Below are 124,991 nucleotides of genomic sequence, written 5' to 3' on the forward strand. Positions count from 1 at the left end.
TATTAATTGTATGTAAAATTAAATTATTAAATTATATAAAAATATCTTAACCCTTCTTATATTATAATATAGAAATTAGAAATATAATTTATTTTTAATTTTCATGGTGTCAAAATTTTTTTCCCAATCCCGGAAATAGATCACCGTGGGTTTAACAGGGGTTTTTGTCTTTTTTTTCTTTAAAACCCTTTGAAGCTCTCGAATCCAACAAAATGTCGAGCTTTCCCCAGTCTAATGTTGTCCTTCTCACATATCCAGCTTCGTATCGAACCTTGGTGGCTACCTTGTTTAGCCGTCAGTTACCCGTTCATATATTGTTTATATTATTCTTTTGGTCCTTCAATTTTTCTATACTCTCCAATCTATTAATTTCATTCTTGTCTTTGAACTTGCAATGTTTTTGCGATTTTGATTGTATTGGAAATTTAACTAATAAACATTTTATTATTATTTTTTTTTTTTTTATTCACCGCTCATCTCGTGAGACAATAAGAGGTAAAATGAGGATTTTTACTCTAACACAAAGATTAAATCTTGAATTTTTACAAATACAACATATGAACAACTATGATTATGACGTCTTTTAAACAATAATAAAATTATGTTTACCCATTTTAGATACACAAATATGTATACATTTATATGTATCATCATGTAATTAGATGATTTTGAATTAAAAATAAAACAATACCTAATCATATGATGACACATATGAGTATGTATACATTTGTGTACCTAAAATAGGTACATATAGTATTACTCTTTAAACAAATATTCAATTCATTGTGAAACCGATTATCACTTTATGCCCTATCATTTGCTTAGTGAAACCAACCTTTCACTTGTTTTTTTTTTAAATTTTGTATCAAAGAACCTTAACCGAATTATATCGTATTTTTTAAACTAAATCAACTATATCAAATCGATAAAACTAATAATTTAACGATTGATTCTATAGTCATTATACTATGTAAATTGAGTTTAATTTTAAAATATAATTGAAAAGAATTTAAATACATATTCTTTTATATATTAAATACTTTTCTTCCACTTGTTTCTATTGTCATAATAGATCAAAAATCTTTATCCCGTCACTTTCACCTAAACAATTTTTTTTCTAAGAAGTGTTCAAACTTTGGTTTACTTCTAAATTACCGGCCACCTTAAATTAGTGGGGATGTTAATGCGATATTATAGTTGACTAAGGTTATTAATGTTGATTGATTACAACTTATTATGGTTTGATTGATTATTATATTTCCTTATTATAATTATTATATTAGTTTAATTTTTTTATTCTTAAATAAAGGTCTTAAACCTTCTTATATATTAGAAATATAATTTTATTTATTTATTTATTTTTATGTATGATCCTATAATATAAAGACGAAGTTGAAGATATTAAAAAATAATCACGTATAATAATGGTCCACTGACTTTATTCCTTTTAGTAAAGTAAGGATTTGAATTGGTTAGGTGAGATGTGACATGAGATAGGTGGATTAAATTATTATGAAATGTAAATCACGTAACTGTATAAACTAAAAATGTGGTATATGTGCTATAAAGATATATATAAAAGGAAGAATTCAAATTAGAATACACGAAACGCTATCGTTTAATAGTTGACGGAAAGGGATGTTTGATGGTGACCAGTGACCACTCAACACTAATTTTAGGGTTTTGCCGCCCCCTTTTTTCTCTCTTTTTCGCTATTTAATTATTTTACCACCAATTTGTATAATTTTGAGAACCTAATTAACATTTATTTGATATATTATCACACGATGATAATAAAAAATAAAATATTTACTTTTATTTAAGGTTTATTTTTTTATAAAAATTTTATTAGTTAATTTTAAAAAAGTTAAATATTCACTCATCTGTTAAATTTGATTGTTATTATCGTTTTAAGATTTTATTTAAAAAATAATAATTTATCCTATTTTTCGTTATAATTTTGAAAATTAATTATTTTTTCTCTAACTTAATTTTATAAAATTACTTTTTCACCCTCGTCATCTAAAATTTATAAGATATTCATATTTTAGAGTTAACAATTACCTTTCAAAATTAAAAACATTACACTTATATTCTAAAAAATTTATTCACTTTTTTCGACGATCATTCTTTCTAGTGATTCACTCTAATACATCATTAACTCTACAAACGATATCTCTTATCTCTTTAGTGGTTTTTTCTGTATGAAAATCATTAAAAGTCTCATTAAAATGATCAAATTTATTGTGCGACGATCTATTCAAATTGTAGGCAATATATATGATATCCTTCGATAAATAGTTTGAATAGTTAAAAAGTGATATTTCAAGCCTTAAAACAAAAGTTCAAATCCTATCCGACAATATCTTAAGATTAAACAATGGACTAATTCAAGTAAGGTGAAGGCATAGGAGCTTGTTCGGATATTGCTGTTCCTCAATTGATTATTCTTCTACAAAGAGTTGAACCATTCAAATTTCTGTTGCTTCCAAACTAATGTTGAAAAAGTGTGCATCATAAAAAACCAAATTCGTTTTGTTGATAACGAAGTTAAAATTCAATTTGATTATTAAAAAATGTCACTTTTGATGGGAAAAGGTATGGGTTGTATCGCATTATGGATAATAACAATGAGGATTAAGATATAATTAATTAACTCTTAATAAATCTTTTCTTTTCCTGTAATGCATGCATTCATTCATTCATTCATCTTCTAATTAAAGTGATTGTGGGCGCAGTCAAGCTCTTTTTGCTTTCAATTTTATTATTGTATTTTTACCGATCGAAGCTTATTGTTAATGTGAAGCTTATGATATAATGATGTTCACTTTACTTGATGATCATCTAACTTAGTGGCTACTTTTTAGATTTAAGCAATGACACATTGATTGGATCTAAGCACCATTGATTATTATTATTCTCGAAGTAGTTTAAATGACAAAAAAGAATGTTTCATATATAATAAAGTATGAGTTCAAATCTTTTTTAGTAATATATCAAAATTAAACTCAAACCCAAAATTTATTTTATTTGGTATTGGTTCGACCCAATGTAATAATCCAATTCGAATAGATTTGTCGTTACCAAAATAAAAAAATTGGCTCCCATTTGGGTTTTGGAATTTATAGAATTTGTCTTATAAAGTAACATGACATAGTTTATATCATAATTGTAGAATTGTTTATTATAAATTTTATAATATAAATTCCGAATTTCTAAAAGAGGAGAAATTAAATAATATATCAAACCAACTAGCTTATCTATTCTAGTTACGCATAAATTAAATTTAAATTAAATCAAGTTTAAGTTTAAATTTATGTTAGAATTGTTTGAAATTATCTTGTTTAAAAAGTGTCAAATTTAAATTTAAATTAAATTTCGAAAGTTTAAATTCTATTTAATATTATAATCAAATAAAATATTAAAATAATATTATTTTAATTTATTTATATCAAAATTGGTCTCTTCACAAGTTTATGTTTTTCACTTATTAATAAACTAATCTGATGCTTCTTCACAAACGAAAAGAAAGGAAGCCCCTTAACTCACCTAATTATGCAGATTCTGTGGTTGTTTGCGGCTACTAGTTAGGTCAGGTCAGGTCAGGTCAGGAATCACTTTCCTCGGAGGGCTCTTTACTTTCACATTAAGCTACTGCTCCTCAACACAAACAGCTCAGGCTTAAAAAAGATTTTCGAGATCTTCAAACAACTTTGCAACTCTGCTACGCGCCAATCAAGATCTTTCACTCTTACATCTAATTACGTTTCATTAAATTTATAATAAATTAATCACCTTTGCAATGATTTAAAAGTAATTGAAAGAAGGATAGGTAGGTCTTTGGACTGACGGGGGCCAACGGATGTGAACGCAAAGAAAAGTTAGGATGGTTGGCTCTTCTTAGTCTGTTTCTTCTGGCCTGGCAGTTACTTGAGTCTTCTCTCTCATTATGGCAACCGACTGTTCCTAATATTCAAGTTCCTTAAAGGATCGATTGAGCTAAACAAGGAGGTAGTAGAATTCAATGCGCAATTTCCGGTGGCAAGCGGTTGTAGAAAAGGTTTGCAATTGAATAGGAATGGATACAGATTGAATCGAATCTTAATATTAATTGATTTAAATAAAAAATAATCTAACTTACATTTAACTCAAATTTATCAAACTAAAATTAAATTTGATTTAAATAAAAAATAATTTAACTCAGTTCAATTTGAATTTGACTCGATTTTATAATTCAAATCAATTATTCAAATTTATAATTCGATTAGGTTCAAATTAATAGTTTGAATATATAACTTGGATTTATGGTTTAAATTCGTGGTTCATTAATAAAATGATATTATTTTATCTAAATAATATTTAGAATTTTTTATTTGAGCCAAATTTAATCACAAATTCAAACCATCAATTTAAATTAAATTAAACGACAAATTTGAACTATTGATTCTAATCAAATCGAATCAAACACTGTTTAACTCAAGTTTGGTTTAGTTTGATACAAATCTTTTGACTTAAATTTGTATCAAATGTATTTAAACCAAATTAAATCAAACCAAACTAACTTTTAAGACCGAACCGAATCGGATTATATCTAGGCTTACAACTAAAGTTTGGTTTGTGTGTATTATAATATTGCGATTGTCGCACACAAGAATACTTAAGATTTCATTTATATGAACAAACATTAAATTATGCAATCCTAATCCACCTACATATTTTATACTTATAACATAAAATATTAAATTAAAACTTCAAGATTATAAAAATATATAAACGCTATCATGTAAATTTGAGTACGTAGAAATTACAAAATTATACTTTTAGAAGTGATTAGTCTTCCACTTTTAGAAACTATAAAATATTTAATAAACTTTAATTCTATATTAATGTTTTTTATATAAATCATAATCTTTAAATATATTGAATTTATTTTTATTAATAATTTAAATTTATTTTTAAATTATTATAATGTTATTTAATTATTTAATTTTTAATAAATTAAAATTACTTTATGATTAAAAATTTTCTAGCAAAATAATGACGGAGAGAAATTAATCTTTGCAGGGAATGGATGTCGACTAATTTGCAAAACAAAACAAAGGGCTGCATGATTCGGTTGGCAATTACAGTAGGAGCCATAATAATAAAATTATATGAGTATATTTTTTATATATAATTTATATATATAAATAATATATCATCATATGATTAAATTATTTTAAATTAAAAATAAAAAAATATCTAATCACATAATAATATATTTTTTTATATATTTAAATTAAATATAAAAAATAAAAAATATATACATATAATATTACTAAAACCCATAATAATATTTCCTAGAGAAAACAACAGCTTCAAATCAAAATGGAAAGAATAATTAAAGCTTCCATGTCCAAACCTTTCAACATCTTTCATTGCCTCTGATTGGAGAGGTCTCACATACATATAATATATAATAGCACTTATCCTCAACCGAAAAATCTCTCTCATATAAATTAAAAATCGGCTTAATCCCGTATTTAATCGATGTAGTTTCCATCATAAGTTGAAGTGGGTGGCGCTTGCTTTCATTCAATCCATAAAGAAAATTCAATAATTCACCAGACACCCAATCAGATTGACCAATTAATGGGTAGGGAACTGTTGTCGCCTAAGTGCCTGTCTTAACTGACAACTATGAATATAAACAATAGATTCACCACATAATTTCGTGGGGCAACTGATTTTTATATTAAATTGCGTAAGAAATAATATTAATATCAAATCAAGTTTAATTTCTTTCGAATGATCAAATTTAAATATTTTTAAAATAAATTTTAGCTCAAATTCGAGTTAATTAAGTTTAAATTCGATTTGAATTTAATTCAATTCAGATAGGATGATTCGAATATCTAATCTGACATGGTGTCAACAGATTTCGAATCCAAATCTTATCTCACAGGGATTTCATTTTATACTCTTACTATTCAAGTTTACCCCTGCGTGAGAAGTCCGAGCTTTGAACCTCAGACAAATTTGAATATCCAATCCAAACTTTTTTATTTGTCATCTGGGCCTGAGCCCATGACTTAAAATGTCCCTGACTTAACACACCTGTCAACTCCAGATGGATACGCCGGATAAAAATGGTGATGACATTACACTTGAATTCGCGACCTTTCATCAACCCTCTTTTTCTCCGATCAGTCTTGAACTCTAGAAAAATATCCAGAGCAACCAGCTTGATACACTGCTCCGTATTATCATCACCTGCAATGGAAAAGAGACACTCCCAGAAGCACGTGGCAGTCTGTGGTGGCGGTGTGATCGGTGTTTGCACCGCTTACTTTTTAGCCAAAAAAGGCGCCGCCGTCACGCTTATAGAGAGATCCTCTATAGCATGCGCTGCCTCAGGAAAAGCCGGCGGATTCCTCGCTCTTGACTGGTGTGATGGTGGGCCCCTCTCTTCCTTGGCCCGTGCAAGCTTTAATCTGCACCGTTCACTCTCGGAGGAACTCAATGGCCCAGAAAATTACGGTTATCGACCGCTTACCGCTCTCAGCCTCACTGTATCCGAATCCTCTAGTTCGAAATCCTCCGCTAACTCTAATTCTATTCTTCCATCGTGGGTGGATGGGCCAGCTCAAAACGCGAGGACAATTGGGTCAACTGAAACTACGGCACAGGTTCACCCACAGTTATTTACCAAGACTTTATTAAACAAAGCTGTAAATGAGTATAATGTGGAGGTGGTGATAGGTAAAGTGGAGCTCGTGGGAGTTGATGAAGGAGGGCGAGTTGAGTCGGTTGTGCTGGAGGGTGGGCGAGTTATTGAGTCGGAGGCGGTGGTGTTAAGTTTAGGGCCGTGGTCTGGTAAATTCGAGTTATTGTCGTCGATTTTTAATGTGTCTGGTCTCAAGGCTCATAGTATTGTTTTAGAGCCGAAAGAGGCGAATGCTATAACGCCACATGCACTTTTTCTGAGTTATTATGCAGCTCAGGGAGGCAAGCCAATGGACCCCGAAGTGTATCCTCGTCCCACAGGTAGTTTTTGTTGGTCATTGTTAATTGTTGTATGATTAGGTGAGCTTTATTGGATTTGCATTACTGACTGGAATACCAAGTTTTTGGCTTAATGTTAAGGGTGATACTTGCTTAGTATTGTGGTCATGTAAGTTTTGTTAAAGGACAAGAATGCTGGATTGACTGTGTTAGCTATGCTCAATTTTGAAACATTTAGGTTGATTGCACTAGTTCTATCTATTCAAGAATTAAAATTGAGTTGATAAGCAACTTCTTGTTGGCCAATTTTGTATGTTTTATTATTTCTTGGGTAAATGTAATCATGTTTGAATAAGTTATTTGTTCTGGGTGATAGAGTTACAAGTGCTTCCGTCCGTATTACTTGGAACTACGTGATTAGGAAGGGGATTTACACTACGTCAGTACCTTTAGCTTCCTTAGACAAAGTTCTCAAGTTTTCTTTTTATCACATTTCAATTCCCTATACTGCACAAGTCAGAACTGTGTGATATGCGGTAAGCTTCATTAACTACTAATGGTCTCTTTGTCTTCAGTTCTAGATTTGATAGTGTAGTTTGGTAACCACTGCATCTCCTTTCTTACAGGATTCCATCTGCACTTTGCTCCTGTATATGTCTCCTCTAAGCTTGCTATCTCAAAATTGTTAATTAGAGTTGGTAATGTAGGATAACTTTGTCAAGTCCATTAGATTTCTTATTTTTAATTTTCCTATTTTAATTAGGAGTATTTGACATTTTCTTGTGGTTCAAGAAGTGCATAGATTAGGGATTATCACTCATAAATTTGAATCATTTCGCTAAAGCAGATACAATATTTATGCAAATTTTGTTGTGTTGGTCTAAATTTGTCTACAGTTAGAGGTTGAACATGGCCTTTCTTATTTTTGCTGTAGGTTTATCACTTAGTCTTCACCTTAGAGATATGAACCCAGTTTTCAGTTTCGCCTGAACTAATGTCTTAGCACCCTTAACACAATCAAGAACAAGAAAGCTCCCATTTGATGTTATTTCCACATCTTAGATACACCCTTTGCACAAACTCTGATCTTATCTTACATGGACAAGTCTGCTTGTATTCAGATTTCAAGTTTTCCTTCAAAACCCGGCAAAGGAGTTGAATGTATATTTAATTCCTTCCAATGGATCGTCTTTTAACTCAGATTTCCTGAGTTTGGAGATAAACTATCAAGCTCAGTCTTTTTAGGACCCGGTTCTAAAATTTAATGAACCTGTTTCAACTTTTTTCCTATCTTGCTTCTTCATAGTATTTGCTTATCCTTTTAGCATCTATCGCATAAATTTCAAGAAATTCTTGTATAGGCCTTTTCCCTTTTACTTTTGATTCAAAGTCTTTATCTTTTCCCACCTTTAAGAATAGTTTTTTAGCCTTTTCCCAATCGCCTTGGGACTCTTGAGCGACAAACTTTGCATATCCTGGAGGCAATTCTGAGATTTTTTAGTGTATACTCCGCATAAATTGATCTCTTACTTCCTGATCAGCCATCCTTTAACATCCAGAAGTGTTTCTAAAATTTTGAGTTGAATTGTAAGACGACCTACTGAGGTCTTCAGGATCAATCTTTTTAGGTTCAAGGTTTTGCGAATTATAAAAATATGAGATCACGGCCTCTACCTTGTCAAGCCACTTGCTTCTAAACTGTAACGCGTTAGATTCAAGCGTTGTTTGAAAAGTGTCCTAAAGCATTACGAACTCTACTTCCTTGTTGGCAAGCTTTCAATAAAGCATCTGGGTATTGTTTTATTGCCAAACAATATATATATTTTATATGAATATCTGGATTTCCATAACTGCGAATTAAGATATATTGTCGTATCTCTTCCTCCATACAACCTTCAATAGGCCACACTTGTTCTGTATCTCTAGATGACAGAGACATAACTTTTCCTATTGGCTCAATAGGATGGTTAAAATATCTTCAAGTGTTTTAATTCTCTGGACATCAGAATTAATCTTTTCAATCCTCTTCCTGTTTAGTGCTAATTCTTCTTTCAAAGCAAAAATACAATAGACCATATAGTTTATCCTCCTTTCTAAGTTTTCCAGATTTCCTAAAACAAGCTCTAGCTTTTCCACAATAATGTTTAACAAACTGATATCCAATTTTGATTCAACACCATTATTTAGATGAAAGCAATTGGAATTTAGACAAATTTGATCCTGCTTATCAACATCATTCATGCCATCTCGAGCCTTTCACCTTTTCTAAAAACCTCTTTTTATCACAATCTTCCAATTCAACAATACCGTCTGACTTTAGTGAGGGAGTTTAGAAGGCAAAAACACCCTTATGTCGTGAACAGTAAAAATGCTATCGCCACCAGACAATCAAGACTCTATTACTGTTTGTAGCAACAATTTTATATCAATATTTTTGCAGTAGGCTTATTGCTTAGTTTTCACCATAGGTTTGGTATTATTATGGCAGAAACTTCTATTTTTGGAGTCTTGTCACTGCACTATTTTGAAAACCATTGCACTCCATTAAACATGGAACTATTTCATGTTTAAACATGTCTTCTAAGTTGCTAGTGCCATGATTCAATAAGATTCTATCTTATGCTTATATTTGTATTTACTGATAGGTCGCTTGTGAAAGCCCCAAACTTCTAATGAATAAATTGATTGAATTTTCAGGGGAGGTGTACATTTGTGGGACGTCATTAGAGCAAGAGGTGCCAGATGATCCAGAAACAATTTCAGTTGACCCAGAATCTATACAAGTGCTAAAGAGGGTCGCTAGAACAGTGTCGAGTCACTTGGGGGAAGTTGAGGCACAAGTGAAGGCAGAGCAAGCATGTTTCTTGCCATGTACAGAGGATAGTGTGCCCATAATAGGCGAAATTCCAGGCATTAAAGGTTGTTATGTAGGAACTGGACACAGTTGCTGGGGTATTCTAAACGGTCCTGCAACAGGAGCTGCTTTAGCTGAACTTGTGATGGATGGCCATTCCAGTACTGTTGATCTTTCTCGGTTCAGTCCCGCAAGATTTGCTGGGCGTAGAAAAAAAGTATTTACCTGATTTGTAAGAAGATGAGTGATGAGAATGTTGTAACCAGTGTATGAACTTGATACCTCATACATAGCTAAATAAAGTCCAATTCTTGTTTGTATAGCAGCAGTTAGTTACAATGGTCGCCTGCCCTAGTTTTTACCTGATTGTTTGCCACATAATGTTTGCATTGCATTTCACAGGGATGGATGCGGGCATGGTTAGAAAACAGATAAAAATGCATTTTGCCATATTGAAGGCGCATCAGCATATTTTAGTTGTATAAATTGCTAATAACCTGAAGCCGCGCAATGGACTCCATGTGCTGAAAAGCCCAATATAAAAAGGGTTTTACACATGCAGGGATTAATTATGCAGTGTAACCCCCCCGACCCACTTGCCTATCACTCTCGTAAACAGCACAATTTGAAATGTGTGGAGGTTATTTAATAGATGGAAGTTGTGTTGGGATATTAGTTGGTTTGCATTAATGGCATTCACATTGCATCTTCATTCCTACTGGCATTGCCATGTTTAAAATCAGATTTGATTTATCATAATCAGATTCTTTCAATAATTCTATGCCCAATTTATGGACATAACTCAAGACAAAAATTACACAAAGAGATAAGGCTAATAATGCTCACATGCAGCATCAAGCAAGGGAGAAGTGGGGAAGGCTGAATAACTATTTCCCACCCGAACTTTGATAAAACAACATGTCCCACCCCTTAAGTTTAAAGTCTATTTTACTATTCATCTATCAATGTCAAACATTAGTTTTATTAGTTAAATAGTATTTTTATTATTTTTTACAATATATAATAGGGTCAATATCAATTACTCTCCTAATAGTGCGATCAAATTCACTTTTACCTTAATTATTTTATATTTTTTTCACCCTAATTTTCTTTTTATCTTTTCAGATTGATTGACAATTATTTTTGTCCTTATAGTTTATGTTTTGTAATTATTGAATGGTTGTGAGCAAATTATTCACAATCAAGATTGTGAATATTGTCAATGGTGTTGCTAGCAAACTAACAAAATCTTCTTTCCACCCAATTCACTTTCGAGATTGAGATTTGGTCATAATTTAACATTGAAAACCACCAAAATTGCACCATTTTAGTGTGATTATGATTTCGAGTAAGTTTCGGCGAAAATTATATGCACATTCACTCATTTATATCATTCTTTTTTATTTCTTTACGACTTACAAACTAAAACATAAGAAACTCATTACTTTTTATCTTTCATAAACAGTTATTTCACATTTATCACACTTTTTCTCTTCGTCAATCTTGTGATCAACATCATTGTATTCACCTCTCATTTTACTTATCCCAAGATACCACTTTTGTTGAAAATAAAAGTCAATATTTTTGAAAAACAAAGCTTGAAAGAAAGGTCCCAAGTCGTCTTAATGTGGCTAATGCATGAGAATGGATTTGGGAAAAACTCCTTTAACATCATCAAACCTGAGTTTGAAACCACAAGTTAATCAACATCACAAGTCCCTCCCTGAAACTCACCCCCACTCGTCTGAGGTCCCTCACTAATTGACTGATTTAAGTCCATCAACTTCTTCCTCTACAAGTTCTTTAACCCAAAAGAGGAACAATCCTCCTTTATTTAACTTGCGTCTAAATATCTACACAATTAGCTAGAATGGTTAGGGTTTTGGTTTTTTTTTAAAGGTTTAAGTAAAAATTTTTAAGTTGGGAAAAACATATTGATAATTGAAATTTGTATTAAATATTTGCAATAGTTCATAATTTCACTTAAAATAAATAGTAAATTATAGCAAACCAAACAATTTTTATCACTAGATAATTATCATCAAAGTCGTTTCTTTTTTCTTAAAATTTAAATTTTTTTTCTTATTTCAATATATAGATTGTCGATTTAGCATAAAAAGGGATTGGTTAAAATATCTAAGTTTCCAATATTTTCCGATTAAAAAAAAGTCTCAAATCACTTTATCAACATGAGTGTTTTATATTGAAAAAAAATTCTAATTATTTATTTTGAAAATGAAAATAGATGAAGAAAATAAATTTTTTAATCTTAAAGAATACAAAATTTTTTCATTAAAATTCGGACAAAAAATAGTTCCTCAGCCAAATTGGAAATATTGAACGTTACCTCAAGCGATTGACCCGGGTGGAGCCAAGACTTATTATTGGTCGATGTGGACCGAGTCATGTCTTCTGATTCAAGGGCCAACTCCAATTATTGAAGCTTTTTTTAAGCTTTTGATTTGCAGATTTCGATCTTAAAAATCTTACCTGTCTCCCTCTTTAGTCTGACATTTATTTTTTTCCCACTCAGAAAAAGTTAGTTAATCAGAGTAAGCAAGCACATCACGTGGCTTACAGCTTGAGATTGCCTTTTTGATAGAATCTGATTTGTGATCAAAGTAAGTTGGCCTTAAACAGAGAGAAATACCAAGTGCCCATCAAACTAGATGGCTGTAAGACAAAAGCAACTTTCTCTTTACTTTTCCCCACCTCTATCGGGGATTTTCAGACATATAATAGGCCAAAAGACTTATTCCCACTCAAGGTTTTGTCTATTCTTAATACATATTTACAAAATTTCAAAAATTTAAATAATTATCATGAATCAATTTCAGTTAGAATTTTCTATCAGAGTTAAAGATAAAATTATCATTTTACTAGTATTATTAAAAAAAATATAATTTTATCTTATTTTTTCTTCTAAGTTTTGAAAACTGATATTTTATCTCTATATCTCAACTTTGAAAAGTAACTTAATTCCCTTTCTAAGGTTTTCTCCTCTTTAGTGATAGCCACTAGCTCCTCCCTTATTCACTTGCCACCACCGACAATGTCCAATTATAAGTGGAAAAACCTTGATGACAACGAATTGAAGATTAAAAAGTTGTAGCCAACTTTTCCAAATCTGTTGCATTTTTTATTGAATTGGCTGTAGGCAAAGTTTTCATCATTGAATTCATCTTTGTTGGAAGCCGAATCGATGAAAAATGCAACAGATTCTTGTCGTTCGTCGTCAATTCGAATTTGCCTCTATGTCTTCGATTGTTGTGTTTTATCGTCGGCTGATCTTTAGGCGCCTATCATCTAACATTGTCAATGGTGGCAGAGAGAGAAGAGAGGAAAATGGAAGAGTTGATGGGTATCACAATCACTGTTGCTAGAGTGATGAAAACCCTGGAGAGGTAGGGGAAAAATGTCATTTCTCAAAATTGAGGGTCAGGGTGAAATGTCAGTTTTCAAAACCTAGGGGGAAAATGAGATAAAATTATTATTCTTTAATATTGTCGGTAAAATAACGATTTTACCCTTAACGCTAATAAATTTTTTTAATAAAAATTGGTCAATGAATAGGTGTTTGAATTTTTAAAACCTTACTAGTGTATATTTGGGAATGGGACCCTATATAATAAGGCCAAAAAACTTATTTCCATCCAAAGTTTAGTGTATTCTCAAACTCTCACTCATAAAATTTCAAAAATCTAAATATCCACCATTATATTAAAATTTTCTATTAAAATTAAGAGTAAAATTATTATTTATAAAAATATGGAAAAAAACTAAAATTTTATTTCATTTTCTCTCTTAGTTTTAAAAAACTAACAATTTTTTTTTCACCTAAACTTTAAAAATTTAACATTTTTTTCTAAGGTTTGCTTCTCTTCTCCAGCTGACAACTGACCCTTTCCACCCAAGCCATCTCTCTTGGTGATAGTCATTCGATTCGTCTTCTAGATGATACATATATATAGAAAAAATTTTAACAGAAGAGATAATATTTGAATTTTTTAAATTTCACATACGTGAGTTTGAGAATATGTCAAACCTTGGGTGGGAATAAGTGTTTTGGGCTAATAATAATTATGATTAAACACCACACATACCTTTACATCTTTGTATAATCTAATCCCATTATCCGAATTAATGTTTGAAATCGAATTCCATGCACCCATATTCATGAATATATCAATTTCCACATTGTTTTGACAAAATTGTCCAAAAGTTGCTTTCCAAAGTCCAACTCACTTTATTATTTGCTTCCAGAAAAACAAAAGAATGTCGGTGTTGTATTTGATAATATCTTAATATTAAGAATAATTCTACTCTTAATAATCAATCAATCATTTGTGTAATATCAATAATGCAAGAGTTGAAATTTTTGGCTTCAGACATATGACGTGTTTGTAAAAGCATGCAAGAAAAAATTATTTTCTTGCAGTCACTCTAATCCAAATATAGTAAATTACGATGAGAAATGTTTAATTTAGATAATTTTATATTATCAAAAATAAAAAATTATCATAAAAATATATTATTTAAAAGATTATTTAATATGATTATTATTTTATTTGATAAATTTTTTTATAAATAAACAATTATTATGTTTGATTAAATGTAATAAAAGAATATTTAATATTATTTTCATTAAAAATTCTAAAAGTTAATAGGTATAATTATTATAAAATATTTATTGTATTATATATTATATTAATTGAAAATGAGAGTATTTTTGTATTTAAAAATTAATATTATATTAATAATATTTTAATATCAAAGGTGAGTTGTTAATTAAATTATCTCTTAAGAGCGTTTGATTTTAAGAATGTTTTATTTTCAAAATTGGAATATTACTTTGAATATTATTGGATATAAATTATTATTATGTTTGATAAAATTTAGTAAAAATGGATAGATATAAACAATTATTGTGTTTGGTTATAGGTAATAAAAAATAACTAATATATTATTTTACTTAAATGTCCTTGAGTATAATTATTCTGAAATGTTTTTATGCTATTTGTCATATTAATTGAAAATAAGATTATTTTTGCCCTAAAAAAATTAATAAATAAGGATATAATTATAATAAAATTAAAATTATCTTGATAATATTTTAACATCTCAAGTGAATGAGATAATCAAATTACAAGAATATTTTATTACTTATAAACAAAATAAAGTAATGTAAATAATAAAAGATAGATTATTTGAGTAATAAAAGATAGATAAACCAAACGTTCTCTTGTTATCACTTGTCACATCACTATAGATAATAAAAGATTATCGAATTCTTTTATTACCTAACTAATCAAATAAAATAATATTAATAATAAAATATAGATTACCCACAAAAGTTATACATATATATAGGTTAGATTTGACTCAATTTTGAGTTAAACTTATAAAAATTAATCAGTTGAACTAGATTTTCCATGACTCGGGATTAGCATGTTGTATGTCTGATTAACGTGTTAATTAGTTTTAAGGAGATAATTATTGTTTTCGTGTCCTATATGTAACAGCGGCTGTGATAGTTGTTTTATTCGTTGAAAGTAAATGAAAACAATATAAAGGAAAAAATGTTAGGGCAAGATGAGGAGGCGCAGAGAGAATTGATTAATTTCAGCTGAATGTAGAGTGGTGGTGAGAAAGTGATATCAGTAAGGAAAATATGAAGAATAAAAAGGGATCATCACTGCAGATAAATGTGATAATAGCTAATTGCATGAACACAGTTTATTATGTTTAACATGTCATTTAGGGTTTTATAGTAACTTCTTAAAAAAATTAAGAGGTGTTAGTGGGCTTGGTTGTTGCAGTGTTGCTGTCAAAATTCATTGACTGATGAACAAACAGCCAGAGATTTTGGTGTCTCTGCCTGTTTTTCTTTGGTCTCCCATGAACATCATATCATATGGGTTCATATGCCATCCTAATTCCACATAACCAAGGACTTGGTTGAATGAGTAAACCTATTATACACAGATCGAATCTATAATCACTGTAGTGGATATCATATCATATCTAGTACCACATAACCAAGGATTTGGTTGAATGAGTAAACCTATGATACATAGATCAGATCCATAATTATTGTATTTGTTTTTCTTTGGTCTCCTATGAATATCATATCATATTATGCCATTCTATTTTCACATAACTAAGGACTTGGTTGAACGGTTAAATCTATGATACATAGATCAGATTCATAATCATTGTACCAAATAAGTTAAAATTTTATAAGCATAACAAAAGCTCGAATCTAGATTTTTTTTTTTAAATTATTATATTTTACCAATTTTACTAACTTTTCAAATCAGTTACAATAAAAAATTGCATACAAAAAAAACAGTAGTTAAGTACCTAACCCACAGCACTAAACACATAAAACGGCATTTGAAATTGATATTGAGCATCCGGCATCTTTTACTTTGAGCAGTTGTAGATTGTGACTGATACTTAATAAAAATTTTAAAAGATGTTTAGTCACTCTAATCTAAATTAAGCATTATAATTATCGAATCAATTAAACAAGATTTTAGAATCCAGACTTGTCAGGATTTATTTTTATTTTGACTGTTGCAATCTTTTTGCACAAAGCAAAAGTTAGATGCTTTCTTACTATTTTTTTCCACTTTAAAGATGGTGGCTTTTGTGTTAAAAAAGATAAAGAAGACCGACAATTATTATTACAGGAGCTACTTAGAAAGAAAAACTTTCCTGTTTAATCTTTGGTTATAATGGTATGATGGTATCCCAAAACACAGTGGCCAATTTATTGTCCACCGTCAGACCGGACAGCTTTGGGTGCACTGGAATCAATCATACAATACCGGACATTTGCGCCTCATGGCAGAGGGATTCCAAACAGGAAAGTAAAAATTCAAATAATATATAACTATATTTTAAGATTAAATTTTTAATTTATTTGATATAATAATTATAAAATCGATTATTAGATTTAATGTTTTACTTATTTGGTATAATTAAACCTATGTCAAAGAAATGCGTATTTTCTTTTTTTAAGCTTTTCTCTCAATAAAATTTTCAACGTTTTATGCCTTTGTTTGGATTGCTACGGTTTTGTAAGACTTAATTTGTGCCATGAAAAAGCTATTGGGGTCGATGATGTAAGTTTGATTTGAAATCTTGAACAATTCTACAGACTAAAATATGCTTTATGGTATTTATATTACTTTCATGCTTTATGGCATTTATATTACTTTCATTCTTTTTAAAACACAGAGAAGTACAGGAACGCATCCATGATCCATCCAATGCCACTATTTTGAAGTGGGTTTTACTGTATTTTAAAATTTCAACCTTTATATCAAAATACCGATCCAGAATCAGCAGTGGACAGAAGCATGCGTTGCTTTAGCTGAAAAAAAATCCAGACCTGGCTCCAGGGGAATTTAGAAGAAGTTATCCAAAATAAACCAGTGGGGAGGAGTATGAGATTGAGAATTAAATATTCCTGTTACTCACACATCATTGAATCAGAACACCAATAATGGAGATTTGAGAGTGACATGCTCACTGCTGGGCCATGCAGAGCCGACGCTACTAATTTCTCATAATATTATTCCAGAGAGTGAATTACCTTTTTCCACCCAAGGTTTTGTCGGAAAACACTTACATTTTTTATCACGTAAATTACACTTTTTCACCCAAAATCAAGTGTTATAAGCGAAAATGATTATATTATAACACAGGTGAAGAAGATGTTGTAGTTACCATACCATATCATTTGTAATTATTTCACTTTTTAAAATTTAAGTATTACCTCTAGCTATCAAAGTCCGATTAACATATCCGTCTTTAAAACAATCCCACAGAATCTTGTTGGCTGCCTGCCACAATTACAACTCTCTTGTCGACCACCACTTTTTCTCTTCTAATCCTTCCTCTAATCTAATCTCCTCCCCTCTCCTCTTTCAATATTTTCCTTTTTTTACACCCCCGTTCTAAATTTTACACCCCCGGCAGGCACAACAACTTGCAAATGTTGTCGCTCGGATATCTACTAGTTTTCAAACGAAAGCCAACTCCCAAATTTGTCGATACAGAACGCTGACATCAATCACAACTACATTCATCATAACAATAATCAACATATCACTCCATCCCACAAATCAATCACACAATTCCGCCAATCATTTATTTGTCAATTAGATCCCTTCTATATTACATTACCCCCAAATCGGCCACCAACAACCATAATATGCACTATGCAAATCTAAATCCAAACCAGAATTTAAAACATTGTTGCAAATATGTTTACAACAAGTTAAAGAATGAAGAAGACTAGCAAAAGCCTTGTGAACAATGGGAAAAGCATGCTCATTGGGTGCAAAACCAATTCTCCTCATATTTATATAGAGTTAATTACTTCATTAGCATTTTAATTACTAGCTTTTAGCTCTGATGAGATGGAGCGAAAGTGGGCGATTAGAGAGAGAAATTAATGGTTTAGAGAGGGAAAAGGTTGATAGTGAGAAGAAAGTGATCATGGTTATGGTGATGATTAGTGTTGGATCCGAATTGAGTTGGCTTAGGCTCGAAATCTGGCTTGACTCGATTCAAATTCATTTAATTCAAATTTAAACTAAATTTAAGTTAAGAGATTTAATTTGTTTTAAAATCGAGTTAAATTTAAGTTAGAGAGAATTGAACTCAGTTTGGCTCGCGAGTTAGTTAAATGACTTGCTTCGGTTTAAACTTAACTTATGGTTTGATTCAAATAATGTTAAATAATTGTTAAATGACGTTATTTTATCAATGAGTTGTGAATTTGAGTCACATATTCGAGTTATAAATTTAAATTATAAATTCGAACTAAACTCGAATCGAATAATTTTTATTTGAACTGAATTCAAACTATCCTTAATATTGGTTCGATATACTCAAACCAAGGAGTGTTCAGGCTCAATTCGGTTCGTATTCACCTTTAGTGATGATTCACAATCTGACAACCCAAGAGATCAATGAAAACAATAAATGTTAATAGAGATAAAACAAGTCAAGGACAAAGTGTCAAATTTCACCAATTAGAGAATAGTAAAATTTCGTGATTATGATATACTTCTTTCAATGATAAAGATATATGACTAAGTGTGATACAAACCTTAGAAGAACAAAAACTAACTATTGAGATTGGAGAGTATAAAATCATATAAATTTCACTCTCTAGAAATTCATACTTTTCAATATCGAATTCAGATCTTATATCTTATACTTAATATCTTAACATACCATCACACTCTGTAACCCCGACGCCCATGTGGATTGACTGTGTGTTAACTCTTTGTTAATCTCAGACGAACATTGTAATGCTGATATTATCACCTGTGCCACATTGAGTAGCAAAATAGCACAAATCTCCTATATTTGAAGAAGAACCTAGGTTACTAGCTATCTCCACTGATTCTTCATTGACAGATCATGACGGTGGTACAAAAAAACGACGATGGAAGACTATTTGATAGAAACAAACAATGGCAATGAAGGCCATCGCAAAGAACCGCAACAATAACCATGAAGGCCACTGAGGATGGAATTGTTAATTTTGTGATGGTGGTGGTATTGGAGTATTTATGACGTGGTGATGGTGTAACATTTTAATTAAGGTTTTTATATTTTGGGATTTCTTTTATTATTTTTCTATGTTTTCAAATTTTTTGGAAATGTAAATCGACTTTTTGTTAGTGTTTTTGTTAACAAATTTTTATTTTGAATAAAAGAAATAATTTATGGACTAAAAAAAAGTGTGATTAGATCAAAACTTAGGTGGGACAATGTGATTCACTCTTTTCAAATATCCGCACAATAAATTCACTCCTTTTCATTTTTAATGGTATCATTATCTATCATCTTAAAAAGAGAGGAAGGGGGTAGATACAAAAGGGTACGATACGAGCCAGGCCATCAGCTAGTCAAATTGATCGCAATGAATGAACCGACACCTGTGATGAGATAATATTTGGACCCTCACAATTAAGCTACCGCTGAATAATAATGTGTTTATATGGTAAATTACCTTTCTACACTTCCTATAATAAATGAAACATGTAACGTTCAATTCATTTATTGGCATTCAAGTTTATCCTTTTGTACTTGGTACGCCGAAGCTGAAGGTACTTCAATTTTCCAAAGAACTTGAAATTTTGGATTCGTATGGTGGGATTGGGTTCAAAATGTGAACAAATTCAGCTGGCTTAGTTATGGTGCAGAGATTGTTGACTGAATTTTAATCCATTGCTATATTTTTTATATCTGATAAATATGAAGCAGTTAAGTCATTGGGATCACATACAATTCTTAAAGATTTATCTCGATATTTACAAAGTCTACCTGATGGCTAGACCGGTAAAACACTCCCAATCCCAAGCCACTGCTTTCAGAGAGATGGTGGTGAATAAATATAATACAGAAAATGAATGGAAATGGTTTATAAAAGTCAATCTTTCAGATGACTGCAACTTTCCAACTTCATCTACGTGTCTTGTAGTAGCAAAGATGCTATTCGCAGCACATTGTCTTGTTTCTTAAATGTTCCTGACAGAGCATTTAAGCAGTTTCTTCGCAAAACCTTAATTTGTATCGTACTGCAGTGCAGATTTTGTCATCAACAAGTTTTCTTTCTGGTGAGCTGTGTCTTGCGTTCCTCCGCACTTCATTTATTTTTTTATTTTAATGACTTCCATTCACATGGCATCTCATCCCTCATCATGTCACTTACTCTTTTTTCTTTCTCTCTCTTTGTTCTTTGACAGGAGAGATGTGGTTTCGGTTTGAGGAGTCATGAGCTCTTCCAGTGTTAGTTTTAGTTTCCATTTATGGTGCAGAGTTCTTTTTGTTCTTGTAGTTACATTTTCTGTTGTTTATAAATCTTTTGGGGTAAACCCGGATAGTGTTCTCTTGCTTTCTTTTAAGTACTCGGTTTTCAGTGACTCTCTTAATGTTCTGGAGAGCTGGAGCTTCAACGATGAATCTCCATGTTCCTGGAATGGAGTTACATGTGCATCTCCAGGAACGGGATACTCCTCCTCTCGTGTGATAAGCTTGTCCCTTCCAAATTCTCAGCTTCAAGGTTACATTCCAGCGGATTTGGGCTTGATAGAATACCTGGAAAATCTTGATCTATCTAACAATTCTTTAAATGGGTCTCTTCCTTTCTCGCTTTTCAATGCTACCCAGCTTCGCTTCCTGGATTTGTCAAGTAACTTGATCTCCGGTGAGTTACCGGAGTTTATGGGAGGGCCATACAATCTTCAATTTCTTAACCTTTCTGATAATGCCATGGCGGGAAAGCTGCCTACCAGTCTCACTACTTTGCAAAATCTAACTGTTGTTTCTTTGAGGAATAATTACTTCTCTGATAGTCTACCAGGTGGATTCAACTATGTTCAAGTTCTAGATCTGTCTTCAAACCGATTCAATGGATCTTTGCCTCCTGATTTTGGAGGCAACAATCTTCGTTATATGAATCTCTCTTGCAATAACATTTCAGGAGAAATTCCACCAGGATTGTCAGAGAAAATTCCAGGTAATGCGACAATTGATCTTTCGTTCAACAATCTTACAGGAAAGATACCGGAAACCAGTGTTTTTTTGAACCAAGAAAGGAGTTCATTTTCTGGAAATTCCGATCTGTGTGGTGAACCAACTAATAATCCCTGTCCAATCCCTTCTTCACAATCTTCTCTTCCCAATGGCTCTGCGCCTACTTCTCCTCCTGCAATTGCAGCAATGCCCAAAACCATTGACTCAAACCACCGCTCCGTCCCCGCTGGGCCTGGCCAAGGCTCAAAAGGACTCCGGCCAGGAACCATAATAGGCATTGTCTTTGGAGATGTTGCAGGAATTATAATCCTTGCAGTGGCCTTCTTCTATGTGTACCGCGTAATAAACAAGAAGAACGTCGAGTCTACACTGAAGAAAGAAACGAGTGCAGCTAAAGATACGTTGTCATTGTCTTCATCCTCATCCTCAGAGTCAAAAGGGTTCACAAGATGGTCATGTTTACCCAACGGAGGAAACGACGGCGAGGAAGATTCAGACACCTCAGTTTCCGATACAGAGGAGCCCCAAAGTGGGCGAAAAAGTCTGGACAATCAACGGCAACAACTGCATGATCATAACAAGAAAGGGAAACTGGTAACCCTTGATGGAGACAAAGAGCTCGAGCTCGAGACTTTACTCAAAGCTTCAGCTTATATACTTGGAGCTTCTGGTTCCGGTATAATGTACAAGACAGTTCTTGAAGACGGGACAACATTTGCGGTTCGCAGAATTGGTGAGAGCAGTGTTGACCGGTTCAGGGATTTTGAGACCCAGGTCCGAGTCATCGCCAAACTGGTGCACCCCAATCTGGTTCGTATACGTGGCTTCTACTGGGGAGTTGATGAGAAGCTGATTATTTATGATTATGCCCAAAATGGCAGCCTTGCCAACGCTCGTTACAGTAAGTATTTTCTTTTAATTTGTTTTTTACTCCTTTTGGTCATGTGTGCGCAAATTAAAAGATAAATAGTGGTATTTGCTAATGTGAGCTGCGACTTAGATTTGACGGTGTAGTTGGTGCAACTGAAACCTTGTTTTTATTGCGTGACGAAGTCAACTGTCTGGGGCGTTTCGCTATCGTTGCCGTGACGGCGTTTGATAGCGATATACGCACGCCATGGTTATATAACAAACACATAACTAATCACTTCAATTCGATAATAATAATTTTAAATGTATATATTTTTTATGATATAATTATATATATAAATAATATATTATTATAAAATTAAATATTTTTGATAAATATAAATTAATATTCAACTATATGATAAAAGTTTTTTTTGATTTTTTGATTTTTTGCTAAATTATACTTACAGATAAATATAAAGGCATGAATACTAAAAAATAGTGCTGATTTTAGAGTTTGGATTTTTGCAGGAAAAGTTGGCTCATCTCCTTGCCATCTACCATGGGAGGCCCGGCTGAAGATAGCCAAAGGAGTGGCCCGTGGGCTTGCCTTCCTCCATGAGAAGAAGCATGTGCACGGAAATTTAAAGCCCGCAAACATTCTTTTGTGTGGTGATATGGAACCCAAAATTGGCAATTTCGGGTTGGAAAGGCTTGTAACAGGCGACACAAGTTACAAAGCAGGGGGATCAGCCCGAATTTTTGGTAGCAAGAGGTCTATGGCTTCACGTGATAGCTTCCAAGATCTTGGGCCTGGACCCAGCCCGAGTCCAAGTTCTCTAGGGGGCATATCGCCGTACCATGCACCTGAGTCGCTGAGGAGCCTAAAGCCTAATCCGAAGTGGGATGTGTACTCATTTGGGGTCATACTGCTTGAGCTACTAACTGGGAAGGTTATAATAGTTGATGAGTTAGGGCAGGGAAATGGGCTTGTTGCGGAAGATAAGAACCGGGCTTTGAGGCTGGCAGACATGGCGATAAGGGTTGATTTAGAGGGCAAAGAAGAAGCCTTATTGTGTTGCTTCAAGCTAGGGTACAATTGTGCATCCCCTATCCCACAAAAGAGACCGTCAATGAAAGAAGCACTTCAAGTTCTTGACAAATTCCCATCTTCATCTTCATCTTCACATTTATTGTACTTTTCTGGTCACTAATGAAATAAGCATAAATTTACCCTTTGTAGAGAATTATGCATGTATGTATGTATGTATGTATAATTGACTAATACATCTTTGTTCAAGGTTTGGATTGTAACAGAGTTGAGGGTTTTTTTTTTTTTTAATTTAATAATAAAGCTTGTATAACAAAATATATAGAGCATGTGTCCCAAAATTCTAAAAAAAATTCTTTTATCATAATCAAACATTTCAATAATCATAATATTTACAACATGTACCATAACAATTTACTAATTATTTATGCATGTGAGTGGATGATAATTTTATTAAGTAATAATCTAGTGACATTGTCAAACTTATAAACCTGTAACCCAATTTGATTATTATCACCATCACTATTAGCTTTCAACATTAACTTAAACCTAAATGGGATATGTTAACATCATAAACCCTAATTAGTGTGCTTGATGGTGTGATCAAAAAAACCTTGTCTATATATGATAAATATTATATTGTCCCATAGGGAACTCACACAGAAGGCAAAATGTATAAAACATTACGGTTTGAATGCAAAGAGACGGGAGACTAAAAACAAGATTCTAATGAGAGAGGAGTTACTAGGATTGTGGTTGCCACTTGAAGAGAGATGAATTTAGTGAAACCTTAGCACCTCACAAAATGGAGAGGACACAGATGCGATTGAATTAGTTTTTTATGGTTTGTTTTATTTTATATAATGGTAGTTGTGTGTTAAATGAAGAACAATTTTGTCCCAAATAAAAAATTACTCAGGCCAAATTTGAAATTTGATATGTTTGTAATTTTAATTAGAAACGAGATTGTTTTCATTCTAAAATTATTATAACTGAACGTAAAATTGTTAAAAAAATAAGATTATTTTAATAATTTTATAATATCTAAAATTGAAATGGTAATCAAATTATTACTATATATTATGTTACATTAGTTTGATAATAAAATATTATATACTTTTTTTGTTATCTGTATAAATAATATTTGGTATATTACTAAAATATTTTTCTTATTTCTCAAACCAAACACACATTTAAGGATTTTGGTGTGATAGGGATGATGACATAACAATAAAATTATATGTATATATTTTTAAATACATAAATGAGTATATATATGATGTATTATTATGTGATTAGATATTATACGATAATTTTGAATTAACGATAAAATAACATTTAATCATATGATTATATATATCATATAAGTATCTATTTATATATTAAAAAATGTTTACATGTAATATTGCTAGGTGACATCATTATATTTAATTAAATTGTTTAATATTTAAAATTTTAGTCCTTAAAAGAGTTCATTATTTTTGTACCGCCCATCAAAATCTGGCCATTTTATTATTAACCCTTTTTATATTGTAATTAAGCAGAAAATGGAGATCCACGGCCCCAAACTCATAAGAGGAGCGCCCACTGCACGCACACCGTTGGATCAGGCAATTAATTTTGAATTGAAAAAGTCCCGCTCTTCACTCATTTTAAATCGCCCCTCCCTCTAAAACAATAGAGCCGTTAGGCTGAAAGAAAATACGTCTTTCACACATAGAAGGACAAAGAAACTCAAATAATGGCGACAACTATCAGCACGGCTTACTTCGTTGGTAGATCGGAGATTCTCGCTTGGATCAACTCAACTCTTCAGCTCAACCTCTCTAGAGTCGAAGAGGTTTGTTTCTTTTACTTTATCTTCAATTTCTAACCCTAATTTCTTTACTATTATTTTTTGATATTGATAATTTTATTTTTGGATCTTTGAATTGAAATTGCAGGCATGTTCCGGTGCGGTTCATTGCCAACTGATGGATGCGGTTCATCCAGGGATGGTCCCGATGCACAAAGTCAACTTCGATGCCAAGAACGAGTACGAGATGATCCAGAACTACAAGGTCCTTCAAGATGTCTTCAACAAGCTTAAGATCACCAAGGTTTAATTTAATTTCACGATCTTGTAGTTACTTTTATTTTTTATAGATCTGTAACTTTGCACCTTATATTATGCATTAATGGATTACTGTGCCGTTTAAACTTCAAAATTATAAGTTAAAATTTATGAGTTTGATGACTTTGAATTAAGCATGTTGAGGTGAGCAAGCTGGTAAAAGGAAGGCCGCTTGATAACCTGGAGTTCATGCAATGGATGAAGAGGTACTGCGACTCTATTAACGGAGGCCTTATGCACAGGTGAATTTCTTTTTATCCTAATTTTCAATCCCACCATGATAATATTTAATTCATTTTAGTCGTGGTTTCTCTCAACATTATGACCTAAAAGTGAAACAGGTTATAAGTTTGATCAATTCTGATACCACCGAGTATATGAATTTGATTTCTGATGACTTCTAAATTTGGTACATTGTTTCATAATTATAATTTAATTTTCATTGAGCAATCTATGAGCAGTCATAGAGCATCATGTCGTCATGCATTGTAAAATAATTTCATTTAATTTTTGCTATTCATGTTTCTCTTGACTTATTGAGTTGATTTAAATCTCTTAGAAATTGAATTGGTTTTATTGTATTCAGCAAAGCATATCAAGGCAACATTCAGATTAGTCACTTTCGGTTTGATAATTTGTCTATCAGCTAAGTTTTAAATATACTAATAAGTTTCGGATTTCGTCCTTTCTTGCAGTATGCATTAGAGAGTTTGGGCTTTTGTTTTTTTTTTAATTGAATTTTCTACTCCAATCAGCGGAATTATTGATAATTCCCTATGGAGTGGGTGAAATTGTATCGAACAAAGATATTCCTGGTTCTCAATTTGTATTTGCTTTCAGAGCTTTGACAATTGTTTGGTACAACTAGTTCTGTTCATATTTCTCTTTTTCTCTTGATAATTAGATTAACTAGAAATGAAGCAGTGTAAATTTCTGATTTTTTATTGTCTACAAATATTTATTAACAGACCAAAGTTCTAGTATCCTTGTTAATGGATCATGTCTTTTGATGATTGGGGGATTTATTAGTGAATTTGGTTTCGACGTTTTTTTAGTTATAACCCATTGGCAAGGAGAGAAGCTAGCAAAGGAGGGAAAGAAGTAAGCAAGAAATCTGCAGCATCACAATCTACAACCAAAGGTTCCACTGCAGCTTCAAAAGCTCAGTCCTCACACAGTGCTCGAAGGAACGATGCATCTTTTGTAAACCCTACAAATCAAGCAATTAAGGCTTCTAAACCTTCTGTTGCAGTGCCAGCATATGATGAACAGGTAGATATTACTTATAAATACGAGGAAGAGGATGGTTTTATTGGGGGTTAACTAGAAAGGCTAATAGCATTTCTCACATGCAGATCACAGAGTTAAAGCTGTCAGTGGATAGCCTTGAGAAAGAGAGGGACTTCTACTTTGCAAAGCTGAGAGATGTTGAAATTTTGTGTCAGAGTGCTGAGTTTGAACGCTTGCCTGTACTGTTTTCTTGGCTATATCTTTTGTGTTGTTGGAAGTTCATAGTAAAGGAGTGGACTCATTTTGTGCTAATCACTAATACCTTGCTGTGTTTACAGATTGTTGCAGCAATTAAAAGGATTCTATATGCTACAGACGATGATGCATCGGTGATGGCCGAAGCGCAAGCCATGTTGTCCCACCAACAGCAGGAAGCAGAACCATTGAGTCCCATTGCAGAGGCATCAGAAGAGAGAGCAAGCTCAGATACTCAAAAGAGGAAAAACATTATGAATCTTGAGGTTGATGCTGCTGGCATCTCAACCTTGTCTCCAAGGCGACGACTTTCCGATGTATCAGATGTACATTGCGGTGGGTCACCACTTATGACTTACTGATGAACTCCTCAACTTTTAGGGGTTAAAAATGTAGCTTTTGCCTATTGGACTATGCAATTTTACCTACTGTATCATACAATAGTGTAAAACCTTTCACTGAAATGTCTGTATGTGCTTCTGCTTTTCTATTAGTTTGATTTGTATAAATTTTTTTTTTTATAAGTTTGATATGTTCCATTGGTTTGATTTGTTCAATAATTTTTTAGTTTGATTTTTCAGAAATAGGGTGACGTGGAGGTGTTTGCATGAAATCAGGCCCTTCTACTATGTCTAAGTTATAGTCCATTGAAGAAGACTAAGCAGCCAGACACAAAATCTCTTTGAAAACAAAAGAAGGGGATTAACATAAATAATTATTGAACAATTCACTAAAATCTGAGCTGATCTCTGTAACCTTCAATATGAATTCAGAAACTAGGACGGTAACTTCTAAATATCTATTTCTGTTTCTGATATGTTACATTGATAATGGTGATTTCATGTAGAATTTTGTATTATAATTTCATGACAGGTGGTTAAAACTACAAATCCACAAGGAGGAGTTGAGAGAAGGGTGGAAACCGTTAAATATGATTCATCAGGCGGGCAAGGCCAACAGGTGAGGAGTGTGGAGGTGGTTCACCACCTCCCTCCTAACACCAGTGATGGTGTCTCGGCGGCGACAGGTGCCACTTCTGCCGCGGAATCCATTCTCCAATCTGCCAAGGAAGCCATCTAAAAATAAATAAATGCTTGACCTTCCCAATTGCAAATGAGTTTTATTTATTTATTTATTTTTATAACTTGAGAATATCTTCTTGAATTTTATTGACATTCTCTAATGTCCTTGAAGGATGCTTTGTTTTGTATTTCTACCATGAAATTAGGGCTGGATTCGAGCCGAGCCGAGCCGAGCTCGGCTTGCAGCCAGCTCGGGCTCGGGCTCGGCTCGACTTTTTAATGGCCGGCTAGAGTTCGGTTCGAGCTCGACTCGAGCCGAATTCGGCTCGAGTTCGGCTCGTTTTCAGTTCGGCTCGGTAACGGCTCGGCTTGACTCGTTTTTTATATCAAAACGACACCGTTTTGTATATATATGGATCAAAACGACGTCGTTTTGTATAAAAAAAATTTTTTAAAAATATATTGAGCCAGCTCAGGCTCGGCTCAAGCTCGATCGAGCTGAGCTGAGCCCGGCTCGTTTCGGGCTCGAACCGAGCCGAGCCGAGCTCGAGCTCGAGCTGGCTCGGCTCGAATCCAGCCCTACATGAAATTTATAATCATATAAATAAAACGCCATTAAAAGGCCTGGTCTTCGAGTTTTGAATAGCGTATGCAATTTGTTTCCTTCACCTTGAACCAACAGTTCATTGCGGATTTAGAATCTTGTAACTTCATCTGTTTTGTCTTATGTGGCTGGGTAAGTTATTGTGTTAATTGGTAGGGGGACAGAAAGATCTTTATATTGCACAAGAAAATGAATTTGCTACTTTTTTAGCTTGTCTTCAACGTTAGGAATTTTTGAGTTACTTTTTTGGTTTGATAGGCGAATGGGAAATGCTTATTGAAGTTTTGGATATTAAATAAAAGTGATTCATATTAAAAATGTGGCAACCTAAAGTTTCGAGATAGAGGTAAATGAGTATTCCAAATGACAAGGAATTAAAGTAGAGTCATTCTAAATATAAAATACTCATTTTGTGCATCGTATTAGATAAAATGATTGTTCCAGAAGTTTTGTCATTGCTAGTTCCAGAAATGTTTAAGTTGCTTTAAGGAAGAACAAGCTTGTTTTGGGAAGAATAAGGTTGTTCCAAGTTTGATGATTCACGAGAATCATAACAAAAAAGGAAACTAGCTCATTCCTTGCAGAACAAGAAAGTTGGACATCACTTAGAATGCCCATTCCATTGGACAAGACTAAAGAGTTTTAGTTTGAATAAAATTATATTTTGGGTCCACTTATATAAAAGTAACTTCAATTAATCAATATGATCCATTTAGAGTTTTTTTTAAGAGATTAATCAAATAACGATAACTCATTAGATGTGACACATTATCAAATCACAGAAATTTATATGCTCATAATTGATTTTTGGCTCTTTTGTCATAAATTCTTTTTAATTACAATGACATTTTTCACGATAGTTGATATTAGAGCGAGGGAAAAATGAGTGGATTGAGTGAGTGCACACATGAAATTCAATAGCAAGAGAAATTTTCAATTTATGGTAGTCGAGGGTTTTAGATTTGTTAACATAGAATAATGTAGAATAACGTTTACAAGGTGTTGAGAGAAATAGAGCTGGCCAACATAGATGAGGAAAAATGCCAAGAAATGGAAATAGTTGTTTTCAATACTATTCAAATGTGTTTGTTAAATTTAGTAATTTATGATATGACAATACAAAAATAACACAAGGTTTATGATCAATGTGTAGTCAGAACAAGACAACAAGTTTCATTGTGTCTTCATCATTGTCTCTCTATGACACAATGTAAAATACAAATATCAAGTTACTATAGGTCACCAATATCTCATTCAAAATATGTCCCTTAACCTTCATGTTAGTATGGTGACTAATTATTAAACCCATCACCAAGCACAAAACTGGTTAAAGTATATATCTTTCATATTTATCCTAAATCAGAACTCATCAGTAAAGTTTTTTTATAAATATCCCATTAAAGTATCATATTGGAACCCATCACCATATTTATCCTAAACCATCATCAAGCATAACTCTAATTGATTAAACCAAACATTCTCTATATTTACTTTAAATCAAAACTCATTAATAAAGTTTTTTTTATAAATATCCCATTGAAGTAGTTTGTTGAGGCCTTAAACCCTAAAACCATAGTTGTGTTAAAATTATTTAAACTAATAATGAATAATACATCATTTTTGTGCCAAAATTATATACCCAAATTCACACTCCCCTTAAATGCCAGTTTCACGAGGTGCCCAACTTGACTTAAGGGTGATTTATCGTTGACCGACAAGACTTTTGTACTCATTTGAGCCGAAGTTATGGCAGGCAGGACAAGGCTCTGGTGATTTGATATAATTTCAAAAGATTCACTGCACAAGAATTTGACTGCAATAACAATACGCAATAGTAGAGGGATTTTATTTGAATTTATTTATAGGCCAAACGACTATTTCCCACCCAAGGTTTAGCGTTTTCTCAAAAGTCCCCCCTTTAACTATGGAAACACCAAACACCCACCCATGACCGGTTAGATTTAACCAAACCCTAACGGTGGTAGGGGTAAAATCGTCATTTTGACTATAATATTAAAAATAAACTAAAATAGAATCTAATTTCGCCCCCCTAAACTTTAAAAACTAAAATTTTCCCCCACCCTAAGTTTTAAAAAATGGCAGTTTCACCCTAGGGTTTGGTTTTGAAATCTCCGGCGACCTCTCCGGCTCCGTTGCCGACGACCGCTCCCTCCCGAAGCAATCTCTCCTTCCGGCGATCTCTTTCCTCCTATTTGGAGGTCCGATCGACGTCCGGAGACGTCGTGGGAGACGAAGACTTCGTCTTCCCGACGAAGTCTTCGTCTCCCACGACGTCTCCCGACGTCGATCGGACCTCCAAATGGGAGGAAAGAGATCGCCGGAAGGAGAGGTTGCTTCGGGAGGGAGCGGCCGTCGGCAACGGAGCCGGAGAGGTCGCCGGAGATTTCAAAACCAAACCCTATGGTGAAACTGCCATTTTTTAAAACTTAGGCGGGGGGAAAATTTCAGTTTTTAAAGTTTAGGGGAGCAAAAGGAGATAAAATTTTCAGCCGTTAGGGTTTGGTTAAATCTAACCGGCCATGGGTGGGTGTTTGGTGTTTCTATAGTTAAAGGGGGACTTTTGAGAAAACGCTAAACCTTGGGTGGGAAATAGTCGTTTGGCCTTATTTATATGCCATGAAATTGTACACCCAGAATTGAAAGCCCTGTTCAATTAGTGGCAGTGGTTGGTTTGTAGGTTTAAACCATAACGACAAGCATCGGCATTGTTTAATTCGAAAACAATCAAATTATGTATATATATTTTAAAATATATAATTAAATATATAAATATTATATTATTGACGGATTTTAAAATAAGAATATGATATAGATCTTAGATGGTTACACGTTACCTCTTTATTGACCCCAAACAAATATTATAATATTGATGTTATTACACACACTTTATAATTACGTATGTGAAATATTATGGTGGTTATAATACTAAATTATACAGATTTTGAGAGACTCATATCTCAAAAATTAATTATTAAAATTAAAAAATTAAAGATTATATAAATCTTATATTAGAAGTTTATATTTTTTAATATAAGATTCAAATTTCATACTTTATATTTAAAATTTTTATAAAATAAAATAATATTTAATCATATAATGTTACAGTATATTCAATTATATAAATAAAAGAATGAAAAACTAGGCATTAGTGGAAAGGGCAGTCATGATTTGTAATGATAAATTTCAAGTAAACATGTGCATCCAGAATAGCGACAGTCATTTCCAAATTTACCGATGAATTGGTTTATTGTTGGAGCCCGACATCCTTATTACATTCAACAATTGAATTGTCTATCTGAGTCTAATTAATTTCTACTGTTACCATGATTTAAAACTTGCCTGTCATCTCAAGTTAGGTGGCTGTCGGGATCTTCACTCCTGTCTTCTGCCTTTCAGCTTTACAGCTTCAACGCTCCGCCATCAATTTCAATTTTCTAAGTAGGTAAGGTGGTTGTTTGTTCAACAAAACCTCTCATCACACATCCCACCAAATTCTCTGTTTCTCAAACAACTGGGAAACTTCTTTTTATTATTATTATTATTATAATTTCTGGTTAATGCTCTTGTCTTATTTGAGCTTTGAGAGAGAAAATTTTGATTTTGTTAGTCCTTTCCCCATGTCGATTATCAGGTGGACTTTTCCCGAAAAGGGACAACAGCAATGGCAAGCTATAAAGCTAGACCAATGCAGGTCTATTGCACAAAAATTAACAATGTTAGAGAAAATTTTTATGGGGATAATGTATTTGATTATACATTATACAGTACTTGCGGGGATTTGTCATCTTACAAAGTTAATTACACAGATAGTAGAGGCTTATTTTACTGGGCTGTCATCCATCTTATGGTCTTTATTTGATTAAATACTTTAAAATTAAAAATTAAAAAAAAAATTAACTGTTTAATATTGTGACATTGTTTGTATAGATAATTTGATTGTTTCTATATACAGTAGTTAAAGGCTTCTACCAATTTGAAATGATATGAAGCCAAAAACACAATTTATCAGATTTGAAACTGCAAAGATTGGAGGAAACTGGGAAAACTACAAGCGTCTAAAATATCACTTCCTGACCAAAAAGCTGAACACTATTTTTGAAAATCAGTGTGAGAGAAGAAACAAGAGAGTACTGAAGTTTTGACAATTTCTCTGAAAATTATTAAAAGACAAGAGATATGGGTGTTTACAGCCACTTCAATTATGTTCTACCACGTGCACTACCTGCTTTCTTGTTTATACTTTCAAACTTTGACCTATTCTGCATGCAAATTCCATTGTTAGCTTTCTTATTTCCCCTTCACTTCAGGCCTCTTCTTCTTAAGACATGTGATGACAGAGAAATCATATAAGAAAGAGAAACATTTTCATTCTGTAAGTTTTGAAAGCTGAAATTTTAAAACTCTGATGTTACAGATTTATATTTTGGCAAATCCCATTAAAGAAATTCTTCCATATGTTCAAGAAACAATACTGCAAAAATTTCAGATACTGCTCATGGCAGTTGTTAACTAGGAGTTAAATTTTAACTTACTTTCTGGGTTCTAAAACCCCAATTACAGGCTTCAGGATTTGCACATGACAAAGTGCAGAACGGGCTCTGGAGATTATCAGTTACTCTTTTATGGCCATTATGATAATGTGGTACATGCCATGGGTTATGTCTGGTTGACCAGGAAAAGTTTGGGTAGAAAACACAACATTTCCCAAGTACTTTGCAGTTCATTTAAACAGAAGTTGTTAATTTACCCAAATGGAAAATCCTGATTACTATTAAAATCAGTACTAGTAACCAACATTTAACAGGTAGTGATTATTATAAGATTCCAGAGTTATTATTTCTCGGCCCACAGCCTTAGCTGTTGCTTTTAACTGTTATCATTAATCTGATAATTAAAACAAAATCATCATGAGATTAATGTCAAATCATAGTTACCATACTGGCTTATGAAAGCAGGAACAGAACCATTAAAATTACAACTTCTTTTTAGGTCAGACTCATAGTCATACTTGATTTCTGTAGTACAACGAATCTCCACATATTGATATCTCTTTCAGAATTATGAGTGCTTTCAACTGCCGAAATTCACCACCTAAAATCTTCCCTTGTTGACTTCTATTGTGATGAGTATTTCCTGCGTAACTTTTTGATACAGAAAATTCCCACAAAACCATCTATTTCTGGGGTGTTGAATAATCCAAAGAATGAAAAAACACCCAACTTGAGACTTTTTCAAGTAAAACATGTATTTCTTGGCCCAGTTGTTTGTAATGGTTTACAAAACACAGCACAATTTGCAATAAAGCTTCCAATGTTGTTTGCTTCAACAAGCATTGAAATTTATTACTGTTAGTTATTTCTGGCAGCGTTTGTGAATATGAGATATGGACTAGGATCAGCGAAAAAGGCATTGACCAACCAGTTACCCTAAATTATAAAAAGAGAGTAGCAAGGACATTTATTCATCAGAATTTAGAAGCTTTCGATGTAAAACATGTATGGGGATTAATTTGCAATGAAATCACTAAAACTATTTTTTTTTCCCCGCAACAATTGCTTGATCTTTATTGACTTAATTTGTAAACCCAACTAAATAATGAGAAAGCCGTAAAAAAATTTTGACAGCTGACTCCCAAGTCCCAAGATGCCAAAACAGCCAAAAAATGAAAATACAGGGTCAGACAGAGGGGCAGCCAGAAGACTGACATTGTGTTAGCAGAAAAGGACATCTGAGTATGCAAGTCCTTTAGATATAAGAAAAATGCAGAGTATCAAAGTTGTTGAACCACACAAAGTACGGAGAATTAAATCAAACTAGCTAAATACTTGGCCTAGAGAAAGATACCAGATACCCATAATAAGAAGGCTTAGTCCAAACATTCCCCAGGATCAACTAATACACATACCAGAGTATGAACAAGTATAGAGGCAATCTGCTAACTTAACAGATTACCCTAAAACCTCAAGCAATTAAAGAGAGATATGATGAGAGCAGGGAAGAAAAGACTGCAAGATGAATTCGGCTATTGTTATAACTCTTTTAGAACTTCACCCAGTACCTCACCAATGTTTCTGATGTTTACTTCAGGGATTGAAACTAAAGATTAACATCTGTTGCTCACAGTAATATTCATATTCCAGTCTACAGCCAAGACATAGACCTTTCACCTGGCCTATGTAGGAAAACTCCCAATTGATCAGTTTTATCGTTGAGGAAAAACAGTCCAAGATATTACTCCCTGTGGTGAGCTTGCACCTAAGTTAATGAGATTGATGGGCAGATGATGGTAATGATGGTGTAGCTGAAGCACATTCTGATGTTTATCAACTAAGATGATTGTAAAAATAATCAAGAGATGCCAATCAGAAAAACTATGCAGTAATTAACATATATAAACCACCAATCTCCTCATTCATTCTCAAAACAAGCCATCACCCAACTAAATTCTACAAGGCAGAGAGAGAATTTTAGCTTGTCTTTCATTGATTCCATATTAAAGTTTTGGCTAGAAAGACAACAATAAATAAAGCATGACATACAAAGTTATTTGCGCCTCAACGATAATACTAAAAGAGGAATAATATAATAACATGTTCTACAGTGGATACTAGGGCAGAGATAGATTAATGCTGGCTGCTAAGCTCATCCACAAGCATATTCATTGAAGGCAGTGGCATCTGTTGAACATGGACTCTGCTCCTTTTGAATCGAGACTCAGGCGAGGATGAGACTGATGATGATGATGATGTCCATGAATCATGTGAGTCTTCAGAGTTGAAAGATGCATCAACAACGCCGTCTGGGCTTCCAGGTATATACTGAGATAGATTCCTTCGTTTGTGGCGTCTTTCATGGCTACTAGCTACTTCCAGGATGAGCATGTAATACTCATTGACTTCATCCTGTTCAAAAGGAATACATAATATTAGGCAATCAAATTTTGATGACTAAATAAGAACAGCAAATATAAAGACAGACAGAATAAACCCTGTAAGTAGATTTCAGACCTCACTGATTTTGAGCACACTCATAAGCTGAGTTTGGTATTCCACATGATTAAGTGGCTCAACATCCTTAATAGCATGTAGCATTGTAGCAGTAGCCAATACAGAAGGAGGATAAGCTATAAACCTTGAGTCTGGAATCAAATAAAATCTAACAAAGTCAACATTTAAAACCAAAATATTAGGAGTGAATTAACAATTTCCTTTACTAATTCCCAATTTGTTAAGGAAAAAACAAATTAGAAGTAAAAGACATAGATTTATTACCAGCAATGACAGAGAGAAGCAAGCACTCACACCTACTCATGAACCCCCAACGCAGGTGAGTCTTCAAACCAAGCCTTCTTACGATAAAATCAAAGAAAGAAATTGGTGTCACCGGATTCATCCTCCAATCAAGTGTGGAAAGCACCAGAATCTCCATTTTCTGAATAGTCTTTGCTTCAAAAACATACTTTGATTCCTCTACCTAAACATAACACAAAACCTTACATTTATGATTCAATAACAAGTTCAATAAACACAACACAAATGAAAAAAAAAAAACACCCAATACCTTACGGCAAAATAGCACCAGTAAGCACACAAATAAACAGAACACAGAACGCCGCATTAAATCAGTGAAAAGTTCAACAACACAAAGAGAGAGAGAGAGAGTCAAGAATTGGCATTATAACAAACACCCAGATCCAAAATGAATAAAGATATATACTTGCAAGTCCAGAAGGAGTGGGACTTGGGTCTCCTCAACTTTGGCAGCGAGTGACAAACAAGTCACAGCAGTAAGTTGACCCATCCATGGCGCGTCTCTTTGAAACTTGAAGCTTGAAACGAACCTATCAAAGTAATTGACAGCAAGAACAGCAGTCAAAGCTTTGAAGCCAAAGAAAGCCTTCACCTTGAAAATCCAGTCCATAGCCTCTTCACGAACACACACCAAAAACCCATCATAGTTGAAGTCACTACAATGCGCACGAGTCTCATTTTCCTTAGAAATCAAATAGGATAACTCAGAATCCTCCCAAAACAAGTCATGCTCAACAACAGCAAGAGATGACAAAGCCGAGTCCTCTTCTTTACATTTTTCATCCTCAAATTCATTAACAGTCTGATCCTCCAAACAACTACTCTCTTCCTCACAAAAAAGACCATCAAGCATATTTAAAGAAGGTGCTTGTACCTCTTCAGTCACTTGTTGAAGCAAAGCCATCTCCCTCAAATAAGAAGAAGATGGAAGCTTGTGGTCATTATACAATTATAAAAATCCAAATCTTGTCATTCGCTAATACCCTTTTCTTTATAGGCACTAACTGGACTAGAGTGACAAAAGAAAGGGAGAAATGAAGTGAGCGAGCGAAGGGTTTTATCTATGGAAACTTGACGCCTGTCCTTTTTTATTTATTCCCCTATAGGATTTCTTTTTCATTTGGTTCCTTTTTTTTAATAAATTATTTTATAATTGTTTAGAGTGTTTGGCGCTCAAGATGAGATAAAACGTAACGGTACTCCCTCTGTTATTAGAAGTGAGAATGCTCAATTTATACCGGGGTGGAACTAAACTTAATCGAATCTGAATATTTTTTATTTAAATTTAATTTAAATAAAAATTAATTTAATTTAAAAAATAATTTAAGTTTAATTCAAATTTATAATTTAAAATCATGACTTAAATTTATTATTTGAATTTATAATTCATTAATAAAATGATATTGTTTCATTATTATTTAATATAATTTGAATAGAGTTATAAATTAAGTCTAAACTAAATTAAGTTATCTATCTAACTCGTAAATTAAACTGAATTAAACTCTGTCTAATTCAAATTCGGTTTGGTTTTGAAACAAATTGAATCTTTTAACACAAACTTAATTCATATTCGAGCTAAACAAATTTAAATCAAGCAAAATCAATTTTCAAATATGAACTAATTTGATTTGGATCTAATACTATTTAAAAATAAATAAATAAATTTATTTGTATTAATTTATAATTGACTGAAACAATTATTTAATTTTTTTATTTTAAAATTATCTAACCAAAGACTAAAACTAGTGCAACAAATGGTGTGAATAAGTTTGTTTCTTATTATTACTCCTAAATTTTTGTCATCAAGGTGAATAATTTATTTTTGGAAATAAAGAGCGAGTGGCTGCACGCTGCTTAGATAGATAGACAGATAAGAGAAGAAAAAGAAAAAGAAAAGCAAAAGAATGTTATATTTCATATATCAGTCACCTACAAAAGCCTACTATACTATTTTCATCTTCTCTACACATCTACTCTATATGGTATAATATATATATATTTTATAAATAAGATAGGATTTGAATTAAATTTATTCAAATTTAAACTCAAATTTGAATGGAACAAATCTAAAACCAGCCAGCCTTAAATAAGCTCAAGCTTGTGAGTTAAAAATTTTTATACAAAATAACGTCGTTTTGATCAATATATATTAAAACGATATTATTTTAATAACAAACTAATTAAAAGTTTAAGTTTGAAATGAGTTAAACTGAACTCAAATTGAGTTTAAACTTAGTTACAATGAGTTCAATGAATCCGAATTCAGACTCTATTATATATAAATCGAATCAAACTTAATTTTAATCCGATTTGAATCTATCCTAATTATAAATACAATTAATTTATAAGAAAATAAGACCCAATATGACCATGAGGATAATTCAAAAGGATTCATATTTGGCCAGTCCAATGCAATCATTTACAAAAGACTGAATAACATTTTTGACAATGAGGCTAGGCTTAAAATAACTTTTGGGTAGGTATATATATTAAAATAATATGAATAATATTATATATATTTATTTTAAATATATAAATATATATTTATATTTATTATTATATAATTAAATATTATTTTATTATTAATTTAAATTTATCTAATTATATGATGACACATATAAATATGTATATATTTGTATAAAATTGTTAATTTTTCAAAGTTTAAATCTAAAAAAAATTGTTAATTTTCCAAACCAATAAAGGAAACAGATAAAATTTTATTATTTTTAATATATTATTAATTAAATAACAATTTTATTCCTAAAATTAATTAATTTTGTTAATATTAATACTCTAAAGGTAGGAGTTTGAGTTTTCAATATGTAGTATATATTAATTTGAGAATTCAAAAATCTTTGGATAAAAATAAGTTCTTTGGTCGTAATATATACATATATAACACTTCAGAAAAGTAAAATTGAAAACAAATTGATATTACAGTATAATTTATAATAGTTTATTATTTAATAAAAATTATGAGAAATATAAAATATATAATTTTTATATATAAATAATGATAGATATATAATTAAAAATAAAAAATAAAATAATATTTAATTATATAATAATATATTATTATTTATATATAAAAATATATATAATTTTATTGAAGAATAATACAAGTCAAATGCAATTATTGGTGGCGTAAAAAATAACAAGAAGACACGTGGTCCTATTACAAGAGTAACACTGAGAAATGGTCAACACGTACAATGACGTATTCACAATTTGAAAGCATGGAATATATATTCTTTACGGCTACAGCTATTAGGTATTTTCCCCATATTTTTTTAGTCACATCACAATTCACACGTGTTTAAATAGGGGATAAAATCGTAAATTTGATGGTAAATGAATTGGTGAGACAGAGGCAAAGCAAGCCTATTAATGAAGGAAGCAGCACTGAATGTTTTGCTGGTTTAGGAAAGGAGGAGAGAAGCTGCGTTTGAATAATTCATCACAATAGATGAGCGCCAAAAGGGAAATACAACACTGCTGGTCTCTAGCTCTTAACTTTTCCATAATTTGTCCATGCCCCATCTCAGCAGTTTCCCATAATAATAATAAACATGTTAAAATGTAATTAAATGTTTTTATTGTATGTTTCAAATTTTACACCTTAGGACCCCAACATTAAGATAAGGGAATTAATCATTATGGGTGGGAGAAGACGAAGAGATAACCTGTAATTCAGAAAGAAGATGAAAACGGTACAGTTTTTATCGAAAAGGTGGTGTGGTACCAACAGTATGCAGTCAAAAACAGGCGAAACGAGCCCCGCCCAATCTGAAGCAACAACAACCTCTCTCTCTTTCTCTGCATTATTGTCTCTCTTGTCAGCCATTGCCACCGTACACTTCTTCGTTTTGATATTTCATGTCCCATTCCCTGTGCTGTTCTTTTTCTTTTTTGGTTGGTATTTACTTGTTAACTGATGAAATTATTTATACACTACCTGCTGCAGTCTATAACTCTCTTCACCTACGTCGGTAAATGCTCTTAATTTCTTTTTTTTCTAAAGATTCCAATGGTGGATCCTATTAAACTAAGTGTACATAAAAGTCATGAACATAATAAATGGATGCCATACAGATGTGAGTTTTCGGAAGGGATTCAAAGTTTAGTTTCACCTGGATATCTTGATTGGTCCGTTTCACAATAATTATATCATATAATTTATAAGAAAAAAAAAATTAAATTTACTATATCAAATAAATAAAATTACAAATCTAAATATTGATTCTAATAATTATTTTAAATAATTTAAATATTTAATTTTAAAATATTATAAATAAATAAAATTAATTACATGAAATAAATAAAAACTCATCTCCAATAATAAGTCTCATAATAACTATATAAAATAATCTAAATGTTTTTATAAAATCAATTACGTTGCAACAACATAAAATAATTCTCGTTCTTAGAGTCCCGCTCTTTCTCTTTCGCGACATTATGTTGCAGTGAGTGAAGACCGGACTGGGCGTACGTGAGCAGAAAGTGGAAGCCAGGCTGTCGTTTTACAAGGTTCTCCTCCGTTAATTCAAATTGCCAAAACACAATAATAAATGCGTCTACCATTTTTCCCAGATCCCAACCCAACAAAGTTCCACCATTTATGTGCATTGCATAATGTAATTGATCCAGACCACAGTGAAACGACACCCGTAATTTCTTTGGAAGCAGCAAATTTACCAAGAATTTCTCTAAGAAATAAGTGAATAGTAAAGTAAAAATTTTAAATTAGTGTTATTATTTACTGCATTATTGAAATTTTACTATACATATACTTGAATTCAAATTAAACACAGTGATGTTATGATCTCCTTCTCCACAAGCATTACAATAGTTGACATGTAACGAGCTGTAAATAATTGAATTTGAATAAGAATTTTGCTCCCTTGACCAGCTAGCATCGCCATCAAATCAACAATGTCCTTTTCATTCACATTTTCTTTAATTCATCATTGAACTCATCGCCATTTTTTCCCATTAATTTCGTAATAATTCACACATGTTTGGCTTCAAATAGTCGGTGATGCTTTGTACGTGCACACAAATTCCAGTGGGTGTGTGTTGGTGTTTTGCTGGATTAATTGGACACACAATATTATGTCAAAAAGTTGATTGGATTGCTAACTATTTGATTGGAAAGATATATTGCTCAAAACGCAATTAGGGTTTTATTTTGTTGTTGTCTATCACTATTTAGGAGTACGTTGGTCAGTCCAAGATCTTTCGTATGAACAAGAGAGAACTCATACTATACAAACTCTTGCCATTCACAAAATGCCGTTTCATTTCACTACTTAATCTAACCCTTGAGGTTTTATTATAGTATTAATTTATTTAATTTTTTTTATAATAAAATATTCTAATAAGATTAACAACTCAAGTTTACTATTAAAATTTTAAAATTTATCAAAACAATTTTAATTTTATTATAATTTTATCTTTATTTATTAATTTGTAAAATAAAATTATTATTATTTTTAATTAAAATAATAAACCACTTAACTATCAAATTTAATTAATTTTATTGTTTGATAATATGATTAAAAAATATTATTTAATTAATTAATTTTATTATTTGACTGTATAAAATAAATCTTAAAACAATATTAGTATGCACAAAATTTTATAACATTAAAAAAAATAATATAAGACATTAACCAATTAATAATCTTTTAATATATATAAATAAATAATATTTTTTTTATTTTTTTATTACTATCAATTAAATATAATAATTCTTTATGTATATTAATATTATCAAAATTAGTATTTATTTATACATTATATTTTTTCAGGTGATCAATCTTGATGATAATATTTTATTTTACTACTAAAATATTAGAGTGATTAACATTTCCCACCCAAGATTTAACCAAAATAGTTTTCCACCCCTTTACCAGCATGAATCATCCTTTTACACCCAAATTCCAATATTGTTAATGAAAAATATACAATAAGAGGGTAAAATTGTATTTTTCACTTCCAGAGATTTAGAAAATAAAGGATAAAAACAAATCCAAAGAAAAATTGCTCAAAAATTTTCGATATTTTAGAAGCCCATCATATATGTCTATTTGAAGTTTTGTCGACTCTACATAAAACCTTCTTAATTACTATCAATATCTTCTAAGTCCACATGAGCTACCAAACTCAATATTGTTTCTCTTTTTTTGGTAACTTAGGACTTACCGACATTGGTTAGATAGATAAACTCGATGTATAGTGATTGAACCTACAATCACTACATCAAATAAGTTAAAGTTTTACAAATATGATAAAAACTTAAATCCAGACTTTTTCTTTGGAAGTTTTAATACTTTATATTGTTCCATGTTGCTCTAACACAAAGGACAAACATAGAAAATAAAGATTTGCTTCAATCCCTACCACAAAAGCTTCCTTGTGTAGTCATTGAACAACTTGGCTTGCAACCTACAGTGAAAATTACACTAGCTACAACCTTAATCAGAGGACAATTTTTGGCAAAATATGTTCACATGTGCATAATCATTCAAGAAACATAAACTTTCACCCTTTCTTTCTTTTTAACCAAACTAGAAGAAGAAAACCCAAAAGGGTAAAGTGTTACCTATTAAATTTGAAAAACAAAAATCAGCTAAGCTTGATTAGGTAGGTTAATCCAACAATTAAGTCAAATTAAAAGATAAAAATAAAGAAGCGACCATTTTCTTCAAGATTGTTGTTAGAATCCAGGAGGTGAATTCATCTAAGGGCTAAAGAGATGACAAAGACACTTGAAAGGAATCACTTTTGATGACTTAAGAGGTGTTGCAAGAGATTCCAAAAAATTGGGATTGAAAATATAACTGAATGAGGTTGATTTGGTCAACTTTTTTATTGATAATTTACGAGTTAGATTGAATTTTGAAAAACTAAGTTCAAAACTTAATTAATTTCATAATTATTTTCATTAATGATTTCTACAGATCTATATATGAAAAAAATTGTATAAGAATTTGAGAAAAATTATTAAGGGTTAGATAGAGCTAGGAAAAGGTTTATTTGCGACTACTGACATATTTGTTAAAGATGGACTAATCAATTTTGAAAGTTGCAATTGCATCTTCATGTCATTAATTTTGAGCGATGGTGGTGGTGTGGGGAGAGCAATGAGAAAGAGAAAAGAGTTCAAATTGAGAGAAGAGGCGGTAATCGACTAGAGGGAGGGAGTTGAGGTAGAGTGGTGGCGATCCAGGATGGTGGGTGGTGGTCATAGCATAGAAAGATTTGAGAAATAGAAATGATGAAAAAGGGAAGAAGAAACACACCATGTTAATGTGGATAATATAATAATTTAATTTTTAAACACCTTTCAGGGTTATTTTCTGTTAATAAACAAAGTATTTGGGTGAAAAAGTGTAATTTATACTAACAAAAGAGTAGAAATATGTTTTTAGACAGCAATTTATTCTATCCGTTATTTTAATTTTTGTATTATTTGGATAAGGTACATTAGATAAATAACTTATCATCTTCCTTTATTTATACTTTTGGGTGATAAAAATAAAAAGATTTTATATATAAAAGAATATGAATTTAAATTTTCTTTAACGATATATCAAGATCAAAATTTTAATTTATGTAGTTTAATGATTATGGAGTCGATTATTAAATTTGAAATATATCTTATTTAGTATAATTAATTCAATTCTAAAAATAATAATTTGATTTAAATAAGATTTCTCGTTTAAAATAAAAAACAACAACAACAACAACACTAATATCTCTCCCTGTAACTCCTACTCAAACGTGAAACTTTCAATGGTACATGGAAATACACTTATTATCTAAACTTATCTTATTATAAATACATAAGGAAATATCAAATATGTACTCACTATTATGTATACCATACAAATGTGTTTAACTCAGGGTGCCTGCTCTTTACACATTTTAAAATAATTAGTGGCTAATTAATTGCGCTTTATTGAAAAATCTTTTAACGTATATATTAATAAAATCTTAAGTATAGTCTTAAGGTTTCTTCAAAAATTGCACAAAAGGATGCATGCGTTCTGATTTTTAGCGGAAGGGGCTTGCAAAATGAATGTGTCAGAGATGGAAAGAACGAAATAAGAGGAACAACATTTCTATTAAGACCAAAAGACTTAGTCTCACCCAAGGGGTAGTCCATTTTCAAACACGTATTTATGAAGTTTTAAAAATCTAATTATTCACTTATTATTTATTTTTTGTTAATTATAAAGATAAAATTATCATTTTACAGTAATATTAAAATAAATAAAATTTTATCTTATTTTTCTATTTTAATTTTAAAACTCACAATTTCTCACATCCTAAGTTTTAAAAAATTATATTTTCCTTTTAGAGTTTATTTTACAAAACCCAACCTTTCCAACCACCAGAATCGCTTTCGACTATCTTCTTCAGCCCATCAGACTCTCCCTCCTAATGCGCTCTCACTCCAATTGGAATCCCTCTAGTGTGGCTTTGTCGAGCACGAAGACGAAGAGTCGATTTGTCTTTGTGCATAACAATTCTTTGTTATCAATCTGTCTTGAATTCTCATCTGCTCTTCTTTGTCATTGGCTCATGACGACAAATCAAAGACAAAGAGTCGTCTTCTTCGTTCATTCTAAACAATAAAGACGAATCAACATCTTTATCGATTCATTTGAACAAAAATAATTTGTTTTTGTCTCGCAAAGACTTGTCTTCTCCAATGAAGACGTGTCTATAAGAAGGGAGAAAGAGGGTTGGAGGGTGCTAATTGTCAGAGAAAGAGAAATTTTGTCAGAAAATTAAAACCCTAAAGGAAAAATACAACTTTTTAAAATTTAATCATGAGAAAAATTATTAATTTTTCAAACTAATATAAAGAAAATATATAATTTTTATAATTTTTAATATTATAAGTTAAATAATTTTTCATCCCTGAATTTTATTAAGTTTAATAAGTCATGGTGAGTAAACTACTCTACGGGTGTGCTTGAAAATGGGCTGTTTTGGCCTTGTATTAATTAATTATTCAGTGTCCAAAGATAGGAAAAAGCAAAAGCTAGGTTAGGCCGCATGAAAAGTTATTCTCTTCTCTCCTTTATATTTTGTGGGTTTAATTATTATTAAATCATATCTTTTTCTGATTTAAGACATGTACACTATAGATATACTTTCCATCGTTTCTAATAACTTTATTACTCGTGCAGTCTGAAGAAGCTAATAGCTAATATGAGAAATCAGAGTCACAGCTTTGTCCATTTTTGTATATACCACTTTGCCTGTCGCATGAAAAAGCTTTATGTATTGCCAGTGCCAACCATGATAGATCTAAAAACTTAGTCTAAAGAGATTTTTGTAGGGTTGCCTTTGGATATTTACAGTATCAGCTCCTCCAGGAATAGAGATGGAGACAACCCATATATATTTTCGGACAAAAGGTCATTAATATGCCCCAAGCTATTCATACCCCATCATTTCACACGTGGAAAATAATCTCAAACTATTCGTATCTTAACTTTTCACATGTGGGAAGTAATCCTAAATTATTCATACACTAACCTTTCGTAAGAGAAGTCTCTCTTTACCACTTGGGCTAACTATCACTTTTATTTTTGTTTTCATTTTTCGCAAGGGAAGGATCACATTTTGCAAAGTAAATACTATTTCAATTCATTTTGGAGATGGCGTATGTTTTTTGCTTAGTTTAGACGTTGTCCAGTTGTTGTTGTTGTTTTTTTTTTTTTTAAATAACTAATGGCCATTAGAGTGAGCTGTATTTTTATACATAGTCGGCCCAGAAAATTATCTTCTGAAAAACGTCAAATTGGGCCCAAAACTAACTATTCAAATTGGGTCCTCCTCCACAAAGTTGTTGGGCTGATTGTCAGCCAAGGCCTGGCCCACCATTTTTTTTTTAACGTGCACCGTGATTCGGTTTCTGTTGCAGAAATTAAGTTGAAGAAGCTGAAGCCTGAGGTATCTGATAAAAGCTGAAGGAAGAAAAGAGAAGAAAAAAAAAAAAAAGGTAATTAAGAGAAAAGAATATGCAAATAAGGTAGCCAATTTCGAAAGGGCTAATCTCCCAAAGAGACCATGCCTCTTTTTTGTTTATTCATTCTCCATAAATAGCTAACACATACATAAAAAGAGAAGTTGGTACCAATAAAATAACAATCTAATTCGAATAATAATATAGCCAATTCAGCCATTTGTTGGCTAAAGTCGATGATAAAACCCGCAAATCACAATCTAACAACAAATTTATAAACATAAATTATTTGTGTTTTCAATAAGTTGTTCCAAATTTTTGAATCCAAAATTTATTAAATATATATTTTATACACTTTCTGTATTAAAAGTATATTTTTACTATTTTTTACTTTTTCTATTTTTTGTAATTTTTTTAAAGTACGTAAATATCCTTTGCATTTTCAATTAATTATTCTAATATCATAATTATAAAAAACAAAAACTTAATTTTTTTGTCATCCGAATTCCTAACCTCTCTTGATAATTTTTGATAACGGTTGAATCTTGATTAGTTATATTAGGTTTAATAATCAATTAAATACTTTACATTTGAATTCTTAACCGAAAGATCTATAAAAAGTATTAAAATTATAATTAATATTACCGTATTTTTTTAAATGTATTATTGACGATGTATCGTATTAAACTTATATATATATTCTGTATCCGAATTTTATAACTCTTTTTTTATAAACGCATTTTTCATTATTTATCGTATTAGATATATAATTTTTATATTATTTTTTTCATTTACTCATTTACTAACTAGATTTATAAATAGTTTGATGTTATACTATTTAAAATAATCTAATTATATACAATTATCACATTAAATTGTATCGATAAGTTAATAAAATTTATTTATTTTAAAATAACATTACTCTTTATCTATAAAGCTGACGGTGAGAAATCAACATCATAAACACCTTTGCGGTGAAACTTCACCAACAACATTCATTTCATGCCATTAAAACTTGCAACAATAATGATTCAACCACCACACGCCTTTGAATTTGACGAAACCCCTGAAAACACTTGGAGCCTTACAGGCTACACACATACAATCCTCCAAGGCTTCCCGTCATCTCCTTCAACATTGGTTAGATAATTAAATGCGAAGTATAGCAATCAATTCATAATTATTAAATTAAATAAATTAAAACTTTATAAATATAATCAAAATTTAAATTTAAATATTTATTTTTTATAAATTTTACTATTTTATTAATTTTACAAATGTTTATAAAATTATGAGAGTGGGCGTGGGCGGTGGGACATATCCTCCATTAATTAATGGTTGAATGTTAAATCGCAATTAGGCATTGATGGGACAATAAAGATATATAACTAACCTCTCAAGCCTCCATTGGTCTTGAAATTTTTGTGGAAGATGCATGTATCTTATATGGGTTTAATTGAAGTCTAAGTTAATGGTAAAAATTATATATAGCTGCCATGGATATAACATTATTGTTGTTGGTGTCATTTCTTTCACGAATTGATGTAAGTTTATTTCAGTGAGCACGATTATGATGGTTAAAACTAGTTGTATATATATTTGTTATCCACTAAAATAACAATGAGTGAGAATGTATGTGAAATGATTGATTATAATAAAATTTTTAACAGGATTAAATCTATTTTTTAGTAATTGAAGATTACGGTTATAATATTGATGAGTTTGTAAAAGTGTTCTAGAAAAATAAATTTTCTTTTGAGAAAAAGTTGATTTTAAGAAGATGTTAAATGGGAGATAACTAGATTTTGGGTTGCAACCGAGCTAAGAATGGCCGGATTATTCTCAAGTCAAGCTTGAGTGGCTCAAGTATTTACTTGAGTAGAGCTCAAACTCATAGTTTTTTTTTGGTTGGTGGCTTAACTCAAATATAACATTTATAAATCTTTAAAAGTTTAAAATTTAGAATCTAACTATTACATTCACCCTTCCTCCCCCTAAACAAAAAAACTTGCCCCCTCCCAATAAAATAAAATAAAAACATCTTAAACCTTTAATATAAGGATAATTGTTTAAGAGTACTATTCTGAGTGGGTGTTTTGTTATATGTATATATTTTTAGATATATATATTTAAATATAGATAAATGATATATCATTATATAATTAAATATTATGTTATTTTATTTTTAATTCAAAATTATAAAATCACATCACATATTTATATATATATATATATATACACACTTAATTTTATATTAAAAAATATGTATATAGTTATATTATTTTACCAAGTATAGTTATACTTGATAATATTTCAAGTACTCTATCTTTGTGATAATATTTTATTTTTCATAATAAAATTATTAACAAAACTAAACATATCTTAAGGTAATCTATCTATATTAGGGATGAATTCGAACTAATTTGAGCTCATTTCAAAGATATTCAAACTCGACTTGTTAGAGATGAGTTGAGTTTAAGTTTGAGTTAAATTCGAGTTTGAACAAAGCTTTAAACGTAATTTAATACTATAACTGAGTAAAAATTATTAAATAATATCGTTTTGATATATATGAATTTTAGTCGTATTAGTTAAAACGATATTATTTTAATTGATTCATATTGATATATTTTAAGTTTAAATCAAATTTATTTTAGATTTATTCAAATTAAATTTAAGTTCGAACTCAAATAAATTTTTTTTTTTTTGGGGACAAATATACAACGTAAAACAAAACAATAGTTTTTTGGAAAATTAAACGAAAATCATTTTTGAAATTGGATAAGGGGTGAGAAATTAAACTTGGTAAACTACGTCGTCTCATCAAAGTTTGGGTGACAAAAAGTGATTTGGCCTTTACAAAAGAAAAAAAAAAAAAACTTAAATATAGTGTTGTGGCGATTGCAACGATGACACGCGCCCATTTAACGGGGCAAAAATTCATGAATAAGCACTTACAGATAAACATAACCAGCTTCCCTAATGCCTCCTTTATATAACGCTCTCTTCTATTTCTCTCCACCCTACAATTAATATAAAAGAAAAGTAACTTAACAAAACCCATTTTCTCTGTGCGTGTATGTCACCCGCCGATGGGCCAATCTTCTTCCACTGCTTTAGACCCGACCGATCGATTTTTTGCAAGTCCGCCGCGTATGTCTAACGAGATTGTTGAGTTTGCTGAGGAAATCGTTGGGACTAGAGATTATACCGGTGGTTTACCCGACGATTGCTTGGCTTATATTTTTCAATTTCTTGGGGCAGGGGATCGGAAACAATGTTCGCTTGTGTGCAAGAGGTGGCTGCGCGTGGAAGGCGTCAGTCGGTATCGGCTTTCTCTCAATGCGGATAATGAGATACTGCCGTTTCTACCTTTGATTTTCACGCGCTTTGATTCCGTGACGAAACTCTCTCTCCGATGCGATCGGAAGTCCGTCAGCATTAACGACGACGCTTTCGTTTTGATCTCTATCCGTTGTCAAAATCTCACGCGCCTCAAGCTTCGTGGTTGCCGCGAGATCACGGACCACGGTATGGCGACATTTTCGCAGAATTGCAAAACTCTGAAGAAACTGTCTTGTGCGTCATGTTCTTTCGGAGCCAAAGGTATCAACTCAGTTCTTGATCATTGCTTGCTTCTCGAGGAGATCTCCGTCAAGCGGCTTAGAGGAATTCGTGATGGAACCCAGCTGATCGGTCCAAGAGCCTCCGCGGCTTCATCATTGAAGTCAATTTGCTTGAAAGAGCTAGTCAACGGTCAGTCTTTTGAACCTCTAGTAATTGGAGCTAAAAATCTCAGAACTTTGAAAATTATTCGTTGTTTAGGTGATTGGGACAGAGTATTACATATTATTGGAAATTCAAAAAACACTTCTTTGAACGAATTTCATCTTGAAAGGCTTCAAGTAACTGATATTGGATTAACTGCGATATCAAAATGTACAAGTATTGAAAATTTACATATTGTCAAAGCTCCTGAGTGTTCAAATACAGGGCTTGTTTGTGTGGCTCAGAATTGTAGCTTGTTAAGGAAGCTTCACATTGATGGATGGAGGAGTAATAGGATTGGTGATGAGGCTTTAATTGCTGTTGCCAAACACTGTCCTAATTTACAAGAACTTGTTCTAATTGGTGTAAATGCAACGCACTTAAGTTTGATGGCCATTGCCTGTAATTGTTCAAAATTGGAGAGGTTAGCACTTTGTGGGAGTGGAACGATTGGTGATGCAGAGATTGCATGTATTTCTGCAAAATGTGTGGCTTTGAAGAAGCTTTGTATTAAAGGGTGTGCTATATCAGATCTTGGGATGGAAGCGGTTGCTTGGGGTTGCCCTAATCTGGTTAAAATTAAGGTCAAGAAATGTAAAGGAGTGAGTGGTGAAGTGGCAGAACGGTTGAGGATACTTAGGCGATCTTTAATTGTTAATTTGGATGCTGAAGAGATAGATGGCTTGGATGCTAGTGGTAGTGATGGTGGACTGCAAGAAAGTGGTTTGGAGGTTCCAATGATGGGAGGGCATGTAAATGTTCCAGATGTCTCGTTAAACACTCTTGGTAGATTGTCATATTTGAAGGTAAAGACAGGTCTTGTTGCCAGTAGGAATTTGGTGGCTGGCAAATTTAGAAGATGGAAAAATGGTGAAAGCAGCAGTTCTAATGACAACTTATGATTGATCTGTGAAAGAGTTCGAAACATCGTTCTTGCCTTAGTCATATTATTCTTGTACTTTGATGGGTTGAAAGACTTCTGTGTATTAAGCCTGTTTTGTCTTCTATGTTTCAGAATTAATTTTTTAGGACTTTTAATTCGTTAAATACAAAGATGGCAGAAATTGATTGTGAAAGGTTGTTATTGCTGCTTTACATTATATGCTGAAAACCCTGTATGAGGGTTTACTCCTATCTTTTGCTCTGAAATTCTGTCTTTCTTCCTCTGCATCTTTTTGTCTAATTTTGTCATGGGCGTGGGAGGTATAGCAAGTCACATTGAAAATTATGATGTATGGACTTTTGTTTGAAGAATGATTTGTGGCATATTGCTTCAGCAATGTGCAGCTAATGCAATTCTGCGAAGCTACAACCTGTTGTCCTCGTATGCAAGACTTATTTAGAGAATGAATTGTGTTGACTTAGAATCTTGAGATGAAGAGGACCAAAACCCCACACCGAAAGTTGTTGGTGACTGGACCAAATTGATGTGGAATCCTATCCTATACGACAATTCAGTCAGCAGTTTAAAAGGAGCCCTTTCTACTTGACAGACTTGACGTTTGTTTCTGTTTTGATTCTATTTTAAAACGCAAACACTTACTTTGTTTACCAAAAAAAGGCTAAAAAGTGTATAAATGTAACATTGCTCTTTATGAAAAGCCTGGATTGGAGCAATTCCATTTTTTTCTTAATTGTTAATAATCTAATGAAACCCTGCACTGGCTTCACTATGTTTAATTTTGTTGCTGCCTTTGTACAAGTCAATCGTTTGGTGAAGAGGATCTGGGAATCGGATCCTTTTGTGGGAAATATCCTTCAAATTATTTAATCCAATGTCCTTTCATTTTATAGAATATTTGAAATCTTGAAAGATAAGAATGACAAACTGTTGGCAGAGAAATTGAAGGGGGAAATTTTAACTTATAATGAAAATGGCTGATCATTGTTAATTTTATTTGGGATGCTTACATGGAGGAAATCCATATTGGCATGTTGATACAGGAAAAGAAATTTGAATATGTGCCAACTGAAACACAACCAGCATTTGAGAATGTGGAAGGCAGCCAAGAAAAGGTACGTCGAATTTGAAGTAGCATTCTCACCTCGTTTGGTCGAGTTAGATGGGTGTTGTAATGTGCTCTTTTCTGTGTTTGTGTATGCGTGTGGGTGAGAGAGCTAGGCCTATTCTCACCAGTTGTTCGGGTGCACTAAATTAAGTGTTGTCCCTATTTTCTGTTAGAATTCGTATGGTAGGCACCAGAAACTAGTCAAATTTAAAACTGGCAAAGGTTTGGCTGCCAGTGCCAGTCTATTTGTTTTCAGATGGCCTATATGTTTGGTTAAGAGAGCTCTGGAAGGAGAGGAGAATTCAGGTGCATCCAGTAACGTGGCAGGGTGAAATGAGTGCAAGTGTAAAGGGCAGTTGAAGGATTGAGGAAAATGGTAGGTAGACTCAAATCAGTAACGTGAAAGAGACTGAAACTTGGAAGCAAGAACTGAGAGAAGGATTTTCACGTTTCAAAGCAGGATAAAATGACACAGTCCTTCTAAAAATGCAGAAATGAAAAAGGACAATAAGAATAAAAGAAGGTGAATATGGTGCAGTTGAAAATTTGAGGTATGTTAGTGTAGCCCAGATGCTTTGAGTGAAGAAGGCAAGAGGGAAGCTACACTGTTTGATTATTTCTTACTTACTCTTATTCAGTGTGGGAACCCGTTCCAGTGTTCGTAAAAAAAAAGAAAAGGTTAAAGTTTAAAGTTTAGGATTTATGGTCCATCTTAATAGCTTAACCTAACATTTGTTTTGAACAAACTGAACAAGTTGTAATTGAAGTTAAATGTTTGGTCACAACATAGATAGAATTACCTTTCTATTGGATGCCATGAACTCTGTTCCTTTTGTTTACTGGCATACATCTACAGAGTCATCTGTATATCTTTTCTCTTCTTTTTTTTAAACTAGTTGAGAGGTGTGCAACGACTGCTTATTACAATGATAGTGTTTCTAAAATGGTTGAGTTATTAGAGCAAACGAAGCAAATGATCAATGAGATTTCGAGATCAAATGATCTAACTTGTGAAGATTTGATTGAAGAAAATTCTAATACGAAATCAGAATCTAATTTATATGTGTGTCACTGAAGTTAATTATGAAACTATTTTGGCTAATGAAGTATATGGAACTCATGTTAACAAGTCAAATCGTGATGTTACAATCAAAGCATGGTTTCCAAGTTCATCTATTAGGGGAATGAAAGAGGAAGCTGAAAGAAAATTAGAATGCCCTAAGTGAATCAAATAAGAAGAATTTGTATTTGTTATGGACCTATGGTGAAATAAGAAGACATTTTCCCCCTATTTTTTTTTTTTTCAAAATTTTGGAAAAAAACAACATTTATAATTTTTTAGCATAACTTTTTTTTTTTCTTCGGAAGTTAGATTTTGGATGGGTGTTTGTAGTTTAGGAATTCAGTTGGTAAACATCTGTGTATTGCTTGTAATTTACTCTAAAAGGAATGAGAACGATGAATTTAATGAACAAATTCCCAGGCAAGTATAGGATTCACTCACTTTCATAATCTTCGTCATCCCCAAAGCTAAAAACTGAAGCATCAGCAGCAATTGCCTTGATATCACTTGCCCCTAAGGAATCTATACGTGGAATCTGGCCTGATGCAGGCTGTCTAATCCCATCAATATTTGCTTCTTTAGTTGGTTTCTTACTCTTCTGAGACAACTGCCCAGTTCCCTGTGATACAGTCTCTGCCTGGCCTGCAGATTCCCTTCCAGAACCAGAACCAGCACCAGCTCGTTGATTCTTTGAAGCTCCAGTCTCTTTGCCATCACTGTCCGAGAATACATTATCATCGTCTTCATTTCCAGTCGCTTCACATTGATTGGAATTAGTTGCATCCCCACCAGTTGTACCCAAAACATAAATTGAGTTACCGTCAGGTCTCTTGCTGGAAGAATCATGTTTAGATCTTGTAGGTAAAGTACCATCATAAATTGCCAATTTACAAAGTGCAACCAGAAATCAGTACCTATCGATCGACAATGCCAAATCTATTGCAGTTCTTATAACATGACTTATTCATATAGAACACAAATTCTGTTTAACGTTTTCTTAGGCATGAGCATGCAAACTCCTGGATCAACCACAGCACACATAATTTTGCAAGCATTGAAAAGAAGATACTACGTTCTCCTCATATAGCGATGCATCGTACAATCTCTCCCTCAAATAACATGAACCAATAACATGAGTTATTCATATAGAAAACAACCTCAATCTGTTAACATTTGTTTAGGCATGAGAATACAAATTCTAAAATTCTTTCAAATCCACCAAGATAAAAACATATGTACTGAAAAATATCTCATGTTCAAACACAATCCACATAAATTTGAAAGCAATAACATGAAGAAAGTACCTTCCCCTCAAATAATGATGCATCATACCATCTCTCCGAACAAAGATCATACACCTTATAAGTCCCCTGCCCATAAATTTTTTATATCGTTTGGCACTGATTTTTCAATAAAAAAATTTGATAGAATTTACAAGAAGTGGATCAAGCTTGGCAAAATGTAGAACTAGATTTAAATAGTTGACTCGGAGTAAATCCAAACATGTATAATCTTCAACTGAGAAATTTTTACATGTCAGGCCATCCACAATAGGCCGCTACTAACTACGCTGAAGATATAGCAATGAAAGAAAATATATAATATTGAGAAAAAAACAACATTTTTGCTGATTACAGAGATTAAGCAAAATATCTTCTGCTAATTATTTGCTGATTGTATCCACCATAGAAGACTTTAAAAAGGGATTTTTGTTTGTTCATCCCAAAATGAAACAAAGCACTCATTTTTTATTTGGGAGCATATCATCTTATCAGTGAAGTAAATATATGCAATAAGCATCCCAACATAAATTCTATATTTCTATGAAAGAGAACCCAATATCGGACACCTATCTCCAAAAAACATATAGAACCAACATGACACTAGGTGATTGAGAACCAAGACAACACTCTCCCTCACTTGGTCCTTGGGCTATATCTGCTACAAGCAATCATATTGTAGTGGTATAGTAACTGAACAACGGGGACTGAAAGGTTAAGGGCACTAGAAATCATATTGTAGTGGTGATTAATAGAAATGATGAAGTACTAGCACCGGTGCACAGATAAGTAACCTGGTATCTTCGCCTGTTTTGAGATACAATATGGCGTGCCTTGACCTGCACAGCTTTTAATGCTATCTTGAATGAGTCAAATAGACCTTTTGTAAATGAACCAAGCAAATTAGCTGGCGCCATTTTTGAGGTGCTTTCGACACTTTTATCCTGTACAGGAGTGATTGAGGGTAAACGCAATCCAACTTCACCAGTGATACGTGCAAATTTTGACATCCCTGCATTTCCAGTATGTGGGCTTTCTTCTGGGGGCACAGGCTGCGGAAGTTTCACAGTATTAGCCCTAGTCGATATGTTGGAAGCAGCAGATAAATTAGACGGATGAGATTCCCATTCACCCCTGTCTAGCTCATTAACATTGGTTGAAGCAGGTTTGACATTAGAAGCTTTATGCGGATCTTCCACATTGGAAGCTTTATGCGGATCTTCGACAAGAGAAGCTTGATAAGGAGCTTCCACATTAGAAGCTTCACAAGGACCTTCGACATTAGAAGCTTCTGCTGGAGGTTCAATGTTAGCAGCTTTCTCAGAAACATTAGCAGAATCTTCAACCATAGAAGCCTTGGCAGAATGTTGACAAACTGAGTCAGCGAATTCTAAGTCCACGTCGCTGCAAAAATATAAGTCTAAGCACTAATATTGATCAAGACATTAAATTAAACCAAAAAACTACAGAAAAGGAACAGGTCATTCGTAAGCAATTTACTACATAGAGCAAATCGAGACCATAATTAAAATATTTTTTACATTAACACAAAATATTACACATTTACAAAACAATAAATAAACTACTTAATCGAAAATAAATATTTACTTTGCACTATGCAACAGAGATAAACAAATTGAGATCGGGTAATGACATGGTTCGAAGATTAAGCGTAAGCATTTGGATTCATAATGTGGAAAGGCATTAGCAAAAGGCAAAACATTAAATCACTCACCAGAATATGAATAAAAGATTCAACCCAGATGGATAGACGGTGAGTAGTTTTGCGTGTGATTTGACGGAGTATTGCTTAGGGTGGCCTCATTTCAGCGTTGTGGAAGTTAAAGAGAAGCTAGCATTAGCATACAAGTTCGTGTCTCGCAAATCAAAACGCAAACACCCGCACACGCCGGCCAAAATTCATTTCTTTCCGCCATTTCTGCATTCTGACAAAATCCGGTATATGTATTTGAAAGAGCTAACATTTTGTGGCCTTTACAAGCCCGTTCTTTCTTCTTTATGTGAGAGCGAATCTCTTAGCATTTTCCCAATGTAATAATGTTGTCACAGGTTGAATTTTTTTGACCTGTCTGTGCGACATCTCTGAAGTACTGTTTCGAAGATCAGTCTTGCATGTGCTTATGTTTTGTTTTAAGATCACTAGTTTCATCTTGTCTGGGACTCATCAAAGAAGTAATTTAGCTTTTGACTAATTTGTGCATGATTAATCTAATATCTTTTTTAATACACTATCACAGCAATATTAAGCATGCATTGTGACTGTAGCATCTCTAAATACAAATATTACATTCATGAACCTAATAATCATATATACTCACTCTTAAACGTTTTGTCATTCGTAATTATCTAAAACTCTCAATCTATCGTTGTGACGGCATAATTTTTAAAAAATAAAAATATTTAATTAATATATTATTATTTTAAAAAAATCAAAAACAAATTTAAAAATTTAAAATTATTCATATATATTTTTATTATATAATTATTTTCTATAAAAAAGTTCTCCATACATTACCGGAGCAACCCAATTTTAGTCAAGTCGCTGGTATGTATAACACGCTTTATATATTTATTCTCGCAAACAAATTTCTTTAAAAATATCTACCTCAAATAATAAATTAAAACATCAAAATAAAGTTCCACCAGTGGCCCCCAATGGAATCCGTATCGGCCGCTGGTCCCGTCGCCGCAGACGGTCATCTCTCATCATCTCCGATGGCAGTTATATCTCGATGGAGATTCAGTGTATCGCAGCGGTACCAGCACTTATTGGACAAGTCGGTCCCGCACATCCTCTACCGTTGGTTGGCCTGCTTAGTTGTGGTCTTCATCTACGCCCTACGGGTGTACCTCGTTCAAGGCTTCTACATAATCACCTACGGTCTTGGCATCTACATGCTTAATCTATTAATGGGTTTTCTCTCGCCGCAGATCGACCCCGAGATCAGCGATGAACCCACTCTCCCCACCCGTGAATCAGACGAGTTCAGACCCTTCGTTCGGCGCCTGCCCGAGTTCAAATTCTGGTACGTCTTAATTTTTGAATTGATAAGTCTAGGGTTTTTCTGTTTTACTTTATAATTTGGCATAATGAAGCCAAGTATTGTATTGAAATTGATATTGATTGAAATGCGGATGTTATGATGAGTGGCAAACTCTTAATTATTTCCTGATCATAGAGAGGCAGCGTCATGTTCTTGATGAATTAAAGATTTTGTCGGATGGCGAGAAGCTGATAAAGGTTTACTTAGTAATTCGAGAACAACTATTGGAAAAATAGATTATAATTTGGAGTCCTGGACACAACCTAGAAATGACTTTATCGTTTTTTCAGATTCTTATCTGGATTTTCAAATATTATTTGAAAACTACTTTTGAAAACACTCCAATCAAATGCATTTCTTAAGATTTATTTATTTATTTTTGTTTCGGAAAGGAGAATGGTTTCCAGATTTTAAATCAATATGCTTGTTTGCTTCTTTAAAAAAAATTTGTAGGGAGCAGATGCTTATAATTTTAGTTATGAAACAGGGAATAAGGCAACAATTAATTCATATTTAAGTCAGACACCAACAAGCAAAGAGATGGTGGAAGGTGTTGTGAAATTTCTAGACTGCTAGAAAATGTTTTATCCTAATGCTTGAAAAAAATTTACTTATTGAATTAATATATAGGTGAAATATGTGTGAATTTCCAATGAGTGATCGAAATTTTGTATCAGGGAATTTTTTTTATCCTTGTGTCTATTGTAAAATTTGGATAATAACAAATAATGTGATTAAATAGCTTATTGAGGCTAGAAGTTATGATACATCAATTCATGTATGGCAGAGGTGGCTGTGGAGACAATACATGACTTGGTCATGGAATTAATGATTTGAGTGTCTCTTTTATTCCATTTGATATTTTGAGTTGCTAGGCCTTTGGACCAACTATGCCAATGTTGGGCTGGTTTTTGCATAAACAATAATGTTTTACAATATGAGTTTGTCGGTCTGAATCAATATGAGCGTTGCATGATCTAGAATATTTTTTCTCACAAGTATACTTATTTTATGATAGAAGCTGTTTTCTTTGAATTTATTGCTTTCCTACCATTGAAACTTTCATTCCATTTATATTTAGAAGCTGTTCTATGCTAGTTCTTTTGTTGGTTGAACATATTATTGAAGTTTATCTGTTTTTCTCCTTCAAGGTACTGTATCACGAAGTCCTTCTGCATTGGTTTTGTGATGACATTCTTTAGTGTATTTGATGTGCCTGTCTTTTGGCCTATACTCCTTTTCTACTGGGTGATGCTATTTACTCTCACTATGCGGAGACAAATCATGCACATGATCAAGTACAGATATGTTCCATTCTCCTTTGGGAAACAGGTATCCAAAATAATCCACATTTTGATTGCAATTAGAATATTTTGTATGTTTCTTGCAATTAATTATCAAGTACATTTTCACTTGTGAATTAACCTTTTTTTAATTTTTTTAAGCAGCGATATGGAAATAGGGCATCCTCAAATGACACCATTAGCCTTCCTAAGGACTAAAATCATCAGGTAGTGGGAACTTTGTATGCTTCTCTTGGAGCCTGCACATAGGTGGCATAATTTATTATTACATTTTTTATTATTACTACTATCATTATTTGAATTCTCTAGTTGACAGCAGGAATTCTTAAAGGATGTGGTGGTCAGAATCAAGGACCTATTTTGGCACACTGGATCATAGTTCTCTTCCTAGATTTTTACTGGGCAAACTTTCAAATGCTCTGGTAGAAAATTTGGATTAGGGAATTAAAACCGCTGCTAATATCTTTCCATTTATTTTCTTTCCATAAAGAATCCTTTTGTGTAGAAGGTGCATGATACATCTGTAGTTGCTTTGACATTAATCCAGTAACTTTTGCTTCAAAGAGGGAATGGTGATCTAGAAGTGCAATTGAGTTGTGTTTAAATCTAATATGAAATTGCGCGTCTTTTAAGTTTAGTTCAAACTGCCAATTTCTCCTTGAAGTGTGTTTTACCCAAAATATGCACCAAAATTCTCTTGAGCTGTAGATGTAGGATGTCTATTTGCCGAATTGTTAACGAGATGGTATTAGCAAGTTCTTTACAATTACATAAAACCTGTAAAAACTTGTTATATTTTAAAACGTAATGCTATGCTATGTGTCGCAGGGATCACTCTGTTGTTTCAGGATGTTTTCACAGCATAAAAGTTTTTAGTCTTTAGATTTTTAGAAAGGCTTACTACTAAAATTGAACATAGGATTCAAACCAGCAACAATATGAGTGAAGCAAACTTATAACTGATACAAATAGATCGGACCAGTCGGTCTGTAGGCGAGATAATGTGCAACCTTTGCCCAACGAATGGAAAAAAGAATTTGGTATAAAGCTGAAGTCATTCAGGTATCAAAAGACTCTTTTCAAACTGAACAACAAATATAGAGGATTTCTGTCGCGGAATTCAAGATGGCCTGTAATAACCATAAATTCCGTAGAAGGTCTGTGCAGAAGTAAGCAATAACAGCACAGCAGCAGCAACAAATGAGATGATTGCCCAGGGATTGCTGAAGTAGTTATGTCTGAGACTTGCACGCCACGCATTCCATCTATGGTTGTAATATTGGTTTACATCTTCCGACAACCTGGAAAGATAGCTGTCATTGATATCGAAAACAACCTCTTGACAGAGGCGATTGAAGAGATCGGCAACTTCAGCATCACTACCTAGCCAGTGTTCGATAATGCCATGGTAATGGAGGTACCCTACATCCTCAGAAGAGTTGATTAAGTTGTCCATGAAGATAACATACGATGTAATGTCATTGCTGCAATCAAGATGACACTGCTCAAATGCAATGAGATTCAGGAAAAGTGACTTTGTTCCATCATGAATGAACAGCCTGGGAATACTCAGAATCCCATTCTTGAATTTTATGTCCCAGAACCGATCAGTCTTCCTTTTCCTGAATTTGACACCAGCTTCTCTTAGCTCTGAAACGCAATGTATCAGTTGTTGCCTCCTTTTATCTGCAACTCGATTAGCATGTGACCATCTTTTGATCCAAGCCTTTGGGGGTATCGGTTGAGGGCCTGCACGCAAGAGGCTTCTTCGAAAAACATCAAGACAATGAAGGCCGCCTTGATCTGATAAAGGATCAAAGGTGTTTGTATATCCAAGCGACGACTCCAATTTGCTTCTGTCGCCTTTTGTTAACGGCTCATCTGTAGGCATTAATGGGTCGAAGAATCTAAGTGCTAGCTTTGCAACTAGGCCTTTCTGCTGAGCATAACCGATTTGAAGTCCAAGCAATCGATCAAGTATGAAAAGGGGAAGCTGATTCTCTAACATAATCATATCTCGTTGAATTGAATGCATAGATCCACGCATAGCAAAGATGGGATCATTGCGAGGATAACCCAGTTGGCTGAATCCCTCAGCAGCCCCTCTAAATAGCTCAAGCACAAAACATCCATCAAGAACCAACATTTCAACAAAGTCATTGCTGCTAAGACTGATAGGCCCTTCATAACAAGCGCGAGCTTTTTCTTCGAGCTCTTTCGTGGCATCAAGATAAATCCTTATATCCCGATTAGTACGCTTAAGCACATGGTGAAGAGACCGCCACTTATGGCGATCCATTTGGTGTAGACGTCTCTTGCCATGGTGATAAGGCCCCAAGGACAACATCTGGGGAATATAGGCTCTGTCATCTCCTTCTCTTAGGTGTTGTGGCACTTTGTATATGCTCAACTTCTCCCATGAACCTTTTTCATCATCTTGCTGGGCTTGTTCAAGTTTTTCTTTAATACAGATGACCCACTCATCTTCAGAGTTTTCTTCACCATCTTCATTGATCACAATCTTCTGGCTTTCTGACCGTGTTTGCTCTGGCAATTCAAGCAATCCATTAGAATGGGGGGTTCTTGGAATTCCAGATTCTACTGTTTCTCTGAGCTTCAGGGTGATGAGATACCAACTCAAGAGCTCTTTGTTGAACACAGCCACCATTGTTGCTTCTGAAATAGATAGATATGATTGGGGATGAAAAGCAGATTCATGCCATCCAAGGAGCCTAAAGTAAACACAATTTTTTATTCCCTACAGAAAAATGTCGCAGTGGTTGCTCAAATGAAAGATATTTAAAAGGTCAGGGATAAGCATTATTTATAATTAATTAATTGACCTAAACCAATTATGTTGCTTGTAATATCCATTTAGCTGAAATGTTTACGTGTAATTTTAAAACATGTTTGGCTTCCTCGTTACTAATATTCCCACGTGACATTAAACGGTGATTCGCTTGAGGTAATCAATAATATATATTTTTTATTACTTAATGTAACAAATAATAAAAAATAATATGATCACGACTTTAAGTTTAAATGAATAATTGTCTGCTAAATTCAATAATAAAGCATCACCAGCTTAAGTTTGAGGCTGCAGTAGACTAAGCTGGGCCTCAGACTAAGTCAGGCCTAAAACTTGTACAATAACAGGCTGATTCAGACCAACGAAAGGATGACCCAGTCCTACACCATATATTTTTTTAAATCATTAACACTAACAACTATGTTAGACTAACTCACGGATTTATTGTCTAAACCCATGGCCCAGACGAGCCCAGCCCTTTCATGCCGGGCTTTGGGCTACGCCTCTAGCTTTAGTGGACATTAATAATTGAGTTTGAGAAACTTCATAGCATAGTGGCAAATTAAGGTTTTTCTGAAAGAGTCCTCGAATTTCAGGGGAATAGTTTGCTTGCCGGTTAGTGTCTCCTCACAAGTCACACAGTGCAAGGAATAAATATATACTTTCTTTTAGTAATGAATGAAATCAAATTCATTACAACGGGGTATCACTTTTACTAAATGCAACAACTCAACACCCCCCTAATCCCATCAAAAGATTACGTATAAAATCAGAAGCATGCCAGATACCAAGGTTACAAATGTGGCAGGTCTTCGCTGACAAGCCCTTCCATGGAGAAAAAAAAAAAGTACCAATCACCCCGAAAATTTAAAAAAGAAAAAGCAAAAAGGAAATAGATAAAATTAAAAAAAAAAATTGTGATGCTTACGAGAAACTCTCAAACTGCAAAAGCACGTGTCCACCGGCCGACCGCAAATTGTACCTAGTCTTGTGTACCCCCAAATTGGTAATGAACCTCTGCATGTCCCTCTCAGGAATTAAATTTCTCGGTGCTGAAGGCTAGCAGAATTCCAAATCCACAATGCATATTTATATTGCAATTATATCCTTGGCTAGTTTTCAGTTTTGTTCAGAATGCCCTGAAGAAATCTGTGAGTCTATCACTTTTGCTTCATCCTTTCTCTTAATTCGAGAACTGCGTCTTGATCTGGGTGTTCGAGTTTTTGCAGTATGCTTCACTGTATGCTCTTGGACAGTCGCCACTAACTTTTCAGTGGATGGAAGTTCAGGAGGAGCATCCGGCCATGGCGTGTGTTTTGATGGGACAGTAATCTCCAGTGGCGGGTCAATTATCCATCTGTACAAAATAGAAATCAATAGTGAGAAAACTCACTGAAAAATATCTGTTGGACAACTTTGGTGCAAAAACTTTTCAAAGTCTTTCATAACCCATACTGTTACTGAAAATAAAAAAATCTTTTGTGCTCATGCCTAGTGCATCAGAATGAAGATTTCAATCCAGAAGGAAAGTTAATGTTCTCCATAATTCAATTTAGTTTATTCCTAAGCAACTTTCAGATAACCTTCACATCCAATCAATAGGCATATTATGATACATATACAGGTAATCAGAATCATTTTGTGATGCTGGCAGAAACAATTGATTCAGCAGTAAGAGTTACAGGGTTGAATAAATCAGCACAAAGACTGGCCTCAAGTAACAAGAACTGAAAAGCATCACCTTCATTCATGATGTAAGGTAGATTGGTAGGTGCTTGCCCCCGGGAGAGGGTTAGGAAGACCATATATTCATCATAAATAAACATAAATGAGACACATCTACTCAACGAATAACTTCAGGTGTGCTATGGGGCATAAGCACAAGCACTGCACTAAGCAAAAAGAGGCAATTTGTGAAGTCATTATGCACACAGAACATTGATGCTAAACATGCTTACATGTATTAGGAGCCATCCACACCACTATTAATTCATCTTATCCTATTTAATACACCAGATGTAATGCAATATACTGATGCAGCCACTGTGATGCATCAAAATTTTAAGGTCAGATTGATCACAGTGAACCTTCTTTTTGGAGGATAAATGCTCCACTAGATTTTTGTTTCTACATTTGAAATTTTAACCATGCAATCTGTTCATTCTAGAAGGTTGATGCAAGGCCGAAAAGAAAGAGTGACAGACTAATGCTTCTATTCTGGACATGCAAACACAAGTCATGCATGGTAAGACTGTAGCAAACTGTAGCACCTGTGTCGCCATGAGCGAGCGGACCTAGTAAGTGGTGAGTAGGGGCTGGTGACCTCACTCAACAAAGAAGATTTACCAATTATGCATAATTTTATGTTTTTACTTGAACATATTTATGTTTTATTTTCAAATTTGACCCCATTCACATACTTTTTTCATACATATATTAAATTATTTACAATCTGTTAAGACTTGTAACCACCACAGGAACAACAAGACTGGAGGCACAAACAAGGCTGGCGCAAAAAGAAATGAGGACCGCCTGGGAAAGTAGAAACACAGGGCAGGTGATGAAAGGGCAGATGAAGGTAGGCAGTTAGGGAGGAAGCATAACAGACTAGAAATGAAGTAGAGAGGAGGGGATCCTGAGTCCTCACTATTATGTTGTTTTACATAAAACTGCCAACACACATACTCCTCCTTAGCATTATGATACAATATGTATGCATGCAACCACTTGTGTTTTAACCTAATTATAATACCGACCCACATTTATGTAACATTATGCTTTTCTCCTATGGAAAAATAACCAAATAGGGAGACAAATTAATAATTTTACGAACCCTATTGCCAATATATTTGCCCAAGAGTCCTTACTCCATAGCTTAGCCTAAGCTTTTATCTTCCTGTTGACACTATTGCAAGGTTTCTTCTCCTAAAGTCAAATAGACTGGGCTTGATCCATGAGGAATGCTGGGTTGAGAATAGCCCAAGAAATCCAAATCTACTGAGTGCAAAGAAAGCAATGTAGAAAATCAAAATTGTGGAAAGGATTATGCCCTGAAAAAATTACTACCTACCACAACATATGCTGTCATCAATCTACCACAATATATTAAGAGAAGTGGCACGTAGAAAAAACGTTTTAGGAAAAAAAAAAAAAGGATGTCATAATGACAATTTCTCAACCATTAGACTCAGGGCATAAGTCATGTGAGGAAAGGTAATTCCAATGTGGACAGAAATCAACAGCATAACTTAACTTGCAACCGGTGAAAAGGAGGAAGCATCTACTTATAACCACAAAGAGCTTCTTCAGTCATCAAAAACTTGCGATTCAATAAACAAAATGACATGTGTCTAGACGCATCATTGCTTTCAAATGTCTATATTGTGTGTATCACAGGCAATAAGAAATTCGGTAGAAAATCAACAAACTATTACTTTTTACATATGCAACGAGGTACACTATCAAATTTGCTGACAGGTGACTTAAGATTATAAAGCATTGGTCAATTATAAACTTCATCGATTTTACCAACAAATAAAAGGCCTGCTCAGAAAGACCTCCCAATTCTCCAAATAAGATCAACTGATGGCTTCCACCATGTCAAGATGAAACTCTACATTAAGTTATATCCCTTCACCCCTACCAATAGAAGGAAAAAGAAATAACTAATCCTAAGTACAGGGTCAAGAAACCCAATGCTTTCTATAAGAAGATCAGACATGTGCAAAAAGGGATTTAATGGCAACAGTCTCACCTAAAGATACAATGATTTTTTTTTATATTATTCCAATTAACAAAAGAAACCTAAAGTTAGGGACTGTGGCAGACAAGCATGTATGAACATGACAGATCATGACACTTTATCTTCACCCTTATAGAGCAATACAACTAAGATTCAACTTAAAGAACCAGCTCCACTCAGTAAACAAATCTACGACATATTATCACATAGGAAAACTTAGATCTACATGAATACCAATACCAAATTTGACTTACACAGGTCCACCAAAATCTTTTGCTCAATTTATAGTCTGATTTTATGTCCTGTATTTCAACTCACTACTAAATTTGACTTACACTGGCTTTAATAATTGTAGATGAAAATACTTATAGTAACTCCTTAATTCTACAAGAATCATAGGGAAGCAAATATACTACAGTGGCAAGAGCAAAAGATTAAGAACTCACCCTGGAGGGAACTTGCTATCAGCACGAGCCTCAACACGAAGCCACCAAATTAAAACTTGGTGCCCACAGCTTCCAAGCGGCTCCACCATAGAATGGTCCTTCAGTAAAGATAGGGGACTCTGTATATCCTCAACCCCATCCAGTAAATCCAGATCATTCACCCACTCTGACTTATCTTCAGTTTCCTTCCAAAGCAACCTGGAACTCAACACAAACCCAGCCCATTCCAGCTTCCTGGGAAGTACAGTTGCCCTATCATCAATGTAAGTTGCAGTCTTCCCAGCGTATGGCAGGGAATTAAACGTGTGCCAACCAACCAACTTATTAGACGAGTTACAAGCTGGTCCTTGAACAGGCACTGGTGAGCTCTCTGTACCATCCTCTTTCTCCTTCATGGCTAATAATGGTTCATCTGGATCTTCTGAATGAACAAGAATTCCAACTGAAACAGCACCAAACCATTTCACACTTTGAATTTCATCGAACAGCTCCATACTGTGCATATTACTATCATCTGCAAACATGACAATCCCATCCAGCTTCTCTTCTCTCACAACTCTGTTCCATCATAGACCTAATAAATTAATTCATATTCCAATAACCTCCAAACTACTCTGCCTAAGTCAAAGGAAAACAAACTAAATACGGCAATATTGAAACAATCATCATAATTAATTTTCTCCACATTCATTTTAATGTGCTAGAATACATTATCTTTTATTAGTCACAGCTCACACCCCATAAAAACTAGACGTTAACTATTTCTTTTTACTCAATTTCAACAGTTATTTGAGTTTAATTTTAGCAAATGATTAAATTTAACACAAGCCCATAATTAAAAAGAATCAAAGCAAATTTGTGAAGCCAAAAGGACTAAGAACTGACCTCAAAGCGCGGAGCCGCATTTTGGCCTCCAATTTATGTCTTTCCTCCCACGAATTGGGCATTCTTTGTTTAATTCCAACATGAATGGTCCTCAATTGAGACTTGGCAATCAAGGACGCCGTTTCATTGGTCACTCCACCTGCCTCCACCACGATCCACACCAGATCGTACGGCACCAGCATAAGCGAGTGCATCACACCAGTCAAGTGAAGCGTTTGAAATGTCCTTACATAAGTAGGAGTCACCGCAATTACTGTTCTCGGATTTTTCACTCCAAAATGAGTTCTCTGCTCTTTCTGCACTCTCTCGATTAATCTATGCGCTTTCATCACCTCCGTTGGGTTAGGGTGGGGCCACGGCCGGATCAGAATCCCATGCCGACCCACCACCACTCTGGAGTTCGAACTCGGCGTCGTTTTGTTCACAATCGGAACTTCAACATTATTGCTAACCATCGGATTCGAAGACAAAACAGTAGTCGCGAGGTCATTAGCCGCGTTTCGAAACGGCGCCGTGTAGAAATTGGTAGTAGTTGTGGAAGTTGACAAGAGAAAGAAAAACACCAAGCGAGAAAAGCGGTAACCGAGAATCAAGCTGATTAAACAACAAAGACCATGAAAGAGAAGCCAGAAAACGGCGGCCGGCGACTTGATGGCAGAGTCGGAGGAAGAATCCAAAGGTGCAGAACCTCTGAAGCTAATGGTCCGGCGATTCAAGTAGGTCTGATGCAAAGCCGAGAGCTTCATGTTTGGGGTGAAAGCTTGGTGGGAACAGAGACAGATACAGGCTTTGGTGTTGAGGTATTTGATTTGTGGAGCTAAGGGTAAAGAGTAGTGTAGTTTAATCAAAAGATTACTTAAGGATTAAGAGTTGGTGATTGTTGATTAGCAGCTATCTGCTTTGGCACAGAGACGATTGAAGAAAGGGACATTAGCTCTTGAGATAGGCCCCCCCTCCCCTGGATCATAGCTTAATTTCATACAGGGAAGCGTTTGCCATGGCCTCTCTGAAATCAATTACCAGAGTTATGGTTAACAAACAAGCTCCTGTGAGGAAGACAAGAAATATTTTGCATTGATATTTCTAGAGACACGTGTATGTCTGCCATTGAACAATGAATGTGTTCAGAAAAATGGTTAATTGTTCAAATTATTTTCTTCAGGATGTCATTGTAAATATCTCTTTCATTTTAAGTTACATTCCTAAGGTAGAGTAGGAAATGGATAAACAATTTGGTGATGACCTGTTGAACTACTTGCTGAGTTGTTTCCTTTAGATTGTGGCAATCTCATTAGGGAGAAGGACTATTTCCCACCCAACTTTTGATGCATTCTCAAATTGACACCCACGGCAGATGAAAATCCAGTTTTTCCACCCATGAGCTGTTAAAATGGATGATATCTGTTTGCATAAGGGTAAAATGTCCATTTTACCCTTGTTAGATGAAATGACCAAAATACCCCTCAATTTAATTTTTTAAAATTGATGTGAGGGTTTTACCATTCACCCCCCTTAGGTTTTAGAAACTAATATTTTCACCTTCCCTAAAGTTTTTAAACTTTAAAAACTAACATTGTCACCCCCAAACCTAGGGTTTCCATATTTTTCAAAATACAGACGCCCCCCATAACTTTCAAAACTAGCATTTCACCCTCATTCTTCAACTTCATCTCCCGACGTCTTCTCCGGCGTCGTCACCGGCCTCCTTCTTCTCCTGGTGCGACGGCCGTGGTGCGACGAAGAGATCTTCATCTCCTCGTCGCACGGTGCGACGAAGAGACGGAGATCTCTTCGTCGCTCGTCGTCCAGATCTGGGAGATCGATTTCAAACTTCGCTCGTCATCCAGATCTGGGAGATCGCTCGACGAAGGTCTCTCTTCGTCGCTCGTCGCATCTGGAAGACGCGCTGATGAAGGACGACGCTGTCGCATCTGGAAGACGCGACGACGAAGGACGACGTCTGTTCTTCCAGATCTGGACAACGCTTCGTCGTCCAAATCTGGGCGACGAAGGGTCGTCCTTCGTCGTCCTTGTAGTCGGAGATGGGAGATCGGTCGAATGCGTCGGTCGTCGATGGTGGCCAGAGAAGGAGCAAACCCCAGGGGTGAAATCTAAAATTTTCAAACTTTGAGGATGGATTAGTTATTAGTTTTTAAAACCTGGAGGGGGGAAACAGTTAAATTTAAAAGTTTTAAGGTTTTAAATAGCAAATGACAATTTTACCCCTGTCCCTAACGAAAAAATTGGACGGTAGTTTGGTCACGGGTGGGAAAACTGGATTTTCATCTGCCGTGGGTGCCAATTTGAGAATGCATCAAAAGTTGGGTGGGAAATAGTTCTTCTCCCATCTCATTATTGCTCGTTGCATTTCCTCCTTTACATAATTTAATTTACTAATGGCATAGCTGGTACGAGTAAAGTCAAATTTGAATTTAGATCAAATTTAAGTTTTACTCAATTTTAAAAAATAAAGTATGAATTTAAGTTTGAATTTGATGATTTGAGCTCGATTCGCTTTGAAGGAAATTAAGTTTGAATTCGATTATAATATTGGATTGAGTTTGAGTTGAGTTTAGCTAACTCAATACTATAACTGAATCAAAATTGGTTAAAATGATATTATTTTAAATTGTATTAATCAAAATAATATTGTATTAGTTGATTTGAACCAATCTTTTCCCAACTCGTAAACCTAGTGAAACAAATATTTCTCAAACTCAAACTTGATAATGTAAAATTCTTGGGTTTGAGCTTAAGTTTGACTTAGGTGAACTCATTTCAGACTTGCTTGAATTCAATTGGCAAAAAACCTTAAATCAATTCGGTTTGAATGTATCCCTAACTAATGTTTGAATTATATTAAAATGATAAATTGTCATTTTAAAGTAAAAAAAAAAAGAATTGTGGCAATCTCACTATTGCTCATTGCATTCCCTCCTTTACATAATTTACTGATGGCATGGGTGGAGCCAAGATGAGTTAAGCCAAGTTTGAATTTGGATTAATTTAAGTTTTACCCGACTTAAAAAAATAAGGCATGAATCTAGACTTGAACTTGATAATTTGAGCTCAATTCGCTTTGAAGGGAATCAAGTTTGAATTTGACTATAATACTAAATTGAGTTTGAGCTGAGCTTAGCTAGCTCGATAGTATAACTAAGTCAAAATTGATTAAAATTATACCATTTTAAATTACATTAGTCAAAACAATGTTATAATAGTCTATCCAAACCAATCTTTTGTCAACTCGCAAACTTAGTTAATTGAATACTTCTTAAACTCGAACTTAATGATATAAAACTCTTGGGTTGGAGCTCAAGTTCGATTTAGGTGAGCTCATTTCAGACTTGTTTAAATTGAGTTGGCAAAGAAGCTCAAATCAACTCGGTTTGAATGTATCCCTAGCTAATGTCTAAATTATGTTAAAATGATAAGATGTCATTTTAAAGTTTAAATAAAAAAAAAAGGATAAGTTGTCACGTTCATCCTGTAGTACCTATAGGTGCATAACACAGTCAATTCTACTTTTTCATTTAAATTTAAGTTAGTTTTAATAGGTGGGAGTATGTGTAAATGTGGTTAAGTAAAAAGATTTAATAAATAAGTAGTTGAATAGCTGTTTATAAAGGTGAACGTCTATTTATAAAATGTTAGGTGGACAAATTTAATAACTTATCATGTCATAAATAATTTAAGTGATGAATGATTATTCCATTAAAACAAACGCTTGTTTTGACAATTATATGATTCAAAATTCTATAAAAGGGGTATATCCCACATGACATCTATATATTTTTCTAATTTTGAAAAATTCATAAATTGTGATAACCATATTCTCTATCGACTCCAAATGCCAAAAAAGTGACAAGCGATTTGGAAAAGGGATTTCAGTGACAAACTCGATTGCTAGACAATCAAATAAGTAGGAGTACTGTTATTTTTCATGAACTAGGGTGGAATGACGGGAGCTGTTATGTTGAATTAACATGTAAAACCTATGTTTTTTATTGACAATTAATAAGTTGAATTGGTTGACTGATGTGATATAAATGTAAGTTAGGCAACACGTAAAACCTACGTTTTCTATTGACAACTTTTAAGTTGTATAGTTGACAATGATGACTGATGTGATATAAGTGTAATTTAAGACCTAAAAATGTTTAAGGATATGCTCTGAATAATCTATGAATGTTGGTTAGAATTCGGACAAAAAAGACATAGTCAGTCTTTCTAGAGGCAACGAAACAACTGTTTCAAAGGTTATAATGGTCATTTTAAGAATAAACACAGTCGATTCTATCACATAAACTATTATCTGATATAGGGTTAGAATTAAGTCGAGTGAAACCTGAATTGAGACAAACTTGAGTTCAATTCAACTAATAAATAGACAAACCCAAAAAATTTACGTTCAAGCTCTAGCTCAAAGAGATTGCAACTTAGGGAGTTGTTCAAGCTCAGTTTGTCTTCGCTCATTACTATAGTTGAGTCAAAATCAATTAAAATGATATTATTTTGACGTATATCTTATTTAAAACAATATCATTTTAACAAATTTGAATCGAGTTTTTTTTTTTAAATTGCAAGTCAAACTAGCTGAACACCCATAAATTTGAACTTGATAATATAAAATTATTAGGCTCAAGTTCAAGTTGACAAAGACCAAACTCATTGCAGACTTGTTCATACCAAGCTAGAAAACATGGTCAATCTAGCTTAGTTCGAATTCAATCCCCTTTCCGGTATATTGATTTTCTTTTGATATAAAACTTTTTTTTTTTTTGTGTTTGAAATAATTATATATTTGCTTTGAATGTTTTTTAAAGTTTTAATCATGCATAAATGAACAAAAGGAGTAGGTTCACTTCTTGAAGGACAAAACTTTCGAAAAGGGTTTTACACGTCCAATTTTTTCTAAGGATATTCAATTAATTTTAAATTTTAAGTATATTTTTTAATTTTTCATTATCTTTCTTTTTTTTAATTTCTTCTTTTGACTAGAATTCCTACTCATCAAAAGATGTGAATAATGCATTTTAATTCGGGTTTTATTTTTTTTAAATCAAATTAAAATAAAAACTATTTGAAAAAAAAATCAATCAAATCTAACTATTTTGAACTTCAAACCAAATTATAAAATTATAGTTTAGTCCAATTTAAATTATTATTAGAGTCTGGAATTTATTTTCTTATAGTCAAAACCTTGTAATCAATAACATTATCATATTTTAGATTTCAGAAATTAATAAAACTGGTAAAATATTAAAATTTTTAGAAGAAGGTCTGAATAATTGTCTATTACTTACTAAACAAAATATTACTATTGTTGTAGATCCATACAATCTTTAATGCAAGTAATGACCTGCAATATGTGCATAAGAGTAATACCAATTATGAAAATGTTTAAAAGAGATGCTCATAGTGTTTAAAAGGGGTGCTCATACCTTCTATGGATAGGTAAAAGGTTTTCTTCTATATTTCTCCTCGTTCATCTTTAGACCATGGAAGTGAAACCACACCAATTACATTCACAAACACGTATTTAAAAAATGTTATGGTGTGGAAACCACCTAAGCCGTAAACTAAAATTTTTTTAATTTTAAAACTTAAATCGTATAATTTTATAAGCCAAACTAAACTGTGATTTTCAATCAATTTGATTCAGTTTTATAGTTTAAATCATTTCACATGCACTCCTATCACCACCACTAACAATATTTTTGTCCATGGCAACTATGTTCACATCCCAATCTAAAGGACCACTCGAGGTCCCAAAAAATTAGTTTGCTATTGTTAGTGAGGACACTGATGATCTTTGGTGGAGTATGCGTAGAGAAGACCTAAGAGAATTCTGAAATTTGTCTTGATAACTTTAAAGATTGAGACAATATTAAACATTGATTGATTGTAGTGGCAGGTGGTTTTGATGGTTGATGGGTAGATCAAAAAGGTGTAGAGTGTGTTGGTATTGGATTAAAAAATTTTTTGGTAATAAGAAACTCTTATCTTATCTGAGTCGAACTATCTTTTTCGTATTTAGTTAGAAGTTATTTTTTTAAACTAATTAAATTTGAATCAATCACACTAAATAAGAGAAAACCTTGAATCAATAAGTAACTCTTTCTGTTCTTTTGTAATCGGATTTGGAAAGATTATCAAAATCATTTACCACTATCAAGTACTCTCCCAAAGGTTTCCATTTTCAACCACTTTCATTTATTATTATAACTTGGCAAAATGCGGTAATCAAAGAAGTTCTTAATTAGTACTTATTAGATATGTAATTAACATTGCTGCAATTCTTTCTAGTGTTGTATTTCTGCCGGCAATAGTCTTTAGTTCTCTTGGAAAAAATAAGGCTATAGCACGTTAGAGTTCCAGGATGAGAGATGAGTGTCTTGAGAATATGTGCAAAAATATAGAATTTGGAAGATTATAAAGAGGGTATTTTGGAGATAAAATAAGAAAAAAAGGCATATAATGAGCTTAAATAAAAAAAAAAAAAGTTTCGTAATTTCTCTGATTTTGAGCATGCCTAAGAATCTAAAATTATTAGGTCTAAAAGTAAAAATGTGTATAAATCAATTCAAACCATAAAATCAAACTGAATCATTTAAAATTACGATTTATTTTGGTTCTATTTATAAAAATATTTGGTTTGAATTTATAAATTAAAAAAAAAAAGTTTACGGTTTAGGTGGTTTTCAAGCCAAACCCTAAACTATATATATATATATATATTTGACATACAATGTATTTTTCATATTTATTTTGTCTTTTTTTAAACATATTTATTGTATATATATTCATATATATTTGACATGTTTATTCAAATTTTAGAAAACTATTATTCAATTATTATTTATTAAATATGATATATTTAAAAGTAAATGATTTTAATTGATTCAAATTCATTCTAAACAGTATTTTTTTAAAAAAATTGGTTTGGTTTAAAACCTAAAATAATTTAGTTTGGTTTGAAAATTTTTTAAACCATTTTCAAATCAGATTGTGCAAACCCCTAACCAAGAGCCAAGGGCAACACAAAATCACCCACTATTAATAAACTACTAAAAATTCAAACCTTATAATAGGGAAAAACCAGAAAATGGCTTTTATTGTACAGGTACCACCTATGGCAAGGTCAATTAGTGGAGATATGAAAAATTATCAAAATTTAATTTGACATTTGGATTCATAAAGTTGTTTGAATTGGGGCTTAGGAACAAGAAGCCCTTTGAAAATGTTTGTCCAAAACTCGGCCCATCAGTTAAATTTGTGAAGACAACTGCATATTGAGTTTGAGACATTGTAAAAGCGACTAAGTTCTTATATTATATAATTTAAAACAGTTAGAAAATAAAATCTTACTATGTCTATTGATCAAGGGCTTATTCTTTCGCTTATATATACTGTTATGCTAAGATGGTACCATGAAGAGTGAGTCGAGACACTATCTCAAATTTTTTTAGGTTTTCTCTGGACTCAACACTTAAGTATTATTGTTATATTGAGGTGTATTATATATAAATAATAACGTATCATTATATGATTGTATAATTTTAAATTAAAAATTAAATAATATTTAGTTATATGATGATAAATAATTATTTATACATACGATTGTATCTATTGATTTGTGCATAAAATACTACTCTTATTACATAATTTGGTTGTCGTAGTTACTTTTGACTAAGTCTTGATGAAAACTAAAAAAAATATATATATAAATAATAAGACTATATATATACATTTTTTATATATAATTTAAATATATAGATGATGTATCATCATGTGATTAGATGGTTTTGAATTAAAGATAAAATAACACTCACTCATATGATGACATATCATTCATATCTAAATTATATATTAAAAATATATATACATAATATTACTTATATATAAATCTTGTGATGTTAATATAGCAATAAATCAATCTATATCATGTTAAACAAGCTGTATTTTGATACAGCTTTAGATTCATTCAAATAACTATTAAGTTTGGATCATTTTTTTGGTAACAAAAAAAATTTATTAGAGGCAAACCATCTTTTTAAAATTGAATTGATCATACTAAACAAGTGAAATTTCAAATTTAATGATTGATTCTATAAATATTATGCCAAATAAATTAAATGTTCGATTTTGATATATCATAATCCTCATTTTTAATGGTGTGCATAATTTAGTTTTAATCATAAAACTGAACTGAGTTAAACTATTTAAAAAATTATGATTTGGTTTAGTTTAAATTGTAAAATAATTTTGTTTGAGTTAAAAGTTTTGTAAAAACAATTTTCATTTTGAGTTATTGTTTGGACGATTTTCAAATTTAACAAACTGTAAACCGTGTTTTTTAAAAATTCATATATATAATTATATTTAATATAATTTTTTAATAAATAATTAGATGTATAACTTATTTTTTATATTTATTTTATATATTTATATTATAATCTAAAAAACTATAATTTTATTAAATAATTTATATTTATAAGATGAATGATTTTAATATATTTAAACGGTAATGTAAATCAAATTAAATTATATTTTTTAATATAATTTAAATTTTAAAATAATTTAACTTAATTAATTAATTTATTTTTCAGTTTTATTTTAAAATATTTTTAAACTGTCTTAAATCAGACTGTATACATCTGTACTCACTTAAAATTTTAACGTTAAATGTCACCAACAGCAGGAACCGCTCAGTCCAATAAATTAGATGGTAAGATTAGAATAGGGTAGGAAATATGTTGGCACACTAACACAATGAATGAGGAGTTGACAGTGGGTGAGTGAAGGAAAAGACAGGCGTATTGGGATGAAAACCCGTGAGTGACATTTTGGACTTTTAGGTTCATAATTTAAGGGCTGATTAGATTAAAGATGCGAGTGAGCGTAATTTATGGTCACTTTTTCAGTCTGAAGAGACATCACGCTTCTCTGGGTATGTCTAAATGGGGCTCTCCCACTCTCAGTGTCACCTCCGTAATTACATTTTCATTCTTCTTATTCTCACCCCTTGCCCCCCACGTGCTCCTTTTTATGCACGTGTTTTCCGTCTTTCTGTTCTCCACACAAATCTCTTCTTCCTTTACCCAACTAAAATTGCCAAACTGCTATATGATTACACTTTCACTTACGCATCAAAATTATGGGTGGTTTGTAAGTTTTCAAAAATGTAGTCCTTTATGTACTTTAAAACCGAAGGACGAATCTGTAATTAGCCCACAAGGGAACCTCAACCATGCCTTTGAGTTTCAACACTGTTCCGTTCTGTTCCGGGAAGTATGAAAACGGAGGAGAGAAAAAGTTATCGACAACTTTTCCTTTTCAATTGAATAAATATCAAGTAACATAATCCTAATATTGAGCAAAACTATATATATTTATTTTAAATATATAAACAAATAAATTAAATATTATTTTACATTTAATTTAAAATTATTTTACATTATGTAATGATCTATATTAAATAGATTTTTATGTGTATATTTAAAATAAAAACATATAATTTTATTATTCTATTGTCCTCCTTATTCTTAAAAGTATTATTTAATTATTTATTTAAATTAATATAATTATAATTAAGTAGAATGTCAGATTTTTTACTTAATTATTTATTTAAATTAATATAAAATTACAGTATTCTTTTTCAATTAATGTTATTTTATTACTATATAAAACAAATTTGAAAAGTAGTAATATACTTCACAATTATTCACTTTTTTGTAAAATATAAAAAATGTATTTTATATTTTTCTTGTAATGTCGTGTTTTATTAATGATTAAAAAAAAGAAAAAAAAAACCCAAAATAACAGTAAAATTGATATAGGCAGGAGAGGATAATGGAGAAATTCTAAAGTCAACTGTATCATGCTGCAACAACCAACACTACAATTTAATTCAAAACCTAGCTAGAAATCGGACGGCTTGTGACCAATCTTTGACTCAATCTCCAATCATGTTCTCATGTCTCATTGAACAAATTTACATGCTTGGCCCCACACTTGAAGAGAAGAGAAGAGAAGTGAAGGTCAATGTCGTCCCACCTCTTTATTTTACCTTCACATTATGGAACTGATTTATTCATATTTTGTAGCCCAGGCTAAAAATGTAAGATTAATAATTAAATAAAAAAGAAATAATATGTGGCTGGATCTGATTCGCACCTAAATGGACGGCAAAGCTAGAGTGACAGGTGACTGACCTAATTGACCATTCACTATTTCATAGCATTAGCCGAGGCTATCATTTTGACCAAGCCAGAGAAACAAAAACTGGTTGGTTTTCTCTTTATTAACAGAGCTGCTGTCTTCATTTTGTTTTTGCATACTTTTTTCATGGTGTTGTTGCAGTAATGGCTGTACAGCTCATGATGGGGTTCAGTAACGACGGTTTTGCTTCCAAAATGGTGGAAGAAACCGCAGTGAGAGAAGCAGCTTCTGGACTCGAGAGTGTTGAAAAGCTTATCAAATTATTGTCACAACAGAACCAGGATAATTTTGGTCACCAATCTTCTTCTTCTCCTAAACCAGCCATGGATTTCGATAAAGACTACAAAGCTGTTGCAGACGTCGCCGTTTCGAAGTTTAAGAGGGTGATCTCTCTTCTTGGTCGCACCAGAACTGGCCATGCTCGTTTTAGAAGGGCCCCTGTGGCTTCAGCTTCAGCTTCTCCTACTCAACTTAATCTAAACAACCAAGAGAGTAGCAAGAACCAAGGTGGTGTTGAATCTAAGGTTTATTATGCAACGCCGATCCAGCAATTTCCACCTTTCCCACCTCATCATCATCATCAACATGAATTCTCTTCCTTGGTTGTTCCAAAAAGCGGGGTTCTTGAGATGAAGGATTCCTCAACTACTATCAATTTCTCATATGCCTCTGCTGCGAATTCGTTTATGTCTTCCTTGACTGGTGATGGTGATAGCAAACAACATCCATCATCTTCCTCTGCTTTTCAGATTACTAATCTGTCTCAGGTTTCTTCAGCGGGGAAGCCACCTTTGTCTTCATCTTCTTTGAAGAGAAAGTGCAACTCTGAGAATAACATGGGTTCAGCTGGCAAGTGTGGTGGGTCTTCCGGTCGTTGCCATTGCTCCAAGAAGAGGTAACAACTAACTCTCCCACTTCTTTACAATACTATTTCCTTTTCCATAAATAAAGTTTTGTGTTTTAATCTTATAGTTTTGTTGTTAATCGTAACAGAAAGTTGAGATTGAAGAGAGTTGTGAGGGTTCCTGCAGTAAGCTTGAAATTATCTGATATTCCACCTGATGATTACTCCTGGAGAAAGTATGGACAAAAACCCATCAAGGGATCTCCCCATCCGAGGTATAATTTCCTCTTAAAGCTAGCTGACCCAGTTGATTTATCCTGTTATCTATAGTGCAATTCTTTGATTAACTAATTGAATTTGTGTTGGGTTAAATTTTACTTCAACAGAGGCTACTACAAGTGCAGCAGCGTCAGAGGTTGCCCAGCTCGTAAACATGTGGAAAGAGCAGTGGATGATCCATCAATGCTTGTAGTGACATATGAAGGCGAACACAACCACTCTCTCTCAGTTGCAGACGCTGCAAGTCTCATCCTGGAGTCGTCATAAAGCTCTAACGTGGTGAACACAGAACAATATTTCCAATTAAAACGCAGTTTTATATTTGATGTTAAAAAACTTTATTAGTTGAATGAATATTGAATAGTAGTGGGGGTAACAGTAGATTAGTAGGGTAGCATGAAGTGAAAGAAAACCCCATTTATTCGTCTCGAAGGAGATAAGTGGGTTTAGTTTGTCAAGTCTAGTGACTGTACTGTACAAATCTGATCGGAATCTGCTTGCTTCATCTACATATTTTGAGCACTGTAAACTATGATAATTAAAACAAAAAGCAAGGAAAGATGGTGGATTTGGTATTAAATTTCAATCTCAAAAGGAAGAAAGTGGGGTTCTAATTCTATTCTCTATCATCTTTTTCACTAATTTTTATTTGTTGCTTTATCTTTGGTTCTTGATTTGGATGCCTACTTCTCACCTTCTGTAACATCATTTTTCCTTTCTCTGAATTAAATACTATAAAAGAAAAAGTAAAGAAAACGACTCAGTCAATTAAGTAAAAAGAAGTGGACCAATATGTCGTATTTTGGACGGTTGACCAAGAAATGCAAGAGCTGGTTGGAAGTTGCCAGTTAGGACGGCTAATTTACTACGGTGGGTGTTGGTTAGTGATTGAGAGCTTTTTTTTTGTTTCTTTTTCCTTCTATGAACTTATGTTTGGTTTTGTTTGGATTCCGGCAAAAGACAGGGGTGGTGCCTTACTATTCTCTTGTGGGAGGTTAGGGTTTGAGAACAGATTTTTTATTATTAGTAAAATTCTAAATTATTTGATATAGTAATTATAAATTCAAAAAAAATAATAATTATCTATTTTAAAGTAAATATATATAATTTTATTAATTAAATATATATCTATTTATTCGTTGAAAATAGATTAGCATTGATTATTGTTACGGCAATTGTTTTTTTCTTTTTTCAAACGGGAAATTAAAAGGAAATGGCAAAGTCAAAATGGGTGGTTGGGGAATTGATAAGTTGAGGCCTTTTGGGGCCCTACAGTCCTTCTCAATTTTGTTTTGGTGTGCTTTACCATTGCTTAACGTCAACTTTGTCATGAGAGATGGTCCCTTAAATTTCTTATCATTCATGCAATTGTTGACAAGTAGAATGGCCACTATCTAAATCATTCACACATTTCTCTGCCTTCTCCATCAATCCCCCATCCATTTTCAAACCATTAAATCAATTATTTAGTGAAGCTTTTACTTCACTTAACGTGTCAAACCTTGTTGTAGCATACATAAAGGTCTTAAAATAATACTGTAGGCGTGGAAAATGGAACAACCCAACAAGCAAAAATGCAAGAGCAACCGGTTACTCTTGTATTTTAGTAATGATAAAAGTATATAATATAAGTATTTTGATTATCTTTAAATTTATGTTGACCCACCTGCAGTTTGCCAGGATGAAGTGATATAATAAATTTGTCCTTTATTTTGTTGGTATTCGGTGTTGGGTTACACAAGTTTGAACAAGTTCCCGACTGAGTGAGTTTGCTCCAGTCTGGAAGATGTTGATATTTCATACGTCAATGGGATAAAGAGAATCTTTATTCACACATCTAAAAATGCAGATTTTTGGAAAAATTAAAACGTATGTATAATTTTAGTAGCATGATTCTCCCAAATTCTAAGATGTCACAAAAGAGAGTAATGTTATGTCAGTCTATCTATGCTTACATAGAAAGCTGGTATTCTATCAATTTCTTGTCAGGTTTGGTATTTGCATTACTGTATGTTTTAACGGCTTAGAATTTTTTTTATTTTAATAATATATTAAAATCAAATTATTTATTTATCTAATTTAATAATTATAAAAGTATTTATTAAATTTAAAATTTATTTTATTTGATATAATTGATTCAATTTTAAATATAATGATCAGATTTGGATAAAATTTTTTGTTATAAAAAAGTTTTTTCTACAGTTAAACAATAAATTTCTTCAAGTGTCTTTAGTACACACCCTAGAAAGTTGTCTCCACAAAGTAGCATTTGATCAATTTGTTTGTGTGTATCTTGTGAAACTAGGGGTGGATTTAGGCCGAACCGAGCCCAAACACCTTTTAACTATAGTTTGACTCACATTCAAAAACGAGTTAAATCTTTCGACTGTAATTCAATTTGAATTTTAATCAAACGAATTTAAACTGAGCTAAATTCAACCGAATCAATTTTCGAGATCGAGCTGACTCGAATTATATCCAAACCGTATTGAAAATTGTATCTTTACGTCCAATTAAAACATTCCAAAAATGACCTCCCTATTTAAAGGATAATAAAACAAAAATGAAATTTAGAGAATATGAAAATGTGAAAAGCATGTTTGAAGATAATTTGATAGAGTTCTTACTATGATAACAATTGAGTCCCTAGAGCAAGGGTATCTACACAAAAAACTACATCAGGCTATTCTTCAAATGAGCTAAATTCAAACTAGATCGAGTCAAACACCCTTTGGCTCAAATTCAGCTTTAATTAAAAAACAAATCAAATCTTTTGGTTTTAGTTTGATTCGAATTTTAATCAAACGAATTTGAGTCGAGCTCAATCGACTTTCGAGACTAAGCCGGCTTGAATCATATCCAGGTCTATGTGAAACCAATCCGAAAACAAGGTATAAATTGCCCTGATTGTGAAATAGTTGATAGCCATAAACGAAGCCTAACTTGTTTTGGCCAAAAAATGCAGGCTTCATTTACGATTAACCGAGCGTTATCACGAGAAGTTTTCCAGTGTTCTTTTTAAAGAAATATTCTGAAATGAAATGGTTGTTCTGTTAATTTTGGACAATTTTACTGGGAGAGATTTTCTAGATTATTTTTCTTTAAAAAATAATTATCCAAAACTAATTATTTTATAACAACTCTTTCACATTTTGGAAAACTTTTAATAATGTGTTAGGAAAATTATTCTTTTTTTTTTAATTACTGTTGACTGTGTGGACTAATTCTTTGGTTGTATTTCTTCGAAAAAAGTTAGGCATCTGCATAAAAATGTAGGTGTTATTAGACATGTGAATACTAATAGGAAAGGTTCTAAACATGTGGGTAGTAGCCATAGGGATAGGGTAGGGGCATAAAAAGTCAGAGGTACATTGCGTGCCTTATGGTAACAAGAACCTTGGTGGTGGATGCAATATCAGGGAATCATATCCTCGAGTATGCGCTTACAAGGTGGACACAAGAATATATATGGGGATGCTGTGATTCATGTGTTTTGTCATAGAAGGCATGTGGGTGGTGCATATAATTAGGAGTAGATTCAGATTTAGTTAAATTTATATTTTTTTTATTTAAATTTGATTCAAATAAAAAATAATTCGATTTAAATTTATTAAATTCAACCTTAAAAATTAAGTGAATTCAAGCATTTTTAATTCTGGTTTGACAAAATTTGAATTAAAAAATATTCAAATATAGTCTAGATTATATTCACCCATAGTCAGTCCGTTGCTTGTCTTCAAACTCTATGGTCCACTCATAGAAAATATATTTAAAAAATTAAAACCCACCTCACTATTTTCTCATTCCTAAAATTTGCATGGCCCAAACTCTGACCCGAGTTCTCCATTCAATCCCGCCACAAGACAGCGACTACTTCCTCGGCTGCAGCCACGACCAACAACAAGAGTAAGAATCTATTTGTCTGACTCCTCGTTGTTTATCTTGGGGTTAACCAGTCGGTGACTCAACGGTGAGGCCTGTATAGAGAGTGCATGGGCCCATTGGCAAAAACTAGGCCGACCCAAGTTTGTCGTTGCAACGATGGTTGACAATTCAGAGCTCCCGTTCCGGATGCTTTGTAGAAAGAACGGTGCTGAGGCTGCATATACACCCATGCTGCATTCACGAATTTTTACTGAGACTCAAAAAAGTATATAAATCAAGAATTTGCCACCTGTAAGGTAGATTTTTTGAAGTTTCAAATGCTGCATAGTTGTGATGAAGCTGTTTCAGGAAGGATTCGTTATTAATTTATGCCTAATAATTTTAAGCTTTTTGAGTTGAGATATCCGAAGTTTAAACTAGCTAGTCACTTGAGAATTCTGTATTTTCTTATCTATATTTCTTGAGAATTGGAGGGTGGTCTTCTTTTTGGGGTTTCTAAATATTGCAAGTTATTGCAGGAGGATCGCCCATTGTTTGTTCACTTTTGTGCCGATGATCCAGTCACATTATTAGATGCTGCGCGGAGAGTGGAACCTTTCCGTGATTATGTTGACATCAATTTAGAGTAATATATTTTCTCCCCCGGTTTATTTAACTTTTCCAGTCTGATTGATTTTATTAAATTAAAACAATAACGAAGAATCTTCAATAAAAAGTATACGTGAAGATGATGTAGTTGAACAGAAACAGGGTGAAATCTGCCCTTTTAATCCAGGTCTTATTGCAAGCAGAAACAGATACCATGGCCTAATATCTGAGCCAACAATGGTGTTGAGAGATTCAAAGCTCTAAATTCAGCTGCTACATGACGAAGTTTGTTGAGAGTTTGTTTACTAAATGCTCTCCATAAACAGCTCTTCCAAACTTTCTAGTTCCACCAGTTTTCTGTACTCAAAAATCCAAGGGCTCCACCGGCTTATCATAGTTTGTCTGTAAAGTAAACAAAAACATGGGTAAATTGCCATTGAAATTCTGGTGACAAACTTAAGAAGTAAATGAAAAAAATATATTAATTAGCTAACCTCGTAAAAGTAAATTACGGAGACGCGATATTTTGGAGAATTGTTGATTACTCGATGTAGAGTTGCCTCGTACAAACCATTAGAAAAAATCTTCAGTTTCACCAGTCATATGAGTTATCTGAGTGATTTACTTTGAGCATGTCACCAGTGTTGCAGACAAATGATCCAGCTATTGGAGGAGCTGCAATCCATTCCCCAGACAGGTTTCTCGCCTTCAACAAGCCATCCAAATGACGTTCACACGATTTATTGTGAAGCTAAAGCCGACTCAGACAATCTATAGAGCTACATATACTAAATAATAATAAACAGTGCTATCGTATGAACTTTAGAATATACAAATAATATGTTATCATATGATTATATATTATTTTATTTTTAATTCAAAATCATATGATAATATATATAAAATATATATTTATTTATATTCTAACAAATGGATATACGTTGCAATTAATTTCGCTGAGATGATCCAAAAGATGGGACTGTGCCTGAAGCGCAGTCACGTGATCATCTTGATTTATCAATGTCAGCAAACCTGTTATGCATGCAGTAGATGTAAGCACGATTATTACTGACGTTAATACAGTATTTATGATTAGATTTTAAATGCCATTTATACATGTGAAGTTTATGTATAATCTTTACCGTAGTCGGTATGAGCTCCACTGAATTTGAGGGCCCGAATATATAGTTAAGAAGAAACATCAACAACAAAAACAAAAACAAAAAAAAGCAAAACAGTAATAAAGGGATTATATTTTAGCATAGACGACCCAGTTATTTTAATTAAAAGTAAGACAAAAAGCATAGAAATGGTTGCGTGTTTTCAATAATACCATCCAATTTCATTTTCGGGTGATTTGTTGGACATGCGGTCCGGCAAAACTGCTCCTGGGTAACCAATAATCCGACATGCCCAAAATGCATCTCCTGCTCTATCACCTTCAAATTCATACGGTGACCCACCCAGCGCCAAAGCAATTCCTCCCAAAATATTCTTAGAAAGTTCTGACACCATCAATAAACCAAAATGTGCAGAAAGATTTTCAGTATATAAAGGTTATTTGAAATTAGATTTAAATCAAGAAGACACAAGCAGATTAATATAATTCCACATGCCAGTGCAAAGGCTGATATACTCTTCCATCAACGCTTTAAAGTTTCGAGGCCGAAGTGGCCTGCCAAAAACATTTTCTTAGTTAATCACATTTGTCATGTTGACAATAACTTATAATTTTTAGAAAAAAACTAATTTATTTCCTCTTTCCATTTGTTACATCCTTCCATCGGTTTGCCAAAAGCCCCGTACATCCCTTCTTTTATTTCTTTGAACCACTATTACTCAAACCAGGACAAAATGGCAAACTAAAAACTTATAGGATATGTTATACTTCAATTGTTAGTCATAAAAATTAAAGGAATTAAGAAACACCTACATCGATGGCTTCATGCAACTCGGGAATGCCTTCCAGGGTGAGACTTTGTTTCATTCTCTGATATCCCTTGAAGTCCAATTATAATTATTATTCCTTGATATTAATTTATATACATATATGTATGTATGCATGTGCTCTCCTAATTAATTAACAAACCTGTAGCCATCTTCTGGAGTCATCTTGATCTTGATTTTTTCCTCGTATGGAAGGTTAAAGAATTCGTGCGAAATGCTTTTGACCTCTTTCATGATGGACTCAGGAATACCATGGCCTTTCTGGTCAAATAATAAACAACACAACATGTTATGTTAAGTATTAAGTAATACTATTGACACATGTTGTGTATTAAGTTAATGAGGATTCCAAATGCCCTCAACCAGTGAATTCACAACCGAAACCATAGATATTTCCCTTTCAAAGCAATCATATTAAGCATGTTCAATCAAACTTATAATACACGAATCTGATTTAAACAAGCATTGAAACTTTTACCACATAGAAGAATCCAACCCCTCTACAAGCTTGATCCAATTGTTTAACAACTTGAGACACGTGAGGGTCTTCACCCATGTTTGGATCGTCACACTTGGCCAACAGTTAACTCACATCTACATCACACAATACTAGTCATAATAAGTCAATCACAGAAACTATTAATTACACAAAGCTTTGCATCTTTCTTCTAAGTTTTAACCACCAATAAATCACTTAGAAGAGAAAACCAAGTTTTGGAGTATTCAACCGTCAACTCTGAGGAACAGAAACTACATATAGTTTTATACCGATAACTGGGATGGATTTGAAGTCGGTGGCCATGACGTCGTTGCTGTTATAGTGTTGAATGATTAGCTCTTCTTCTATGTCTATCTTCTTCAGCTGGTGACTATTATATAGATGAATTATTTATGTAGCCAAAAAGAGTCAAGCTCCAGCTCGCTTGTGAAGAGCGAAGTTCTTCGACATTCGATTAGTTTCAAAATCACGTGATTTTCTTTTTTCAATTTTCCTCGTGCAGAGTTCGTTAGATTTAATCCAATTCAGGACATAAATTTGTTTAGGAGTTGCAAATAATTTGTCGTATGTCATGTGGATAAGTTTGGCTTCCAGTAATAGGTGGGGTTAAAGAAGAAGAGTCTGTTTTAGACTGGCACATTCTATGCTTCCCTGGTTTGAAAAATTCATGTACTCAAGCAAAAAAGTGTTTGACAGGTCGTATAATTTGAGGACAACCCAAACCTCCAGTATGCTAAAATATTTAAGAGAGAATTTTATAACTTCATGAATTGAGAGTGAGCAATTTACCGAAAAATATTAACTTCTATGATTCAATTTACAAAATCTCAAAGTACATAAAATCAAAACAACTTCTCTTTAAGAGATTTACATGGTCCCTAAAATCTTCCTTGTCCCTAGGAATATTTCTGGAAACCGAAGGCGATGTTCTTGAGAATCTTTCCATGTTGCATCTTGTGGAAAGAGACCTTGTCAATGAACCAGAACCTCCTTTCTATCTCTTCTTGTTCTTTTCTCTAAAATTGCTTGAGGAATAGGAGGTATAAAGTGAGTATAATCACGAGTTATGGGCAAATGCTCTTGTACCTCTACACTAATTCCAACCTTCTTCTTGAGCCAAGACACATGGAATACCAGATGTAGCTTAGAATGTTTTGGAAGCTTTAGCCTTTAACTTGTAGGCCGCTGGACCAATTTTTATTGTAGTCCCAAATGGTCCATAGTACCTCGTTGATAGCTTGAGATTTCTTCGAAGTACTAAAGACACCTTCTTATACGGTTGAAACTTGAGATAAACATGGTCTCCAACTTCAAATTTCTTTTCATTTCTTCGAACATCATAGAATTTCTTCATGCCTGGCTGGGCTAAACTTATATAGCTGGGTTTGTAAGCCCTTGATAATCAGGTCCCTACTTTGCAACGCTTAGTATACTGCACCTACCTTAGAGGTACCTGGAATGTACAGTAAAAATGTGGACACTCACTATCCTACAAAATCTCAAGTAAGTAATATTAAAACAATTGAAAAACTAAAATATCTCGTATTCATTTAAAAAGATGAAGAATTTCATCGATGAGCTCTTAGAAGGAAAGATGAGACGAGAGAGACTACTATCAGAGAGAGAAATCACTGAAGAAAAGAAAAGAAAAGAAAGAAAAGAAAATTTTAATTTATTTTTAATATTACAGATAAAATAATGATTTTATCCTTAAAACTAATAAACTTAATAATTTATAGTTAATTAAAAATTAAAAGCAGTAATCTCAAACTATCCTTTGGTGTTTCAAGTGATTATTTATTACGTCCCTATTGAGTAAATAACTTGACAAGATGTGCAGAGAGTATTTGTAACAGACAGAAATTTGGGTTGTCGAAACCCCTTATGGGAAGCTAGGACTTCAGAGAGGCATTGTCCTTTACCGTGACCATCCTCCATTTCTAGTTTCCCACTCACGTCTTGGTTCCCGTAACTTTAGGATTTTTCAGCTTTGGATTACTAACCGCCACATGATTTCATGTTCACTTGCCCCACTTCTTTACTTAACTCAACTACATCTCTTAATTTTCCTGCAACACTGTTTTGTTTTTTACCCTTTACAATGAATCAGTGTATTCAGAGGACTAATTTACAACACAAAATCGTGTGGTGGTTGTGAGTGACGACATTTTACTCTATTTTTGGTTTTGATTGTTTACTCGAAATATTGTCCTCCTCTTAGGAGGTTCAAAGGAACTTTCAAGTCTTGACTCAAGTAATGAAATTCAATTCTATACATGGCTAAGGATGCGGTTTTGTACTTTGATACAATGAGTTCAACCCATAAACTAAGATAATCTTTGATAGTTAACTATCAATTCTTGTAACAAGTTGACTAAGGTGCTTGATTCTTCTGTGCGAATGAGTTCGAAATGAGATTTTGTACCCAATTTTTTGTAACTGGTTGATGCAAAATGAGATATAGAATAGTAAACTTCTAAATCTTTGAGCAACAATGACGTTTGGCCTTAAGAATAAAGAATTTTATAAAGATCCATGCAAGACATGCAAATTTTTACCATCTATTTAGTTGTTGAATTGACATTACGATTGATTTGATCTGTTTTGACTTATTTTACTCTATCAACAAAAAAATAATTTGGAAAATATGGCACCTATAATTTTTTTTAATTTAAATAATTGTGGATAATATGAAAGCTCTTAAGATAATTGTAATTAGTAGATAATCAATGTTAATAATCATATTTTGTATATTTTGTTTTTACTAAATTAATTGATAATCAAATTTTCGTTATTATAATATCTTTTACCCTAGACTTTATATTGCATACTTCTAATTTATTGACAAAAAATCACACCATCACTTTTGTAAAATTATACCTTTAATTTTGCATACTTATCCTCGTTGGTTGATTTTACGATTAACAGTATCCAAACAAAATTGCATTTATATTAAAAATATGTATCAACAATTTTTTACGAAGAAAATTATGTGTACAAATAAATTATATAATTTATTTATATAAATTGAGATTATAACTTGTGATTAGGCCTAATCAGATTTATTTGTAAATATATTATTATTATTCAATTTTTATTACGTGAAGTTCATTGCATAGCATGTGCCCTTGGATGTTAAAAAGTCAATTAAGAAAATTAAATAAATAAAGGAGAAGAGGAACCAAGTCCTCATTGCACGATTTCTTTTTTGTAAAAAGAGAGCTTCATTCAATATCATAAAATACATGATAAAAAGGCATTCTTCATCACTCCGAAATTTGGCATTTGTACTCTAGCATTTTCCTTTGGTAGGGTGAGATTAAATTCATTTCTAATGTGAATTTAACAAGTTAATTTTACTTTCGCACATTTCTATGATTAATTAGACAGGCCAAAAGACTAATTTCTTTTGGTGCAATTCCAAATTTATATCCATTATTTTTCAAAAACCTAAATATCTCCGTTTTTGATAAAACTCACGGTTAGAATTTAGGATTAAAATGTTATTTAGCTATAAATATTAAAAAACTAACTAAAATTTTATTATATTTCTCTCTTTAAATTTAAAAATTTAATAATTTCTCTCTATCCAAAGTTTGAAAAATAATAATTTCTCTTTTAGAGCTTTTGATCGTCACCATTTCCGATGGACGGAGATGGCAACAATTGTCTCCAAACCTTTGAGTAAAAAAATTGTTAGATTTTTAAATTTTGAAGAAAAATATAATAAATTTTTAATCTTAACTCTAATAGTAAATTTTAACAAAATAATTAATATTTAAATTTTTAAAAATTAATAAATATAAATTTAAGATTTCACCTCCCCTTGGGTGTGGCCTTAATTAGACAAAGCACAAAGTTAGCTGTATTTCGTGTAATGTAACCATTGATGCCAATTATGTTGTAATCCTGTCAAATTGGCTTTTCATTAACAGTAAGAGCAATCCCATTTGACCATTTGATTTATCCATGAGGACCAAAAAAATAAAATGGTGAAATCGGACCTTTTAATAAGGATTAATTTGTACCAAAAGCTGTAGCAATCGCATCATAATTGTAACTTTTAAATGTCGAAATTCAATGATTACCAGTTGGATTTGCCACAAAAAAGAATTATTTTTTACATCCCCACCAGAGCAGAAAAGGTCTAAAAATTTCACATAAAATGATAAATAACCAGATTTTACCTCTTTATACCATTGCCCTTTTTATGATAAAGACTTGACGATTTTCCAAATGACTAGAAGGATGAAGCTCTTGAAGATGCTGCATTACTATTGCGGCAGAACTCAAAACTATTTTCATCCATCTTCTCCACCACAAAATGAGCAAGTGTGTCGTAATGTTCCACCAAGTTTTCTCTGCACAAGAACTCATCACCGCACATTCTCTCCACCTTCCTGTAATAATCATGAACAAAAACATGTGTTTTAGGGTTCCCACTCTTCTTGCTCCTAGCAAGTACTCCAGCCGTGAAGATTGGAGACATCCTCCCTGGACCATCTGGTCCGTCTCCTCGGGGTCCATCGATCAATATCACATCCCAATCAACCTCATACACATGGTTAGGCAAATCATTTAGACCCAGCTTGCACTCTGAGAACAACAGATTTTGCACTGGCCTGCATTCATTTCGTACCTGTTCCTTCACTGATGCAATGAGTTCTTTTGTTTCGCTTATTTTTGTGGTGTATTGCACATCGAAAACATCAATCTCAGGATGTAGCTCTTCGAAGTATGCGGCATAGTAGCGGTTCTCATCGATGAAAACTGTGCGGCCGTTGTGGTTTAGCGCTTTCCACAGAAGGGTTTCTTGAGTGAGACCGAAAACGAGAAAGTTACAAGGAGATGAGCACTTGCGGAGGGCATCAGAGATTGGTTTGAGCTCAGCGTGTGTCATGGGGAAAGAATCGTTTGATCTCGATGCATAATGGATGAGAGTGTTGATGACAGTTGTTGGTAATGGTGAATTGCCGAAAGTAGAAGAAACTAAAGAACTTTTGGCGGCCATGGGGGTTGCAGTGGTAGCTGTTTTATTAGGCAAGGACTCTCTTGTGTAAATAAGAGTGAGAAGAAAAGCTATAGTGAAGAATGATACAAAAGCAAGCAGCCATAGACGATTACTTGTCCCTTGTTTTTGAATGTAAGGGTGGAGGAGAATCAATTTTGTGTTGCTGTTACTGTTCTTCATATTTTTCCCCGAGAAAATCAGTTTCTTCTCTGGATTTTGAACCCTGATGGGATTGAGAAAGAGCGTTTGATTTTAAAGAAAGGAATTGCTCTAGGCAAATAGAGATGGTTGAAGAAATATGGATTAGCAGAAGTTGAAGGTGACATTACAATAACCTGATCAATTATTAATCTAGAAACCGAAATAGTAGCATATGAAACTCAATTAAATAATTTTTTTTATTTTAAAATTACTTGTTTGTTTGAATGCTATCCCTATTGGGCAGTTTAGGTTAATTTACTGAAAAGTATTGAGGATTAGGAGGAGAAAACAAGGTGGTTGGGCTGGAGCTGGTGAAAGCAGGAGTAGCTGGTGCAGTTGCAGCGACCTAATAACTAATTACAAGCCGAAAGTCGCTTTTCCTTCTTCCATCCAGGTTTATTTTTCACGTAACAAATTAAAATAGACAGCATTTCTTAAATAATTAGTTTCCATTGAAGGGGACAATCTACCTGCAAAGGACTTCATACTTTCAAACTTTGATTTGATTGTATAAGAAATTAATCGATCGTATCAGGTCAAATCCTTAGTTTATGTCGGAAATTTGAGAGGGAGTTGGTGGAGTATAAGAAAATGATTAGGCTTTGTGGCATATAACAGTGATATTTGCTTTCACTTTTATAATACAAAAAAAAAAAAAAGAAACTCTTAAAATCAGCAGTCTACAAACAGTGAAAATTTCTTAGAGAAATTATATAAAAGTAGTGTTAATGTCAAATGAGAGTAAAAGTAGTGTGAAATTATGAGTTCAAATTTTTATCATATTTGTAAAATTTTGTTTTATTTGGAATAATAATTATAAGTCTGATCACTGTGTTTTAAGTTTATCTATTTAATAAATACTAACGGATCCCTAATTTAAAAAAAAAAAGTGAAAGTATGGTGTCTACAATAATCCTATTTCGATTTTAATTATTCTCGTTACTTTACTTAGGGACACCCATCCCCACTCAAATTATTAAGTGTGAATCTTACAATATTAATTTTATGAGCAATATTATGTGTAATTACTTAAATATATAAATAAATACATACTTATGTGTATCATTATGTGATTGAGTGTTATTTTATCTTTAATTCAAAATCACTCAATCACATAATGACACACATAAAATATATATTCATTTATGTACTCAAAGTAGATACGTATAATTTTATTGTATTTCAATAAAACTATGTATATAAATTTTTTATACATAAATATGTACATACATGAATGTGTCATAATATGATTGAATGATTTTAAATTAATGATTTAGTAACACTTAATCATATAATAACATATTCATATATATACATATTTACGTATAAAAAATATATACAGATAATATTACTATTATTTTTGTGAATTAAGAGGTGTCTTTCTCTGTGTTATTTAACTTGATTTACATAATTAAGCAATACACGTTAGCAGCTAGAGAAGAAGTGAAGCGGGTTTTGAAAAGAGTCCACACAGGCTTTCTACGCGCACTCAATTAATTAAGTTTTCATTAGACACCTACCAACCTAGTTTGTCTAATTAAAATACCACAAATAATTGGGAAATATGGTTTAATTTTGAACTAATTAGAAATTTAATCACCGTGTGGTGTTTAATTATTTTTTTTAAACTTCTTAGACTATGATTCATTGTTGATCCGTAACTTCCTAGCCATGAATTCATATTTAAAAGACATAAAACATTATTATTTTTCAAGTATATACGCCGTATGTACTGCAAGAAGGTAATAAAAATTCATGATAGTTTTAGATATTATTTCAATATCCTAGCTCTTGAAACGAAGAGCTTAATTGGCAGAAATCTTACGTGATGGGTCTACATAGAATTATCGCTACCACATTTTATTACTTTTAGGCTATTTGGAAGGAAATTTTGTAACTTAAACGAGAAATATTATATATATATATATAAACATATTGAATTAATTAATTTATATAATTTGATAAATAAGATGATTTTGAAATTAAAATATAATTATAATAAGATTTGTTTATATATATAATTTTATCACATAAGTCTAAGCTACCACAATTTTTATGAAAGGAAGACTTGTGGTGTGACAACCTTATAAGATGAGGAGGGTTGTCATATTTTACACTGTTAAGTCAATTTATAAGGGTAGAGTCTCCTTCACCAAGTAAATATAATTTTATAAGATTATGTCAAAATCTACTTAATTTAGTCCAAGTTATTAGATATTAATTTGAAGGATTATTTCCAAATTTTCCAACAAGATTTTTGCAATTCGACTTTTACAAATAGTTGTTTATGAGTGACGAAAAAGGGAGAAACTTCCAAACATTTGTGGGTTTATTTTTATTATTCTTTTTCCCTGCCAAAAAGCAATTTAATTTGATATTAATCAGCAGAATCGAAGTTGATGGGAATTTTATTCAATATGATTAAGTTTTTTAGGAGATTGAAATGCTTATCAATAACAAGAATATTCAAGGTAAATTATGATTGTAATTTGTTAATACAAGGAAAACCATATGGTCCTTTTATCTAATAAATAGGCACCCACGAGTGGTGGTCTTTCTGTATCGTTAGACTCAGACAAAAGTAGACAGATTTCCGCATCATAGAGAGTAAAATCAAAGGCTTTTTCACCAAAAGTGCAGAAAATTCCACAAGTAAATCAACAAGGGTTTGGTAGAAAGCTTCGGGCTTTGCCGACCATATGGAGTCAACGAAGCATCAACTTCCTCTGGTGATTGATGAAATTGAAATTGGAAAGGGGACATGGCTTTTCCAAAAGATGAGAAGATGCCATCTCGAATCATCACAAAAAACATGAACATCATCAGCCATTCATCCAACAACAACCTAACACAATGGCTAAAGACAAAGCAGAATTCTCAGTCACATTCACATTCCACATCCTTACTTCGAGAATTTTTGTTCGCCTGTGATGATTGATTACTTTCAACTCACCTTTCGTATTTTTTTTGAACACTACAACTTCAAGGGAAAGGGCAGTCAACATTTTATTAGCTGGCTAGTGTTTCTTTGGAAGAATTTCCACACATTCTAAATATGTATTGAGTGTCTCGAAATGTTTTGCTTAGAAGCATGTTTGCTGACCAAAAGTCATTGGGTTGGGGCAATGTTTTGAGAAAAATATTAATTACTTTTCATATTTCCGTCCTGCTGTCGGTCTAACAAGGATGTTGGGAGAGCATCCAAGCTGAATGATTTATTCTCCCTTTGCTCGCCTAAAATAAAGTAACAAACTAGTTATTTATACCCTATGATATATACTATATGAATTCTAGTAAAAATCTTAGCAAAAAGAACAAGCTTTTACAAGACAAATGGAGTTTTTCATTAAAACAGAGAATCAATTTCATACTCAACAACAACTCTCTGTTAGAAACTCCAAAACTGACTACTGTAATTCATAATTAAAAACAACAATTCATAAACTTGCACATAAAATTTTCAATTAATTGGACTACAGATTAATCTTGATTGGAGCAGTTATCAAAATTGTCAAAGCCCCACAACCCATAAATTTTTTTTTTTTGCCTATTTTCTTCTTTATCTTTCAAACAATTCACCACCTCCTATCTGAAGTTTTATTTCATTAATACTCTATATGGGCTTGACATGTTATATGGGTTTTTGTTTGATCCAGCTTCACATAGAGAGAAACTCAACCCAACATCCCAACTAATAAACGACAAACGACAAACTTTAAACTTTTCTCCTACCTAAATTTTTGTTAATATATTGTAATAATTATTATAGTACGAATCTTTTCAAGTTCTAACAACCTTTCATCTAGAACATCTCTTATCTAATAATTATCTCACATTTATATTCTTGGCTTTAACATGAAATATAGAATTCTTACCAAACTATGTGGCACTTTGACCATCACAAAATAAAACACACCTCTATTACTTGAGACCAAGTTTTATCAAGAATTTCTTCATCCATCACTATTCCTTTCTAGCTTTTGTTATTATAATAAACATTGATTCTGTTAGAGAAAGTGCAACTCACTTTTGTAACTTTGATTGTCATGAAACAATATTACCGTCAAATGATAACTAAAAGAAAAACCTACACCATCTACATTACTTGATATATTTGAGTTTGTGTTATAAACTAGTTCTAATTTTTCATTTTTGAAACTAAGTCTCAAATTGGAAGTACCATGTAAACACTCATAATTATCTTTACTGCATTTTAATGCTCTTTTATTGTATAAGGCAAAAACTGGCTAATAATACCAAATGCATTTGTTATATTTGACCTTTGCAAACCGCTTTCTTTCTCTATAGAAGGGTTGTGTCTTTTACTTGGCTTAAAGAGTGTAGTAAGGGGAAACTAACCGCTTTAGCCTTACCAAACTTAAACTTTTCAAGCACTTTTTTGATGTAATGCTCTTGTGACACATATAGCTTCTTCTCCTCTCTTCTTCTTCGATAAATTAAAATTCCCACAATTTGTTTAGCTAGCCCTAAATCCTTCATGACAATGGATTTTCTCAAATTATTCTTAAAGCTGTTAATTTTTAAAGTGTTTTCTATCAATTAATTATCTCTTTGCGTTATACCCTAAGAGTACGACGTGTTAATGAAACAATGCAAACAAATTATTAAGTAAATAAAAGTGTTTTTATTTTTTATCACCTGTGATCTTCCTTATATTACATTTATATGTATATAAATAAATCAATGATCAAGGTTTTGGAGCTACTATAGAAAGATGAAACCCACATTTACATGGAATAGTCATGTATGGGAGGTACAATATTTATCCTAGCTCAAAATTATGTTTACAACCACGAAAAAAGAGTTGGGCACTCTATATCTAAATATTGTTGTTGTGTTATTTACCTTAGTGGGTGTGATAAGTTTCAAATCACTAAAATACATATTTCAGGATAGAGACACCTACGTATATAGGGTGCATTGAACTAGAGTAAATGAATTTGATGATTCTACATAACTATCGTAACATAAATTTCACACGTTAAGCTACTTTGATAAATATAATTTAATCTTAAATAGATAGTGTACTTTTGATTTACAAATTACGGTATTTTATTAGAATGAAAAATGAGATCTTGTTTATTAGTGAGTCGATACCTTAACTAGTTAATTTGTAGTTTTTTTGGGTCCAAAAACACTATTTTATACGTATGAAATTCATAATTTTAAAAGGTTTAAAAAATGTCTTGAAAGTTTTTGAATGATGAGACTTAACCAAGTGTTTAATGGGATATTCATTAAATGTAAAACTGATCATAAGAAAAATATGTAACCAAAAACATATATTGGTATATATATGTAGATTTCACAAAATGAATCACTTAGATGAGATAATTTAATCAGGATACCGATGAGGTCAAACTTAGGCCAAAAAATTTCTTAGGCTGAACCTTGGATGGGAAAATGTTATTTGCCCTTATAACTTTCTAAAAAAATTACATTTTCATATTCTTAGAGAATTCCAGCCAAATGGACTGCCGTGAAAAAAAATAATAAAATTTAAAACTTCAGATCAAAAGAATTTTCAATAATTATGAACAGCAAGCAGGGCTATCAATCGGACGGTAGGTGTTTAATATCTCTTTGGATTTTGACTGAGTATGCGTTTATCACGTGTAGGAACATAGTGGCGTCGTTTCCACGCTAGGATGTGAAAATGCAAATCTGTGAACTTTCAGGGTCAATTTTTACAAAAAGAAAACACGAAATGGACAAAATGGGTCGACCATAATGTTGACTTTACCTTTTCAGATCAAATCTGGACCGTACAATTGCAGAATCTCTACAATAGACCTCACGATGAATGGGCATAATTGGAATAAAATATTTCGGACCAGGACGAAGAAACCACTTTGCATTTCGCTTCTCTTCTCCTCTTTATATATACGTAAAAATTGAAGAAGAAAAAAAGTCCTAATTTTTTTTTTTCAGTGAGCGAGGGAGATGTCTGGCATAGCGCGTGGCCGGCTTGCGGAGGAGCGAAAGGCGTGGCGTAAGAACCATCCTCATGTCCGTATAACGAATAGCTTTTTCTTTATGGTTTATTGTGTTTCGTCTGCTTGTTTGTGTTGTGTGTTTTGATTTTTTTTTTTTTTTGGTGTAAAATCTAGGGTTTTGTGGCTAAGCCAGAGACTCTGCCGGATGGTTCAGTGAATCTGATGGTATGGCATTGCACTATCCCCGGTAAAGCTGGAGTAAGTTTCGAACCTCTATTTTGTTGAAAGATTTTACTGACTTGTGCTGTTTCTATACTGTTATGTTCTTTTCGTTTTTGTTAAATTGTATTAAGTTGTTTGTGGAAGTAGTTTATGTGTCATCATCCGTTGATAATTTGGTGTCGGATCCTTGATATGATGCTCTGTAGAAGTGTAAATTCGGGATTATTTTCGGTGTTACCTCAAGTTTATCTATGTTACAGTAGTTGTGCGGATGGAAAATTAAAATTTACTTTAGGTGGACTATCTCTCCTCCATGTTAATGAAATGAATTGTATTGATCCTCAAGGAGTTTTTGGCCCTGTAGGATTTGTGATTGCAAACTTGTGGTACTTATAGGCCTTTTGAAGTCCTCCCTTCGTGAAAGCATTATGTTATAAGAATGGTTCAGGCCGTTTGGCTCAAATTGAATTTTCTCTTTTTGGCTGGTTGCTTACCTACTTATTGGGCCATCAACATTTATCACATTGCTCAATTTGAAAATATCATCTACTATTCTAAATAAAAAATCACCTCCCTTATTTCTTGCAATGGCTTTAGTGCATAATGGAAATTCCTTTATGGTAGAACTATCTTGAGGTTATTCCTCTATGGTTGATGTATGTTTTATGGTGGAATGAATGGTGTGGTTGGAATACTACTGTTGTATTTGCTTAGGCGACTGATGGATGTTGCTATATATTATTTTTCTAATGATTTCCCTTCATAATTAATCAATCTACTAAAATTGTGTTGGTTGCTACTTGCTGTAGCATGTGGTATATTTTGCTGGTTTTGTTTTTCCCTTTTTTCCACTTTCTCCATCTTTTTCCTCCCCTTGGACTGTGTGAATGCACTGTTGTGTTCTATATTATTGTAATCATCATAATGTTGAGCCCATGTTTTGGAACCTATCTTTTTTCTTGTCTATGTGCTTGTGTAGATCTCTAAAAGGGCATGATGAAGTTAGCATTGTTGGTGGATTTGATCATGCCTTTGTATCCTTTTTTCACTGTGGTGTTTTTTAGAGGGCCTCATCGTGGGGGACTAAAGTATAGAAAAATGAAGAAAGAAAGAGTGTTGTGATGATATTAGTGTTTCAAGGTTGACTCACATTAACTATTGTATATTTGTTATGTTGCAGACTGATTGGGAGGGTGGTTACTACCCACTGACTCTCCACTTCAGTGAAGATTATCCTAGCAAGCCACCAAAGTGCAAATTTCCTCAAGGCTTCTTTCACCCCAATGTCTATCCTTCTGGAACTGTTTGCCTTTCAATCCTCAATGAGGATAGTGTAAGTACCTGCTGCTGCTCCTGAAAATTGCTTTGGAGTTTGCAGGTTTATTAATGTCTTTCTATTTACCTAGACACAAGGTTTATCAGCAAGCTTTGTTATTTGTAGGGGTGGAGACCAGCCATTACTGTGAGGCAAATTCTTGTCGGTATCCAAGATTTGTTAGACCAGCCTAATCCTGCAGATCCTGCTCAAACAGAAGGTTATCACCTCTTCATCCAGGTATGCAGTTTATAAAAATTTATGCATTTATCTAGAAGCCTTAATATATTTTCGTTGATTATGTTATATGAGGAGTTGATTCAATTGAACGGCACTTTCATTTCTTTTTGTGATGAAAAAAGGATTCTTTATTGAAAGAATGACAGTGTCGATGGTTGATATAGTATATTTCCGTTGGCTGATGCTTAAAACAGTAAGTTTCTCCATAAAGGGAATTTTCTGCTTAAACGGTGATTTAATGTATATAACTGAAGGGCTTTAAATGTTAAAAGTTTTTGTATGCTGGATCCTGCATTATTTAAGCACTGTAAGGTCCTGATGTGATAACATGAGTGCTGGAATTTTCTAATATCATAATAACCAAGGACTTTTTTTTTAACACAGGATGCTGTTGAATACAAGAGAAGGATCCGCCAGCAGGCCAAGCAATACCCCTCTCTTATCTAAGACTTGGTTACTGCTGGTAATTGTCAGTCAACTGCCTCTTGTAAACTGTCAATTCTAAACTTTCCCTTTAAAAAATGTTGCTATATCACTATTTTCCATTGCCCTTTTGTGTAAACTGCATGGTCGGAACTGTCTTCCATTGTGCCTGATAGTGCATGTTGATATACCTACACTATACAGCCAATGTACTCATTGGTGTTCATATCAGTTGAAAACTTGGTTTTATTTATTTAGTTTTCATTTGTTTGGTCATGTGTTGATGTATTATTCATTTTGCTTTTGGAAACCTCCCCCAACTCTGGTAGATGGACGAGGGATGGCAGAGAAGTTGTCCCAGTCTGGTAATGACATGTTTAAACTGAGTAGCATGGTACTTAAGCACAACATGCATTTGTACCTGTTTCATAACAAATGATTGTGGAACATTTCAGTTTGTATACTGGAGTAATGTCTTGATGATATCCATATTTGCATTTGGGCAGCTGTAGGTGACAACCCCTGAAGTTCAACACTGATGGGACTGGCATCATAATTTATGATGTGGGATTGCGTTTTCCTAAATCCCCTTAGAATCATGCAATTAAAGGGATTTCTCTGTATTCATTGCAAATCAGTTGCAGTTCGAATGAATTTAGAGATTCCAACTGAAATTTCACCAATGTTTATTCTTCACTTCTAGCGAACTATTTGTAATAAGTCCATCGACAAGCTTAATGATTGATTTAATGATCTAAACACACTTAACAGCATCCTGGTAATGATTAAACCAAATTATTCGATACCACAATAGAATTATTCAGTACTTGATTTTATAGGGCAGGTGATGTAATGTTAAAACTCAATATTGATCTGGCATAAACGATTTCAAGTTTAAAACAGCAAATGCTAACTGCGAACATTGTTAAAGAGTCTGAAGGCCCTAAGCCCGAACCGTTATTAGTAAAAGCCGTGTAAAAGATATGATAATAGAAGTACTCGATTTGTTTGTTTCCGGACTGCCATGGCTGAATATTACCCACCACGGCCTGGTGTACCGTACGGTTACTATCAACAGCCTCCACCGGGGGCCGCCTTCGTCGCCTCCTCCTTTACAGCCGCAGCCTTTCATACCCCACCTTTCGCCCCCTACTCTGCTCATTTCCCCCCGTACGGTTCTTACGACGCTGTCCGTACCCTATTTGTGGCGGGTTTTCCTGACGACGTTAAGGCTAGAGAGATTTATAACTGGTTCCGTAAGTTTCCTGGTTACGAATCCTCTCATCTTCGGAACCAAGCCCAAGCTTCACAGGGACATTTACATTTTATGTCTATGTAAATGCTTTCTTATTTCTTTAATTTGCTTGGAATCATTGTGAATTAGTCTTTCTAACTGTTATCGTTATACTCTTAATAATATCCATAAACGATGATAACTCTGGAAAAAAAAAATCCTTATGATACAGTGATTTCAGAAAAAAAAATAGTAACAATCCTCAAGCTACTGTGAATTATGGACTGTTGTGATGGTTATTCAGTATTTGAAATATAGTGAAAGAAAATGGAACACTTTCAATTACTGACTGAAATTCATTCTAATATGCCTTCGGACATAATGAATGTATTATCCTCTTAGTTATTATTTTATTATTTCAAGATAGTGAAGTATCACTAGTTTAGGCTTCTGCTCTTAGGGTATTCTTAGTTTATTCTTTTATTTCACATTGTTTCTGTTGGCTCACTTATACTCAACCGATTTGCAGAAAATTTATGAATAGTTATTTTTTTTTATTATTGGCTTATAAGATCATTGGAGGTAATCATTTTTTTTTCTAATTTCTTTCTTTTCCTTTTTTAGTTTTAGACAGCTTTTTAAGCTATATAATTAGTTAATTACTCTTTACTTTGTACTAAAATCATGTATGTACTCACCTGATACGGCTTTTTCTTTGTGAGCTGTTCGCTTTTGCTGTATTCCCCGGTCAGCAGTCTGCAACTGGAGCAATGCAGGCTCTAAACGTAAGTATCCTGATATACTTTTCATACGATGATCGAAAACCCCCTTTTGACTGTTTTTGTTGCTAAAGTCATGCAGAAGAGTTTTGCACACAAGTTATGCTGCATTTTTGCTAAGTAACATTGCACATCTATGTGCTTTTTCGGTAATATCTGTAGGGTTTTTTTTTTAGGTACTGGTATTCATTGTACAAAATGGATTGATAAAGTAGAATTTGTTCACATTTGCATGATGGTTTTGTGAAGATTTTTGCTTAAAATTTATAACCAACGTATGATCTCTTTTGGATCTGCTAGGTCATTATCTTTACTAAATAGAAACATATCGATGTTGTTAGCTAGTACCGGGACTTAGATGTCGTATAAACTATGTTGTAAACTAATCAAATTAGGCTAATATAATGTCTTCATATGAGCTTCTTTGTGTATACATTTAGCCTTTGTGTTTGCACTCACCTGTGCTAATGATGTCATTTTCAGGAAATTAACCATCAAGGGAAAATAATGCATATGCCCAAGTTATTCTTAATAGTTGCTCTGGTACATAAATCCACAATGTGGAATATAGTTATGGTTCTGTAAAATTTCTGGTTTTTCCTTTTTTCCAGTGAATATATTATCAATGGAATTCCACCTAATTTCTTCTTTATTTTCTGTTTTGACTGAAGTCTAGTAGAGAGTGTTTGCCTTTTTGTCTGGCCCTCAGAAATATCAGATAAACTAGTACAGAAAGCATTAGTAAAAACACTAAAAGATCATGTGATTTGAATATGCTGTAGGCCAATTTATTTTATTCATTCTTGATGTTGTTGACGAGGGTTAGCACTTGGTACAAAATAACTTGTGACACATACCCACTGCTGTACTGCAGTGCTTAGGAGTATGAGATACATTAATTTTGGCTTGGAGTCCTCTTTTTGCAGGGAATGGTGTTTGATCTTGAGAAGGGGTCAATCCTACGTGTTGATCTTGCAAAATCTTATTCCTGACCTAAGCGCTCAAGATCAGGTCTAGAGCTTGTTGAATTTCCTCCTTTAAGATTTGACTTGACTTCTATTATATATATTGGTTGCTTGGTGACATCATGCGCACTTGTTGTTTGTTACTATTAGATAGGGTTGGATTCGAACCGAACTTGAGCTCAGTTTGAACGAGCCCGAAACGAACCAATCCTAAATAAGCTCGAGTCTGCAACTTTGAGCTCAAACTATTCGTTAAACTTGCAAATTAAAAATTTTTGATACAAAACGACATCGTTTTAACCAATATGTATTAAAATGATGTTGTTTTAATAACGAGTTAGTTAAAGTTCGAGCTCCATTTTTGCAAATCCAGCTAAGCTCGAGCTTGAGTTTGGCTTGGCTTGGCTCAAATCGAATCCAACCCTACTATCAAATGATGTATGGAGTGGCTCAGATAAGAAAGCTAAAGGGTTCTCCACATTTTTTATTATGGTGAGTGGATTGCCAAGAATGAATTAGTTTGCGTGTGATTACGTTGTGGCTGCTTGTTTAAGTAGTTTCCTTTCTTGGTTCGTTATAAGCTTATTAATAATTTTTGTACTCTCTCTTTGCTCTCATTCATTTACTTTCTAAGCACTGTCTAGTGCTCATCTAATCACTCACTAGACTACAAATTAATTACTTAGTCACATGGAGGACACATTCTTATAAATGCTCACATTGCGCATGTTTTACACACATTGGGCACTAGCAGGTTTTGGCAGCATTCACTTGCCTGGAATGGGTAATTCTGCTTACAGCATATTGGTTATCCACCTACACAAAGGTCATCTGCATTACTTTAGCACAACTTTCATTACTTAGAAGTGACTTCTGGATCAATTAGCATATCTGTTACTTTGAAGTGATTGCACTTCTAGCAGAAAGGTCAAGTTCCTAGTAAAAGCAGTTATACATGCCATGTTCGCAGAAGTTTGAGTGTAGTATCTGCCTTCTTGATTTTCAGTTCTTCATATCTACGAAACCTAGTCTGATATTAATCTTTGTTTTCTTTTTTCCTTTCTCAATTATTCAGTCTTGGAAACCTTGATGCAAGAGCTACTAACGAGATAACAGCTGCTATGTTTCAGCTTGCTTTTGTTTTCAATTTAATTCCAGTTCCTATCAGTTGATTATTTTTCTTACCTGATCCCAATTGTGTAGTTGTATATTGCTGTAATGCTCTATTACGTCCTTTTCTTTCAACTGTGAAACATATGGTTAAGCTTACTTGGTTCTAAAAATCATTAGTCCTTCAAGACACTTTCTAACATTTCCTGTCAGCATGTTTTCTTAAATTTTAGTTGTAAAATTGCATTAATTTTTAATCAGATACATGGTGGAATCTACCGTCAATGCACTCAGTTATAGGACCTTTTCTTGTTTTCAGTCATATTAATAGCCCATATTTGTCAAGACAATCCACAGTAAATTTTACAATTATACACTGGAACAATTATTTTCTATTGTCAATAACTTCAAGATTCTTTGTTGTAATGACAGAATCATTCTTCAGCGCCCCCTGATGTTGCCAAATTTGGTACCCCATGTCCAGCACTTTTTGTGGCCAATCTCTGGTCATCCTTTAAAGAACAACTGATTCAAGTCTTTTCAAGGTAAGGATCCATAAGTTTTCTTATGCTATATATTATTTTGATCATTTTGTTTTGTTTTTTTTTTTCCCCATCAGATGCTCAGAATATCTGAAATTAAAGAAGCAGAGCACATATGGAGCTTCAGTTGCATTTGTTGACTTTCAGGTGCTCAAGTTACTTTCTTGTTGCCATATTCTCCTTTGTCGCAACTGTTAAAGAGAGAGTTTACATGATAGCATGTCTCTTTCCAACAAGAGTGAGTTCATGGTTTCAGTCCTCCTGGGGTATTTGAGTAGGACTTGCTGAAAGAAACAAATTAAAAAAATAATATAAAATCAAACTCTGCCTCAAACAAAATGCTACTTCAAGAAAAAATTTATTTTTAGCTTACAATCTATGTATCACCATATGCTAATATCCAATATGTGAAATTTAATTGCTGAATTTATTTAGCAAAATAATTGATGGGATACTTACACGTTTACATGTTTGGATTTCATTATTTGCATGTGGACTTATTTTTGGGTGAAAAGCAGTATAAATTCATACCCAATTCACATATATTCTTAGTGTATTAAGAAATTATCACATGTTTGCATTAATGACACATCCCTTTGATTATGATGTATTCCTTTAGTAACTCACTCTGAGAATACCAAGTGTTCTTGTAGAGGGATTATGCTATATTCCATTTAGCAACTCACTCTGAGAATACTAAGTTGTAGTGAGATAATGCTGTATTCCACTTAGGATTCGGAATCTTGATTATTTATAGCATTTGCAGGGGCAGACCCTCTATATTTGAGTTCTATGCTATTTACCTCAGCAATACATCTTGTTTGTAAAATGAATGCTTGTGGTTCTCCTTCTAGTGCTCAGAAACGGCCTCTGATACTTGGTGAATCATGGTAAAAGATTGATCTGACATATGCAACTAAATATGCAGGATAATTCCTATTCAACGGCAGCACTAACTAGCCTGCAAGGCACAGTTCTCTACTCATCTCCAGGTGGCATGCGGTCAGAGTATCCTTTAGACTAAGTTTTGGTTTCCGTTTACAGGTAATTCATCAATTTGTTTTATTGTTGTGTAGTGTTGGTTCTGTGTACAAATGTTTTGCTTAATTTGCAACCAAATATGCTAAAGTCAAGGATGGGTATGCCTCAGAAGACAAAATGATGAAGAGTTAATATTATTATTTTTTAATAACAGGAGAATCTTATCTGAGTCGGATCATCTTTTCATAAAATAAATTTAAAATTTAATATTTGAAATATTGTTAGAAAAGATTTTAATACTCATATTTAAAATCTTATCCCTTTTGTCTCTAAAGCTATGCATTCTCGAGGCCTATTATTATTATTATTTTAGTTGAGGAAGAAGAGTGGATACGAGGAGAAGGCAGCTGAGTTGAAGGTAGGTTTGACCTTTAAAATAATAGTCGGTGAAGAGAAAGTCTTAATAGCATGAAACATTTCTTCCAGAAGTAAATATCAGTAGTAGTAGTCAAGTTTAACATCATTCGTTCTAGCATTCTAGTCAATATTTTCTCATCCCATTCTTCACCTAAATTTTGACTTTTCCCCCCTCAATAATTAGACGGCCATTATATAAATATATTATCTTGAAATTATATTTATATGACGTTGATCAAAGATTTTTTTTTAATCACACGATTCCCAGTGTTTGTTTATTGGATAAAACTTCTTCAACTGCCCACTCTAAATTTGTCCTCACTTTTGTCAGGGGCATTCGTGTTTTGAAATATATATATTTATATATACTATTATATAATTAAATTTTTTTAATTTAAAATTATTTAATTATATGATAATATATATCAAATATAATATTTATTTATTTAAAATAAAGACATATAATTTTATTTATAATTATTATTTACTTTTAGTACAATCATGCCTACAAAACCCTTGTACTTCTTTGTTTAAATATTAATTAAGTTTTCCGGTCTTTGATTGAGTGGAGATAATATGAATCATTAATTAATTTGTAAATAGTAATATTAAGTGTATTTATTATTTTAGATATATAAATATATATATTTATATATATTATTATATGAATAAATATTATTTTATTATTAATTTAATTATATAATAATATATATTTTTATATATTTAAAATAAATATATGTAATTATATCGGATTTGTAAATACCATTACATAAGATTGATCGATAATACATGAAATTCTAGATGTATGCGCAACTGGAAAACAAGAAGGTTGAAGTCAAAGAAGCAATTAATTCAATTGAAGACGGAATATTATTTATGACTTAAATTGATAAGTTGTCACTCTTGAAATTCAGTACTGACTTTTTTTCAATGAAATGTAAATAATTAAATAATATTATATTACTGTATAAAGCATATAAATATTATATATTAATATCAATTAAATATATAAAAAGAAACAGATTATTTTTCATTTACCAATTTAGAAATTTTTTATTTGAACTTTTGTTTATCTTCAATTGAAAAATATCCAAATTCTAATATTAATTTCAACCCGTTCCAAACTCATAATCACATCAAGTCAAAGAGAATTACATCAAGATGGTACAAATCAAGTGAAGTTGTGTCATTTTTTGGGTTGAATCTTATCATCTTTGTGCTATTTTAGTCGTAATCGTATTAAAATTGTGTGGTTATAAGGTAATGTGATTTTAGGTAGAATTATTTCATTTGGTTATGATTTCAATTAAATTTCCCTACTTGGTACATTTGAAGAGTCACCATCAATGAATGTTCATTGATTATTGTTTTTATTTTTAAATTTATCTTTTATAAGTCAATGGTGAAAACGTGTAGAATTAACTTTAGGGTAAAAGTGTTTTTCACCTTTACTAATCTTTGAAAGGAATCAAAATTATTTTTGTTTTGTCAGTGTGATTATCGCACAACATTTCATTAACTGAAACTTATGAAAGGTGAAAAAATGTCATTCCTAGATTCAAAAAACTACAATAATTATAAAAACTTATAATTTTTTTTTTTGAAGAAGAAGTTATATTTTAAGTACATATTTATATTTTATATGTGTTATTATTTGATTAGATAATACTTTATTATAAATTTAAAATTATGTAATTATATGATAATATTTATTAAATATATATATTCAAAATAGGTATATATAATTTTATTGTTTAGGAAGAGATTGCTTTTATATTGGCAAGGGACTAAGGAGGATTAAGAAGAAATAGGAAGTTGGGTAAAAAATTACTTACCATAAACTTGACGCCTCTCTAGCTAAAGTCACAAAAATTAAATTGGTTGTTAAACAAAGATGCATGAATCTATTTCTTTCTTTAGGGAATACTAATGCCAAAAATTCTTCAATTCTTCTAAAAGGTCTTACAATACTGTGTTCAATTTAGACTAAGTTCCACTGCCAAGTCAGTTCCTTGCGTGACCCAAAATATTATTAGAGCGCGATTGATTTGAATAATATTTTATTATTAAAATAAAGAGATTATCTTAAAAATAGATTACTTAAAAGATTATTAGATATAAATGATTATTATATTTGATAAAATTTGATAGGAATAAATAATTATTGTGTTTGATTAAAAGTAATAAAAGAATACTAGTAAATTATTTTATTTAAATATTTTTATATTAATTAAAAATAAATTTATTTTTATCTCAAAAATTAATAAATTTTAATATAATTATAATAAAATTAAGATTATCTAGATAATCTTTTAATACCTAAGGTGAATGTGATAATTAGGTTATCATCTATATTACTTATCACGTCAATATTAATAATAGAAAATTACCGTAATCTTTTATAACTAACAAACCAAACAAAATAATATAAGTAATAAAAGATAGATTACCAAGATAATATTTAAATTCTTGACGGCCGTTAGAGTAAATTATTATTTCATACCAAGTTTCGGCTACACCATATATTCCTTCTAATTGAATAGTTCAACTTCGAAACCCCACCTAATTTTTAACCCTATTGACAGAAAATTGACCCTGTCACAAGTGTCATCTTAATGAGTCCAAAACATGTAAAATGATTAAAATACTCTGATTAATTTTTATAGTTTCTGATTTTTCCTCGAAATTAATTTATAACTCAAACGTGTAAAATAACAAAACAATAAAATTATGTATATGTATTTTTTTATATATAAATATATATACATATAGATGTGTTATCATATGATTAAGCGAGTTTGAATTAATGATATGATATATTCATGTATATATATATTTATATGTTAAAAGTGGGTACACATAATATTGTTTTTAAACACCAAATCTCAACAAAGCCATAAACACCCAACCTACACTAGTGACCAAAATTACATTCATATTTCTTCAAGCATGGTAACTCAAACTAAGTAGTAATGTAATTATGATCCATATGAAAAATATGGTGTAATTCTCGGATTGGACATTGACTTGGTGAAAGAGCTGATCCAGGTCAACCAATGGTTAAATTGATTGATCAATAGTAAAATTGTTGGAACTACTAAAATAAATTTAAAAAATAATCTTTAAAACAATTTTACATACTTAATTACTAAATTATATTTATATAAAAATGAATTTAGTTTGATGACACGCACACTAATTTAATCGATAAGGTGTTAGTTTTAGTCCTTTGATGCAAAACATGTGTTAAATTAAAAATAAATAAATAAACCAAAACATTGTGTTGGCATGGTGGTGTTTGTGTTGGCCAATTATGTAAGGGCTTAGTCCTCACCTTTGTTAAAAAAATAAAGTAAAATGATGCAATATTATGTTGAGGGGTAAATTACTGGTTGATTTGTGGATCAGTAAATTTAGATCGGCTCGATTGTGATTTAACTCTGGTCAAAACCTTTAATGAGTTTTAAATATTTTTATATCGAACTAATTCATAGTTCATTGTCAAATCGGTCAAATAAATCGGTTTAGTCTAATTTTTAAAATTATATAAAAAATATATGTATTAAAAAAGAAAAGGATAGCATAATAAATAAGCTTTTTCATTGAGACAATAATCCGTTCTAAGTCTTTTACAAAAAAGAATCCACAAGTGCTTAATCAAAACAAAAACTTTGCATCTATTTTGTCCATATCTTTGTGCATGGACATCAAATTAATATGATTTTATTTAATGTGTTCCTGTTTTAATTGGACTAAAAAAGAAATATTATAAATATTCTAATTAAGAAACTAAAGATATATTTTTGTTTGTCATTTCTGATATAAAATTGGTTAATATTTGTTGAGGATTTTGAGACAGATTCCTCTTTTAGCAAAATTGGCTCCTCATCTTAATCTAAAAGACTTTTCTTATTTTCATTACTAAATGTCATATAAAAATTGCCTAAAATATTGCTTAATGGGTAATTTTCCTTGCTCGTATTAACATTTTGAACTCATTCAAAGATAATAAATTTTCAATAAAAATCTTACGTGCTCAAAATTACTATATGATATCATTAATATAATTATAAAAAATAATAAATTTAATTTTAATTTTAATATACTACTAACGAGTTTCAAACCTGTACTCTCTGAGTAATCTCACATTTACAGCTGAAGCTGCTCTAACACACAAAAATTAACACGCTTAAAATGAAGTTTTTCAGGAGTCACGTGCCGCATGTTTCAATGATAGAGTTGTTTCGTGTCACCACCTAACATTATTTTATGATCTAAATATCAAAGAGAATCCTTAATTTTATTACCTCTTAAAATAATAACCAATCATCTCTACTAACTTTAATCTCCATATTACCCTTAAGCTTCTCTCAACAAAACAAAATTTGAAGGGGACAAAATAGCCAATCCTCATTGCGTGAAGAGAAAGTCAATTCCTAACGGTATCTATCCACCGACCACCGACCTACCCTTAAAATATAAAATCAAAAATATGAAATCAAAATTCTAAATATAAAAATAATAATAACAATAATAAGAGACAAATATGGCCACGTCTAGAAAAAAGTAACCATTGATTTTCGATTGTTAACAGCTTCGTATAGTGTTATATTCTAATCAGAATTAACTCAAATTCAAAAATTAATTTTATTTAATTAAATTAGATTTAAATTTAAACTAAATTTAAATTAAAAAATTTGATTCATTTTAAAACTAAATCGCACTCTAATCCAAAAGAATTAATTTAAATTAACTCAAAAGTTAATAAAAAATTTAATTTTAACTATGAATCTAAACTATATATCTAAGTTATTGATTTAAATTATAAATTCGAATTATATATCTAAATTATTGATTTAAGTTATAAATTTGAATTATATTTGAACCAAATTTGAAATAAATCTTTTTCATTTGAATCATATTTATTATTAGTTTGACAAACTCAAATAAATTTGAGTCAAAAAATATTTAAACTCAGAGTAATTCATGTCCGTCTTAACTTCGCATCAATGATCGTTTTTTTATCACTAAGCTTTTAACGTATTAAATTAAATTATGAATTGTCAATTAAATTTTTAAAAAGACAGTTTTTGAAATAAATAAAATATAAATAAAAAAGGGTATTCTGATCTCCATGAGAAAGGACACCACCCATTACCCAATACCCATCACCAGTCACCTGTCACCACCTATCAATTATATTTTATTCAACATCACAACAATTGTACAATCCACTTCTCAATTTTCCATTTTTCTTTTCATTTTAAATTTTCTATTTTGCCAAACAAAACCTCAGATGCCAATTGCCAAGAGTTAAGCGTCTAGGCCTGCACCCTGTTTTTTCCTCCAAACCATTATTACATAACTGGAAACAGCACAGTTCAGCTTCTCTCCCTTCTTTTAAACTACTTCACCCCGAATATGTCGGTGAATTTGGATTTTCTCTCTCGATTTTGTTTAACTTAGCATCAATTCCATCTTCAACGTGTTATCTTCTCAATATCACAACCAATTATTCTATGTATCATCTAAATAAATACTTTTTCTTTTTCACTTCCCATCTTTTCTTTTCGTGTTCCTAGATACCCAAACGAAAAAAGGGTTTCTTTTTTTAGCGAAAGATGGAGAGAACTGCGGCGGTGACGGAGGCGGCTACAAGGAAGCGAGTGATGGACAGAGAAAGGCCCTACAAGGGGATAAGGATGAGAAAGTGGGGCAAGTGGGTGGCGGAGATTAGAGAGCCAAACAAGCGTTCCAGAATCTGGCTTGGCTCTTACTCTACTCCTGTCGCGGCAGCTCGAGCTTACGATACTGCGGTGTTTTATCTGCGGGGACCGTCTGCTAGGTTGAACTTTCCAGACCTTCTGAAAGGAGACAACGGCACCGCCGCAGCGGCTGTTAGCGGCGACATGTCTGCGGCTTCGATAAGAAAGAAAGCCATCGAAGTCGGTGCTCGAGTGGACGCCATGGAATCCGCGATTCACACAAATCACGAAGAACAATATAACCAACGTCAGAAACAGGGAATCGATGAATTCAAGGCGGCGTGTGGTGGGTTATTGAACCGGGTCGACCTGAACAAGGTACCCGACCCGGAAGATTTGGACGGTGAGTAGTGAAAGCCTTAGTAAGGGAGAAGAAAAGAAATTTATTAAAGAAACCGGTTTATCTCTACCCCTGATTATTGCTAACGTGCGCCAAGGAGGTAAGTGTACTAAACGGCTGAAGCCTTGTTGGACTGGTGGCTCCACGTCTCTCTCTCTCTCCCTCTTTTTTTCTTTTTTTATTTTTCCGTCTCCTTTACTTGTATTTGTATTATTAATATTTAGAATATAAATTTTGGCCTATGTAAAAAAAAGGGGTAATTGTAAATTATTACTGATTTGATGATTTGAAACTTTTGGGTGAGTATAATTTTGATAATTATTTGGGTTATGAATGAAATTGTAATATGAAGAATTTGAATGGAGAAAGAGTTTGGAAAAAGAAACATGAAAAGGAGAGGGAAGGGGAAGAGGAAGAAGAGGAAACAGGAATGGCCTACATATCCTGGCAGTTGGTGCAAGTGGGGATGGTTAACCACTAAAGTTATAACTACTAAAGTGATTAGGATTTTAAGTTAGGTATTTTCTGGTTCTTCACTGTTCTCATCATTCATCAATTTGTGGGGCAATCCAGAGAGTCCATGATAATAATGAGTTCCAAGTTGACGATTTTCTGAGCTATTTTCAGTACTGTTTTTTCTCCTTAAATTGTCACATCACCGCTTCTCTTCTCTGCTCCATTCTAACATAAAAAACAAAGCAAAGCAGCTGTTTTATTGAGGCTGAGGGCTTAAATTAACTTTGTCGTTTGTGTTCAGCTTTTGACTTATTTTTTAATTAATTTAGTGGGCCGTTTACATTAGACGCAACTTTTTGGTTTGTCCCCACGATTAGCGGAGGATTATATTGTTTATTAAGGTCAGTTTCAAATTTTCACTATTAATAATTGCATATCTGTGAAAGATGCAGATATTTTTCTAGTTACTGTATCAGATAGTAAAATTTGCTTCTATTTTTTGCTCCTGTGAAATGATTTTGGTAAGAATGGGTAATTTATTTTTAATAATTGTTTATACATGTAATCTTAATCTTTTGCTATGTGGTTTCTATCCTTTAGCTACGTGTGAGAGTCTCAAATTAAAACATAGACTACATTCATTTATCCCTGTATCAGCCAATAGCTAACAGATATGTCATCTTCTTCCTTAGAAGAAACCTTACCATTATAAGCAATAGTTTGCAGTATATTACCAAGCCTGACCTTCCATTCGTTATCCTAAAGAAACATTTTCAATTTCCCCAAGAGTTTGGAGACTTCGATCAACATCTTGCAAACTACAACAGAATCTCTAAGACATAATCTTATATCCTGATAGGAAGTAGTTCTACAGTTCGTGAAAATCCAATTTTAAGGGGGTACTATTTTCCTTCTATGATGAAATAATGTGTGGGCATCCCTATAATCACATATAACTCTATATAAAGATGGGCAATCACACCTTATCACACAGCTAAAAGACCTTAAACTCAAGTCATTTTGTCATAGAAGGGAAAACAATATCCTATTCAAGCCGGACTCTTGTGGATGGTAAAATGACTCCTTATCAAGATCTGAAATCATGAATAAAAAGTTTATGTTGTGCAGAATTCTCATAAACTCAAAAAGTCTTACATTAGGTAATTCTTCCAAAACTTTCCCCATAAGGGGAAAAATCTTTAAGTTTTTTTTATTAACAGTAGTCAAGGGTGCATAATTATAACAGGGAAGAAAAGAATATCAATTTACAATCATTGTGGTTTAGTTTCAGTTAGGGGTTAATCCACTAGAAGTTGGAGCTCAACCATTCAAGCAGTAAAAGAGTGCAGTGTCAAAGCAGTCTTAGTTTTAGTTTAACCACCCTTCACTTTTATTAGTGGGTTTAGCTGCCCGATACATATCCACATAATGGAACTTATTTAGCTAACAAGTACAACTGAAATATGCAATACAATAATGCCTTTATTAACTAACTGATATTACAATTATTCATCACAGATTACACTAATAATTTCAATGATTGACCTTACCATATCAACAAAAATATACGTACATAAACAACATATCTTGCTCTAAAAGGCCAGGCAGTACCCACGTTAACAAAAAATAAAAATTAATGTAATAAATTAAAACAGATAGCTAGTATCAAGTCTTATTGTATAGATAAAATAATGTCTAACATTACTCTCTATGATTACATTGAAAACACTTTGAAAATGAAGACAAAGAGTAGGTTCAAGATCTTAGTTACCCTAGTATATTTTTTATTAGGTTAAAGATCAGTTCAGTTGAGTTACCCTTAAACTTTACTGATAATGGATAGATCCTATAAAAATAATATCCCGACCAAACATACATAGTTTAGATTGAAAATAGTTTTAATTTTCTGAGAAGAGAAGGACATGTTTACATTATAAAATCAAGGTTGACAAAAATTGGCATTTTTTGGTCTCTAATGGCTTTCTTGCTAGTTAATTATCCTATAATTAATTATACTACAAACAACATCAATGAGAGATTAATACATTCATTAGTCAAAATTGTACAGATAAAGCAGATGAAGTCTTACATGATGATCTGGGAATTACATTTAATCCCTGGTAGCCGAGGACTGCCTCAAAAGGCTTCAACAACATATATAGTTATGGAGCTTTCTTTTCAAGATCTCGTTTTAAATGAAGAGCAGCTCTTACAACGTTTCCTCTGGTGATAATTCCAACCTTTGGTTTATAAACAACGGTTTAGCAAAGAGTATATGAATTAAATTGACTACAATAAACCAAAAGGCAAATGAAGAAAAAATTATTTAGTTACCAGCTTGCCGTTAGCGTCAACAACAGGCAGCCTGCGGTGTTTTGTCTCAAGTAACAATCTGATATCAGATATGTAATATATAAGTTAAGAATGTTCAATATCTTATAATCCATAAAGATAAAAAAGTCTGCAAAGATGCAAGGCAGAACCTAGCAGCATCCTCCAGATTAGTTGTTTCACGAACTACAACTGGAGCTGGTGTCATTAAATCACCAATCACTTTCCCATTGGTTTTACTCAGCAGCTTCTGCACCTCATTGAAAGTCTGCATTGAATTTTGTGAATTGAAAAAACTAATTTACATCGGGTTAGCAATTAGCAGTACTGTAAAACAAGCAATCCACTCCATTTCAGCAGTTTCAACTCTGCCTGTGTCAGACACACCAAGGGAGAATGGGAAGCTGGAAGTACATTTGCATAAGGAAAGAAATTGAAGCTGAGAAAAAAATATGCCTTTGCCAGAACTTATGAAGGAAAGAGGGAAGCCAGTGCCTCCAATAACATTACTCTGAGCAAGTAGAGACAAGTTATGTAGTTGGGTAATGGTACATCATGAGTAATAATAGACAGCAATTAATGCAACAATAAAGAAGAGTAGTTAGATTGAAATTAAAAGGAGAAAGGGCAATCCGAGAATGAGCTTGCTTGCAATAAATGACCATTAAGCTAACCCTCGTACTTTCTAAGCCAAACCCCAGATAATTAGGATGAGCTTGCTTGCACGTTACTTTGAATTACAGACATTCAAGGCAAACTGAATTCAGACTTAGCTCTAAAATCAAACAATAAGAGAAGACAATGATTGCCTGAAAAGGAGGTAAGGAATGGTAAATTATCTGATGCTATAATGCCTTCTGGGTTGTGATCTCAGCTGTTGAATTAAAACCTCAACAACTGTTACCTACTCTCTTTAGTCTTTACACTACTTATGCAAGGCAATACAATAACTTCTTTTTCAACCATCGAAAATTATCAAACCCTTAAATCCCTAACCATCTCTCTCAAGATTTACAAGATAATAAGAAATTTTGCTAACTTTAAAACAATAACCCTTAAAAAGAATTATCCTTAATATGGAGAATGATTGTATAAATAACCAAAGAATAGAATGAAAACAACCTTAAACAACAGATGTTGAAACTTTAAAAAATTTCATATTACTATGAAAGAGACATCTCTCACGTACTTTCCAAGTGCTGTCAACTTCAGGAAACATGCTGTTATCAGCTCGTCCACCACCTAGTTGATATAGTGGAACAATTTTATGTCAACACGTCATGAATAAAAAATAGTTGGTAATCATGGTTCATCAACAAAATTTATATTTTCATAAATCAGATATAATCCCAAAAGAGTAGAAGTTCGACCACACACCAACAGAAACTCAAATAACCACTATAATGTTAAGAAGTTATGTGGGAAATTAGGAAAGAATCAATTATAAATTAAGAAGAATTGATTATAATTATTTGTAAATAATATGTAATTATTTGTTTCCTTTCCTATAGAGAAGATGTATGTATAAACTGACCCTAAAACAAAGGTAATACACACAATGAAATAAAGCTCTTTTTTCATACAATTTCTTCAACTTCTTCTACTTAACATGGTATCAGAGCTTTAGAAATTAATCTGAGTGTGCCTTCATTGCCACTGATATTTTCTCTCATCGTCAGCCTTTATTGTCATAGTTGAAATTGGTGGCCTTCATTGTCTTAGTTAGAACCGCCGTTTGTCATTTCTTCCACCGCTGTCACCAGATTTGTCCTTCCCTCATATCACCAGATCATCGATCATTTACTATCACTGTCATTGTTGTCGGCTCCCTTGCACAGTTGTAACTAGATCTCCCTTCTTCATCCAAACAAACTATGTCTCCTATGCCTAAGCAACTTTTGTCCATGTCACCCAAGTCACATACCAAGTGCCTAAGTCACCTATGTCCATATCACCTGAGTCACACAACAGTAAGCCTGTGCTCGTGAATGCTCATGATGGCAAGAAAGTTGATAAGGTTACTCAAGAAGGAAAGCTTCGGATCTTGAACCTATGCAAATCCAAAAATCTAATTCAAGTCCTCAAAATGAGGTAACAATTTTTTACTCTCCTTTAAAAATTAAGTCAGAACTGAATATTTCTATTGCAATTTGAAAAGGACTAGAGAATGTACAAAATGACCATTATACCCACTTTCTAATGTTGTGTCATTTAAAATATTCTCAACATCTCATAAGAATTTCCTTGTAAGCTTAAATAGTATTCCTATCCCTACTAATTTATCAAAGGCATTATCGAAAAAAAATTGGAGACAAGCTATGAATGCATAAATGGAGGCCTTAAAAAAAAGACATATGAGGGCCTATAGGAAAGAAGCCCGTGGAATGTGAATGGGTCTATAGTGTGAAATGCAAAGGCAGATAGGTCACTGAAAAGGTACAAAACGAGATTAGTAGCTATAGGGTATAGACAACATATGGAATGAATTATTAAGAGACATTCCCCCCAATTGTGAAGATGAATATTGTTAGAATATTGTTGTCATCAACAGCCAAATATGATTAGGACTTGTAATAGTTTGATGTAAAAGATGTGATTCTACATGCAGATCTTCAGGAAGAAATGTACGTAAAGATTCCACTTGGATTTAGAAATAATTTAGCCATCAAACAAGTGTGTAAGCTCAAAAAAGCCTTGTATGGGCTTAAGCAATCTCCAAGGGCATGGTTTGGGTGGGAGGTTTACCAGGATGATGATAAGTATGGGAAAGAGACAAAGTAAAGGAGATCATACATTGTTTGTCAAGCGCTCAGATTTAGGAGTTACGATCCTTCTAGTATATATTAATGACATCATTTTGACAGGAGATGATGAAAAGGAGAAACGATATGTGGAGAAATGTTTGGCCAAGGAATTTGAATTTGGGAAAGCTGAAGTACTCTCTAGGAATAAAAATTGCACAATCCAGATAAGAAATCTTCATCTCTCAATAGAAGTATGTTAAGTACTTTCTCAGAAAAATGGGAAATTTGGCATGTAAACCAGCAAGCACACCAATAGATCCCAATCACAAGCTAGAAGAGGCATAAGAGGATATCGATGTAGATATAGAGAAGTATCAACGTCTAGTAGGGAGACTTATTTATCTACCTTACACCACACTAGGTATAGTCTCTCTTGTTGGAGTGATTAGTAAGTTCATGCAAAAATCAAAGGAAGTTCATCCGTAAGCTATTAATTGTGTGTTGCAATACCTTAAGGAAACTCTAAGGAAATGAATCTTATTCAAGAGAAATACAGGATTAATGTTTGAAGCATATACAAACGCAAACAATGCTAGATAAGTGACTAACAGGAGGTCAACTTTTAGATATTGCACCTTTCTTGGTGGAATCCTCGCGACATGGAAAAGTAAAAAACAAAATGTAATAGTAAGATCTAGTATTGAATCGGAGTTTCGAGCCATGGCTGAAGGTGTTTGTGAACTTTTGTGGTTGAAGATAATTTTAGAAGACTTGAAGATTAAATGGTATGAGTTGATGAGACTCTACTGTGACAATTGCAGTCAGCAATTCAGCATTGCACATAACCTAGTACAGAACAACTAGAAAAAGTAAATAGAAGTGTGTAGAAATTTCATTAAGGATAAGCTAAAAAGTGGGTTAATTTGCGCACCATATGTATCTACAGGATGTCAACTTGCAAATATGCTTACCAAAGGACTAAATACCACAACATTTCAAACAATTGTGTCCAAGCTAGGAATGGAAAATATCAATTCAACAGCTTGAGGAATGTGGAAGATTAGGAAAAAATCAATTATAAAATTAGGAAGAACGAATTATTATTATTGGTAAAAAATTTAAAATTGTTTGTTTCCTATCCCATAAAGAAGATGTATGTATAAATTAATCCAAAACCAACGGTAACATATACAATGAAATAAAGTTTTTCTTACAATTTCTTCAAGTTCTTTTGCTTAACGAGTCTCAGATTCTTCCATAGTACTCAATTTAATATTTACTCAGACAATTTGATATTTTACTATAATAAATTGCTACAATTTTCCCCAAATTAGCATGTTTGCACCTGACATATTAACAATAACAAAATGTTAATACCATAATGCTCGTCTTGTATTATACTCATGAAAATAGATTTAGAAAATATCATCACAATACATAAACACTAGAGCAAATGTTCTTTGGTTGTACAAACTGAATCTTTTACCAATAGTTTTGCAGAGTAGTGTTTATAAGAATTTTATAAACAGTACTACAAATTCCAAACCAAAAATAAATATAAAATTAAACAAAAATACTGATTAAACAAAGAGCATCCCATAAGGTTAATCTTGTATTACACTTGTGAATATAAATTTAAAAAATATCAAAATACAAAAACACTAGAGGAGAAAACATTGTTTGCTTGTACAAACTGAATTTTTCACCTTTAGTTATTACAGTGTAGTGTTTATAAGAATTTCATAAACAATACTAACGATCCCCAACAAAAATTTAATATAAAAATAAACAGTAATGTTAATCAAACAGAGAGCATATGAAAGAAATACGAGATCTTTCTGAAGAGATCAACACAGAAAAATGACTTTGGTGAAAGTACCATACCTGATATAGAATCCAATGCTAAGAGGTCATAATCTGAAACAAGACCAACCTGCAGCAGCGAAAAGATAATTTATTACCACATCATCTCCCATAAAAAGCACAATTTTAAACAAGACATACAAAGAACATAATTTTTTTTTTCTAAAAGAATAGGAAAACAACCTACTGAGATGAGAACATATAACATTTGAAAAGATACCCAAACAACATAAAAGAAATTTCTCTCTTTTGAACCCATATCCTCTACAATTGGTTTTAAAAAGTGACCGCATCCTTAGCTATAAGGTGGAAGGAAAAAGGCATAGTTTGAAGAAATCAGTTCTCTTGGTTGCAAATTCAAAATGTCGGCACATGATCATCATATCATGGACCAGTAGGCCCAATCTCCCGTAATATTAAGAAGTTTGAGGAACAAAATCTGATATCACCAATTAATAGGTATTTGCAAGGGTCCCAACTAGATACCAAATTGGTAAAAATGCCATAGCAGAAGCAAAGAATTCCAAGGAACAAATCCACCTCACATCAATCTGAGAGAGGGATTTATTTAATTAAGTTTGGGTGAGGGGAAGGACTGGTGTTGGGTGGGAGGATGATTAAAAAAATTAGATAATATTTTTTAAATAAATCTGTGCACAAAAATTGATGAACTTAAAAACTTAGATAATCATCAAATCAGATTGATAGTTGAACAGCATTATACACCAAAACTAAAATCATGATCAATACCAATAAAAGAAGCCTAACAAATAAAAGATTAAACTAACAATAGAAGGCAAGGAAAACTCACCAACTTCCAGTCATCATCAATCACAGGAAAACCAGTAATTCTCCTTTCCACAAGAATTTCCAGAGCTGCTGCCACAAAGATTAAATGTATTACAAAACCAAAAGGAATAAAAAAGAAAAAAAACAATTTATCATGACCTGAGACAGTAATCCAAGCATGTAAAATACCTTCATCCACAGAAGTTGTAGGCCTTACAACATGCAAATCCTCTTTTCTAGTCATGAAATCACCCACTGTATAAACTCCAGCGCTGAGCTGCATATAAGCATGTCAGCAGAAAAAAAATCATACGTAAAAGGATTGAGTGTGTAAAAACACATAAAAATTTAGTCCTCATAATTGACACGGATACTATCACACAAGGAATAAAACAACTTTACTCTATCACAAGGATCATATCTAAAGCATAACATCACATACACTAAGTTAAACAATATCAATATAGGCTTTCTCCTAATGAATTGTGGAAAATAGAAAACTAACTAACTCAAGAAAAGTTTTGTTAAATAGAAAACAACAATCCAAACCCAAAGTGACTAATTTATTCTACTTAAGCACACACTCAAAAATAAATTTAAAAATATAATCTTAATATCAAGTGGATAAGATAACAGACCGAAGCCGAATTGGCACTCACGGTGTCACTAGCGGAAACTAAGGAAGAGGACCTGTGAAGCGCCGAGATGCCATGGAATGAGGTGGAGTAAATGGAGAAGAGTGTACGGCCAGGATGGGAGAGGAGTAGGCACGGCGCCTGGAGAGCATACGCGGTGGTATTACTGGTGGCGGAAGTGGTGGGGCGAAGGCGCGTGAGATAGAGAGGGTCTGGGAGGAGAATCGAGCCCATTTTGGGGTTACTGGTAAGAAAGTATTCGGAGATAAATCGACTCGATTTGCGTTGAAGGTGATGGATTGGTCGGGAGGTTGAGACATATAGTGAACCGACCTACGTTGAGCCAGCGGTTTATTCTTAGTTCAAAATAATTGTGATTGGAATAAATCTAAAATGGTTTTGCTTCAAATAAATTGGAATTTAAATTTGAATTTAAAAATTAAATATTTTTTAATTAGAGTTTGAATTCAAGTTTAAGTGGTATTTAGTTTGTCAAACTTACTTGAAATTTTTTGTATAAATAAAATAATATCATTTTGATTAATATTTATTAAAACGATATTATTTTAGTTATTTTTTATTTGATTTAAATTTGTGTCAAGTTCAAACAACTTTTAAAAGAGTTTGACGAACTTGGGCTTGAGTTTGACACCCCTCCAATTAAGTTGAGTTCAAACTTGACTAAGTTCGAATCTAATCTTTATTTTAGTTGTGACTTAATAATAACTAGTCTATCAGTAACGAGTTATATTATGACTTTATAGGAATTTGACCATGATAAGTTGACAATATAATGACATCGAGGCTGTCAACCATGATCGACACATGATCAATTGCCCCAACTAATCAAAGCTGGTCTCCGATTCTCACCCCCCCTTTGAGGTTGTAGATTTTTTTTTTATTGTTGATTAAGGTTACTATTTATAATTATATTTTAATAATTCTCTTTGTTGTAATTTATATGTGCCTAAAGTTGGGTTAAATCGAATTGGTTTGAACTTAATTGTCAATTTGATTTAATCAAACCTAAAACAAGTAGTTATAATTCAAGTTAGAACTTCAATTATGATATAAGAAATTTTTGAGCTTGGATTGGACGCATGGTATAAAAAATTATCAAGTTCAAGGTCGAGCCATGGAGGCTCGACTCAAGCTTGAATGGAAAAAATCAATTTTAAAATTTTTTGTTTTTTAATAAAAAATATTCAAAGAAAGTTGAATTGTATTGATAAATTAAAAAAAAAAAGAAAATTATTCTTAACACCAGTTTATTGGAATTAAATTTAATTATTTATAATAAGTAAAGTGAATGGTTAAAAATTTTAAAATCTCACCATAGGCTTATTCTTTTTTTCTTTGACATAATTAAACTCTAATCACGGGAGTAGTTGAGATACTTTTTTTTTCAAAATTTTATAATTTTTTAACAAGTGTGTTGGCTAGTTCACGAATCCTGACCTAAAGTTGTCGATACAACCCATGAATCTAGTATAATTCACAATTTTGTAAAAAGATCTCCCATAAACCATGTTAAAAATAGGGTATTATAGTTGGGTTATAAGTCAACCAGACTCAGGAGTCCCTGAGATATGCTATAAGTTTTGTCATGCTAGCGAACTGAGATTGAAGGTGTTCATGGGATGACTAAGTTATAAGGGTTAAAGTAAAATTTCCATATCATCAAGGATAGGAGTCTAAATGTGTATTCATGATGACGATATTAAAGTGTAATAAGAGTTCACGTAATGAAAGGGCTAAGCTATAGAAACGAAGAATTAAGTTTTCTTACTTACCATATGACTAGTTATTCACTCTTCTTTCTTTTACGTTTTGCAAATTGCAAGTCAAAATATCAGCTACAATTACGAGATTAGTCTATATAAGGATAGCATGGGGGCATACGAGTCAATTTAGTTGATGTTATTTTATGGGATTCTGTTTTCAATTTTTTATGTTTATGGTCTTTTGACTACATATTTGGATTTAGGTGTTTATGAACATCTTTTGATGTTTTTTGCTTATGTTTCTGTTAAGGTTGAATATTAAGGTTATTCTATTCAATCCAAAAAAAAAAAAGTCATTCTAGTAATTTCAAATAAAGTTATTATATGTGTCCATTAAAATTGAGAATGACCATGATTAATGTGGTCAATAATAGTATCACTTCTCTCTATTGAACAATACTTTAATAAGGGATATTACACTTTCATACAATAATTTTAAAATCGAATTGAACTGATCAGTTCAACAGGTTGAACCAGGAATCAGTTCCAAGTCTGATTCGATTAATATTAAAATACAGTTTTTTAATTAACTCAATCAAATTCAGTTTGACCAAAATTTTGAATTTTTTTTAAATTTTAATTATTTTTGAATAATTTGATTATTTTTTATTAGATTTGATGAATTTCTAAAAATTTGTAAGGAAAATAAAATAAAAAAGAAGAAAAAAAGCATTTCATATCTATTGAAATGTCTTCTATACATAATAATTTACAGAATTATATATATATTTTTTTGTATCATGAGATTAAGACTTTTTTATTTTAATTGTTTCATTGATTGTTACTCCTTAAAAATGATATGTTCTAATCTTCATGGGTGTGAATATCTTGATTAATTTTATTTTTTATAAATGTTTAAACAAAATATATTCATTATAATTTGATAATAAATTGAACCAGTTAAACCATAAACCAGAAAGACAACCGGTTTGAGCACTGGTCTAATTTTAAAAATATTGCTTTTATATTGAAATTCTTTGAAAGAAATCTTTTGGTTTTATGCAGCAAAGTTATGTCACTGTTTGTTAGTAGAATATCATCGATATATCACACCAAAATAATAAACTTGCTCTTATTATTATATCGATCAAAGATGTTTTCCTTTAAACTAAAAGAGGAAATCACTTGATCAAATATTCTATATCATTAATGAAATGTTTGTTTTAAACAATAAATGGATTTTTTTAGTTTACACATCATATATTTTTAACCTCTAGCTTCAAAATTCTCTAGTTGTACCATATACGATTTCTTCAATGTTAATTAAGAAACATAATTTTTACTTCCATATGATGAAATTCCAAATCATAATGGAAATTAGTGTTATATTGATTATAAAGAGTCTTTTGTTGAAATAAAGAAAAAGTCAATTTATAGTTAATGTTTTTCTTCTGAGTAAAACCTTCAGTGACAAAATGTGTTTTATCTATTTCAACATTACCTTTTGAATCTTGCTTGGTTTAAAAACCTATTTTACAACAAACTGATTTAACTCCTTCAAGCAGTTTGACAAGATTCTAAATGTCATTATCTTTTATTGTTTTCATAGCATCTGTCCACTTTTGGGCATTAACAATTTGTTTAGCTTGATTGAAATATAATAAATCATCTTCCAATCCTATATCAAACTCATGTTTTTGAAGATAAACAACATAGTCATATAAAATTACTAATCTTTTTTCTCAGTTGGATCTACACAAGTAAGCTCCTAAAGCATGCTTAAGACTTACTAATAATTCCTTGTGCCTTCTAAGACGACCTAGACAAGGGATGATTTGCAACACCCCAAGTATAAACTACCTAAACACTTCCCAATAAGAAGAGTCCTCCCAACACATCTAAGTAATCCCTTCTTGTCAAACCACTACTTCATTTACAAAAGAATAGAATTTGGCAGCCTATAAATAGAACAAAAAAGAATTCAGAACAAATTACTTAAAGAAGAAACTCTATTAGAAAAATGAGTGAAACCTATTATTAAGTTAATGTTTTAGGGAATGTGTAGGTCCAAGGAAATGTTGAACTCTTAAAAAGATCTCCAAGAGTCATCCAAGTGACTTATTTACCCTCAATCTTAGTTAAGATTCAAGAGACAAACTAATATCTTATGTTGCTTATTGAGAATAAGTTAAACTACAAAGTAAGGCAAGAATTAATACAGAATCCCACCTTAGGATTGTGAAACTTTACAAGAGAGTGATGACACTCCCATATAAGGAAAACCATCATGGCAAATAGCACCACCACTGCCACAATAAGGGAGGTGCATAATAATGGCAAATGCAACAGTAGACAAACAAAAGTCACCTACCAAAAGACATGAAAAATCATCATGAAGATCATTATCTACATTTAAGGGGGAAACTTGGCCATTTTAGGTTAGGCTTAGGCTCATTCTTAATTCTAAATTTCTTTTGAAAATTTTGAGCGGACCTATCCTTATTTTTTTTTTAATTGGGTATACCCTTATTCTAATTTTTTTTGTTTTTAAGTTTGAGCACTCCACCCTTGTTTCTTTTATTGAGCCTATCTAATTTTGTTTTTTTTTTATTAGTTTGAACAGTTCATCCTTATTTCTTTTATTAGGCCTACTTTAATTCTTTTTTTTTTTTTTTAAGTTTAAATAGCCCAAAAGCTTCCAAATCTCTAACTTCTATACCTCAATTAGATTTGTCAACCCCACCTTCCTTGATTTTGTTTACTCTTTTTCCCTTATTACCTCATTACTCATTCTCTAAAAATTTGATAAAGCGTTACTCCAGTAATATTTTTATTTTTCTAGTGACAATTCGATGTTGAAATGTTGAGTTTGAGTTATGAGAAATAAAATGTTGGGTTTTAATATGTCATTGCTAGTATTTGTTGTTTCTTGTTTTATTTTTGCTTGTGGATAATTAATTTTTAGCATGAAAGTATTTGACTTTGTGTTTGTATTGTTTTGTTTTAATTGATGAGACTTGAATAGATAAAAGTTATTTATATATTGTTAGGAGTTAATAGTGTTTAGAATGGTTGGTATATTTTTCAGAAAATAGTCTTCTATGATGTTACTAAGACAGAAAGCTTCTATGGGTCATATGAATTGAAGACACACTTTTCATTCCAAATGTCGCATCCACTAATTTATTTAATCAAGGTTTGCATTTAAACCTAGCAAATGAACTTGCAACATCATTGTTTATGTGATGTTTTGTTAACAATAAATTGTCAAGTTTGATATACATAAAGTTTATATTTTTTTGTTTCTATTTATATGAGTTTATACGGTGATTTATAAATAAGTTTATATTTACTATACGAGTTTGGTGGTGTTATGCATTGCATTTAGAAACTCATCATTTTTTTGGATAGATTTGATATTTGATTTAGTATAATATTAAGGTAAAATATGTGTTAATTGGTAAACAATAATGTAGCTGTGGAGGCCCCCTTTAGCAAAAATCCTGATTCCACCCTTATCAACATTTGCCTTTTCCAAAAGAAGCTTTAGACTTTGAACTTCCCTTGACCATCAAACTCAATAAAGACTTCACTAAGAACAACTTGTGAAACATTAAAAAAAGAAAAGAAATCCTTAATGAAAACATGCACTCCAATATCTAAGATCCCCTTTATATGGTAAAAGAACTCATTATGACCATTTGATATAATCATGAACACTTATTTGTCATCCCGTAATTTAAACAATGTGTATTCAATCATTATCCCACAAAAAATAAAAATAAAACAATAATATAGAAGCATTGTTCAAAGCTTATGAAACTATGATAACATCAATTTGTATAATCTAAAAGGATACGATGAAATCTCCCTGTGAAAAAAGATTCTCAAATTTTTTTAAGTCTTCTTCAATTTCCAAGAATTAGAAGGCAATTATTGTACAATTAAATTAATCACTCCAAAGTCACCCCCTTAGAAAACTAAGGGCAACAACCAACAAACATGATTAAATAATTCTTTAGCCCATAGACCGTAATAAATTTAAGACTCATACATCCACAACAGGTGATTAACAACTAGACAACTCCAAAACTACCTTTTATATAAAAAAAGAAGTTATCTTACTATTACAATTTTATTAAAAGAAACATTTAGATTTTACGACACAACACTTTCATAATAATCATCTCATGATATGTTATCTTCCTCCATAAATAAAATTATCGTTGATATACGCATAACTCCCCCATATTTAAATTAAAATCATGGATTACGACCTTAAATTAAATTAATTTCAAATATATTTTTTCTTTTAAAAAGCTTGTGTATAAAAAGAAGGCCAAAGGACTATTTTCCACCCAAACTATGTTGAATTCTCAAAATTTTTTTCGTTAACTTTGAAGATATCATTTATCCACTCATGACCATCGGTGGAAGAGAAACCGTCAGGAGGAAAAGACGGCTGAC

The 124,991-nt window shown here is 32.5% G+C and overlaps 15 protein-coding genes, 1 long non-coding RNA gene and 1 pseudogene across 37 annotated transcripts; 10 read left to right on the forward strand and 7 right to left on the reverse strand.

Annotated features, from left to right (window-relative positions):
* Nucleotides 1-6,102: 6,102 nt before the first annotated feature.
* LOC123228948 (putative oxidoreductase C1F5.03c) lies at nt 6,103-10,160 on the forward strand. The gene is made up of 2 exons (XM_044654474.1): nt 6,103-7,026; nt 9,682-10,160. Exons 1-2 carry the CDS (start codon nt 6,129-6,131, stop codon nt 10,065-10,067), a joined length of 1,284 nt encoding a protein of 427 aa, XP_044510409.1. The 5' UTR covers nt 6,103-6,128; the 3' UTR covers nt 10,068-10,160.
* Nucleotides 10,161-20,083: 9,923 nt separating this feature from the next.
* LOC123212422 (probable LRR receptor-like serine/threonine-protein kinase At4g37250) lies at nt 20,084-23,566 on the forward strand. Of its 2 annotated transcripts, XM_044631552.1 has the most exons (3): nt 20,084-20,484; nt 20,614-22,304; nt 22,784-23,566. In XM_044631552.1, the coding sequence occupies exons 2-3, from the start codon at nt 20,642-20,644 to the stop codon at nt 23,464-23,466; spliced, it is 2,346 nt and encodes a 781-aa protein (XP_044487487.1). In that variant the 5' UTR covers nt 20,084-20,484; nt 20,614-20,641; the 3' UTR covers nt 23,467-23,566. The 2 variants fall into 2 exon arrangements, with proteins under 2 accessions (XP_044487487.1, XP_044487496.1); XM_044631561.1 differs by having other exon boundaries at nt 20,084-22,304.
* A 1,412-nt stretch (nt 23,567-24,978) lies between these two features.
* LOC123216871 (microtubule-associated protein RP/EB family member 1C-like) lies at nt 24,979-28,065 on the forward strand. 2 transcript variants are annotated; one of them, XR_006502363.1, is made up of 8 exons: nt 24,979-25,143; nt 25,247-25,402; nt 25,552-25,658; nt 26,472-26,688; nt 26,772-26,885; nt 26,985-27,237; nt 27,483-27,685; nt 27,775-28,065. XR_006502363.1 is itself a non-coding variant. In XM_044637504.1 (6 exons), exons 1-6 carry the CDS (start codon nt 25,045-25,047, stop codon nt 27,261-27,263), a joined length of 972 nt encoding a protein of 323 aa, XP_044493439.1. In that variant the 5' UTR covers nt 24,979-25,044; the 3' UTR covers nt 27,264-27,444. The 2 variants fall into 2 exon arrangements, 1 of the variants encoding a protein (XP_044493439.1); XM_044637504.1 differs by lacking the exons at nt 27,483-27,685; nt 27,775-28,065 and having other exon boundaries at nt 26,985-27,444.
* Nucleotides 28,066-35,004: 6,939 nt separating this feature from the next.
* LOC123215747 (cyclin-D3-3-like) lies at nt 35,005-36,911 on the reverse strand. Its single transcript, XM_044635968.1, has 4 exons — nt 36,265-36,911; nt 35,820-36,021; nt 35,556-35,686; nt 35,005-35,450 (listed from the first exon to the last, which is right to left on the reverse strand). Exons 1-4 carry the CDS (start codon nt 36,760-36,762, stop codon nt 35,172-35,174), a joined length of 1,110 nt encoding a protein of 369 aa, XP_044491903.1. The 5' UTR covers nt 36,763-36,911; the 3' UTR covers nt 35,005-35,171.
* Nucleotides 36,912-48,803: 11,892 nt separating this feature from the next.
* Nucleotides 48,804-50,745, forward strand: LOC123228260 (F-box protein SKIP2-like). Its single transcript, XM_044653608.1, has one exon. The coding sequence runs from the start codon at nt 48,936-48,938 to the stop codon at nt 50,511-50,513; it is 1,578 nt and encodes a 525-aa protein (XP_044509543.1). The 5' UTR covers nt 48,804-48,935; the 3' UTR covers nt 50,514-50,745.
* Nucleotides 50,746-53,099: 2,354 nt separating this feature from the next.
* Nucleotides 53,100-55,356, reverse strand: LOC123226904 (phosphatidylinositol 3,4,5-trisphosphate 3-phosphatase and protein-tyrosine-phosphatase PTEN2B-like). Its single transcript, XM_044651471.1, has 3 exons — nt 54,716-55,356; nt 53,943-54,053; nt 53,100-53,590 (listed from the first exon to the last, which is right to left on the reverse strand). The coding sequence occupies exons 1-3, from the start codon at nt 55,310-55,312 to the stop codon at nt 53,117-53,119; spliced, it is 1,182 nt and encodes a 393-aa protein (XP_044507406.1). The 5' UTR covers nt 55,313-55,356; the 3' UTR covers nt 53,100-53,116.
* Nucleotides 55,357-56,564: 1,208 nt separating this feature from the next.
* On the forward strand, nt 56,565-58,895 carry LOC123212720 (protein RER1A-like). Of its 6 annotated transcripts, none has more exons than XM_044631879.1 (4): nt 56,565-57,010; nt 58,180-58,360; nt 58,474-58,539; nt 58,642-58,895. In XM_044631879.1, exons 1-3 carry the CDS (start codon nt 56,640-56,642, stop codon nt 58,528-58,530), a joined length of 609 nt encoding a protein of 202 aa, XP_044487814.1. In that variant the 5' UTR covers nt 56,565-56,639; the 3' UTR covers nt 58,531-58,539; nt 58,642-58,895. The 6 variants fall into 6 exon arrangements, with proteins under 6 accessions (XP_044487814.1, XP_044487825.1, XP_044487804.1 ...); XM_044631890.1 differs by having other exon boundaries at nt 58,649-58,895; XM_044631869.1 differs by having other exon boundaries at nt 56,566-57,010; nt 58,652-58,895.
* A 376-nt stretch (nt 58,896-59,271) lies between these two features.
* LOC123212695 (UPF0481 protein At3g47200) lies at nt 59,272-62,189 on the reverse strand. Of its 2 annotated transcripts, none has more exons than XM_044631829.1 (2): nt 62,070-62,189; nt 59,272-61,008 (listed from the first exon to the last, which is right to left on the reverse strand). In XM_044631829.1, the coding sequence occupies exon 2, from the start codon at nt 60,998-61,000 to the stop codon at nt 59,453-59,455; it is 1,548 nt and encodes a 515-aa protein (XP_044487764.1). In that variant the 5' UTR covers nt 61,001-61,008; nt 62,070-62,189; the 3' UTR covers nt 59,272-59,452. The 2 variants fall into 2 exon arrangements, with proteins under 2 accessions (XP_044487764.1, XP_044487773.1); XM_044631838.1 differs by having other exon boundaries at nt 59,272-61,090; nt 62,070-62,168.
* On the reverse strand, nt 61,784-67,335 carry LOC123212708 (probable beta-1,4-xylosyltransferase IRX14H). Of its 3 annotated transcripts, none has more exons than XR_006501604.1 (4): nt 66,215-67,327; nt 65,330-65,887; nt 62,070-62,498; nt 61,784-61,966 (listed from the first exon to the last, which is right to left on the reverse strand). XR_006501604.1 is itself a non-coding variant. In XM_044631850.1 (3 exons), the coding sequence occupies exons 1-3, from the start codon at nt 66,958-66,960 to the stop codon at nt 62,261-62,263; spliced, it is 1,542 nt and encodes a 513-aa protein (XP_044487785.1). In that variant the 5' UTR covers nt 66,961-67,327; the 3' UTR covers nt 61,784-62,260. The 3 variants fall into 3 exon arrangements, 1 of the variants encoding a protein (XP_044487785.1); XR_006501605.1 differs by lacking the exon at nt 61,784-61,966 and adding an exon at nt 62,883-63,028 and having other exon boundaries at nt 62,361-62,498; nt 66,215-67,335; XM_044631850.1 differs by having other exon boundaries at nt 61,784-62,498.
* Nucleotides 67,336-76,466: 9,131 nt separating this feature from the next.
* Nucleotides 76,467-78,180, forward strand: LOC123194601 (probable WRKY transcription factor 15). Its single transcript, XM_044607888.1, has 3 exons — nt 76,467-77,333; nt 77,432-77,557; nt 77,669-78,180. Exons 1-3 carry the CDS (start codon nt 76,582-76,584, stop codon nt 77,826-77,828), a joined length of 1,038 nt encoding a protein of 345 aa, XP_044463823.1. The 5' UTR covers nt 76,467-76,581; the 3' UTR covers nt 77,829-78,180.
* Nucleotides 78,181-81,322: 3,142 nt separating this feature from the next.
* LOC123193739 lies at nt 81,323-82,154 on the forward strand. The gene is made up of 2 exons (XR_006497127.1): nt 81,323-81,742; nt 81,965-82,154. It is a non-coding gene; the product is annotated as an uncharacterized LOC123193739 (long non-coding RNA).
* Nucleotides 82,155-82,193: 39 nt separating this feature from the next.
* LOC123193729 lies at nt 82,194-84,938 on the reverse strand (annotated as a pseudogene).
* A 3,596-nt stretch (nt 84,939-88,534) lies between these two features.
* On the reverse strand, nt 88,535-89,806 carry LOC123216062 (protein IRX15-LIKE-like). The gene has a single exon (XM_044636419.1). It carries the CDS (start codon nt 89,669-89,671, stop codon nt 88,721-88,723), a length of 951 nt encoding a protein of 316 aa, XP_044492354.1. The 5' UTR covers nt 89,672-89,806; the 3' UTR covers nt 88,535-88,720.
* Nucleotides 89,807-95,560: 5,754 nt separating this feature from the next.
* On the forward strand, nt 95,561-98,622 carry LOC123219320 (SUMO-conjugating enzyme SCE1). 4 transcript variants are annotated; one of them, XR_006502845.1, is made up of 7 exons: nt 95,561-95,722; nt 95,824-95,907; nt 97,052-97,204; nt 97,313-97,426; nt 97,811-97,889; nt 98,179-98,214; nt 98,305-98,622. XR_006502845.1 is itself a non-coding variant. In XM_044641219.1 (6 exons), the coding sequence occupies exons 1-5, from the start codon at nt 95,657-95,659 to the stop codon at nt 97,871-97,873; spliced, it is 480 nt and encodes a 159-aa protein (XP_044497154.1). In that variant the 5' UTR covers nt 95,561-95,656; the 3' UTR covers nt 97,874-97,889; nt 98,356-98,622. The 4 variants fall into 4 exon arrangements, 2 of the variants coding, with proteins under 2 accessions (XP_044497154.1, XP_044497148.1); XR_006502844.1 differs by having other exon boundaries at nt 98,356-98,622; XM_044641219.1 differs by lacking the exon at nt 98,179-98,214 and having other exon boundaries at nt 98,356-98,622.
* A 1,252-nt stretch (nt 98,623-99,874) lies between these two features.
* LOC123219303 lies at nt 99,875-103,978 on the forward strand. 4 transcript variants are annotated; one of them, XM_044641201.1, is made up of 7 exons: nt 99,937-100,873; nt 100,978-101,319; nt 101,582-101,653; nt 102,370-102,482; nt 102,557-102,626; nt 103,408-103,487; nt 103,609-103,978. In XM_044641201.1, the coding sequence occupies exons 2-7, from the start codon at nt 101,317-101,319 to the stop codon at nt 103,712-103,714; spliced, it is 444 nt and encodes a 147-aa protein (XP_044497136.1). In that variant the 5' UTR covers nt 99,937-100,873; nt 100,978-101,316; the 3' UTR covers nt 103,715-103,978. The 4 variants fall into 4 exon arrangements, with proteins under 4 accessions (XP_044497111.1, XP_044497136.1, XP_044497121.1 ...); XM_044641176.1 differs by lacking the exon at nt 100,978-101,319 and having other exon boundaries at nt 99,875-100,873; XM_044641186.1 differs by lacking the exons at nt 100,978-101,319; nt 101,582-101,653.
* Nucleotides 103,979-109,086: 5,108 nt separating this feature from the next.
* Nucleotides 109,087-110,602, forward strand: LOC123218926 (ethylene-responsive transcription factor ERF011-like). Its single transcript, XM_044640582.1, has one exon. It carries the CDS (start codon nt 109,499-109,501, stop codon nt 109,991-109,993), a length of 495 nt encoding a protein of 164 aa, XP_044496517.1. The 5' UTR covers nt 109,087-109,498; the 3' UTR covers nt 109,994-110,602.
* A 1,863-nt stretch (nt 110,603-112,465) lies between these two features.
* LOC123218884 (CBS domain-containing protein CBSX1, chloroplastic-like) lies at nt 112,466-119,159 on the reverse strand. Of its 6 annotated transcripts, none has more exons than XM_044640553.1 (8): nt 118,804-119,159; nt 118,355-118,442; nt 118,188-118,255; nt 117,398-117,446; nt 113,959-114,011; nt 112,922-113,019; nt 112,773-112,830; nt 112,466-112,678 (listed from the first exon to the last, which is right to left on the reverse strand). In XM_044640553.1, the coding sequence occupies exons 1-8, from the start codon at nt 119,032-119,034 to the stop codon at nt 112,601-112,603; spliced, it is 723 nt and encodes a 240-aa protein (XP_044496488.1). In that variant the 5' UTR covers nt 119,035-119,159; the 3' UTR covers nt 112,466-112,600. The 6 variants fall into 6 exon arrangements, with proteins under 6 accessions (XP_044496488.1, XP_044496474.1, XP_044496480.1 ...); XM_044640539.1 differs by having other exon boundaries at nt 112,922-113,037; nt 118,804-119,154; XM_044640545.1 differs by having other exon boundaries at nt 112,922-113,037; nt 118,188-118,252; nt 118,804-119,152.
* Nucleotides 119,160-124,991: the final 5,832 nt, after the last annotated feature.

The sequence above is a fragment of the Mangifera indica genome, chromosome 1, assembly GCF_011075055.1.
Source record: "Mangifera indica cultivar Alphonso chromosome 1, CATAS_Mindica_2.1, whole genome shotgun sequence".
Taxonomy (NCBI): Eukaryota; Viridiplantae; Streptophyta; class Magnoliopsida; order Sapindales; family Anacardiaceae; genus Mangifera; species Mangifera indica.

Coding starts and splice junctions, on each gene's coding strand:
- LOC123228948 (XM_044654474.1), top strand. CDS start 6,129: ATGGTGATGACATTACACTTGAATTCGCGACCTTTCATCAACCCTCTT. Junction 7,027..9,681: donor AGTGTATCCTCGTCCCACAG/GTAGTTTTTGTT, acceptor TTGAATTTTCAG/GGGAGGTGTACATTTGTGGG.
- LOC123212422 (XM_044631561.1), top strand. CDS start 20,642: ATGAGCTCTTCCAGTGTTAGTTTTAGTTTCCATTTATGGTGCAGAGTT. Junction 22,305..22,783: donor CCTTGCCAACGCTCGTTACA/GTAAGTATTTTC, acceptor GGATTTTTGCAG/GAAAAGTTGGCTCATCTCCT.
- LOC123216871 (XM_044637504.1), top strand. CDS start 25,045: ATGGCGACAACTATCAGCACGGCTTACTTCGTTGGTAGATCGGAGATT. Junction 26,689..26,771: donor TGCCAGCATATGATGAACAG/GTAGATATTACT, acceptor TCTCACATGCAG/ATCACAGAGTTAAAGCTGTC. Junction 26,886..26,984: donor CTGAGTTTGAACGCTTGCCT/GTACTGTTTTCT, acceptor CTGTGTTTACAG/ATTGTTGCAGCAATTAAAAG.
- LOC123215747 (XM_044635968.1), bottom strand. CDS start 36,762: ATGGCTTTGCTTCAACAAGTGACTGAAGAGGTACAAGCACCTTCTTTA. Junction 36,022..36,264: donor CACTCCTTCTGGACTTGCAA/GTATATATCTTT, acceptor TGTTATGTTTAG/GTAGAGGAATCAAAGTATGT. Junction 35,451..35,555: donor GTGTGCTCAAAATCAGTGAG/GTCTGAAATCTA, acceptor CCTTTTGAACAG/GATGAAGTCAATGAGTATTA.
- LOC123228260 (XM_044653608.1), top strand. CDS start 48,936: ATGGGCCAATCTTCTTCCACTGCTTTAGACCCGACCGATCGATTTTTT.
- LOC123226904 (XM_044651471.1), bottom strand. CDS start 55,312: ATGGTTGAAGATTCTGCTAATGTTTCTGAGAAAGCTGCTAACATTGAA. Junction 54,054..54,715: donor CTAGTACTTCATCATTTCTA/TTAATCACCACT, acceptor ATTTATGGGCAG/GGGACTTATAAGGTGTATGA. Junction 53,591..53,942: donor AAATTTATGTGGATTGTGTT/TGAACATGAGAT, acceptor GATAGGTACTGA/TTTCTGGTTGCACTTTGTAA.
- LOC123212720 (XM_044631879.1), top strand. CDS start 56,640: ATGGAATCCGTATCGGCCGCTGGTCCCGTCGCCGCAGACGGTCATCTC. Junction 57,011..58,179: donor CTGCCCGAGTTCAAATTCTG/GTACGTCTTAAT, acceptor TTCTCCTTCAAG/GTACTGTATCACGAAGTCCT. Junction 58,361..58,473: donor CATTCTCCTTTGGGAAACAG/GTATCCAAAATA, acceptor AATTTTTTTAAG/CAGCGATATGGAAATAGGGC.
- LOC123212695 (XM_044631829.1), bottom strand. CDS start 61,000: ATGGTGGCTGTGTTCAACAAAGAGCTCTTGAGTTGGTATCTCATCACC.
- LOC123212708 (XM_044631850.1), bottom strand. CDS start 66,960: ATGAAGCTCTCGGCTTTGCATCAGACCTACTTGAATCGCCGGACCATT. Junction 65,888..66,214: donor ATGCGGCTCCGCGCTTTGAG/GTCAGTTCTTAG, acceptor ATGATGGAACAG/AGTTGTGAGAGAAGAGAAGC. Junction 62,499..65,329: donor GATAGCAAGTTCCCTCCAGG/GTGAGTTCTTAA, acceptor TATTTTGTACAG/ATGGATAATTGACCCGCCAC.
- LOC123194601 (XM_044607888.1), top strand. CDS start 76,582: ATGGCTGTACAGCTCATGATGGGGTTCAGTAACGACGGTTTTGCTTCC. Junction 77,334..77,431: donor TGCCATTGCTCCAAGAAGAG/GTAACAACTAAC, acceptor TAATCGTAACAG/AAAGTTGAGATTGAAGAGAG. Junction 77,558..77,668: donor AAGGGATCTCCCCATCCGAG/GTATAATTTCCT, acceptor TTACTTCAACAG/AGGCTACTACAAGTGCAGCA.
- LOC123216062 (XM_044636419.1), bottom strand. CDS start 89,671: ATGAAGAACAGTAACAGCAACACAAAATTGATTCTCCTCCACCCTTAC.
- LOC123219320 (XM_044641219.1), top strand. CDS start 95,657: ATGTCTGGCATAGCGCGTGGCCGGCTTGCGGAGGAGCGAAAGGCGTGG. Junction 95,723..95,823: donor GGCGTAAGAACCATCCTCAT/GTCCGTATAACG, acceptor TGTAAAATCTAG/GGTTTTGTGGCTAAGCCAGA. Junction 97,427..97,810: donor GTTATCACCTCTTCATCCAG/GTATGCAGTTTA, acceptor TTTTTAACACAG/GATGCTGTTGAATACAAGAG.
- LOC123219303 (XM_044641176.1), top strand. CDS start 100,748: ATGAGATACATTAATTTTGGCTTGGAGTCCTCTTTTTGCAGGGAATGG. Junction 101,654..102,369: donor GGTTATCCACCTACACAAAG/GTCATCTGCATT, acceptor TTGTAATGACAG/AATCATTCTTCAGCGCCCCC. Junction 103,488..103,608: donor CCAGGTGGCATGCGGTCAGA/GTATCCTTTAGA, acceptor AATATGCTAAAG/TCAAGGATGGGTATGCCTCA.
- LOC123218926 (XM_044640582.1), top strand. CDS start 109,499: ATGGAGAGAACTGCGGCGGTGACGGAGGCGGCTACAAGGAAGCGAGTG.
- LOC123218884 (XM_044640539.1), bottom strand. CDS start 119,034: ATGGGCTCGATTCTCCTCCCAGACCCTCTCTATCTCACGCGCCTTCGC. Junction 117,447..118,187: donor TTGATGATGACTGGAAGTTG/GTGAGTTTTCCT, acceptor TCGCTGCTGCAG/GTTGGTCTTGTTTCAGATTA. Junction 113,038..113,958: donor AAGTTGACAGCACTTGGAAA/GTACGTGAGAGA, acceptor AATTCAATGCAG/ACTTTCAATGAGGTGCAGAA.